At 41.3% G+C, this 118,063-nt stretch overlaps 5 protein-coding genes and 1 non-coding gene across 14 annotated transcripts in view; 4 read left to right on the plus strand and 2 right to left on the minus strand.

The window, feature by feature from the left end:
* The first annotated feature begins 3,517 nt into the window (after positions 1-3,517).
* LOC137175241 (mitochondrial glycine transporter B-like) lies at positions 3,518-11,155 on the plus strand. 3 transcript variants are annotated; one of them, XM_067580989.1, is made up of 8 exons: positions 3,518-4,168; positions 4,482-4,578; positions 7,556-7,680; positions 8,450-8,534; positions 9,143-9,322; positions 9,902-10,070; positions 10,312-10,475; positions 10,654-11,155. In XM_067580989.1, exons 2-8 carry the CDS (start codon positions 4,564-4,566, stop codon positions 10,774-10,776), a joined length of 861 nt encoding a protein of 286 aa, XP_067437090.1. In that variant the 5' UTR covers positions 3,518-4,168; positions 4,482-4,563; the 3' UTR covers positions 10,777-11,155. The 3 variants fall into 3 exon arrangements, with proteins under 3 accessions (XP_067437090.1, XP_067437099.1, XP_067437107.1); XM_067580998.1 differs by lacking the exon at positions 3,518-4,168 and adding an exon at positions 4,213-4,366; XM_067581006.1 differs by lacking the exons at positions 3,518-4,168; positions 4,482-4,578 and adding an exon at positions 6,415-6,474.
* Positions 11,156-16,037: 4,882 nt separating this feature from the next.
* On the minus strand, positions 16,038-16,110 carry trnar-ccu (transfer RNA arginine (anticodon CCU)). The gene has a single exon. It is a non-coding gene; the product is annotated as a tRNA-Arg (tRNA).
* A 402-nt stretch (positions 16,111-16,512) lies between these two features.
* On the plus strand, positions 16,513-27,262 carry ift56 (intraflagellar transport 56). The gene is made up of 18 exons (XM_067580977.1): positions 16,513-16,948; positions 17,093-17,236; positions 18,139-18,231; positions 18,487-18,601; positions 19,267-19,316; positions 19,738-19,883; positions 21,152-21,323; positions 21,724-21,798; positions 21,914-22,016; positions 22,351-22,406; positions 23,509-23,562; positions 23,669-23,732; positions 23,822-23,910; positions 24,228-24,311; positions 24,403-24,472; positions 25,514-25,620; positions 26,526-26,659; positions 26,889-27,262. Exons 1-18 carry the CDS (start codon positions 16,946-16,948, stop codon positions 27,001-27,003), a joined length of 1,674 nt encoding a protein of 557 aa, XP_067437078.1. The 5' UTR covers positions 16,513-16,945; the 3' UTR covers positions 27,004-27,262.
* A 1,813-nt stretch (positions 27,263-29,075) lies between these two features.
* On the plus strand, positions 29,076-48,202 carry ubn2a (ubinuclein 2a). 3 transcript variants are annotated; one of them, XM_067580946.1, is made up of 17 exons: positions 29,076-29,656; positions 30,472-30,588; positions 31,690-31,788; positions 32,628-32,738; positions 34,441-34,544; positions 36,132-36,714; positions 37,347-37,417; positions 37,772-37,901; positions 38,539-38,645; positions 39,013-39,123; positions 39,595-39,738; positions 40,876-40,926; positions 41,065-41,107; positions 41,432-42,946; positions 43,033-43,240; positions 44,461-44,529; positions 46,384-48,202. In XM_067580946.1, the coding sequence occupies exons 1-17, from the start codon at positions 29,342-29,344 to the stop codon at positions 46,428-46,430; spliced, it is 3,825 nt and encodes a 1,274-aa protein (XP_067437047.1). In that variant the 5' UTR covers positions 29,076-29,341; the 3' UTR covers positions 46,431-48,202. The 3 variants fall into 3 exon arrangements, with proteins under 3 accessions (XP_067437047.1, XP_067437056.1, XP_067437066.1); XM_067580955.1 differs by lacking the exon at positions 44,461-44,529; XM_067580965.1 differs by lacking the exon at positions 31,690-31,788.
* A 2,986-nt stretch (positions 48,203-51,188) lies between these two features.
* Positions 51,189-105,393, minus strand: myh10 (myosin, heavy chain 10, non-muscle). Of its 5 annotated transcripts, XM_067581018.1 has the most exons (46): positions 105,229-105,393; positions 102,121-102,502; positions 93,574-93,730; positions 81,589-81,616; positions 78,560-78,662; positions 78,094-78,123; positions 77,872-77,886; positions 77,194-77,211; positions 73,930-74,022; positions 73,016-73,079; positions 72,704-72,802; positions 72,217-72,360; positions 71,302-71,397; positions 70,337-70,455; positions 69,731-69,883; positions 69,437-69,610; positions 68,955-69,128; positions 67,078-67,192; positions 66,778-66,840; positions 64,849-65,042; positions 64,453-64,574; positions 64,279-64,348; positions 63,924-64,084; positions 63,328-63,436; positions 62,967-63,098; positions 62,517-62,723; positions 62,061-62,198; positions 61,812-61,935; positions 61,181-61,352; positions 58,777-58,989; positions 58,524-58,668; positions 58,147-58,353; positions 57,863-57,967; positions 57,501-57,653; positions 56,248-56,496; positions 55,943-56,155; positions 55,526-55,738; positions 55,243-55,404; positions 54,890-55,018; positions 54,627-54,715; positions 54,177-54,300; positions 53,943-54,032; positions 53,629-53,747; positions 53,274-53,382; positions 52,952-53,124; positions 51,189-52,038 (listed from the first exon to the last, which is right to left on the minus strand). In XM_067581018.1, exons 2-46 carry the CDS (start codon positions 102,463-102,465, stop codon positions 51,891-51,893), a joined length of 6,060 nt encoding a protein of 2,019 aa, XP_067437119.1. In that variant the 5' UTR covers positions 102,466-102,502; positions 105,229-105,393; the 3' UTR covers positions 51,189-51,890. The 5 variants fall into 5 exon arrangements, with proteins under 5 accessions (XP_067437119.1, XP_067437124.1, XP_067437125.1 ...); XM_067581023.1 differs by lacking the exon at positions 66,778-66,840 and having other exon boundaries at positions 105,229-105,392; XM_067581024.1 differs by lacking the exons at positions 66,778-66,840; positions 77,872-77,886 and having other exon boundaries at positions 105,229-105,392.
* An 11,137-nt stretch (positions 105,394-116,530) lies between these two features.
* cygb2 (cytoglobin 2) overlaps positions 116,531-118,063 on the plus strand; it is a 24,547-nt gene continuing 23,014 nt past the window's right edge. The window contains exon 1 of the mRNA XM_067581027.1: positions 116,531-117,277. Coding sequence (XP_067437128.1) covers positions 117,078-117,277 — 200 coding nt within the window. The 5' untranslated portion in view covers positions 116,531-117,077. The remainder of the gene's footprint in view (positions 117,278-118,063) is intronic.

A 118,063-nucleotide genomic window follows, 5' to 3' on the forward strand; every position in this document is an offset into this window, starting at 1 on the left:
AACCTACAGTTTCACTTGTGTTAAACTAAATATTGCCCCTTCTTTGCTAAATGTTTGTATTTAGTGACTACTGTATAGAGTGCTGTGATAGATACTCAGCGGGTAAGAGGGGAGATATTATGGTAGGAGTAGGTTAGTATGTACAGTAGAGGCCCTCAGCAGCAGATGTCTGATACTCTGTGCTGTGGATGATTAAAAAAAATACATATGCAATTAAAACATAGTGGGTTATATACTAAGATGCAAGGGGATCCACATATTTACGTTGTAAATTACAAAAACATCTTACAAGCCCATAGAGACCCATAGTGTTCAGTATTACCAGCCAGTCACAGATAACACTGTGACTGAAACATTCTGAAATAAAACAAAACAAAATAAAAGTTTATCTTAAGGGCACAACATATTATCTTGTGAGTACAAAGTTTTAAAATATCTTCCAGGGCTTCAGCTGGTGCAATTAAATAAAAATAACCTGCAATAAATGATGTCAAAAGAAGTTGGTTGAAATGATATTTCATAATAATGAGCTGAGTTTTATGAAATGCATTGAATTATGTCACAACTCCATGTTGTCTGTACTTGATTATTATGATTGATTGATTTCATGATGTTTTATTTATTCATTGAATATTCAACACTTTGGGTCTTCATAGTATTCAGACATACAGTAGGTACTTTGTCTGTTAACAGTGCTATATAAATAAACTTTGCTTGCTTGCTACTTTGCTTAGTCAAACATGATATATACAAGTTATTAAACCTTTTAATTTTAAAAATTCTTATCTAAGCAGTATAACTGATGAATATTTGCTCAAATGATACCATGTAATACACTGCATGACATACACACTCACTGAGCAATTTATTAGAAACAGCTGTGTAATCTAATGAAATCCAATCCAACAGCTCTGCCATAAATTCTACTTTTATGAAGCTTATACATTTTCAGTTTGTCAGAAAAGTGATAATTCTACTTTATGTTTATTATTGAGGTCGTAGTTGGTGGAACTGGTGTAATGGATTGTTTTCTATTGAAAAGTATTCTTAATATTTTGCCGTCCTCATGTTTGTTAATGGGGTGGACAAAATATTAGGAACACTTTTCAATTGAATGCACTCCAGAGCTTCAAGAGATTTTTATTGTCACATGAACAGAAACACAGCAGATGGCAACATTGACAGCAGTGAAATTTGGCTTTGAGCTCTAGTTCCAATTAGAGTTTATAATAAAATGAGGGAGAGGAGAAAGATAAGAGATGAATTAAAATATATAAAAAATATACAATATTTTGCACATTGGTGCACCATCAGTGAAATAAGGAAAATGTACGTTAATAAGTTCAACTCTATAATTTCAGATTTCAAAGAGCTTAATGACCTCTCAAAATGAAATATACTCATAGGAGAAGGAGACGGGGCGTATCTTGCAACCCAATATGTATCAACATGCCACAACCTGAGTGAATGACCCAGACATCTTTGTCAAACAGCATGAGTCATGAGGTGGCTGTGTGTGTGTGTGTGTGTGTGTTATGTGCGTTCACAAAGTCCCAGTGTTCAACAGTCTGATGTGGTGCAGATAAGAAGCTGTCTCTGAGCCTGCTGGATCTGGCTCTGATGCTTTTATACGGCTTGGAAGCAGTGAAAAGAGTCTTATGGGTCTGCTGGGATGGTTGGGGTCCTTGATGATTTCTCTCTGGCAGCTTTGATGAGTCTCTGCAGGGCTTTGCAGTCCTACTTGGAGCTGCTCCCAAACCAGGCCGTGATGCAGCCAGAGAGGACACTCTCAATGGTGCAGTACACCACTCGAGAAGTTATGGCAGAGCTGTCGTATTGGATTGCATTAGATTGATGTTCCTAATAAAGTGCTCATGAGTGTATAACTGTTATACACTCACCAAACACTTTATTATTTTAATAACTTTATTTAAGGACTTTTTGCATTCATATAAACATATATAAACATACTGAACTCACACACACACACATTACCCGGCATTATACCCAGCCCTTATCCCTCCCTACCTTCACCGGGACCAAGAGCACACAGAGAGGAAAGAACAATGAAATTAGGTAAATTACAAAACAATACAATTTAGGGAAGAGAAGGAAAAAATAAATAAATACATTAAAATAAAATAATGATAATAATTCACCAAGCACTTTATTTAACATAAAGTAGAATTATCATCTTATCTTTCAACCAATTATAGTATAACTGGTTGAAAGATTAAAAAAATAAATGGTGTCACTCGCATGTAGATGTGTTCTGATCCAGGCTGTTTTCAGAAAGTGCAAGAAGGAGATAAACATCACTTCCTTTGTCCACTATTTTGTCTGGTGCTTGGGCTGCTTCCTTGAAATGTCATAGGGGGCGCTATGGAGCCAGTTTGCCAGGTCATGACCTGCTACATGTAGCATCACATGTGCATTGGCCAAATTTCCTAGGAGTAATACAACAAAGTATGACGCATGGTACTTCCTGTTGCCAGTAGGTGGCGCTATGACTGTCACTAAATATGGGCCTGGACATGTGTTCAGACCGGGACTCTTAACAAGCATATGAAATTTGGAAAAGATCAGGTGGAGTGAGGTTATAAGGCTTTGAAATTTCATGGCGAGAAATTGAAATTCGCCGCGTCGCCATGGCAACACCTTTCGACGAAAAGTCACCAACTTCATAATATACGATCTCCAAGGTTTTGAGGCTATTCTGAGTAAATTTGAGGTGGATCCCATCACGGTGCTACCCACAGAGCGTCAGAGTGTAAAACATGTAACTTCCTGTTGCCAGTAGGTGGCGCTATGACTTAGATCCAATATTGACACATGGATGTGTTCAGGGCGGGACTCTCTACAAGCACAAAAGGTTTGAGTCTCTTAGGATCATGTGTGCCAGACCTGTGGTTGTTTCAATTTTCACGGCGAAGGATCGAAATTCGCCGCCCGGCCACATCCCCTAAACAATGTCGAAAACTCACCTTTTGATAACTTTTCATCTCCCAGGTCTGTAGATGATACTGACTCAATTTGAAGTTGTTGAGATCAAATATGTAGGAGGAGTTCGTTAAAGTACGCAGGCTAAAAACGGCAAAATTAGCGTCAAAATCGCAACTTTGATCCAAAATGGCCGACTTCCTGTTGGATTTAGGGTATGGCTCCAAGAGAGTTTTTGGTGCGTCTGGTCATGATATATCTGCACACCAAATTTTATTGTTCTACGACAATCTATGTCGTGGGGCTCGCTTTTCTTAATTGTCTAGGTGGCGCTGTCGAGCCATTTTTCGCCGCCTTTTTGCGAGACCGTTAAAATCTGCGATTTACATCAGAACTGACGCGCACCCCAATTTTCGTGCGTTTTGGTACATGTTTGTCGAAGTTATTCGCGATTAAAGAGTTATAATAATAATAATAATAATAATAATAATAATAATAATAATAATGACAATAATAATAATAAATAATTCCTTTGGATACAAGAGGGCTTCGCGCTCGTGCCCTAATAATAATATAATCTTTATATACAGTCTATGGGGCTGACATGCGAGACAACAGTGACACCTTGAGGTCATTGTTATTATTACACATGCGTAGTTTGTTTTATAAGAAATTCTAACTAAAAACGGCAGATTATAAACTCTATACTCTACATCTATTAGTGCATTTTAATGCAGATGTGGTACACTAACCCCAGTTTTCAAACCAGCCAATGCAGCCGGTGAAATAATGTGGAATACTGTGTTTCTCCTGTGTGACGACGCTGTATTGGAGATGAACTCAGCTAGCCAGATGCTAACAGCGCGCAGCAGCTCAGCAAGCAGCGTTTAACAGCCACTCACTGCTGTTGTTTACATTTTCTCACTGAAAGACGACTTTTGGGACTCGACCCACGCCCGGACATCATCTGCAGTAGCTAAGCTGCATGTTTTCGCAGGAGAGAGCCGGACTAAAGTTAGATAAGTTACAAGAGTGAGGAGCTAACACCGACATTAGCTAACGAGCTTTACCAGAAAGTTCTGTATTCAGTCGGGACAGTTGTGTTTTACTATCATTAGACTGTCAAGAAACGTGGGCAGATTGGCACAGTGAATACGAAACATGTCGTTTCTGAGGCTGGCAGGGGTGACCATCACCTCCATCTGTCCTTAACAGACTTCAAAGTCAGGTAAAGAGGAGCTAACGTGCTAGGTTAGCTTGAGAGCTAACTAGGAGTGTATCTGATTAACTGTTCAAAGGTTAGATGATCTTTTATTAAAGCGGACATGTTCCGGCATTTGCATTGAAAGTAGCATGGTTTGATTCAACCTCTGACTTGACAGCATAGCTTCTCCTGAGAGGACACAACCTTCACTATATCACACCGGTAGCTAGTTAATCTAGCTTGCTGCTATCTGGCTTCTTAAGAGACTTCGCAAACGACCTTCTTGTTTTGAAATGTGATTCATGGCTGCTGTGTAATCTCCCTCCTTTTCTTTTAGTAACGTCGGCTGACATTGACCAGCTTCAAAAACGGCAGGGGAGAAGAGACTGGACTCATCCGACTCAGCATCCACCTCGAGGATGGAGTTAGCAGCGGTGAGTCTGTTTGTGAAGCCCATCATGCAAACTGTGACCTGAAGCTGATAATTAGAGGGTGACTTAGCACATATTTATCAGCTTGTATTCTCGCATAACAAAACGAAACCAGTGTGTTGAAGGATAGGTTCAAAATGTTCAAGTCTGTCTTAAACAACAGCCAGGTGCAAAAAATTAACATTGACAAGTTTTTCTTGCTGTAATCATTCTTCTTGTTCATACTGACCATTAGAAGATCCTTCATAATGTACGTACAATGTCAAAAGCTAAAATGAAGCTTCAGTCGTCCAAATGAGTCAAATCAAGTAGATATCTTTCAACGTTACAGCCTTTTTAATGCTAAATTCCCTCTTTATGTTACTATACTTCCACCTGCAGCTCAACAGGGAAACACTGTCCGAGGAAACACAAAAAGGGATTTTGACGCTAAAAAGACTGTAAATGTGTCAGAATTCACTTGATATGACTAACTCAGACTGCTGAAGCCTCATATAAGCTTCAGATAAACTTTTAAATACATTTTTGACTGTGTGGACACACTGTGGATTTTGGCCCCAATCACAGTGAAAAGCACATTTGAGGGGAATCATTCAATAGTCAGTCTGAACAGGAGGAATGATTACAGCGAGGAAAACCTCTTTCAATGTTCATATGAGCACCTGACTGTTGTTTAAAATCGTTGAACCTGTCCTTTTAAACTTGCCCATTTTAATGCTGTGTCAGTGTGTGTTGTGGTGTGACTGTACAGTTACACATTTCCAGCTTTAAATATTTCTCTATAATCCAACTAAACTAGCAGTCAGTGGTTGATTAATGATAGAAAAAAAACACCCAGTCGAACTCGATGGCACAGTAGCTCCAACAAGATGTGGGCAGTATCGACAAGATCCTTTATCACAGTGTGTGTAATTTTGTGTCACAGTATGAGATGTAGTAAATTATATTGGAAAACAATTAAGAAATTTGTTAATGGATAGAGTAATCTGATGAGAACGTGATTTGTGATTGTAAGCAGACATGTAAATGGCTATTTAAAGGTGCAGTGTGTAGAATTTAGTGGCATCTAGAAGAACAGACTTAGCAGAAATGGAATATGATATTTATAACTATGTTTTAATTAGTGTCTAATCACCGAAAATAAGAATCATTGTGTTTTCGTTACCTTTAGAATGAGCGCTCTATATCTACATAGGGAGCGGGTCCTCTTCCATAGAGCCCGCCATGTTTCTACAGTAGCCCAGAACAGACAAACCAAACACTGGCTCTAGAGAGGGACTTTCGTGTTTTTTGCGAGTTTCGCAGCCACCGTGGGTTTTCCTCCATGGTGGGGGGGGAGGGGTATTCAGTTGGTTGCGATCTGCAACCTCACCACTAGATGCCACTAAATCCTGAACACTGGTCCTTTAATAACTTGTGTGAATTTACTCCTACTTCATACATTTTCTGTGACCCACATTTAAAGTCCCCCCACCACACACACACACACACACACACACACACACATAGCCATTTCATGACTCATGCCATTTGACAAAGATGCAATTTAGCAGTGAGCTTTGGGGGGGGGGGGGGGGGGGGGGGGGGGGGTTAAATACAGATATGTGAGTGTGTCTCTAAAAGATAAAGATAGAAGCCCATAGAAAAACGTAGCCTGGATTAAGCTTCTGCTTTGGCTGCGAAACAGGGGGGAGGGAGGACGAGAAGCAGGAGAGAGGCATTGTAGGTTGGCGGGAGACCGAGAGAGAGAAGAAGAAGGGAGGAAGGTTTGTGAGAGAGATGGAGGTTATTTCATAATATGCTATTTGTAACAGCAAATAGAGAGAGAGAGAGGTGAAAGAGGGCAAAATGCAGGAAAAACAGGATTCTTCAAGCCGAACCCCAGGCAGCCTGGGGAAGGTAGGAGTGTGTGCTTGTGTGTAATGTGTGCGTTAAAGTGGCACGTGTGTGTGTGTGTGTGTGTGTGTGTGTGTGCAGCAGCTACATACAGTATGTATTGAACGTTTTTTGTACAGCAGACAGTTTATGCAGTGTGCAGAAATTTCATTCTGTGTTTGTTGTAATTGTGGTTATTGTTATTGTCTAATGAGTTTTTTGTGTAAATGTTTACCTTCAGATGCAGCTGAATTCAGTGTCTGTCTGTCTCTCCGTCCAACTCTGTGTCTTATGCCCTTTCTGTTTGTTTGTCCATGAGGCATGTAACCACAGATAATGTTGAGTCTCTTTTAATTCTGCCCAGCAGCCCCTGTGTGTGTGTGTGTGTGTGTGTGTGTGTGCGCGTGCGTGTGTGTGCGTGCGTGCGCTGTCTCTGCACATCTTCATCATCTCCGCTGTGGGGGAACCTGGCCTCTGCTCTGTTTACAAGCTTGTTTACAAGTAGTGCTGCGACTAACCAGTGTTTTCATTATCGAGTTATCTGGTGATTATTTGCTCAATTAAGTGCTTTGTCTATAAAATATCAGAATATATATATATTTTTTTAATTCTTGTTATAATTTCTTTGAGTCCGAGGTGATGTCCTCAAATGTCTTGTTTTGTCAGATCAGCAGCCCGATGTCTGAACAGATCCAGTTTACTGTCGTGTATGACAGAGAAAGCTTCACATTAGAAAAGCTGCCGCCACTTGGCATTTTTCCCTTAAAAAATGACTAAAACAATTATTTGATTATCAAAATAGTTCCCAATATTAAACTCAGTTATGTCTTTGAGATAATGTTCATTATTTTGTCAGACTTGTGGTTTTCCTGCTCTTTTGAGAGGGTCTCTGGCGTTCGGTAAGAAGTGACCGACCCTCTGAAAGATGGTGAACGGTGCATTTTACACTGTGACTAATCCTTTATATTTCTCTGTGCCTTATCCCCTTTCTCTGTCTTTCTGTCCATAATTCTGATTTCTCTCTACATTCCCACATCCCCTCATTGTCTGTGCTCTCTGTCCGCCATTTCTTTCTCCTGTCACTTCTCTCCGTCATCATCCTCAGGCTCACCCAGCTCTCAAAGCCTTTATGTGTGGCTCTCTCAGCGGCACCTGCTCTACGCTTCTCTTCCAGCCTTTGGATCTGGTCAAGACGCGGCTGCAGACACTGCAGAACAATGCCAAGCCGGGGTGAGTGTGTGCACACATAACACACGTACACATGTGAAAATGGAAATACACACACACACAACACATTACAGCTACATGCCGTCAGACGCAGGTACAGCAGGGTCCACAAGTCTTAGACCATTTTCTCATTCAAGAGACTTTTTTATCAGTATGCTCCTGGTGTTATCTAGTTACTTTGACTCACACAACATGTTAAGCGACATGCTCTCCAGGCATGTGTAACGAAACAACAAGCATAAACACGCACACACACACAGCAAAGCAGGCCTGAGTCTGCTGTTATGACTCATATAGGGTAATTAGTCAGACCAGCACTAATCATACTAGTGAATGTATGTAATCATACTGTCAGGCTGCTGTGGTGCAACTTCCTCCAACGAGGACAGAAACAGGAAAAGTTAACAGCTAAAAGTGGATTTTTATTTTAAACGTTACGCGGGTGCAGTTGTCTTTTATTCACATTTAGTCATTTGGCAGAAACATGAGGCGAGATAATCAAGTATCAAAGGACAGAGTGTATTCTTATTATTATTCTTATTAAAGTAAGAAACAACAGGAAGTAGTGCAACAATCAACAAAGTGCTAAAATGTTAAAGGGGCTCAAAAGAAGAGCCGAGTTTTCAGGCGTTTCTTGAATGCACCACGGGAGTCAGCTGATTGCGCGGAGCTGAGTTTGGATCATGATCAGCAAACACATGTCATATGTATGTTTTTACACGTTTGCACCTTTTGAACGTGTCTGTAACCGTTCTTACATTTGATCTTGCAGATCTCCAAAGGTTGGGATGTTCAGTGTTTTAATCAACGTTATCAGGACAGAGAATTTCTTCAGTCTGTGGAAGGGAGTTTCACCGGTGAGTAACGGACCACGTTTTTCTATTTGCAGCATTTACAATCATTCCTGTTATTATAAATCCTGTTGTTGCGTATCTGTACGTTGGCAGTAGTAAGTGCAGCAGTTCACTGACACACTCTCAACCTGCATCAGCATCACCTCTCTGTGTTACTCGAAGAACCAGGCAGACACTTGAAGTCTGCTTTTCATTTTAAAGGACCAGTGTGTAAGATTTAGGGGGATCTATTGGCAGAAGTTACCTTAGAATGAGCCCTTTATATTTACATAGGGAGCGGTTCCTCTTCCATGTTGCACCGCCATGTTTCTAGAGAGGAGGCCTTTGGTCACTAAATCCTAAACACTGGTTCTTTAAATGTCACATACTACAAATTATGAAATTTATCCATGTAGTACAATTTCTCTGTTCAAGAAAAGCTGACAAAGACTAGAATATCTCTTTGGATTTACTTCTATCAAACCATGACAAACAGCTGGACACACTATCATGACTAAATATATATTACACCATCGGTTGGTATTTTTAAAACTAAAAACCACCTTTAACATCATCACATCAACAAAAAAGCAGAGTAAGAGAAATGTTTAAGACTTTGATCTCTCTGGCAGTCGTTTGTGCGCTGCATCCCCGGGGTGGGCATCTACTTCAGCACCTTCTACTCGCTGAAGCAGCACTTTTTCCTCGACCGTGCACCCAACGCTGGCGAGGCCGTTCTGCTCGGAGCGGGTGCCAGAGCCGTGGCCGGGGTCTCCATGCTGCCGTTCACTGTCATCAAGACACGATTTGAGGTGAGTGACAGTTTCTTCAGAGCCCGTCTGAGCTGAGACGTGCCGTATGATTTGTTTTTTTATGACTGTTGGATCATTGATTCATATCTCGGCATATTACTACAACCTGTAGATGAGTGGAATAATGTGAAACCATTGTGTGCATGTTCGTCCACCTGTATAAGACAAAACAGGGACCCACTCATAGAAAAACTGCTCCATAGCATCACTAGAGGTCAAAAACTCCACAGGGTTCCTTTAAATCTCTTATGAATTCACGACACCTATATATTCTCTCTCGTGGCTTGTCCACCTTCGGCTTATTCGTTTATGAGGAGCTCTGCTTCTTAGTCATGGCTCTCATTGGCTGAATGACACTACAGAGGCATTGATCAATGAACCGTGAAGTTTCCATGAGTAACAGACATTGAACTCAATTAAAAAACGTTCCACCAGCCTCCATAAATGAATGACTACAATTTACAACCGGTTGTCTACGGCAGCAGTCTCTGTAGATAAAACTGTATCCGAGTGACATAAAAGCAAAGGTGTAAATGAATATGTTCCATATTAATTTTATATGTTTGTACGTCGTTTCAGAGTGGCTATTACAACTACGTGAGTGTGGCCGGGGCTCTGAGGAGCGTGTATGAGACCGAGGGAATCAGGGCTCTGTTCTCAGGGCTGACCGCCACGCTGCTCCGAGACGCTCCGTTCTCCGGCATCTACGTCATGTTCTACAGCCAGGCCAAGAGGGCCATGCCTCAAGGTGAGAGCCGCGCTGGAGTAGGAGATCAAATGAGCAGAACGCTGCAAAGAGGTCATCCTGCTTCCACAGTGAATCAACCAGACGTATTGTAAACAGTGTTAAATTTCATGTGCCGCTGTTCCCCAGGCGGCACAGGACTATACAGAGCATAATAAAAAAAGCACCTTTACTTTCCATGTTTAAAACCCCCACATCTAACACTCTTCTGCTTCGTCCTGATACCTTGTTTATCTCCTGTCAGAGGTGACATCATCGGTCTACGTCCCGCTGGTCAACTTCAGCTGTGGGGTGGTGGCGGGTGTTCTGGCGTCGCTGGTAACGCAGCCTGCAGACGTGGTGAAGACCCACATTCAAGTCAGTCCGTCCCACTGGAGGACATCAGACGCCATTCGCTACATCTACGCGGTGAGTGTGCTCATTTAATCACAGCACGCCAACCGTCTGTGTTGCTGCATGTGCAGGGGTTAGCCAAGGTCGTTTTCAGTGTACGGCGCTGTTAGCAACACGCTCTGGTTTATATTAAGGGTTGTTGTTACATCAGTAACATATCACGCTGAGCTTTCATGCCTTTTCTTTCCCTCAGGAGCACGGACTGCGCGGGTTTTTTCGCGGGGCTGTACCCAGGTCTCTCCGACGCACTCTGATGGCTGCTATGGCTTGGACCGTCTACGAGCAGCTGATGGCCCGAATGGGGCTCAAATCCTGAAGAAGGACGGCGTGGAGCCGCAAGAAAACAAAGGCAGGATGAAAGTGAAAGAGACAGTGAAATATTTTCTCAATGCAAGAAGAGAAGGGAGGAGCTTAATGAGACAAGATTTTGAACAGAGGAACCAGGTGGTTGAATGAGAGAAAGAAAAAGAGAGTAAGAATGCAGTGTGCGTGCGCGCGTGCGTGTGTTTTTGTTGATACAGTATTTAAATGTTTGTGAAAATGTGCCTGTTTTGTATCTGTAGGCGTGTAAGTTCAAGATTGTGACGTAACACACCTGACACACTCTGAAGTCAATCTTGGACTGAAGTGACGCTCCCTGCTGTGAGGTGAACTTGTTCCTTCTCTTACTTTTCACGTTCGGACGCCCTGAGGTACGGCTACCGCTCAAAAATGCACCCGACTGAGGGCTTATAAGTCTTCTGGGCGGCGTAGTCGCCTTTGAGGTGTGGAAACAGACGGGACACTCAGCACGCTGCTGTACTGAAGACCTGCTGATGTAACAGAAAACAAAGCACTGCAGAGAGAGCAGCTCCGGCTTCTGCCATATTTATGAAACGTGCGTAAGATCGAGCAACGTTTCTTACTCGCCAACTAACGTTCATCACAAGCTGACAGGAAATTTAATTTGTTTTTAGGCTCAGACAATCACAAGTACTCACACAGATGCATTATGGGAAGAAAATCTAGGATAACTTCAATTAATCACAATAAAGCCTTTGTTGCCGTACTGCTCAAAACGATGCTATGCTTTAACCTTTTTACACAACAGTGGTGCATTTTTGACTCCAGATGTGCTTTTTTTAAAGACATATTGATAATCTTATCTGGGCTAAAAAAATGAATGAATTAATAACGTAGCCATAAGATATCCAGACTCGTGACGGCGTCTCAGTCAGATCAGGATTTTGTGAAGAGTTTTATAATTGAAATGCTTTTTTTGATTTTTTTTTTTTTAGGACTTTAGCACAAAAACAGCAATGCAATTAGCATTTTTTTTTCCTGTGTGTAAGGAAGCACTTTTCTAATTTGACTTTTCTTTTCTAGACATTAAGTAAATATTTCTGTGACAGGGTGAAATCTTATTTTGTTTCAGTTATCAGAGTTTAACGAGTAGCCCGTCGCATATTTCCAGAACATTAAGCTTGCAAGTCAAGCATCGTTTAATCACTGTGCTACCACGTTCATAAAAGTTATACAGAATCTATATCAGTCTGGAGAGAGATGGATCTTCCTCTTTCCTCATCCTCCAGCCTCTTTCTGGCTCTGTAAATATTTGACTCACTGGTTGTAACAAATGAAGACCATATTTTTATGTTGCTTGTACAGCGTGCCATTTTCCATTAATATAATTTATTATTGTTGATATAAAAGAGGTGATATATTGAAAAGAGTGATTATATTATTTATACATTATAAGTGTTTATAGTAAAAATGCCAAATGGAAGGTCTCATCAGTGAAGGAGATTGATGGACTTGTCTTTATAACGAAATGGAAAAAGCATTATTGTGTATCAGCAGTTTAAACATGCTGAAGAATTCTGGAAATATCGGTAACAGTGTGATTTGTGATATAACAGGATGCTTCTAGTGTTATTTAACAATTGGATATGTTGAAGCCTCTCGACAGGTTTCCTCTGGTGCAAAGAGAGAAATGAGGCGGTGGAGTTGAACTTGAGAAACGTGTTTTTTTGTTTGTTTTTTTGTTTTTAAAGGCCTTTGTTGATTTCGAAATGCCTCGGCGTTTGCTGTGTAACACAAACTGTGCATCTAAACTGTGAACCCACAACGTGCCGTAACTCACACACATGGACGTCTTACGTAGCAGATCATCTTCATCATCACACCACTCCTGTCTCAGTCTGTCCTGACTATATTGTATATGGTCATTGTTATTGTAGATATTTGGTCTGTGCATGTTGTCGGCTCAGACGCTGTGCCTGTCGGTTTTTAACATTAATAAATTTTGCTTTTTTTTTTCATGTAATTTTGGTTTTTTGTTATTAGAAATTAAGAAGAGGTTGATATTGATTTATTGTCATTTTTAATGAATATAACATGCTGTATTAATAGACAGCTACTATTTATAAACCATATCAACTACTGTATATTAGAAATATATCAGTCATATTAATAAGAAAGCAGAGCACGCTGCTACTCAACATTATCAGACTGTCGCACAACCAAAACCAGCTTATTATAACCAAAATATGTTAAATATAATAAAGGGAATTACACATTCATTCACACAAATATCAGAAGTCTAAAAAAAGGTTTTTACACTGTAAAAGTTTGTAATTACAGGAATAAATTTCTGTCACATTTTTACAATTTTTCTAACATTTGATCAAATATTTAAATACAATGTAATAAAATGATCAGACATTTGCTTAGGTTTGTGGTTTCTAAACTGATTTGAAAGATACGTGAAAGACAAACAATATAACTTCAAACTAAAATCAAGACACTAACTTGACCTTTTCAAAATATTGAAAATGTAAAAAAATAGAAAATATTTTTACAAAACAAATTCTCAAAAAAAATCTAAAGCATCCTTTTAAAAGATGTAAATAACATTTAGGTACTTTTAAAGAAAATCTAATATTTTACTTTTTTAGCAAGAGTGAAGAGTTGCTAATTGTTCGTTCCAAAGTAGAATTAATGCAGAGTTAATGTCACTAAAATAACAAATAAAACTCAGTTGTAGATGAAGCTGAGTCCTGAAAGTCTCACTTCTCCCTCCTTGGTTAAAGCTCCACAGTGATTCTTTATTGGACGCTGGGGGTCATGACCTCCTTCAGCCCAGGCCTAGTACACCAGAGGGTCCCCGTTCACCCACAGCCAGCGGGGGACGACAAAATCAAAACTTTGCAAAGACGAGGCAAAATAGTGTAAGACGTGAAGAGAACAATGCAGAGAGTATGAGGATGTGTAAAGTAAAGATTGCAGATGTTTGGCTGTTGAGGTAGAAAATAAATATTAAATGTGGATAGAAATGATAATATGAAATAGACTTTTTTCTGTGACTGAAATGTTTCAGACACATAGATAAGCTCCATTCTTGAGGCAACTGTTCTTTAGTCTTTTAGGTAAATTAGTCCGTTAGTTAAATATGTGGCAGCAATTTTCTTGGAAACAGATTCAGCTTTATTTGTATTTTATTTAAGAAAATTAACATTTACCTTAATATCTTAATTCTTGTTTTTTTCTGGATGTTTTCTCAGGGCAGCAAATGTTATAAGGTGTGATAAACCCTTGGTTTAAAGTCTTCATTAACTTTTTTAAGTTTTCAAGATCTGTAGGTTGTGTTTTGGCCCTGCGGCTTCTTTAATGATCTAATGTGAGTATTAAGTCAGGGTTTGAGATGTCATCTTAGGTTTTTTAGCTCTCAGAGGAGCCACGGTGTCCAGAATACTAGTGCAGAAGAGATTTATGGTCAGATACACCAGTTTAATGGCAAATAACGTCGCTAATAACGATGCTAGAAAGTGTAAAGTCGAGGGTTTGACCCTTATTATGTGTAGAGAACGTGAAAGCTTGAAAGTATCAATTAGGTCAATAAATTCTATAACCAATGGATTTCAAGTGCAACAGACACATATGTTAAAATACTTTGCCACGATGGTGGAGAGTACTTCATAAAATTCACTTATAAAACCAGATGACTCGGGTGGTCTCTGTATGAAGATGCAGAGAATTTCCAAAGACTATTTTGAAAGAAAACACATATGTAAGGATGAGAAGACCCTCAGGTCAATCGCTGAGCATTTAACAGCTTTTAAAGAGCACAGTTAGACCACCTCCCCAACCTGTGGCTCGGAGCTAGTTCATAGCCAGGAGGTGAAGTACTAAAATCATTGCAAATAAAAGTCTTATCAGCTGGAGATCTTACATTAAGGAGGCTGAAATGAATAAGTAGAGGGAGGATGGTGTCTAAATTAGGCTGGCAGTGAATATTAGTGAGATTGTGTAGATCTGCAGGGGAGATTGTTGTATATTCTACTGCTTATAATTACTGCTATAATCGTATTTACGGTGGGGGGGATAGTGACCAGGAGGGAGCTTATTGGATTGTGCTAAGCAACCAGGCGATTATGTCAGAGGTGTGTCACAGTGACATGGGCAGGTTTTCGCTAACACCATGAGGGCTGTTGTCCTATGGCTCAGGTTTGATTAGTGACCTGAGCCACACTTACACCATTAAATACTCAAGCTCCTTTATTCTTTCATTTACTGGATTTCTTCCCTCTGTTGAGCCTGTTACATGAAAACCACCATCTTGCACTGTTTGCATGTGGAACCCACAATGCGTTTACTCTGGGTACTTTAACAATTGTATTGGCCTCAGTGGTTCAGCAGATTCTTTAGTGATGGGATTAGACCCATGTGCAGGCACATTGGTAGGCTTTCGACTGTGAGGCTTACTTTGTTCGTTCATAGGAGAAAGGATGAGGGAGGCAGAAATTGAAGCTAAAGATAATGTCATCTTTGGCCCCAAGGACTGTTAATGAAATGCAGACCAGCTGATTAAAAGTGGCTGCCTGATCATGTGGCATAATTACCCAGCAGCTGTCAGTATTTTAGCTTCCAGATATTACTCTCTTCAGTCTGTAAACGCTGTGCGGATGATGAGCTATGAGATGGCTGTAGTTAACAGGAAACTGCTGGTTCATGTGGCCGCCATGTTTATGCACACGGTAGAATGTCGGGATTTTCTAGAACATTTAGCCTGAGTGTAATAGCATAGTTCTTGCACTTGTTCTATATTAACTGTGTTGACACATTTTTCAGTGAGCTGTGTCCATGACATGAGACATGAGAAATGCACAGCACTATGAGTCGAGAAATAGACAAAGTTGGCTGGTTATTCCTAAAACTTTGTCTTTTTGAATGTTGTTGTTGATAAACATGGACCAGTGCCCCATAGCACAGCAGTTTTCAAAGCCTGGTCCTAGATGAGCCTTTATGTAAATGCGCACACTGACAAGTAAATACATATAAACAATATAATTCAATACAATGATACAATAACAGCAACAACAAATGATGGATCATTCATATTGTGATTAAATTTCATTGTGCATGGAAACAACTCTGGAACATGAGCATCGGTCAGTGTGTAACATTCTCAACTAACACGTTCAGAAATTCCATTGATCAATACACACATTCAGAATTTTATTTAATTGCAGGATATTTGGGAGTAGACTTTTTAATCATGGCTTCATCTTTACGTTCATTCTTGGGTTGAAAATGATCCACCCCAGATGGGACTCGAACCCACAATCCCTGGCTTAGGAGGCCAGTGCCTTATCCATTAGGCCACTGGGGCAATTGTGATAAATATAATGTAAAATATAAGATTTAAAATGTCTGTACAACGCAGAACTGGGTATTTGTCAAACAATGAATATATCTGTTGTACAATAATATTTCACAGCTATTTCTTGTATAAGAAATATATATTTTTTATTATTTAAAAGACGTCAAAACGCTACGCAGCCATTTTTCTGCTCCGTTGCTAGGCAACAAAGAACAAATCGCTCTGAGATGTGAAACTTCACACGAGCAGTTTCCTGTTAAACTCTGTTTGACTACAAAATAAAGGTCACTGGCGTGTACTGTTTTAAAGCGGTTTAAAACAGTACACGAGTTTTTTATCCGTGTGCCATCTCCTGCTTCGGTTTCCGCCCGCTCAGTGACTTTAACGGGAGGGCTGTGATACGGATTATATCGACACTTCACTCTGAATAGTGCTGAACGGCGTCACTACATTGACAGGGCCTTTGCTCGTGCCTTTAGTTTGAAAATATGAAAGCGGAAGAATGAATATTTGCTGGTGGTAAACCGTCCGTTAGCTACTAGCGCTAGCCAAGGTCCTACATAGCAGACTTCCCCAAGAGATACTGAAAAACGTGTCATTTTTGTATTTTAACGCGGCCATGTTAGTCATAAGAGGGCGTAATTCCATCTGGTGGCGATATCTGGTTGATTTGAACGAAAAATGACATTAGTTTGCTGAAACTTAACGTCGGGTAGCGAACGTAACCGCTAATTAACAGTTTTTGTTTTCATAGACAGCAGCATCCAACGTTACCTTGGTTAGAGATAAACAAGCCAGCCATTCTCGGCTAGCTGTCTCCTCCTTTTAAGAAACAGTTGTCGACATGGTGAGTTAACGTTAGCGTTTTTGTCAAATGATAATTTCATGCCAGGAGCATTGACATGTCTCATACATGTCAGGAATGTTCGTGTTGGCCTCAAAGTTCTGTCATAACCTTAGGAAATCAAATTGTGGTTTTGCACTCTTTTAGATCCTCTCACGCGTGAAGCCAGCCGTGGGAGGAGAGACACCTGTAAGCATCAGTGAGAAAAAGAAGAAAAACAAGACGAAGGTTCCCCAATTGGAGGAATACCTGCAACAGAGAGATTACCTTGGGGCCTTGACACTGTTAGAGGTACATTCACACTACTTGTAGTATGACAAAGTAAATGAGATTCATCTCATTCATTAATAAGGATAATACTTATGTACTAAAGGCTTTTCAGGTCATCCTTCACTAGAAGTGATAGGGTTCAACCCTCACTATACACATCATTATATTAGGTTGTACTGGTGAAATAAAGAAATATAAGAAGCCCAATAAAAAAAGTCTAAGGAATTGGTTCACGTCAAGTCAAATTTATTTATAGAGCACATTTAAAAACTACAGAAGTTGACCAGCAGAAAAAAGTAAAATAGTATTCAATAATTAAAACAAAACAATCTAAATAGATAAGTAAATTGTAATAGACAAAATTAATAATTTTATCATTCTATAAAAAATTAGGGGGACTCAAAAGTGATTCTATAAAGGCCACGGCCAGGATTTAAAAGTGGTGATATATATCTGACAGTGAGGGGCAAACTGTTTCACAGTCAATGGAAAAAGCTCGGAGTCCAAATGAATGAAGTCCAAGTTATATGTCAGTAATACTTTATTGATTGAAGTCCGAGGCGAACGGGTCAAGTAGGGATAGGGGAAGAGCTTTATTTATTTTAGGGCTGTTTAGGGTTGATTGTTTTCTCAATTAATCAATTAGTCATTTGGTCTATAAAATGTTGGAAAACAGTGAAAAATGTCCCAACCAACAGTCCACAACCCAAAAATATTCAGTGTACTATCATAGAAGACTAGGGCTGATTGGCCCCTGCAGATGAATGAATAACTTGCTGCACTTTTCAACTGCAGTGCCTCCTGAAGATTATTCTGTGTCGTACCCTAGAATTAAAGTCTCAGGAATAGATTAACAGACGACACTGTATTACTGCTGCTGCTGCTGATGATGATGATGATGATGTGTGCTGTTTCATATCCAGTTTCAGAGAAGTATTGGAGAGAAAGAAAAACATGCAGACCTCTGGATTGGCTTCTGCGCCTTTCACTTGGGTGATTACAAGAGATCTATGGAGGTATTTTTTGTTGTATATGAGTGTGTTTGTGTAGCTGGATACACAAAATTTCATATCAATGTCATACCCTACATGGAATATTCAAATGTTGAATACCTGTCTGACAAATGTATACGGATGTGACTGTCAGTTTTGCGTAGTATTCTGAATATACTAATCTTCCCACTCAACTTATCTTCTTACTTTTCCTTATTTTCCATATTATATTTGTGTGTCTGATATCATTTGTCATATTTCCTTGTCATGTTCTGACAGGAGTACAAGTCACTGACCATGAACCCTGAATGTTCTGCTCATGTGTGGGTTTATCTGGCCTGTGCCCTGTTTTTTCTGGGGCTCTATAAAGAGGCTGAGGAGGCTGCATCTAAAGGTAGGTATTCCAGCTGACCACATCTGTAAATTCCTCCTTTGTACGCTAGTTACTTGACGTTGATCTAGATTTTTTTACAGTTTTATTTGGGGAAAAAAAACAGCTTTGTGTAGCACTATTAACAGTAATAAACTGTATCATCCCATTCCATTTTTATTGAAGAGATTTTAATATAAACTAGCAATACCATAAAGAAAAATGTCTCACTTAATCTCTTTTTTCCCCCCTTTAAATTTAAAAGATACATAAATGGGACATCCCACAGCTGAAAAATCGACTTGTCAGTGCCCTCTGGTGGACAAACTATGTAATGATGACACTACAGCTACAGAGGTCACTTCTTAGTTTATCAGACTTCATGCAGCTCCATCTGGAGACACAAAAGGCCGACAAACAGTTGGTGGAGTTCTCTTTCAGTTAAACTAAAGGGCCCAGCACAAACCATGAAATACAGCCTGAGTGTGCTTAGAGTTCTATTTAAGTGGTCTTTTATGGTGAATGAAGGAGCTTTTATTGTGATGATTTTTCTGGAACTAGAGGTACATAAGATATTTCCTCTTCAGATCAACATACTGATTGCTGAGAACAAGGTTATGATGTTTATGAATTATTCTCATTTGGTGTGCTGTCTGACTACTTTTGGTGTCTCTTGTTTGTCTCTGTAGCGCCAGTGTCCCCTCTCCAAAACCGGCTCCTTTTCCACTTGGCTCACAAGGTTGGAGAACTAATAAAGTGTTTTCACTATTACATGTTAATTTTTCTTTCCTTTTCTGCTTCACTCAATCACTAACAGTTGTCTGCTGAGTAGCCCTGCAGTAAGTTTGTGGTTATAAAATGAGAGAAACATGCAGGTCTGTGCTCATGTTGTACGACACTGATTCTGTTTATTCCACCGTCTTTCATCTGAGTTCAGTAATGAGGACATTTTAGTGGTATTTCCAACGCTTTCTCTTTACTGTGCGTTTCTCTTTGTTTCTCATCTCAACACAGACCTGATAAAATCTTTCTCCTTTGTTGTGTAGTGCTTTGTGGTGTATTTTCTTTTCACCTAGTATTTCCCTTTCTGTGTCATCTTGATGACACCTCTGATTGATGTCTCCTTCTGTTGTCTGTTGTCTTTTCGTATCGTGCCTCAGTTCAACGATGAGAAGAGGCTGATGGGTTTCCATCAGAACCTGGAGGATGTGACAGAGGACCAACTGAGCTTGGCGTCCATCCACTACATGCGCTCGCACTACCAGGAGGCTATAGACATCTATAAACGACTTCTACTGCAGAACAGGTTTGGTCTTTTGCTCTGCTAAATGAGTTTCACAGTCCTGCTGCACTTTAGCACAATGTGTGCCATCTTAGCACCACCATGACAGGTGTGAGTGTGTTAATGGAGGAGCATTAGATTATGTGCACTTCACGTCTTGTGAAACTATAAAGATAATTCAAGTGTCAGTGCAGCAGACTCGCTGAGGTAGCTTCCTGTAAGGCTGATATATCTGTAGTAGCTAGGCTAACAAAATGAAAGACTTTGATTCCACCAGATATCTTGGGCCACTTCTCTTGAGATCCTCATGAGGTTTATAGTAGATCCTCCAGCTTTAGTTACAGGCCTCATCAGAATACAAATTAGCTGTACTTATTTCTTTTGATTGCTAACAGAAATATGCGAAATATGAAAATAGGTTTAGGCTAAAATATATGTATTTACATCAGAGATTGGTTAATTATAGCAGTACCAGCCTACTTCCCAAGGGTTAGGGTAGCAAGCCCTCAAGTATCCATTCCTTTGTAAAAACCCATTTTTGGCATTCAGGTGTTTCCTCACTTGTGTCTGTTTGTTCCTGTGATCACTTTTGTATACTATATGAGATTTCAATACAAAGCTGACTATTTATAAGTAGGTTTGTTATCATAAAATACAATTATCTGACATTTGAAATGCTTAAATCAACTGGAAGAAAAACCACTCCACTCTGCAACCTCAATCATTTTTGACAGCAACATCTCCTTTGAACACCACGTCGATCAAATCACCAGCACCGGTGCCTTTTTCCACCTAAAAAACATAGCTGGTCTCCGCCCATCATTCTTCTTCTCTGCTGCTGAAACTTTGATCCATCCTTCATAACATCCAGAACTGACGACTGCAACAGTTTCCTTTATGGCGCCTAAATAAACTCCCGTACATCCAGAACTCTGCTGCTCGCCTGCTCACCCACAGCTGCTCCCCTCACCACATCACCCCCGTCCTCCAGAACCTCCACCGGCTCGCTGTCCCACAACACATCCAACCCAAACATATCCTAGACTTCACCGATCTGTTCATGTTCTACTATTATATCAAAACAAGCAAGATAAGAAAATAGTGAATAATTCAATTCATGTTTAACATTTGCAAAATAAGGCTACAAAACATAACAGGAAGTTATGCATTTGCTACAAAATTTAAATGCAAAAACAAATATCACAAAAACACCGACAGCAGTATTTCCTCTTTCATCTAAAGCGACATGAATAGAATCTGGTTTCACACCCTCTTTACATCTGGTCTTTCAGAGAATACCTGGCTCTGAAAGTGTACGTCGCTCTGTGTTACTACAAGCTGGACTACTATGATGTGTCCCAGGAGGTGTTGGCGGTGTACCTGCAGAGCATGCCTGACTCCACCATAGCCCTCAACCTCAAGGCCTGTAACCACTTCAGGCTCTACAACGGCAAGGCAGCGGAGGTACACACACACACATACACACATGTTGACATGTTTCATGTCGAGTCTTTTGCAAAGATATCTGCCAAATAATTGGTTGCTCAAAACTATTTTCCTTATTTCCTTGCAATGTAATACTAAATCCCTATCCATGTTTGTGGCTCTATGCACCATCAGAGAAACCCCAGGCGTGTTGAATGGAGAAATCAATAGGACTGTAACTGTTAGTGGGAAGGAGCTAATATTTTAATGCTTCACTAGAGATCTTAGTTTTTTAATGTTTTACTTATCCCTGCATGCACCATCACAGTGGAATCATTACCTGCTTGCCCTTGAAATTTCTACAGGGAGAGTAAACGGTGGTAGGCTTGACTTGTGTGTGTGTGTATGTGTGTGTGTGCACTCTCTCTCCCCCTCTCAGGCGGAGTTGAAGAACCTAATCGACATCTCCTCCTGCTCCTTTGAGTTTGCTAAGGAGCTTATCCGACACAACCTGGTAAGCTCTTCACAAGCTCAAACCGCGAGTGTGTAGCTGTAGCCGGTGTGTGCAGACGCTAGTGACTAACGTGCTACTTTTCCCACACTCTGAATCTCTCCCCTGTGTGCTGCAGGTGGTGTTTCGCGGTGGGGAGGGGGCGTTGCAGGTGCTGCCTCCTCTGATCGATGTGATCCCCGAGGCCAGACTCAACCTGGTCATTTACTATCTCAGACAGGGTGCGTAGCCGTGGTAGTTTTCTGAAAAACAAACAAACAAACAAAAAGTGAGAATATATTCCTATTGAAATGAAATTTGCTTGCAGGATTTTTAAGTGAACTGTTAATGATCCGGATCCTTAGACCTTTATTTACTAATCAACTATACTAGTAAGAGAAAAGTTATGAATAATAGAAAGATGCAGTATAATTAGTTTACACTGCCATATTTATCATTTATTGTGCAACATTTAACATAAATGCTGTATCTGTGTTTTCATGGTGCAGTTAACGTGATGTATAATTCAAAGGTACCCTGATAACGGGATTCATATGCTCCGTTTTATACTTCCAGACGATGTCCAGGAAGCTTTCAACCTCATACAGGATTTGGTGCCGACAACACCTCAGGTGATGATTTTTCATATGATGCTTCGCTTGTTCTCTCAAGGGTGATTTATCTGTTTGGCTGCAATAAGAGACTCCAGATCGACCCCGTCTCAGTCTAATATGAATAATAACAGCTGTAATCAGGGTTAATATTGATAATAGTGTTTTCACTTTAACGGTTTGTAGATTTCGTATCTTTATTTTTTCAGGCTTGGTGGTGAATCATCATGGTTAAAATGAATATGTTTTAATCATTCCACATTAAATGAAGGGCTTTTATGTGTTCTTGCTCTACTAATAATTCAGACCACTTTTGTTCAACTTCCAGAGCGACTTAACGTCCCCTGGATCTCAAAACGTGAAGCTGATTAAGTGTTTTTTTTATGCCTCCGCGCCAGCGGCAGCTGTGGTCGGAGACATTATGTTTTTGGGTTGTCTGTCCATCTGTCCCGTTCTGGTGAAGGCGATATCTCAGGCTGGAGGGAATTTCATTACATCTGGCACAAACGTCTACTCGGACTCAAGGATGAACTGATTAGAATTTTGGTGGTCAAAGGTCAAAGGTCACCGTGACCTCACAAAATACATTTTTTGGCCATAACTGAAGAATTCATATGATAATTATGACAAAGTTTCTCACAAACTTCTAGAAGGATAAAATGATGAAATGATGAAATTTTATATCCAAAAGGTCGACTTCACTGTGACGTCATAATGTTCCATAAAAACACTTTTCTGGCCGTTATTGAACGCCGTAACTCAAGAACAGAAGGGAAGATTATGACCACATTTGGTCGGATACTGAATTGGTGACACTGATCTTTATTAAATTCCTTCAAAGTCTTGACTACAAATATTATAAGTCTGGACAGACGTGGATGTAAACTGCAACTCGACTGGTTGGCGGAGGCGATGTTTCTTTACTTGTTGAAGTGGATTCTGATGGGTTTCGCAATAGGAACGAAGAAAAGACCTCAAATGCTCGACAAATCCCTGACTTCATTCTTAAAAGCAATATTTCACTTGCTTAAGAAAAAATATTTTCATTTTGAAATTCTTTCACCATGAAGAGACGACACACAGAGAGCTGATGACATTTTCTGATCTTCTGTTATTTTCCCAGGAGTATATTTTGAAAGGAGTGGTAAATGCTGCACTGGGACAAGAAATTGGATCAGTGAGTATTTTCTGTTACACGTAAAAAGAGTTACATGCAAAACAGATGTGATAATAGTGAGCGGGAGACAAATGTGTGTGTGTGTCGCTGCGCTTTTATCTTTCAGAGGGATCACTTGAAAATTGCTCAGCAGTTCTTTCAGCTGGTCGGAGGCTCAGCCAGTGAATGCGGTACACTGAATAGAAGTTTAATCAATTTGATGCTTTAAAGAAAAATTGTGCAAACGTGTGTGTGATTTCTTTCTTTTTTTCCCTTTCAGACACTATTCCCGGCAGACAGTGCATGGCCTCCTGCTTCTTCCTCTTGAGACAGTTTGAAGATGTTCTTATATATCTCAACTCAGTCAAGGTTAGCGTTGCTCAGTACCAGGAACATATTATATGATTTGTTCAAGTGAAGAATCACAGAGTTATTACTTTACTGTGGTATCAGTATGTAAGATGGAAAAAAAAAAGACTCCCACGCGCCGGGTGAATAGTGTCACTTCAAGTGGTGCTTTACAAACGCAGAACATTTATGTGTGTTTTTTTTTTTTCTTACCTTCACTGTGATTCATGCTACCAACAAAAAGCTGATACTTGTTCCTACACTTTTTTTTTTCTCTGGATATGCAGGCACTCAACCTTTTTGTGTTTTCTTGCATAATTGCACTTTTCTATTTTCAGGGTTACTTCTATAATGATGATACGTTCAACTTCAACTACGCTCAGGCTAAAGCAGCCCTCGGCAACTACAAAGAAGCTGAAGAGGTACGTCGAACGTCGACGGAGCTGCTGCTTTATTATGAATCCTGACAGCTTATTGACTGTTATTTTTGACCGCTTTTCATTTTTCTTTCAGATTTTTCTGCTGATTCAAAGTGAAAAGATCAAGAATGACTATGTTTACCTCAGCTGGCTGGCACGCTGCTGTATGTATAGCCGTCGTAATGATGATGATGATGATGATGATGGTGCAGTATGCTTGATTACAAAAATCTTTTCCGCAAGGCAAATTCATTTATATAGCGTACATATTCATACGCGAGGCAGTTTCAAAGTGCTTTAAATACATTTAGAGTTTAAAAGGAATTGAAAACAAACGACTGCATAAAAGAAAATGTGAACATCTATATAAATTCAGAGGCAATAACATTAAAATAAAGACGTAATAACAAAGTGAAGCATTAAACACAAGATTAGAAAGCAGAAAAAATAACAGCAGTTAATAATGAAATCTAGTTAAACAGGAGATACAATTTCAGTGTATCAAAGAAATTATAGTTACATAAGAACAGAACTAATAGGATGCATTACTTAAAAAAAGATTAGAGGAATCAGTCCAGACACTCTAACTGTTGATTTTGAGAACAAATCTCAGGCGATGCTTTGGCACAGAGTCTGTTGATTCTGTCAAAATGATCCATAAAATCTTAAAATTAGTCCTGAACGCAGCAGACAACCAGCACGTGCACACCAGCTCAAAATGCCAACCGTTGGTGAGGTGTTTGTTTAGGAAAAAGGCTCCGATACGCAGCACGTCGACATTTTGCATATATTATAAGTAGTTTTCACCAAAAGGCTCGCTGTTGCATTTGGCACTAGCTGCACAAAGGCGAGGCCTTTCAGATAGACAACACATACGCCCTCAAAGCCAGCACAACAAGAGACCATAAGTTGGAGAAAAAGAGACCGAGGAACTCCTTATACTTGTTCACTGAGGCTGAGATCTGAATCACTACCAGATTTCTAGCCTGAGGAGTTCAGGGTCACTCTTACACACGGCTAATGTTGCTCTCAGCTGTGCTAAGAAATGGAAATCTCCATTAAAAGATTTTTCCTCCTTCGGCTTAATCCACATCTATAAAAACCTGCCCACAGGCGGTTAATATTTCTTCAAATTTGAATCTATAAAAGTTGTTGAAACTGCCTGTGAATGATGGATTACTGAACACTCGTCTTGTTCTTGTCAGACATAATGAACCAGAAGGGTCGGCTTGCCTGGGAGCTCTATCTGAAGATGGGCACTTCCTCCGATTCCTTTAGTCTGCTTCAGCTCATTGCCAACGACTGCTACAAGGTGACAGCATCCTCATTCATCTATGGTGACCACTTGAATGGAAACACATGTATTTTGCCTTTTTTTTCTGGTACATTTATGTGTAACTGAACTGTGCGAACGTTTACATCTCGCTTCATATTTCTCTGTTAGATTACAGTGATTTATTGCTGAAGGCAGAGGCCCTTCAGTCTGTGCTACAAATTTCCAAAGCATGTCGATTTCATACCAGATGTGTCACATACATACAGTATATATACTGTATCTTCATACGTGATTTATTGAGTTGACAAGGCCCAAATGCTTGAAGGAGAGAAAAAAAATGTGTATGAATTTGGGCTTCAATTAACTATTATTTCTCATCATTTATTAATCTGCTGAATAGTTTCTCCATTAATTGTTTGGTCTGTAAAAGTAAGACACAACTCACTGCAACGTCTTGAAATCACTTGTTTTGTCCAAGCAACAGTCTATTGAGTCAATTGGGATTATTATCAAATAGTTGTATATTGATGAACCTCTTGAATTAATGTATTTGTCCTTCTAAACTTAATCTTGCTTCATGCTTGATTCTAGACTAAATTAATTTGGGATTTGGTTCTAAATATCAGATTTTTCTTTGTGGATCTTGACTTCTCTCTGTGATATTTCCTACAGCCCTGTTTTGGCTCCATTTTTTTATCTTCACATCTTGCATAAGCACATTTTAACTCGTGTCATTAGAGGTGTTATTTTTCAAAAAAAGTTCTTTCACCATATTGTGAACTGCAACCAAACTTGTGAGCAGACTTCACAAACACGTATTGTTCCAGATAAAACCTCTCAGCGGAGACAGAAAGCTCATTCGGTAACGAGGCGTTTCAATCTGTGTCTGGGAAGTCTGCGTGTTGCGTGAGGTGCTCATGATCACATCCTGTTGATTTCAGATGGGCCAGTTCTACTACGCAGCCAAAGCATTCGATGCACTGGAGAAACTGGACCCAGGCTCCAACTACTGGGAGGGCAAGAGAGGGGCATGTGTCGGCATCTTCCAGCTCATACTGGCGAACAAAGAGTCCAAGTATGTTCGTCCTGCGCAGCAATGTCAATCTTGATTTTTATCTTTTCACATTTTTGAAAAGTTTGGCTTCACACTTGCAAAACATCATCATTGTCAAAGAAACATTCCACGTCCAAAAAACATGCTTCAAACTGTCGGTGGGACGTCTAAATCAAAGATAAAAGAAACATGAGTGATGGTGCATTCTTAATCTAATCTGGTTTCCTCACATATCCTGTTTGTGTACCAGGGAGACGCTGAAAGAGGTGGTGCTTCTGCTTCGAAATTCAGGAAACCCCCAGGTTGAATACATCATCAGAGCTCTGAGGAAGTGGGCGAAAGACAACAGAGTCCTCCTCTCATGACTGCCTTCGGCGTTCAGCTTCACTCACTACAGACGTACAGTAGCTACTTTATGCAGACATCAACAGTTCTTGTGGTTTAGTGGTCATTTCACTTGAAATAATGGTATGAACGATGTCTATACCACATGAAGCAAAGAAATATGGAGTTATTATCTCTGTTATACTGTAGTTTGTTTTGTATTGACAACATGTAAGCTCTGAATTGCAATTATCTGAGTAACTGTATATTTGTAATAAAACACATGCATTTTTAAAATTACTTTTGTGTCGCTGTCAGTGATTCATTTGTCAAGTTTTTTCCTCAGTTTTTATTTATTTATTTTTATTTTCTGCAGCTTTTATCAAACCATAAAAAATAAAAAAACAATTTGCAGATCAAGAAAGGGAAAAACAATCAAGGTAAAGAAATGAAGCACAAGATATGAACATATTTACAAAAAGAAAAGGAACAAAATAAATAGTTATCAAGAGAAAAATTAATTATATACTTTATGTTTGAAGATTATGTCAAAGATGAAGTTTTTCTATTCATTCTATGAAATAAACAAAATCAAGGGGAGCATCTGTCAGACCACTTACATACATGAAGTAAAAATATCCAAATTCATTAAATCCAGGAGGTGAAAATCAAGATTATTTAAAAAAAACACTGACAAGATGTAAACGTGGGAACATTTTCAACTTTAAAGGACGACTCGATTCTGTATATCTTTCCAAAATGTTTGCATACGTTGAAACAACACAGACTCAACAGATTCTGGATTAATAGTTGGGCAAAGTGGAGACCTCGAGGGGCCCCAGAAGCCCCTGATTCACTGTGTGTCAGTCAGTCTTAGTAATTTGATTGAGTGCAAATTTTTTAAGGAATTTGATCTTAATTTTTTAATTGTTTTATTTTATACTGTTCTGTCATATCACTAATAAAAGTGTGTATTATTCCAGTTTATGTCTCTGTGCAGTAGACCTCTATTGTTCTCCACAAACTGTTAAAACCACATCAAAGAGCCGCACAGTCGCACCGGTTGACATGTTGCTTCGTTATGATGAACACAGACACTGTGGTTTATACTGAACCAACTCTACTTACTATCCTACTGCTGAAAATTCTCACTGGTGCACCGAACCTGGGGCAGAAAAATCTCCAACAAATACACGATTTTACTCCTGTCAGAGTAAAGTTTGCTGAAAACTACAGTAGCCAGTTGTTTGAGGAAATTACTCTTGTTGTCTTCTCAACAAAAAAAAAAAAAAAACTAGACAAGTTTTTCAAGATTGAGTGCCACAGACAGGAGAGGGGGGGTTGAAAAATAGTAAGAGATGGGTTAAGGTGTTCTTGGTTTTAGATCTTTTCATGGGATTTGTTGACAATAACAAAAATGTAGACTTTCACCAGCCTTATCTTTAAATGAAGGGTACATTGCTACAGGGTATATTGCATAGATAAGCAGTAAGAGGAGAGTTGGGGCCCAGCAGCAAATTTTTGCCTGGGGGCCCCCCTAACAGGTTATTTCAGTCATGGTTTCTGTCCAAAAGAACAGAAAACACAAGGATCCATCTCAAACTGAAATTTAAGCACAGTTTATAATTATGAGCACACTTAAACTGTGTCAACAGGTGGTCATTAGAGCCTGTAACCAGATCAGCTGTGTCCGGGTGGCTAGCTGAGAGAGCCAATCATCTAGCTTCTGTCAAGGATTTGATGTTTGAGTGTGTGCTGGTGCCATTATAGAAAAGTGCACAATTCAGCATTTTCCTGAACAGACAATGAAAGGCATCAAATGAAAGCTGTCGATAGTGAAACCGAGATGAAGCTGTTAATGGATGTCTGGACACACACACCATGTGGTCTGTGCATCCTACTGGCTGTCCTTCACTCAGACACTTTATAAAGGTCATAATAGTACTGATAGTGTTGTTATTATCGCCTGTTGTGACAGAGGCGGGTTTAGGATCGGGGCACACGCTGATTGGACGGGATGACTCCCCCCGTGTCACGATGCTTCCGTTTTGTGCGTACGCGCATGCGCAGCGACCCCTCTCTTCTGATATTTTATTTACTCCCGAAACCCAAGATGGCTCCTGTGAATGTCTCGGTCCCATAGCAAATTGAGGATGCAAGTAGCTGCCGAAAAAACAACTTTTCCCCGACCGTCGCATCCCCTGGAGTTCATTTCGTATGGTGCGGAGGAGGCCCTTACATCCGTGTAGGCACTGAGCAGCCGTCGGGGCTTCGCGAAACCTTCTTCAAGCCACCAATTTGGAGTAGTTTCGCGAAGTAGCTCTTCTCCTCGCTGTCGCTGTCTGTCCGGAGCGAGGTTCAGGCAGGCAGCTCATCCAAATGGCCGAGCCGAGAAAAGTGCAATTTGTCACCCTCTCGGCCTTCGCAGCTGGAGCAGCCGCGGAGTCCAGGAAACGCCGGCTGGAGGATGAGGCCGACTTCAACTTCGGCAGAGCCGGGGAGGTGGAGGCAACGGCGGCGACCGGGGCAGGAGCTGCCGCTGCTGCCAGCAACGGTCGCCTCGGCAAAACCGGCGACAGGGACAAGACCGGAGCCGAGAGGAGGACGACGGTGCGGCTGAACCTGCCCCTGTCCGAGCCCGACGACCGCTCCTCCGCCGAGTTTAATTACGGCGAACTCATCCACAACCTCCAGGTAGGATCTCCCAGTTTCACTAAAACATTACCAGGCCGGCTGAGACTGGAGCCGGAGTTCATTTTTATTGCTCTTGGAAGTGTTTGTGTGGACTTGTCATTGCTAAATAAGGAGGAGGGGAGTGCACCTTGTCCTTCTGTGGACTAGCGTGGTTGTTGAAACTGACCATTAGTGCGACTCCACACAAAAGGACAGCACCAGTTGTGTGTTTTTTTTTTTTTTTTTTTTTTGGCCACTCATCCGTGTGCTTTTTCCAACTTCAGCTGCGCTCTTCTTGACAGTAGCGAAGGGAGACCTCCTGTCTTTGTGCACATGCACAGATAAAGCTTATCTTGTGCTGCTACCTGTGTCCTGTTCACTCAGACTTGCCCAGCAACAGCCCAGTCACACACAGCCATTACAGCACTTGGAAATGCCACATGCAGTTTGGCCCTGTGTGGCTGCGGGTGATAGATAGATGAGAGAGCATTGCTGATGGAGGTACCAGGATGTAGCAATGGGAGCAAGGCAAATGTCAGGGCTGAGACATCAAAGACACTCGCTTCAATTTGCTTCTGTGCACTTTTGGATTATTCTTTTTTTTCTTTCTGTAATGTTGTTTTACATGAGTGGGGAGGGGGGAGAAAAAGTTTTCCAAACCAAAAGATAATTAAATATTTCCTTTTTGAACCAATGCCAACATCATGTTTTGGCATATTTTGAGGTTTTTTAACATCACTCAGTTGCAGTTATTCAGTTATTTTAAGTTTTCTGGCAATCTTGTGATAATGTATTTCATTATTAATGATTAATTCAATTTGCAATATTTATTCCAGGCAAAGAATAAACCTCCAAGTCTGACTTCAGCCCCGAATCCCAACGACCCCTTCAACGATGATGAGAGAGAGCGGCTCCAGGTTGAAGCTCTGGCAAAGAAGTTTGAAAATAAATATGTGAGTTTATTTTTTTAACTTTTTTTTAATCTCTGGATCAAGTGTTTCTTATCAGATCATGTTTTAAATTACAGATCGACTGATACCAGATTTTTGAGGCTGATACCAATATTGATGTTTGAGAATTTAAAAAAAAATCTGATAATGATGTATCAGCTGACAAACACAGACAATTATGAGTGTGACATTTTACAGAAAAATAAACTTGTCAGCGCTTTCTGGTGGACAAACAATGTAATTGCGACACGTTATCTAAATGACCTTACATACAGTATATCTCACATATCTTTGCTAGTTTCTTGTCACTCGTCCACTGATAAACACATCGACAGCAGTATCTGCAATAAGTGAATATTAGCTGATAAGTCGGTTAAAATGACTGTTAGTGTTTGTTTTGGTAAATTGTTATAGTAACATGAATTAAATCTACAGTATTTCATCCAAAATCACAGATTTTCATCAAAGGTTTTTATACAACAGGTGACACCTTCTGTCTTTAGACCCTCGATTCACATTTATAAAAAAAACTCCACAATAAAAACTTAAATTAAGGGGAAAAAGGAGAAACCTGAGGAAGAGCAAGGAAGACGACTGATGTGAGAAGTTGTTTTTGTGTTTTTTACATAATTTAACACATCGTAAGTGTTTTAATAAAGATCCTCTCTTTGTTTGTCTTGAACGGGACATTTTTCAGCTGGAAAATAAACTTTGCTCTCCGGTTGACAAACTCTTTAATGGAGAAACAGTTTCTGAATGCCGTCACACACATCTCTCTGGCGTTTTCTGTAGTGTAATTTTCTTATCACTTAACGGACGACATATATGCTAATATATGCTAATAATGGTACATCTGTAAGAAGTCGATGTGGGCTTATATGTCGGTCAGACTCTTGTTGTTTTACTTTGTTCTGATGTGTGTTTGTGTTCTTAAAATGTCCCTAAAACAACAGACACGTGGAGATAACGTCCCCCCGGAAGTCAGGACACTTTGTCACTCACCCTGATTTTAAGCTCAGCGTTACAGTGAGGTTCATGTTAGGGTTTCATTTGCTTGTTAATGAAAATAAAGAAGATAATCACTGGGTTTTTTTTATTTTTCAGGGCAACACAGGGAAGAAGAAGAAGGACAGAATGCAAGATTTGATTGATATAGGCTTCGGATATGATGAGACAGACCCCTTTATTGACAACTCGGAAGCTGTGAGTACCGTTCACCTCGTTAATAATGACGTGATGTGACAGTTTTCCCAGGGTGTCGCTTTAATTAAGTCAAACATCTCACTTTGGTCTCCTTTAATGACACGTTGTTCTCTTTTCACCCTTGTTATCTGCTGATTTATTTGCTGTCCTCATCGCGTTTCTGACGCGCCGTTCTCTCGTCCTGTCGTGTGGTGTTGAGGTAGACGTTATTCCTCTGTGGTTAAATATTTATTTCCTCGCCTGACGTTTCAATACAGTACATTCACTTCTAAAGATAGACACTTGTCCCTCCTTACAACCAACCGGAGACTACTGTCTAAAACGGTCCACATGACTCATGAATACATACGTGCTGCGAGTGTCCACACAGGGATATGTTGTTGTTTTTCTAGCTCCGTTTTCAGAGTGTATCGCTCTCCGTGTGACTGTAATCGCTGGTATTATGCTCTTTGTATGGATTGTCTGCCATTATGTGATATTTGTTGTTTTGTTTTGATAGCTGTCCTCTCTACACTCACAAATTGGCAGCGCCTGCGTGACCCCGCTCTCTGTTTTGATATGCGCCATAATGGAAAAATGTTTCATCTCTGGCCTGGAGGGATTTTGATTGTTTTTAGTGATTTATTTATTTTGGCGCACAAGTGTCCTTCATTTTCACTGAGCAACAGAGACACATCAGCTGCTTTGTGAAACGTTAACAAAAACACGATCACTTACTCGATAATGTTTTGAAATCCGGAGACGACGTCTGCGTTTTTTTGTTGTGTAAGAGGATTTATTGTTTTCAACATTCCTGTGATCTTACACCACAAACTGTCTTCCATTGTTATGTTTCTCAGTATGATGAGCTGGTGCCTGCCTCTCTCACCACAAAGCTGGGGGGATTTTACATCAACACCGGCACGCTGCAGTTCAGAGCGGCCTCCGACTCCGAGGGAGAGGAAGACAAGGTGAGACCTCCCTAACATAAACATAACAGATCTCAGACCTGCAAAACACATGGAAATGTATGTTTATTTTAGTTTATTTAATTTATTTCCCTCATGGGCCTCGATGTAAAGAGTCCAGGTGAGTGGATGACATCATTATGCCTACGAGCCGACACAATAACTCCCTATATTATCATCAATAAAATCACTCAAAATCAAACCGGGGATGCATCGAATCAGATATCGGCTGGATATGATCCATCCGCATTAAATAAGGTCACATTGATTCAGTCGCAGCGGCTCGCTCGCCCAGATTTTAACGCTACAGCGGTTGCTTCTCTCACATAAAAGTGATCCAATGAGTTCCACACAGTGAGGAATGCAGATTCTAAATTTGTGAAAAAAATAAAGCACCAGGTTTCAGCAGATAGACTGAGTCAAGGTTTTGGAGTCAGATCCTTCAGTCAAACATCCAAAAAAATAAATTATTGGGAAAAAAAAACTATTGTAGGTTTACACGTCCAAAAGCTCCTCAAAGCCATAAATCGATCTTCAAATTCTCTTGGTTACTTATTTTGTAAATATGCTGAGGTAAGCAGGGATTCAGACCAACAACGTTACACCAACGTTAAAACAACACCGCGCGGTGGTTTATAACACTCAGAGACAGATGTTTACAACTATTATTATAACTGTTTTATCTTCTGTCGTGATGATTGTGAGGTTGACAGTGGAAATACTTTGTTTACATCATAAAGTCATCAACCTTCGTGTTTACACGTATGCGATTTGGCCTCCGCAGCATCTTTCTAGATGACATCATCAAGTCGAGCCCAGTTCAACTTTTTTTTTTTGCCAGGTGGCCACAGCTGCATCTGAGTTCACACTTCCTACATAACAGACACTCAATAGTCATTTTGCTCTCTTACTCATCATCTTTGTCATTTTTGTGGCGTCACCATCAGCTGTAGAGTCGCATCTTTTAAAAGGATGCCCATTGCATTGTGGGATTGTTAGCAGAAAATGGTGTCGTACATGCCACGAACGCTCCTTATGGGGACTTTTTGAGGGAACTATATGGTGGATATCATGTGGATATAGTTACACAGCCCTCGGGGGGGTTTTTCTTGCAGGAGGACTCTACGTCGGTACCTCGGCCGAGCTGCTGGACCGCTGCGACTCAAATGAATGACAGGGTTGTGTTTTTTCATGCAGAGTTAATGACAGTCTGAACGTGGCCTCACTTACCTACTTATATTTACTTACTTATTCTAATTCTTGGCTATACAGAAGCACTCATGTAGGAAATCCTTTTCCATCATTCATATACGTATGTAAAAAAAAACCTGACCTGCTTCTCTCAAGTACAGTGAGACAAACGATACCTCGGACATTGTGGACAAATTCATGTAATTCATCATAGAGGTGAACAATAACATGATAACCAAAAGTAAAACTTAACTCACGCTGTCGTAATCGGAACATATGACACAGCAGAATCTCCTCTGTCCAGATGAAATGTCGACACGCTGATTTGGATCGAATCCCAGCATTAGTGAGATGTGATGTAAATCTCTGTCCAACACATCTGGAGCGATGAACACACACACACACACACACACACACACACACAGAGCTCTGCATCTGTTTCTGGACAGGATATATTGTGCAGTGTTGTCATCTGTGTATTTGAGTTTAAGGAGTGTTTGTGCTCGTGTTTCAGAAGCTGAATGACAACATGGGGCAGGTGATAAAGAAGAGGAAAAAGAAGGAGGTGAACAACCTGGAAGAGAAGAACCCGAAGAAGAACAGAGTACCTAAACAAGGGTGAGAATCACGGCGGTATAATAACACCGTCTGTTATTTCTGTGGTTGTCTGGTGTCAGTCGGTGATGCTATACTTCTTCATATAAGCGATTCTTGAGTGTATATGTATTAAGAAGCCCGATGAATGGCTCGTGAGTAGCTGAGCAAGCTGAAACTGCAGCCAATAAATTCTTGTCAGGAATCCATCAGTTTCCACGCATCTGTAAAATAGCCCTTTAAAAACCTAATCTCCCACTTAATCAAATGATTCAGTCCCATCAAGCCAAGCTATTGAAATGTCTGTTATTTTAAAATGTCAAAGATACACAGATGCTGTTCGGTAAATGGACAAGTTTTTCTCCTGTGCTTGAAAAGTTGACCTTTCGGACACTCAAGGACTTTTGGGCCGCTGTGAATATGCGATGACGCATTTGTCCACCCTCTGCCCCGCTAATAATCCACCTCCCTGCGTGACATTACGCTCCTCTGCTTTTTGTGCGGAGCCTCTCATACATCTATCATGAGGCAGGGATGCTGACTCTGACTTGCTCTTAGTCGCTGTGACAAGCCAGCCACCTTCTAGAAAAACGCTCCATTATCCACGCTCAGATAGGCCAAATACTCGCAACATGCCGCCATCCTGAAAACAACTTCCAAAAATAGCAGCAGCTATTGCCATTGTGCCATTACGAAACAGATGATGTTATATATGTGTGTGTGTGTGTGTGTGTGTATGTCAGATCTTTCAGAGCAGACTGCAGGTTAATCCTTCCAAAATCCACACAGTTTCACGCTCTTCCCACATCATCTGAGTCGTCTCTTACAGCATGTGTTGATGTTTACCGCTTACTTATCTGTAGCATGTGTTTCACCTTTTTTCTTAATCTTGTTCTTTCACCTTTCTGTCCCTCTGAAATGTAACTGAAGAGGTTTTTCTTATCTTATTAAGATTTCTTATGTAAGCTGGTGGGTTAAAATTTGACAAAGGGAGCGGGGGGGGGGGGGGGGGGGCCTGCTTCCAGACCACAGAGCCTACATCTCAGATTTGTTCAGCTATTTAAATAGGTCTTGTGTTGTGCCTATTTATGGACATTTCCACCGGCTGGAGGAATACTCGACCAATCAGAGTTTAGTAGGCGGGATTAAGAATGGGGGTCATCTTCCTACATAGCTAGCAAGCTACATTAATGAAAAACAGCAACAGGGATATGGTATGGTGTCACTTGATACTGATATTGATCAAGGCAAATAATCCCCCCCCTCCCTAAAAGAAACGGATGGATGAAGTTAAACAAAATGCCAGTGCAGACTCTGTGTGTGTGTGTGTGTGTGTGTGTGTGTGTGTGTGTACGCTCACCAGCCACTTTATTAGTGCAATTCAATACAGCAGCTCTGCCATAAATTCTACATTTACGAAGCTTATAAATTTCCAGTTTTTGTTGACATTGTCAGAAAGGTGATAATTCTACTTTATGTTTATGTTTGAGGTCGTGGTGGGTGCTGGTCGCGTACTGGAGTGTGTTATATTGAATGGTGTTCCTAATATTTTGTCTACTCTATGAGGGGGGCGAAACGTGTACTTAGCATTTTTGTGTTTTTCTCTAACAGAGTGACAGCTCTCAACCTCCACCGACCGGAGAAGAAGAAGAGGAAGAAGCTGATGAAGGACTCGCTGTACTTGGCGGCCATGCTCCGCCGCTTCACCCGAGAGAAGGAGGAGATGAGGAAAAGAAACCCCACCGTGGCTCACTCGGGCCTGGCGGGAGGCGTGGCTAACAAGCCAAGCCACTCCGCCAACTCTACAAACCACCTGTTAGCCTCTAACTCTACCCACCCGCAGGGCAACGCAGCCAGCAACGACCTCTCGCTGGCAGACCTCACCTCGGACCCCGCCGTGATGTCGCTGCTGGGCTCGGCCAACGAGAAGGAGCTTCAGGATCTCCTAGGCGACCTGGACTTCAGCATGTTGGACACCGACCAGCAGCACGCTATGGCGGCGGCCAGAGAGAACGGCATTCTGGGAGTCGGTGTTCCGACTCTCAAAACAGCAGCAGCAGCAGCAGCAGGAGGAGGAGGAGGAGGAGGTGGCCCGGGGCGAGGCCTGGGATCTTCTGGTGGACTCTTCTCTCCTCCTCCGCTGCCTGGCGGTCTGCCTGCTCCTCTTATTAAACGCATCGAGGACCTGCGGGCGGTGAGTCAACGGTAGCCCGTCTGTAGGCGGCTGCAATTACATGCGAATCCTCTTTTCAGAAGTTAAACAGGAACGCCAATCAGCCGAGGAAGTGGGACCGAATGTTTATTGGTATTGTTTAGTCCGACGAGAATAGTCTCTTCTTAGAGACACGCGGCTCCGAGCTGAACCCTGAAGGGTTTTATGTAACTAAAACAACTCAGCCGGCAGCGCTGCCTTTTTGAAGAAGTTCTTATTTTCTCGTTGCTCTCGTATCTCGGAGCCACAGAGTCAATCTGTAGCTGAGAAATATTTTTCTAGATGGTTGGTAAAAATTTTTAAAGAGAGAGGCAGTCGAACAAGATGATGCAAGTGAAGGATACAGAGGTGAAGAGTGAGGAGGAGGAGGAGGAAGGGAGGCAGAGGAAGAATTGATGGTGTTTCTTCGTGTTTATTCTAAAAATAACATTCGGGGAAAAGGTTGGAGATTTAACATTAGCATTTTCTCGAATTCATTAAAGAAAGTGTCACTTAAAGACTCTTAAAAATTAGCTGAAGGTCGGTGTCTGTAGAGCTGCAGCATCACAGATGTGTATATATATGTATTTGTTCTGTATGTCCTGCTGTGCTGACTCAGCCTTTCTCTCCCACAGGCCTCGCGGCAGTTTGATCAGGAGGGCAGGAAGAAATTTTTCACCCTGGACATGAATAACATTCTCCTGGAGTGAGTAGGACAGCTTTTAAATCACCGTCAGCCGAATCCCAGCTCGCTCTCCTCTCTCCCCCCCTTTTTTTCTGTCTCTCTCTCTCTCAGTCGTTCTCAGCAGATTTCCCTCGCCGCCTCTCCTTCTGTCTTCAAGTGTTTTGTTTCCTCTCTGCTTCTCATTGTCTGCGTTAATCACACGCTTCTCGTTTCCATTCCGCTCTCTCGTTTCTTTGTCCTCTCATTCCTCTCTCTGTATTCCACCATCTTTTTCTGTCCCTCCTATTTTTTTAATCTTCTACTTCTCATGTTTTCCACCATTTTAACTTTTTTTTTCTCCCCCCCTCCTCCTCTCCCTCCTCTCCCTCCTCTCAGTATCGAGCTGCAGGTCCAGGAACAACCTCCTGAGGTGCGTTCAGACATCTACTCGCACATGGAGGCGTTCGTGCCGTGCAACAAAGAAGCCCTCCTCAAACGGCTGAAGAAGCTCAGCCTCAACATCCAGGTGAGCGACGTCTCTCTGCTCTCCGCCAACTACTTCCTGTGTTCTGTGTTTTTATTGCATCAAGCCAGTGATCTTTAGGGTCCCCTTGTGGCTTATCGGGTCATAAATTCATACTCATCTGTGACCACAAAATATTAGCAGTTTACAGTTTTTTCAACACGATAAAGTGTTTTCTTCAAACGTCTCTATTATATTTCTGCATCTGAGCTGCTTCGTTCAGCTCCTCTGTCCAGTTTCTCCACATTATTCTCATCATTCTTTTATTCCGACTCATCTCCACCGCCTCAGCTGTTAATGTGCAGGGCTCTCAGTACAGGCGGACTAGTTCAACAGTCTGAAAACAGACTTCTAAATGTCTTTTGTCATGATCCATTAAAGTTGTTGACAACACACTCCCCCCCCCCACTCTCACTACTCCCTCTTTTATTCTTCCTCTTTATACCCGTCCAACCGTCTTCTTTCTTCTCAACTTTTTCCTTCTTTTGTCGTTTCCTCTTTCTTCTTCTTCTTCTTCACTTTTAATTTTTTTGTCGTCTATGTAATCCTCCGTGCCTCATCGTCTCTCCCACTGACGCTCTGCCTCCATCCTCTCATCTCTCTCTCTCTCTCTCTCTCTCTCTCTCTCTCTCTCTCTCAGGACGACAGACTGCGGACGCCGCTGTTGAAGCTGAAGCTGGCGGTGTGCAGCGTGATGCCAGAGCAGATAGCCAGATATAACATGGACTGCATGGCTAAGGTTGCAAAGTAAGTAGATCCTGCCCTTGTCGTTTCAGAAGACACATGTGAAAAACAGTATATCTTCCAACTGAAAGTATCTCTCGTGGGTTGTTTAAGTGAATCATATAAAATGTCACAGTTTTAGCTACTAGATTCTTCAGTTTGACAGTCAGGTTTCTTCTTCTTCTTCTTCTTCCTGGAACTGAACACTCGCAACTTAGTAATCAGACTGTGTGCAAGAATCTAGTAACAAAGGGAACTGTTTACAGTGTTTACTAAAGTTTATTCAAGCTGTTTATTTGTCTCGGTGTGTGTGTGTGTGTGTGTGTGTGTGTGTGTGTGTGTGTGTGTGTGTGTGTGTGTGTGTGTGTGTGTGTGTGTGTGTGTCCTGTAGGCAGCAGTCAGAGGAGGGCGATAAGATCGGCTCAGAGGAGGAGGAGGAGGAGAAACCGGGGAAAAGGGTGATGGGCCCGCGGAAGAAGTTTGTCTGGGATGACAAGCTCAGGTAATGATCCACAACTGTCAGCTGGAATAACGGCGTGTGTGTTCGTGTTCGTGGTGCCGCAGGTTTGACTTTGTATCTCGACGACTTGTTTGTCTCATCACATGTCTCCTTTTAGTCTTCATCTGTCCTGTCGGTGTCTAATCTAGTAAACACATCTTACCTCACAGATAGTTACTGTGGAGAAAAACAATAGCAGTAACAATCACTCCCATGTGATTTTGACCTAATTATTTACACAACTTTTAGTTCCTGAACTTCACCAAACAAAACCTTTTTAAAGTTTCTGGGAAAGTCCTGAATCATATGTCTGCATGAATGTAGAAACCTCAAGTAAAGACCTGATGAAATGACAAAAACCTTGAGACTCACAACTGCTTTTCACTCAGCGTTTATCTTCACAACAACCCTCCACATGTTCGTCATTACCGCCGACTCTTAGATTTTAATACTGAATGATTTGTGTTTGTGCAGGAACCTGCTGTGCAGCTTGGTGCGAGTGAAGCTGAGCGGCTACGAGATGGAGAACCAGGGCTCTCTGTCTGTGGAGGACTACCTCAAGGCCTTCTTAGAGAATGAGGTCAAACCACTATGGCCCAAGGGCTGGATGCAGGCCAGGTCAGTGTGTGTGTGTGTGTGTGTGTGTGTGTGTGTGTGTGTGTGTGTGTGTGTGTGTGTGTGTGTGTGTGTGTGTGTGTGTGCTCTTGTGTTTATGTGGTATTTAAATAACGGCTGTTGAACAAATTCCTTCTTGGTGATGAGAAAATTATAGAAAAGTCTTCCAGCAGAGAACAATGTAGTTCACCTCACAACTGGGATTAAGTTGGAAACAATAACGTGTGTGTGTGTGTGTGTGTGTGTGTGTGTGTGTGTGTGTGTGTGTGAAATACCAAGAGACAGAGCCACAGTCCTTTTCAGAGTAGCTACTTACCACATGTATGTGTCTTTCTTATTGTCCCAACATTGTTGTTAAATAGCAGCTGATCATAAATGTGTTAATTTCTACAACAATTACTGGTTTTACTGCTGCTACTGGTTTCTTGTAAGTGAGTTGGACTCATTTTATGAGCATATTAAACCTTTATATACAGCAGCTGTGCAGCACAAAGACACACAATCATTAATTATTGTGTGTATATATCGACATACATGTTTAAAACTTGTATCAGGAAAAAAATAGATTCCAATAGATGATAGAAGATAAGAACGTACGATACAACACCGACACAAACATCAGTCTGTTAATTCAGAAACTTTCGGCTCCGTCTTAACACTCCTGACTTCAGAGTTGCTGGAAGCAGCAGCTGCTTGTTATCACTTGTTGTGGTAATTTATAATGTAGATCCAAAGGAAAATGTGATTCCATTTTCATGACTTGGAAAAATAAAATAAAATAAAAAAAGCTTAAGAGTTTGAAGTCGGGAGGTCAGGAACATTTCTTTAAAACTCTGCTTCTCAACGTGATGTCAAAGTGTTCCAACAGCTGCTCCAACAAATATTACTTTTACAAGATTACAATCTTTAAAAAAACACACTTCCAGCTTTAATGTCCACACTGTTCTTCTGTGAGGGTCAACTCGTATCTGCATGAGCTTCTGCTGCTCGTTAATACACAGACAGTTCTGTCTTTTCCACATGTTTCTCCCTGATTGATTGATTGATATCTCCAATCAGCATTAGTTGTAATTGCTGTATAACATCCATGACTGCGATGTTCTGTTAACTCTGGTAACATAGCGGTTTTTCTTTACTCAGGATTCTGTTCAAGGAGAGTCTCGCCGTTCACAGTCACCTCACTGGAAACCTGTAAGTATTTACTTTATCTCAAAACAGCTCATGTTTCCTTAATAACACTCACTACTCTGGGATTTCTTCTCAAACCGAGCTTGAATGCAAAAATGTAAATAGAAAAGGCTAAATATTTGCCTGCATTTTCCCTTTCAGAGTCAAGAGGAGAATGGTGCCCGGACCCAAGGCCAAAGCCAAGGTGAGTCTATGTACTACAGTCTAAACGACTACAGTCGTTTCAAACCCACAATTATAATTTAGTTTGAACTCATTTGCCAAACAGCATTTTCTCTGGAAGCAACAATATAATAGACTGACTGTATCCTCATAATGTGTCTCTGCTTCTCGTCTCATATTTGTTCAATTCTGAGGACAGAATTGCTATTTAGTGTTTATTTAATTTTATATAACTGACAAACTGAAATGGATCCACTATTTAACTTCTATTCATCAAGTCTTATTTAATTATTTCCACTCATTTTATAATTTAAACGACTCTGACCATGTGTCTTCTGTTCTTTAGGAGGGTCCGTGGATCCAAAAGCCACCTCTCACCATGACCTCCACCCCATCCCTGCCCACCTCCACATCCGTTCTGACCTCCAACCGCCAGCCCCTCTCCTCCTCCTTGCCCTCGGAGCCCATCTGTCTGTCGGACTCTCTGGACGAGGATCTGACCGCTCCCTCTCTGGACTCCATCTCCCACGCCCTGGCCCTCCTCACCAACGCATCCAAGGGCTCGGGACCCTCAGACAGCCCCTTGTCGCCTCCACCCTTGCAAATCCCCACCTCCTCTCCTCCCCCCGTCACCCCTCACTACCCCTCAGCCTCTCAGCTCTCTGTCTCGGTCACATCCACAACACAGCAACATTCCCTGTCTAAGGTGGAGGCCGCCACTGGGAATTTGCCAACAACAACAACGCTACTGACCTCCTCTTCTACCTCCTCTTCTACCTCCTCTTCCTCGTCTCCCGCTGTATCCTCCATGGCTCGTGTGCAGGCAGCAGGCCTGTCGCTGGCCTCCAGGACTGCAGATGGTCCCTACGGCCTGATCAAAGGATCCGGCGCCTTGGGCCAAACCCAGAATCAGAGACATGTTACCATGGCATCACCCAATCACAGGCCGAGCTCAATAATGGGCGTAAGTGGCAAGATGCATCCGCACCCTTCCCCGTCACCTCCGAAGCAGCGGCCTCCTCCCACAGCTTCCCCTCTGCTGCCCCCCCATCAGAAGGGCTTTGTTAGCCCCGTGGGGATGCTGGGAACTATGGGAGGACTGGCCAAGAGCAGTGCCAAAGCCAGCGGCATCAGCAGCAACGGCAGCGCCGTGAGCAGCGGCATCACACCTTCTTCCTCCCCCTCCTCCTTGTCCCGCTCCAACTCTACCTCCCACCCCGGCCTGCAGTCCTTCTGCCCTCCCTCCCCAGTGGCCTCCTCGCCATCCCCCACCTCCCACACCTCCCACACCTCCCACACCTCACACTCCTCTCAAAGTAAATCCCACACACACCACCACCAGCCCAACTTCATCACACCCATGCAGGCCACCCTCACCAAGTCCTCCCACAGCAGCAACGCCTCCCCCATCATAAAACTCACCCCTCGGCCTCCGGCGCCCACCCCGCCTCCCTCCTCCTCCCCCTCCCCGTCCTCCTCACCCTCACATCCGCTCTCCCATCAGATGATCCCCAGCCAACAGCAACAACACCAGTACTCCCCCAAAACCCCCAAAACCTTCCGGCCCCCGTTCAGCGTGTCGAGCGGCGGGCAGGTGAAGCAGACGCAGGGCAGCTTCAGCTTCGCCGGAGGCCAGAAAGCTCAGTCGACGACGAGCAACAGTAGCATCAACAACAACTCCAACAGCAACATCAAGGCTGTCTGCAGTCTCCCAGACAAAACGCCCCCGTCTTCAGTCTCAGCCAATCACGGGCAGAGGCAGAGGGTCGTGGGCGGGGCCAACCAGAACTCAAAGGCAGGAAACGGTTGGGCGGCTTCAGGAACTTTGGCCACGTCCTCCACAACGTCACACCTCTCACAGGTTAGTGTTCACGCTAACATGGAAGAAAGCATGTTTCGATGTTGTCGTATCAGACAGTAGAGTTCCGTGACGTCTGGTTTCCGCAGGTATCAACAGCAGGCACTCCGCTCCTGGGCAGCCCCTCCGCTCTGCCCCTGGGCTTCGGGATGTTGGGAGGCCTGGTGCCCGTCTCGCTGCCCTTCCAGTTCCCACCGTTACTCAATTTCAGCCCTCCCGGAGCCCCAGGGGCCGCTGGCATGGGCTCAGCCCCCAGCTCCAACTCAGGATACCCCCTAGCACAGAGCGACCTAATAGGTGAGCAGACACACATCTTGTGAAAGCAGCGATTATAGAGTTTAATCGGTCACTGTAGTTTTAAGCAATAAGTGATAATAATTAACAGGTGTAAAAGGTTCATTTGTTGGAGACTATTTTCAGCCGAGGCTTAAAATAAATGTAGAGCACTAGTGAGAATCTGCAGCAGCTGGATGATGTCTGCGGAGTCAAAATAAACTACAGCGAGCATGTTGACCGAGTGCTAAATAGTTTCTGGATGACAGCGGAGAATAAAATATATCAGAGTACACAGATAACTCGTTGGTTTGAGTCTTTTCATGAGATTTGTTGCCAGGAACATGATTAATGTTTGCCAACACTCTTCTTTAAATGAACTTTTATTCATAGTTACTTGTTTTATTGACCTCTTTAGTTAGAAACATTTCTAATCTTAGGTCTGGTTTTTAACTCATTTTGGTAACATTTTATTTTAATGTAACTATTTGCAGCAGTGATTAAACTGGTTAGAAAACGTTTGTGAGGCTGAACGATTGATTTTTTTAATGAAAAAATTACAATTTAATTTCCTGATACAGCTGCAGTTTTAATATTGATTTACATAATTCATGTCAAGCAGCAGACTATGAACTACTCGAGATTTAATAACTAACACAGTTTAGATGTAAGTTGTTTTTTCTACAAATGACTGGTTGGATAGAAACTTGTCGCACAACAACAAGAAGCAACTTTAAAATGTTTTTCTTTTCATGTAGAAATATGTTTGACTTCGCTCGGCACAAAAGTATCTAATAATATGAACCAATACAACACAAAAAAAGCAACTTTTCCTCTAATTATTCAGCTTTACTGTCTAACGATGGATTTGTGGAAGTAAAATAGGAAGCATTTACATCTCATAGCCTGTGTATGTTGACCCTGTGTGTGTGTGTGTGTGTGTGTGTGTGTGTTGACTGTGTGTGTGTGTGTGTGCGTGCGCGCAGTCACACTGAAATGTACCATCAGTATCTCCGCTGTGCTCTCTCTCTTTTTTTTAAATTTTTAATGATTTTTTTTAAATAAACTGTCTCCCTCCTTTTGTTCTCTCCACATTTCGTGCGCGTCTCTGTCATCTCAACCTTTCGTACTCCGGCGCCTCACTGACGCTTCATCATCCATTTGCATCATATTCTGGCTTTAATGTCGTTGTTGTTGCCTTCTTCCCTCTCATCTGTCCATCCTTCCCTCCCATCTCTCCTCAGATCTGTATAAGAGTCTCCAGTCAGGGTCGCAGGCTGCCCTACCTCCTCACTTGCAGCTTGCTTTCTCAGGTAATCTGCATTCCTCCCTCCTTTCTCTCTCTCTCTCTCTCTCTCTCTCTCTCTTCCTCCATATGTCCGTGTCAAGTCGACTTGTCCTCTGCTCAGCCGCTGTGTTGTTTGTTCTGTAACTCTCTGCTTGCTTCAGTATATTTGGCATGTCTCTGGTTTGCCCTCTGTAGCTGTAGCACAGTTAGAAGCATGTTGTCAAGTAATTTATTCAGAAGTATATTGTTTGTTCAGTAGTGTGTAGAAAAACACAGTGTGATGTACAGATGGTTCTTTGATTCGAGAGGAGCAGTCTGATTAATGTGAAACTGCAACTAATTGATTCTAAATTATGAAAAATGAATCAGAAAGTCTTTGTTTGACACCATTTCTTCCAGTTTTCATGTTGTTGAATCTGTTGCAGCTGCTTCCATGTTTTTTATCTTCATCTCAGGATGAATGATTTTTGTATTTATAGCTGCAGAAAAAAAAAGGTCAAAGAATCATCTGAACTCCCGAAGCAGGAGACAGAAAGTCCAACACAGATGATCTTGTGTGAAACTGCTGATCAGCATCAGCAGCATCATGTAAAAAGCTCCTGCAGCCTGTTGAACCAGTTTAACATGTGATGAAGTGACAGAGTTTCACCGCTCAAATGAAAAAGTGCATCTCAAATTACACAAAGTTGTCAGACTTACGTATCGTAGACAGATTTTCCTCTTCTGTTGATTTAAAAATCTGTTCTAACTCTTGTGACAAACATGAATCCCAGTTTAATAAATACCTGCCCAGTTAAACCACAGATGTGTCAGCTAGCTGAAGTGGTGGTAGCGTCTTCTACCAGTCCAGTGATGTAATTTCATGTCTGATTTAAGTCCTACTGTGTTTGTTCCTCTGAAATCTGCCAACAACAGCTGTTTAAGACGACTTTGCGTCTAAAAAGCAAGTTGTAGCTCATATAAGCAGACAAATACTGGATTTCTGAGGTCGAGAATTTATCAGTCAATATTTTACATTAACACGTAGTTATGAATCCCTTTAATTTACTGAACGCAGCATTTTACATCTGAAAAAATCAACTTGTCAGAGCTCTGGAGACACTGTTTTAATTAGCTTCAAACGTATCTGTGACATGTCTGTACGACAGTTATTATGACTTATTAACTGACTTGATTTGATGACAGTAAGGATTTCTCAGACTGTCCCTTTAATTCCTCCAGATGTATTAGGCCAATGTTGCAGGACTGATATTGATATTTGAGAGTTAAAAAAATCAGATTCAGAATTTTTTTTTTTTTAAACAAATGCGACCAAGAAATGTTTTATAGTTGATAAATAAACTTGACAGATTCTTGTCATCTATCAGCTGACTTAATCTAATTAGCATCAGTGTAATGAAGTGAATTATTAGCCAGAACATGTTTTATCAATGTAAAGTTAGACTGACTGTCAGAGAAGGTGTCTCCATATCAGGGCTTAAAACTATCGATTATTTTCTTTATCTAATCAGCTGACTGTCAATCTTTTTTTTAATTAAGCGATTAATAGTTTAGTCTGTAAAATGTTGTAAACTCATCAGTTTTCCAAAACACGTCAACAACCAAGATTTCAAAAACAGGAAGACGTTCAATTCAGTTTTTACGTCAAATATAAAACACAGAAAAAAGGAACTGCATAAACTTCATAAACTTTAAATGAAGAATTGATAATGAAGTTGATTGACTTTAAGTTTTCTGCTGATGACCTGATGAAGTCTCAGCATGAAGACGTTGTTGTCGTCGTGGTGCAGCAGGCTGTCGGATCTCTCAGAGACGATTTATTATCATCTTGATGTCAAAATCTTTAAAAAAAAAAAATCTTCCGTCTTTTTCCAACCAGATGCGAACCAAAGCCAGAGTGGAGACATGAAGAGGAAAACCCACTGACCAATAAACGGCGCACAGGAGGCCGGCAGACACCAGCTGGGGGGTGTGGGGGTGGGGTGACGTCACAGCCTCCTGGAACACATCCACCAATAGGAATCTTCACTTTGATCGACTGACGCGGCGTGAAGGAGGGAGGAGGAGGAGGTGGGGGGAGGCGGGGCTCCACCGCCTCTTTTTTTAAACGGACCTAAAGGAGAGTCGGTTTATCCTCGCAGTGGCAATGATGAATTAATTTAAGTGTGTTTTCTAACGAATCGGGTATGAGAACAAGACGGAGTGGATGACGAGAACACTTATTTTTGTTCGGCTTATTTTTATTTTCGTCAACATGTTTACATATGACCGACCTTGATCACTGTGGAATGAGTGTGAGCGAGGTGGTGGTACAGATGAGAGTAGTAGTACGCTACGTAATATAATTTGTATTTAAGCTTATGTGGAATAACAGGACTCTTGTTCTTGCAGTACAAAAAGAAAAAAAAAAAAAGAAGAAAAACAGACTGAATAATGAATTTTTATTTTTCTGTCTTTTGTCTCAGATGTGGGAATCGTCGTGTCCGTAGAATTTTATTGTTGGTCACCTCTGCTCCCACTAATGACTGTTAAGTAGTAGCTTAAATGAATATTGATAAATTATTTGTAATTTACACAGGGACAAAAACATGTTATGGTGTGTGTGTGTGTGTGTGTGTGTGTGAGTGAGAGAGAGAGAGAAAGAGAGAGAGAGAGAGCGGTGAGGATGATTTTGAATGTGTGTATGTACATAAAAAAAAACACAATATACTGTTAATTTCTTTCCAGATTATTCTGTATGAATGGGTTATATCCCCTTCTCACAATAATGAGCGAGTGTAAGTTTGATGCCCCTCTCTCGCTCAGTGTGTTTTTGGTGCTGTTTCATCACACTGGACCTTTTCTGGAAAAAAGACTTGAATTGAAAAAGTTTTGGGCTCCACTTCCGGCGAGAGGAGCCGCCTGTGAGAGAGGGGAGAAACGTCAAGATTGTAGCCTACTTGAATTGTTTTTTTTTTTTTTTTGTTTTTGTTTTGTGATTTAAGATTTTTTTATTTACCTTCTCTGCTTATTGACTCGAACCAACTTAATATAACACAACGCCTTAGTTTGTATTGAAAAAGTATGAAAAAGATCTATGCAGGACTGTAAAACGCTCAAAATGCAAAAGTGCAAGTCGTCGCTTGGCTTTCAACTTCTACTCAACTTGTCAGTGCATTTCTGGAGTTGTGAATGTTTGTAGATGTTTATTATGTCACTCGAGACTCCTTTTTTTCTCTCCCGGTCTTAGAGATACCTTCCCTCTGCTGAATACCTCTGTTAACAAAAAAAAAAAACGTTCTTCCTGAGTCTCTCGCTGGCCTCCCCGACTAGACCCCCCCCTCCCCCCCCCCTGCCCTCCTCCATGTGTGTCTGACTGACCGGCTGCACCGAGAACGACGCCAAAGATTGTTCTGTAGCTCACTAAGATGGGGTGCACTGGTCAGAGTGAGTGTGTGAGTGTGTGAGAGAGAAATTACTCTGACATTTGACCTAAAATGTAAACCCATGAGTGTCAACGTGTGTGGTCCTGCGGGATGTCATTGTGAAGTCATGTGACTGGAGCAGTGGGTGACACCTTATAAATTGTGCTTTCTTTTTCGGGGTGGGGGGGGGGGGGAGGATAAAAATGATGACATTTCGTGGTTAACTGGTTACTTAATTTGGTCTTTTTGTAGATTATTTTTGTGTGTCAAATTAAACAAAACAGGTGGTTTTCATGACGACTCTTCTGTTTCTTTCTCCGTCTTTCTGCCGCAGTGCAATGATTGATCATTGATCATTGATCAACATCTTTATGTCACTAAATTCAGACCCTCTAATAAATCTGCTGCTGCTCATTCTGGTCAATCAGATTTGAAGACTTCTAGCAGCCGTAATATCTGCTGTGATTGACTTCCTTAATCACACCGAGTCCAACTGTTGTCTTAATATTTCGGTAAGTTTAACGTTTCTTGATTATGATACCTGTCCTGTTCGCACAATTTAGTAAAAGTGGCTCAAGTTTTTGTCCGCAGTAGTCTGTGGTGTCATCAGTAACCTGGTGAGGCTGCTTCCCGCCACCAGCTCATCTCTGGAGGTGAAGGAACCACCTGAAGGATGAAGTTGGTCAGTCTCAACACTTCACTGATTCACTACCCTGATTGTGGCGCTAAACCTCAGCTTCTATCGGTACTGAAGACTTAAATCTTTAAAAACTGCTAACAGATGTGAAGTTTTATGTCTTAAACAGCTGTAAAAACTATACTATAACATCTGCTCAACTACAGCTGCAGTTGAGTAAATAGTGCATTTGTTGGGGACTATTTTCAGTAGAGGATGAATACACATTTACAGCAGCATCATACTGAAGGCGCATCAGCAACAGTGTGCTGCTTTGATTTTTGAATAAGATCTATCAGGCTACACATATAATACCTGATAATTAGATAATTTCATTGTTTTTGGTCTTTTCATGGGAATCCTTGAGTAGGAAAAGTATAAAAATATCACCAGTTATCCTGTTAAAACAAGTCTGAGCAGTTTTTCAGATTGAGTCGAGACAAAAGTAACTTCATTCACTCATTGATTTGAATTTATAAAAAGGTTTGAATGTGACCGTAACAATTTAAATCTGCCTGAATGTTTCATATGAATGTAAATATTCTCACAGACTCCAGTAGCACCACTCTGGTCCAGCGCCCCCCCCCCCCTCAAAAACAAACCACAACAGCGTCACAGCTACAATGAATATGCTTTATTTTCCTTTTACAAAAACAAACAAAACAAAAAGAAAAATTACCGTCTAGAAATACAGGTATACAAGAAATAATATGATGGGAGTATCTGCAGTTGAATGCCTGGTTGTCAACAGCCAGCTGGAGAATAATAATAATAATAATAATAATAAAAGAAAAACGAGTTATCTGCTTGTGGATGTTAAAGCTTCCAACCAAATGAAATCCTGAGCAGTTCATCTCCCAAAATAACTTCAGTACTCAGAAAAATCTTTGTACAAAAATCATTTTGGGGGAAATGTGGCTGCTGAGGGCTCTTCTCATGTAGTTAAACATAATACTGGAATATTGATTCTGACCCAGACACTCTAGCTAGGAGGTTATTATGAACGATAGAGGTACACGTCGGATATGATATGAAGCACAGCGAAAATACAAAAGACAGAGAAACAAAGATTAAGTGTTGAATATCTTCTTGATGTACCGGTTTCATCTCATTAGGGTTTGTTTTTTTTTTCTTCACATCTGTAATGAAATCTTTGCCCGCTTATGTTCTTATTTAGTGTCTAAGGCACTTTTAAAGAAACATACTGTTAAGTGTTAACGTTTGAGGAGAAGGGCAGTTGACAACCATCCTAATCTGCATATCCAGAAGAAAAGGAAACACCAAAAAAAAAAAAAAAATCAAAGTAGAGAGTCGATGGATGGATATGATGAACCCTGGCATGTAGTTTTCACTCTGTAGTGGTTAAAACTGTTGAGGTGGCAGCAGAGCAACGACAGAAAACAACTTTTCAGACAACCTGTCACTTATCAATACCAAGTGCTGCATCGGGTCATAAAATCATTGGAACAAACCGGAGCTTGTTCATCGTTATCGTGTATTAACGTCACACACGAGTCACCTGCCGATCTTTGAAAAAACCCACAAACCTCTTACTGCTGTTCTGAAGATATTTGTCTTTTCAAAAACTTTTCAAACCGTCTTGATAAAAAATATTCAATCTGTTGAACAATAAAAACGTTTAAAGGACTTCTCGTCTGCTTTAAAAAAAAAAGAAGTTCTTGACATTTGAACATCTACAATCCAACGATAACTGGGGACGCTCCATCTGCTGATGAAGACAGTGTGATGTGATCAAAAGCTCCAGAACAGCTACAGTACTGATGGGGCCATATTCACAAAACATCCTCAGGTTAAAAGTCGCTCCTGACTGGACGAGAAACTAAAAACTACACTTTTTAAAATCGATAAACATGTCAATTTCTGACACTTTGAGGAGTCTGGAAATATCTTCAGAGCAGCGGTTTGAGTTCTCAAAGATTACCTGGTTTTACTTAACTATGTGACTCAAATGTAGTTGTGATACACGGGGGGGGGGGGGGCAAAGTGTGATGAGGCACCAACACTGAAACGCAGTGAGAAGACTTTCAATCCGTCTCCGTTTCTAAAATCGTTCTACACGTTTAATCTGAGCCTGAAACCATTTAGTGTCACATTGAAAACGTGGACTGAGCTCCACTTTAGTGCTTCCAGTTAAGAGCTTCCTGCTCCTGTTGGCTTCCAGTTTTAAACTCCTCTGCAGTTCTGTGCATTTCCCAGCGTCTTTGCGTCACCTGCAGCTCGGGCCGATCCGTTTTCACAGGACGACGTACGTTAAAAACCCGATAGTGTTTCCCAACGGTCAACAATAGAAAACGTGTTGACCTGTTGAGCTACGAGGTCGGTGGTTAAAACCCCAGCTAACATTCCTTCACTAAATGTTGAGATGAAGCAACAGAGAATAAAATACCTTTTTTTTTTTCTTTTTTTCTTCACAGTAATACACTTTCAATTCAGAGTCCGTTTTGTTCTACCGCATGTCCCGAGATGTTCGTGGTTCCTGCAGCGCTGCAGCGTGGAGGCTGAACAGCAGTCTGTACATCAGAGGGAGACTCATGCAACAAAAGCAGCCGGCGTGGCAGTCAGAAGGCCGCAGTGACCTCGGGGTTGTTTTTTTTTTTTTTCCACTTTGAAAGGGACAGTCAGCCAGTTTGAACACTTGTGAGGAGGGAGTGAGATGGCTTTTACACGACGTGTGAGCAGAACACTTAACAACAACACCGGAGTGGAAAGACATTACCTTGTAGTCCTGCATTTCCAGTATGGAGTGTGTTCACGTGTATGATGTGTACGTCACACACGCACACACACACACACACGCAGAGTTTCATATGGATAAAAAGCACTTTGTACCTACAGTAACTTTCTCAATAAGCTGAGCAGAGAACTTCACGCCTGATGGGAGGAGGGGGAGGGGGGAGGGGGGAGCGTTATGTTATGACACTGAGATGATACGAGTCAGGAGTAGCAGCTTGCCAGAGGGGAACAGATAAGGCAGATTTGTCCTTTTGCCCCTGTGACTCTCCAGGACAGGAGGCTTTACTTCAGGGGGAGGGCGGTGGATTTTCCCTGCAGTGTTAACTGATACAAAAAAAAGGGGCAGAGACGTGCTGCTTTAACCCAAGACAGCTCATCGCTCCGGTCTTCTGTCCGAGTCAGTGGTTTGAGATGAATAAAGACCGTGCTGACGCAGAGGATCTTTGGAGGCGGGGAGGGGGGGGGACGACTGGGTCACAGATGGATGAGGTGAAGGGGAGGTGGGGTGGAGTGACGAGGAGGTAAAAGCGAGGAACGAGAGGGTCGTTGTGTTTACTCCACGTTGGAGGTTTGAGTCTCGTTGAAGTCGCTGGCGCGGCTGTCGGCGTCGTCGTCCGACATGTCGACGGAGGCGCCGTCCAGATTGAGGTTGCGGCGGCCGGAACGGCTAGAGGAGAAGCTGCTGACGGGACCACCACGCCTGCTCAGAAACAAACAAAACAACTTCAAACACAGTAACACAGTAACAGTTCCACACTTTGGTAAATATGCTTATTATTATTGTGATCTTAGATAAAAAGATCGACACCACTCTCGTGTCTGCATGGAAAATATGGCACTAGAGCAAGGAAGTGATTAGCTTAGCTTAGCATAACAACCATAAGCAGCTATCCAGCTCCATCCAAAGGCAAAAAATCTGCCTACCAGCATCTCTGAAGCTCACTACATGCTGCAACTATTTCTTGGCGACCAGGTACTGTGACTTCCTGGGTCTCCGCTGGTTGCCTGACAACCTCACGGTGACTTCAGGAAGTCACTGCACCTGGCTGCTCATCACATTAATTACCATTAAATCTGCAGCTCGACATATTGTGCAGCTCTATATATTTGTTTAAATACGGATTAAACCAACAAGATCCAATTAGTGAACTTCAGAGGTGCTGCTTAGTAGCCAGAGCTAGCTGTTTCCTGCTGCTTACAGTCTTTATGCTAAGCTAAGCTAATCCATATTTAGTGCACAGACATGAGTGTTATTGATCTTTCAATCTAACTCTTGGCAAGAAAGAGAACATGCATATTTACTAAAATGCCAAACTGTTCCTTTAACCAGAGAACACAAGTCAGAGGTGAAGGTGAAACACACGAGCCAAAGACAGAAATATCAATACTTACGTTTCTGAATTAGAAGAACGTGTCAATAAGAGTCGTATTATAGATAGTCTATAAAAACACATTACTGAGATGGTTGTGGCATCACTTTTTTTAATAACACCTTATTCTCACCATTGTATCATAATGTATAATGTTTATTTTTTGTTGTTACTTTAATATTTTCCGTGGAAGCACACGGGACGTCAGCGGGCGTCTCTGACACACAGCTGTCCTCCTCGTACCTGAGCCGGTTTTTGAGGGAGTTGACCTCCCGGGTGAGGCCCTCGCTGGCCTCGGTGGCGTCGTCCAGCTCCCTCTGCAGCTTCCTGCGGGAAGCGTTGGCCCTGGTGGCCTCCTCCTCCGCCTCCTCCAGCTGACGCTTCAGCTGCTTCATACGAGAGTTGGCTTTCTCCATCTGACGGGAGGACGGACGAGCACACGGGGGAGACAGACGGAGACGGTGAGAGGACGTGGACGGTTGGCCGTACTGAGAGTGGTTATTGACACGTGACTTTGCTCGTCATGTGTCAATAAAAAAAAAAAAAAAGGTACGAGTCTCCTCACCTGCTCCTTGTACTGGTCGGCATGGCGACGCTCATCCTCCACCTGCATCATCACCTCCTTCAGCTTCTTCTCTGTACGACGGACGATTTTATTGGCTGCTGCTCTCTCCCTGAAGAGTTAAACACAAGACAAGAGCTCTATTTGATGTTTTTGCTTTGTCAAACTTTATGTAATAATGTAAATGTCTTAAAATTGATGTCAGAACACTTTATTTATATTTAAAATGAATGACATGTATCCCACTCCCTGCACAGCAGATCTCTACAATAATTTTCCTCACTTGTGCCAGAATATTTACTCAGACTGAAGAAAACCAGATGCTGCTTTGTGAAAGCAGGTAAGCTTTGACACTTACTTGGCTTCTTGTTCCAGCTGCTCCTCCAGCTGCAGGATCTTGGCCTCCTGGGCGGCGATGGCGGCCTTAAACTTCGACTTGACGGCCCCTTCCAGCTCTGCTAGCTTGGCTTTCAACTCCTGCGTTTATAATGTGCAACTTTTAGGATCATGTGCATCAAATATGGCAAAATGTCAGTTAAATGTAACCCCTGTATCGGTTGATGCTGGTCACCAACAAGTAGTTACAGCAGCAGTTGGCATAAAGATAGGAGGCAGAGGAAAATGGCTAAGCTAGTAGTCCACATTTAACTATAATATATAACTATACAAGACCTTGTTCTGCCGTTCCATCTGCTGCCGAGCGTTCTCACTCTTCTGCGCTGCGCTGCGTTCTCCAGCCAGCTCAGTGTTCAGGTTGTCGACCTGAGAGTGACGAGAAATGATTTGAGAATCCAAACACATTTAAAGAGAAAACCTGTCAATGAATATGTGGATGTTTGTTCTGATTCTAACATGAAATTAAGTTCGTAACAGTTATTATGACATCATTATTACTGGTCAGTCTACCTGCATGGAGGTCTTTCTGAAGCGGTCGTTGAGCAGCTCCATGTTGCCCTGCTCCTCCTCCAGCTCCTCCTCCAGCTGGGCGATACGAGCCTCCAGCCTCCTCTTCTCCTCCAGCAGCGACGACCTGACACACACACACACACACACACACACACACACACACACACACACACACACACACACACACACACACACACACACACACACACACACACACATTTCTATTAAAGCTCTCATCCTGACTCAAATCTACACTTTTATTCTGGTTGCTCAATTTCTAATTTAATCTACAAGCCCTTACAAACAAACTCCTGTTCACGAGGAAATGTATTTCGTTTTCGCTTTTTTCGACTTTTGTCCTCCACAAAATGATGGAAGAGACCACCTCTTGGTCGGCTGTTACTCTGAACAAACACTGAAAATCAGTAGGAGCTACAAGGTGACACTGACTTTCCAGAGGCGCTGTTGGAGATCTCATCAGCCAGCTCGTCCCTCTCCTGTTCAGCATGTCGACGCGCTCTCTCTGACGCTGCGTGGTCCTGCACAAACAACAGACTCAGGCTCATCAGGGTCACTTTGCTTGTCATGGCTAAAGACAGCATATATATATATATATATATATATATATATATATAAAATCACAGACAATTAGCTGATTTATAGGTAAAAAGTACTGTTTAAAAAAATCAAAGAATACAAATCAGTGCGTCTACCTCCTGTAGCTGTAAGATTTCAGCTTCAAGACTCTTGAGTTTCTTCTCGTTTTCCTTGGATTGCGTGAAGATCTCGTCCCTGGAGGCTCTGGCCTCCTCCAGCTCCCTCTGATAGTCTTTCATCTGAGCCTGCAGGAGCACAGAAATAGTACGGTGGACCGAGTTAAAAGCTGACTCAGCAGAAAACACGGGCTGTACTGTGGTATCGAGAAGGACACGAGCCAAATAAAACTGGTCAAACTAGTGAATCGTCAGCTCTGTCAGCAATAACATGTTTCAGTCACTTTTCTCCATCAAAATATGGATGATATAAGTTATGTGTGTGTGTGTGTGTGTGTTTGAGGGGTGTGTACCTGTAGTTTTCGGAGCTGTTTGATGGCCTCGTCTCTGCCTTTGTTGGCAGCTTCGATCTGTCCCTCCAGCTCACTCAGGTCCATCTCCAGCTTCTTCTTGGCGGCCACAGCCAGAGTTCTCTGCTTCCTCTCGTCCTCCAGCTCTGCCTCCATTTCACGCACCTGTTGGTGCAAACAAACAACGGCACGTCAGGTTGAACCCGAAGCTTCGAAACTGAAAAAAATGTACTTCAAGACAAACACAAGACTTTCATTCTTGTCGTTACCCGTGTGCCCTGCGTACCTGTTTGACCAGCGCCCTCTTCTTCTCGTCTCCCTGCTCATCTCTGGCCTGCAGGTCTCGGTCAAACTGGGCCTTCATGGCCTGCATGTTGACCTCCAGACGCAGTTTGGCGTCCTCGGTGGCCTGCAGCTCGTCCTCCAGCTCCTCCAGCTGAGTTCTCATCTCCTCCACCTGCTGTTCCAGCGTACGCTTGGACTTCTCCAGCTCATGGACCTGCACGCAAGAGGCCGAAACATGTCAACAAACATCTGAGGTCTCACACAACAGCTGTGGATTTCCAGAAAGAAGAATCATTTTTGAAATGTGTTGTATATCAACGAATCATTCTGGCAAAAAAAGAAGTACTAAGTATGATCAGTACAGCAAACTCATAACTCATCTTCATGTATCAGCGGTGTCATATAAGAGGTTACTCACATTCTTCCCCACGTCATCCTTGGAGCTCATCAGGTCTTCCATTTCAGCGCGCAGCTGCTTGTTAAACCTTTCCAGCTCCTCTTTGGCCTCCAAGGCCTCCTCCAGAGCTCTGGCCATAGACAGAGCCTTGGTCTCCTTCTCTCTGGCCTCGGCCTCCGCACGGTCTCGCTCCTCAGCGTACCGAGCTGAGATGGTCTTCTCCTCGGCCAGCATCTATCGCAGACACAGTTAGGATGACCTTTAATACAGAACACATCTGACCTCCATCTATCATTCCTGAAACATTTTGGGCAAATCCACCGTACCTGGTCGAACTTCTTCTGCTTCTTCTCCAGGTTGGAGACGATCTGTCTCTGGTGGTCCAGGTCCACCGACAGGTCGTCCAGCTCCTGCTGCAGTCGGTTCTTGGTCTTCTCCATCTTATCCATGGCCATGGCCTTCTCCTCCAGACGCTGGCTCGTCAGCTCCACGTCCTTCTGGAGTTTTCTCTTCACCTCCTCCAGGCCCTCCATCGCTCCCACGTCCTCCTCCAGCTTCTTCTTCGTCTCAAACAGCTACGGGAAGGACATTTTTCATCAAGAAATTCTTCAAGACTGAACAGTTTCAAACATTTTGAGGTCATCACCTTGCTTTTGTTGTCGGAACAGAATGAAAATATCAAAGTGACATTTTTAGGGCAACTGATTTGCATTTAATTTCAAAAACATCTCGCTCAAGGTAACTTTACACATAAAAAGCTACATTTTGATGCATTTTGCATTCATTTAGTTTATTTGCTCCAACATCTGTTTTCTCCAGTTTTTTGCAGCAAGTGATGTCACATATGAGAACAGCTCCAAGGCAACACGATAACACGGCGAATCACCTTATTGTTTACGTCTCGCAGCAGCTCTTTGATGAAGTCCATAAAAAACGTTGCAATCAATGTAAAAACTTTTGATGCAACAGTTTCTCCAGAAAGTTTATTTGTGACATCTGTCTGTAAAAGGCTGTTAATTCAGACTCTCTACAATCCTTCTTTCAAGCAGTTTTAAATCTCAGATTAACATGACAGGGATCAATAAAGCAGCACAATGAGCCCTTTGTTTTGGAGCGTTTACAGGACATATGGTGACACACTCTGCTTCATCTCCTGCGTTTTACATTTTACTATCTTTTCCTTTATTACTCTAAATCCTCACTGCCGTTTGGCAAACGGCCAGCAACGAGCGCTCCCTCCATTCAACTTCCTGCCTACATATCGTCGTTAATCTGAACCACACGTCTCAGATTTTGACTTCATGGGTTCATGGGGTAATTTGCTGCGAGGCCTCACAGCTTTACAGCTTTCCGCACGCTGCTTTGCACATCAACGACAGGTGTTCACAGCTGGCGCGCAGCTGGAAAACTTTTGCCCGACCCTTCTCTTCGCACACAGTCGTGTGTCGGCGGCACCTGAGAAGTGCGCCGGCCTCGTAACGTTCGTGTGTGTGTGTCAGACCCGCAGATGTGTGTTTATATGTTTATGAGACTAATTAACGTTTGTGAATATGAATGACTGCGTCGCTCCGCCTCGTACCTGCGCCTGCACCGTCTGCAGCTGTTTCTCCAGGTTGCGTCGCGCCTCCTCATCCTCCTCCTGCTGCTCCAGCAAGGTGTTCTTTTCCTCCTCCAGCTGGCGGACTCGGCTGCCCAGGTTCAGCTTCTGACGCGTCTCCTCTTGCAGCAACTCCTACGCAAAAAAAAACACACACAGAGACGTGATCAGACACAAGAAAAGTAGCGTAAGAGGTGTCCGTTATGTTTTGTATGTGCTAATAGGTGAGGAGTGATACCTTCACAAGCCCATGCAGGTTTTTCATCCCTGTCGGGGGATTCTAGATCAAGTTTCCTGTAGTTTTGTTCTGACAGAAAGGGTGATGTTGACGTCGTCTTTCATACCTGTGTATCTTGCAGTTGGCTTCCCAGGCTGTCGGCGTCCTTGGCCAGTTTGATGCCCTTCTTCTCCGCCTCCTCCAGCAGGGTGGACACATTGTCCAGCTCCGTCTATCGGAAGAGCAAGAAGAAACGGAATTATGAATGAAACCGAAGCTGAGCGCTGAAAATACAATTAACATGAAACTGGGAGAACATGAAGACACGACACAACCTCTGGCTATATCCTTTCGCTTTATAGCAAAACCAGTCAAACATTCTGGGCTTGTCTGATGTCTGCAGCCGTTTACCTGCAGTTTGTGCGAGCGTTCGGCCAGCTCTCCTTTGGCTCTCTCCACCTCGGTGGTCCTGGCCATAAACTCCTGCAGCTGGGCCTCCAGTTTCTTCCTCTTGTGTTCTGACTCCGTCTTCGCCTGCTGCAGACTCTTCACCTCGCTGCCCAACTCTTTGTTGTCGTTCTCCAGGGTCTGCTTGTTCTTCTCCAGGTTGGCCTTGAACTGCACAGAACAAAAGCAAAAAAATCAGTTTTTATGGTTTTCTATTTGTAAGGTAAGTCTGAGTGATGTTCTGATTTAGATGAGATAAATACACTGCTGGGATCACGTCTGTTTAAAGTTTGTGTCTACGTATTATATGACTGATGAAGAAGACGTATGTAGCCGCTCACTCTCTTGGCCTGATCCAGCTGCTCGGACAGTTCCTCCAGCGCGGTGCCGTGCCGCTGTCTCATGTCCTGGATCTGGGCCTCGTGGTTTTTGGTCTCCTCGTCTATGGCCTTCTTCAGCTCGGCCACCTCTTGCTCTCGCTTGGTCCTGGGTTTTGGGCACACGGTAAGTATGTTAGGAGGGGGGGGGGGGGGTCATCTTCTAAGATGATCTGAAAACACAACTCCAGATCGTTTATAAACCAGCTTTAAACACCTGAGTTCCTGCTGGGCGGCGGTGGTGTCCAGCGTGTCCTCCAGCTCCGTCTTCAGAGCCTCCAGCTCTTCGCTCAGGTCCCTCTTCAGTTTTTCGGCTTTGCTCCGACACATCCTCTCCGACTCCAGATCCTCCTGGAGCTCCGCGAGTTGGGCCTGCAGCTCCCGAACCTGCTTCAGGGCGTTGTTCTTCTGGACCGCCTCCTCATCGCTCCTGGTCGGAGACACACGAGAACACTTGAAGTCAGTTTTTATGTCTGTAAACCTTAAAATCACTTAAAACAACGTGGATCTGAACTTCTAAAGATTGTTTTTCTATATCACATTAATATCTTAAAACTCAATATGTTTGTTATATTTATGTTCTTCAACTCTTACACAATGCTTACACTGTGACACTCTCAGATCTTCACCTTTAAAACAACCATTAAAAAAAACATTTTAACATTTTTTTTCAGCTCCAACTCAGTTTATCACTGACTGACACTTCATTCACTTCAACTGATACACTTCGTGTTCATTTAAATTAATTCCATATGTCATTCCAAACTTTCAGCACTTTTTTACTTGTAATATTTCAGTTTTACCACAGAAATCTCTGAGAATATTTTAGCCCTCACAATGACGCCACAAGTGCAAGAACAGAGTGTTTTTTATTTATTGCATGCAATTATTCAAACTTTTATGATCCGTCTAAGGTCATGCTGACTACATTCAATGAAAAGCAAGTCGGTGATGTCATTTTTTTTTTTTTTTTTTTAGTGAAATGAGTTCACCAGTGCACACAGGGTGGCAGTGTGGTAAACCGTTCACACACTCACTCACTCGAGTGAGACGAGCTGAACCTTCTGTCTGTCAGTAACGAGACAGTTGATTTGTTTGCTGCTGGAAGTGAAACCGAATGAAACTGGCTGCAACATTCCTGTAACGTCCCTCGTTTATGTAGAAACCCCCCTGATTGAAAACACCCCAAATGTCACGATGATTCAGTTATATAATTAACAAAATGCCACCGCTTTGATTAAAGGCACTAATGACTTCCATATAAAAGTAATTCCCCGCTGTCCAAACAAAGATAATACAGTCGTTCTCAGAACAGCCGTTGAATTGAAAATGGGGCACGTCGAGTGTAATGAAAGCTTAATTATCTCGAGCTGTGACTAAACTGATGATTTCTATGTGTGAAATTAGCCAGACGTTTAACCATCAAACCCTGCAGTCTGAGCGGCTGGCCTGCTAAAGAGGAAACTACTGAGGAGCCACGTTAAAATGATCTGAGCTGACCTTCAGTTCAATGACCTGCACAGCTGTTTACCTCATCTGTATGCAGAGTTATGAATGCTGAACCAAAACCTGTTGCTGCTCGGGATACTTATTCTGCAGAGTGGAAAAAAAATCAGGATAAAAAGGAGGAGAGGAACTAAATTAAGAGAAATATTTGGATGCTGAGTTCACGGCGGGAAGACGCAGCAGGTATTTTCCAGTCGTAACTGGCAACGTTTTTCTCAACGAGGACATAAAGACTAAAATCTTATAATGATAAAAAAAAAAAAAACCCTGCTTGCTGTGAAATGACTTTCATTTTCAGCCCGACTCTTTATTCCTTCATGTGGAAAAAACTATCGCAAAGCCTACGACCGAGAGCTTCAATCACCATCAATTTTCCTGTAATCAGACACGGCTGCGTACGAGATCAAAGGTCTCGGCCGGTGTGTCGTCGGAGGCGAACGCTGCAGCTGTGAGCGGAGAGCGGAGGAGAGTAAAGAAGGGATGGAGTGAGTTAGAGGTAAAGAAAACGTGTCCAGAGTCGACGCCCTCGTGGTTCATCTGTTGTCTTTGTTGCGACGTCTATTTCTGCTCTTCCTGTTGTACCTCAGTTGAGTGCAGTTGTCATGGAAATGGGATAAAATGCACTGGTGAGAAGGTGTGTGTGTGTGTGTGTGTGTGTGTGTGTGTACATTACATACTGAGATGAGCAACACAGCCAACAGTGATGTTGTATCGAGTAGTTTTATCTGCTTGGAAGTGGCTGTGAAAGGTTTTTGATTTAAAACATGTGGAACAAAGAATTCACATGTTTTCTTCATAATCTGTTGAGCTGAGAAAACATCTTCTGTGTTTGTCTGTTTAGGCTGAGCTGTTGTTTAATTGTCTCAAATATTTTACACATTTTGTTGTTGCATAAAGTTGACATGTGGACGTGTAGGACACATTCAGTCACAGTTAAGTACCACATTGATCCCTACAGCCCAGTAAGAATCCACGCTCACTGGTTTGCTCATTTACAGACTTCAGAGTGCAACTGCTAATATGCTTTTATGTGGGTTTCACTTTCAGCGTGTCATCTTTTGCAGAAGGTAACTGAGGCCGTCTTGTGTGCTTTTGTGTGTTTTATGACTGCTGACCTGGCCAGAGCAGCCTGCAGCTCCTCCTCCTTCTTGGCCAGTTGGATCTTCAGCTCCTCTATCTGCGCCTGAAGCTCGGCGATCTGGTCCTGCAGGTCCGTCGTCTCGGCATCCAGTTTGCGTTTGGCCTTCTCCAGCTCTTGGCGCGTCTTCTCCTCCTTCTTCAGACGCTCTTCAGGGAGACAAAACCACATGTGTCATAAACAAGGTTCATAAAGGAAAAATCCCTAAATCCCTCTCAAACATTAAATTAACCGATTTCTCAAGAAGAAGAAGGATGAAGGTTTTTCGTTAGAGTAGACCAACACAAAGGTCAGATATAGGACATCCAGTATGAGACTTTATGAGCTTTTACTGTGTAAATTTACTTTTTACAGCTCTACAATGAGTTAATGAGCTGCAAAGCGGCTAATCTGATCACCGTTAGTTGTGTCGGGCTGTTAGCAATTAGATGTTTGTTTGTCGCCTTGTGTGACCCTTCAGTAACCTGAGACACTTCATGTTCTGTGTCTGACTTTTCCTACTTACCTCTTGACATTAACTCAAGTATTTTAAAGCACAGCATCTAAACTTTAAACTGATGTAGACACAGAGTGGAACCAGTGACAGGAGCCTGCTGGGAGTCTCTTACCTTCCAGATCGACCATCATCATCTCCTGCTTGTTCTTGACCTTGCCGAGGTTCTTTGCTTTCTCCTCCTCCTCAGTCAGCTGGGAGGTCGCCTCGCTGATCCTGTCCTCCAGCAGCTTCTTCTCCTGTTAGGTAAAAAATCAAAGTGTCGTTCACGTGGGAGCCTTTCAGACACACCTGAGATCTGATTAACTAGCGACAAAGCAACCGCCGCTGTGCAAAACAAATAACTGTAAGTAACTCTGCTCACCTTGAGGAACTTTGAGTTTTGATCCTCCAGCAACACGATGTCTTCCTCTAACTTCTTGATCTTGGCCTCAGCTGTCACTTTATCCAGCTGCAGCTTCTGTCTTGCAGCTTCCTCTTCGTCAAGTTGCTCTTCTAGGTCCTTTGGAAAGTAAAACACACAAACCACAAATAAACTCAATTAATGTTTTTAAAAAAAAACATGTTAAGGTAAAAAGTCTCATATTCAAAGATTCAAAACAAAACAATCCATCAAATGTCATCAGCTTATGATTCAAATGTAAATCCTGATTGGAAGTCTGTGACATCACCTTTTTCTCAACTGGCCCCGCCCATTTCTTCAAGGGCAACTTTTCACATGATAATTGTATTTCCAAACCAAAATCACAAATCAACTTAAATAATATGTGCCGGGTGTCACCAGGAGACACTGTATATGAGATATAAGGAAGATATAAACCTGAATGTGTGACTGCATCTTCTTCTTCTCATTCTGCAGGCTCTGGTTCCTCTCCTCCTCTTCCTCCACCCTAGACTCCAGGTCATGAAGGATCTCCTCCAACTCCTGCTTCCTTGATGCCAGACGAGCTCTCATCTCTTCGGCCTCGGCGAACAGCTCCGTCTCCGCCTGGAGCTGCTCGGCTAGGATGTTCTTCTCCTCTACGAGCTGGAGAGAGTTGAACCGTTTGAAAAGATGCATCCGACCTTCGTAGCTACGAGACTGATTGACTCTAAAACTCAACAGCGCACACCTTTGATAGACGATAAATACATTTATTTCCTTACAAAGACTCTAATTATAGGAATAAAATCATGTTAAAATGCTAAACTTACAACAGTTTTAAAATAAAAAGGAAGTAATTGTGGCTTTTTAATTTGTAAAAGATAAAAACATATTTGTGATGTTTACCTGTTGGTGTTTTCGCTCCATCTCCACCAGCTCGTTCTCCACCTTCAGCTGCCTCTCCTTCACCTTTATCAGCTCCTCGTCTTTGGCCTGCATCTCCTCCTCCTGCCTGGTGACCTGCAGCAGAGGCTTCACCTGAAAGAAAAATGAAACAAACGGACGTATGTAAAGTTCTTCCGCATGTCCTTTTCCCAGATAACCACATTTTCTTTTTATCCTTATTTAACTGAGGACATTTTTTAAACCATCCAATCACTACACTTTTGAAAACGCACATGACAAGATGTGAGCCGTGAGCCGTGTGTGGTGTGCGTGGCACATATGAACCAGTTTGTTGGAGGATGTATCTGTCAGGGTTCGTTACCTTGGTGAAGAGCCTCCACCACTGCCAGTGTCGCAGCTTCAAGTAAGCAGCGCAGTTCCTCTGGAGGACCTTCAGGGCACTCAGCTGCTGCTGCTTCTTAGCGAAGGCTCTACAGGGAGAGAAACATGCACAATAAATCAATGTCTGGGTGTAGCAGCGTTTTGAAAGAACAAAGTTGGACTGTGTTTAATTTACAGATCAAATGTAAATGCACTAAACTTAAGTGAGGAACTGAGAATTGTTCTGCTTTATGCTCCGTTATAAATAATAAACATGGCTAGCACTTCAGTGAACACTTGAAGCTAATTTAAATATGGTAGAAACCTTTTACCAGATGGAGCTTAAAATATACATATGTGACTTTACATGACTGATGTGTTGATATTTATTTGTATGAAGCCAGCAGAGTGTTATTGACTGAGCATGTGATGTATGCATGTGATATATCAGCAGTAGTGCATGAAGGCTTACAAGAGATATGGAACAGAGAGGAAGTACAGCTGCTTCACCACCTACACATTTAACTACAGACTCAAACTATCATCTTATAATCTGGCTCTAACTTCAACACACACACACAGATATCTGACACTCACTTGCGTGCCAGGTATCCACGGCACACAGACTGGAAGTAGATGATGATATCGGTGATCTTCAGATCTCGCTCCTCCTCCAGGTGAGCCAGAACTCCGGTTCGGAAAAAGATCTTACTCTGACCGATGCGAAACAGGTTGGGGTCCAGCTCCAGGGCTTGGATCTATAACAGGAACACGCAGAGTTACATTCATATTTTGTCATGTCTGGAAAACAGTTCAACATTACAATCAATTGTAATAGCCATCAATTAGCCAATAAGTATTTAGAAATACCCTTAACATGAGTTAAACAAACTCAGCAGCTGTTCAGTTTTAAAACTGAAATGCAGCAAAAGAATAAAAAAAAGCACACTACCATCCTCTCACAGGCTTGTTTCCCATCCATGAATCCCTTGGGGATAGCGTTTGGTGTCAGGATCTCATATCTGTGAACAAAAGAGAATATAAATGTAAACTGAAAACGACGCCAACCTTTCCTCTTTGGAAAATACAGTTAAAGAGTTTAAAAAGCTTGTTTGTTGTCTGTCACCTCTGTCTGAACTCCTGGAAGACGATGCGGTTGGGGAAGCCCTGTCTGCAGATACGAATCCCCTCGAGGACGCCGTTACACCTCAGCTGGTCCAGAACCAGGTGAGGCTCCAGTTTACCCGCCTGGAGGAGGAAACAAACACACCATTAACAACAGAAATATATAGGTATATATTAGGTATTTGTATCCTTCTACATTTCTATCCTACAGTTTCTGCACTTTAAAACACTCTACAAAGAGCCTTTTCTCTGCTTTTTTTTTTTTTGGTTTACAGAGAAACATTACTAGATTTCTTTGGAAGAAAAGCAAATAACTATTGTTGAAAGGGGCACATTAAGACCACAAGCACTTGATAAAAAAACGTAACTAACAGATAAGTTTAAAGTCTATATTTACTCTTTTTTCGTGGTTGGGGATGATGCAGCGGACAAAGTTGGGGTTGGTGTTCCTCAGCGTGGCCATGAGCTTGGTGAGCGACTCCTTGTAGAGCTGTCCCACCGTACGGAACATACCCTTTTTTGTTTTATAGGTGGAACCGAAAGCTGTCTCGTTCATTCCCGCCACCTGGTCCAGACCCACTATCCGGTCCACTGGTGGGGGGGGAGACGGGGAGAACTGGTCAGAGCTTGGAGACTTCATGGGGAACAGCAGTAGCAACACAGTGACATTAATGTGGCTACATGACCGAGAGCAGATGGATGAGATACGTTACACACTATTGTCGAACGGCAGCGGTGTAACAAAGTCTAAAACTACCACTAGCTTCTGCAGGAGGAGACAGAGCACATCTATTCCTTAGCACGAGGGTTTGCACATTCAGGGATTTATGTGTTGTGTAACCTTGGAGAGAAGCACGTTTCCTTTTGTCATAATTAACATTAACAAAGTTTAACTGCGAGATTCGAGATGCTTTTCTCTCATCCTGGTGGATGAGAGACGGTGCTTGATGACGGCTGCGTGAAAAGCTTTTTATCTCTTCTATACGAGGCAGGGAAGATCTAATGAAAGAAGTAACTGAGTTGCATTATGGGAAATGTAGGATCCAGGATTTTTGGGGAGTTTGACCAAAACTGGGGAATAAAAGTGTGAATATCTCTGCCTCATTCATTTTGATAATTCTTGTCTGTCTCTTGAAAGTACCCTGTCTGAGCCATAGTTTTATTTATAACAAATCATTTCCTAAAAGCAGCTGGGCACTGTAGGTTTTAATGTTACCTGAACAGGAATAAATTGTGTATTTCGGGGGATAATTATCATCCTCTGATTTGTTTTTTTCGTGAGTATTTATGGCAGCAGAACAGTTAATGTAGGATTGACTAAAAATAAACTGAAGGATCCATATTCATGTCATCCGGTGCGACTGTGCGGCTTGTTGATGTGTTTTTAATTCAGTTTGGGACAACAGCAGAGCTCTATAATACTGAAGAATAAGCTAAATCAGGCCTTGGCTAAAACACTGAACACTGACTAATTTGTTGACAAAAATACAGAATATCATCCGAATCATCCATTAAACATTACGTCTTTATATAATCTGGCAGTAATGTCAGCAGACTTATTCTAAAAACAACTTAACAAAATAACACAGCACATGAGTTATGACTTAACGCTCAATTAACTCGAGACTATGTCACTTACTGATGTCCCACCACTTAAATTTATGTCACAAGTATTTGATGAGTCACAAACAGCTGGAGTTTCAACATTTAGACCAAAGTGATGCATGGCCCGCTGTCTGGAGGCGCTTACGCTGCCGTCTGAGCTTGGCGCCAAAGCAAACAACACTAGCAACATCTGGGTTCAATCCCCCCCCCACCCCCCCCGCTACTGTGATCCTATCTGAGAAGGAGGAAGGCGGGAATTTAATGTCGTTACATTTTCTTCAGTCAAGCTTCAAATCCTTAAATTTGCTCGTGGATGTGTCGCAACACGGAGGAGACGGAAAAAACAGAGACGCCGGCCGCGCTAAACCCTAAACGCTCGCTTCAGGGTTGTTGACCGTACGAAGATCACAAGACCCGTGTCGGCTCACAAACATACTGAAAGCACTGGTTTGACTAAAGGGAATTAGGCACTACTGGGTTCGGCTGGGACGAGGGAGCCATGCAGCCTGGAAGCAAATGGGAGCCATTGTAGCTATGACAGACACAGCACCGGCCGAAGCATGAAACATACAGCCAGATCTGGGCGAAAATATATACTAATATGCTTTAAATGAGTTAAACTGCTCGGGAAGCGCTTTATTTAGCTTCCGAAGCTTCAACGCTGTTTGTTTTCAGCTGTTATTTTAGCCCAGGTCTGCTACGGCACGACCCAGTCATTCACCTGCCGGCTCATCCAGACTAGTGACATTGTCATAGAATGAAGCCCTTTGAATGGTCTGAATCTCTACAACACAGAGAGAGAGACAGGGAGGGAGGAGGAGGGGGGGGGGGGGGCACGTTAAATTATTGGAAATCATATAAGCCTGAGTCAACAAGGCAGACAAGGCTGTCGTTAGTCGGCTTGAGTGAGAGACGAATCGATGTGCTTGTTAATAAGCAAACAGATACATACAGGATGTATTATTATTATTAGTATCCGGTACAGGTTAACGTCGTTACAAATGATCCGGTGGTTACTCACCATCTTTCCACAGTTCACCCACAAATTTGTCAGTTGACTGATGCAGGAGCGTGGCCACGTTGTCATTCAGGGGGTCCATGTTCTTCATCAGCCACTCGTCCGCCTTGTAGTCCACCTGTAACCATGACGTGGAACGACTCAGCGATACGGACTAAATGATATCACAGTCATTATTTACTAGAAAGATAACTCTCAAAAAATATCTGGTTTCAGACAGACAGATATCGATACGATCCTCAGTACGAACATGATGGAAAGAGAAACTATAATACTGATTGATCATCTGAGTCTAGTTTGAAGGATTTGGATGAAATGAAGAAACATAAACATTATCTTAACAAAGATCACATGACATATATACACATATATATATAGCTTATTGTTATATGATAATTACCAAAAAATGCAATTCAGAAATGCCAAAGAAATAACATGGCATGAAAAGCAGAGGGCGATCAATACATATCTCAGTCACAGATGCTTTCAAAAACTCATTTAGAGCGATTTTATGAGAAATGTTTCTATTACAGTATGTATTTATGTACAAGAACAGAATATTGGACAAAATTCAATTTTTTTTTTCAAAATAAAACTTTCAGATATCAATATTGTTAACAGCCGTAACACCGGCCGGGCTCTGACTGGAAGTCTTTGGGATGCGTTAAGGAGCGATAATCGAGTATTTCAAGACATTCTGGAAAAACAGATGAAACGTTTTTGTTCATATTTTAAATGAATTGTTGAGATGATTTGATGAACCTGAACTATGACATAGTGTGATGTGTTAGAGGTCATTTAGAAGAAGAGGAAATGTAATGAGGAAGCGTTAGCATTAGCATTATGCTATCAGTTCTTTCACTCTCCATCACAGTGAATATTTTTGTAATGTTTTTGAATCAGCCTGAGACGCTAAAAGATTTATCCAATAAAAAAAAAATCGATATTTGTACATACGTCACTTCATATAGAAGCCGTACTTATATTGAAAACATTTACAACATTTGGCCTCATGGCTCTGTGTTTCAGCGTTACAGATTTTTCCTTAGAGCTCGAATCTTGGGAATTTTTGAAAGATTGTGGTGTAAAACGACACAGTCGGCGTAATGGTGAGCAGATGTGCAGTTCAGCAGGTCGCTCTGCTTGACAAATGCTGAGTCCTGTTGCATAACATCAGTAACGACGTCCAAATCCACTCCCATACCATGTCGTATAAATCAAACCAGGACTCGGTATTTCCTTGAAATTCTACCGCAGGAGAACGTCACGTCTTCGTTTCATCTGAGCTCCGACCAGCAGCAACTTTTCACTTACTTGATTTTTGCAGAAGAAGAAGAAGATCGGAAAGGAAAGGAGATATTTTGGGGGGAAAAAAAATGAATGTAGACAGAAATAAAGAAGCTGGTAAAGTACAGTAAGAAGTACGGGAGTCATGTTGTTACGCCCCGAGGGAGGGGTCGTAACAACATATATCATATATATTTCTGAATAATACAAAGGCAAAAGCGAACATTAATTCCAGTAAGAAAATAAGAAAGAAGCTAAATCACAAGTTGTATGTTACTGTGAACAAGTGTACACAGTAACCATGACGATATCAGTCATATCTGTGATTATCAGTATCAGTACCTGTTTTGTTTGCGTCTGTCTCGGCTTTTTCCCCTTTTTTCAGAAGAGAGTCTGACCTACACTTTACAAACAAGCTCCATAAAATGATCTTTATCCTTCAGTAAACTGTAATTTCCCACGAAAGCTTCAATTTATTTTTTCCTATTGAAAACCTGCCAAGAGTAAGAATCCAGCTTTTAAAGCAAGCCAACACTTTCCAGTGAAGCAGAGACGGCTGTGCGTGATTTTTAAAAAAGATAAATGGAGCGTACCCTGCCGGCGTAGTGGATGATGCAGAAGTCGGCCTTGTCTTTGAGCTGGCGGGGCTTCTGGAACTTGGAGTGTGTGCCCTGCTCCTGGATCAGCTTGTCTATAAAGGTCTTGTCTGTGGCTTTGGGGAACCAGCACTCCTCATCCAGCAGAGCCAACACTCCTGGAGGGTTTGCCTGAAGGAATAATAACACAAGACGGAACTAAGATGTGGAACGACCTACTCCCGCTACTCAGTCTGACAACAACTGTTCTTTTCTTTCAGCGTATTAAACCCCCCCAGGCCGCTAACAACAACCTTTTCTCTTTATTTACATGGCAACATCCTCAATCAGGCATCACAATGTGCTTCCCAATAAAAGACTAAACCAAGACATACAGTAACTTTTACAATTTCATTAAAAAATATGTGTGATTTTTATTATTTAGCTGCTAAACTGAGTTTCTTTCATTTCATTGATGCCAGCTGATCGTTCACACTGACCGGCCTCTCAATGAGGTCGATGCAGGGCTGCAGGTCGAGACCGAAGTCGATGAAGCTCCACTCGATGCCCTCCCGCTGGTACTCCTCCTGCTCCAGGATGAACATGGTGTGGTTGAAGAGCTGCTGCAGCTTCTCGTTGGTGTAGTTGATACACATCTGCTCGAACGAGTTCAGCTAGAGGATGGGAGAGAAATACAAACAAACAAATACAAACACTGTATATTTCCTCTGACCACAACCAGACAAACTGTCTTCTTTAAAGATTAAAAAAACAGAAAGGATTTCAATTCAAACCTGGAAAATCTCAAAACCGGCGATGTCCAGGATGCCGATGAAGGAGGCCCCCTGTCGTTTGGTCCTGTCCAGAGCTCTGTTAATGCGATGGACCAGCCAGCGGAACAGACGCTCGTATGTGGCTTTAGCCAGAGCCTCCACGGCAAAGTCAGCCTGGAGGGAGGAAGAGTGTTGAGACAATATAGGAAGATTAATGACATGACCAAAGTGTGAGAAGTAAAGCAAAAGATGTTTGCATTTATATGTGTGTGTGTGCAGGTAAGACATGCTGCCAGATCATCGCTAGCGAGTCGACACAGGAGGAATGGATTCTCACGTCTTGGCAAGTCCAGAAACCCCTTAATGTTCCACATGCTGTCTGAGTCAGACTTGTATTATTATCTTGAACGGTTGGACAAAAGCCGTATCCATTATGATTAAGAAGTCTACACGAGAGCTTCATTTTAAATGGTAATGAATGATTCAAGACCAGGTTGTGTACTTTGGAGCGGCTTCAAATAAGTGAAACTAACATTTGTTTGATCCCCCGTATGATATGTAGTAGTTTAACCTGGTTGAGATGAATAGTTTTAGTCAGTAAACAGTCAGTAAACACAGCTGACTGACCTGCTCTTTAGTCTGTGCTTTCTGGACGTAGTCTCTTCCCACTTTGATCCTGGGTGACAGGATGGCTCTGGTAAACTCCATTACATTCATACCCAGCAGGTGACACAGCTTCTGAGCGGCTGGACGACAGACAGACAGAAAAACAAAAGAAGAAAACGGTCATTTAAACTAGAATAAAAGGAGGCCACAGTAGGAGGTTTGAAACTGTATATTTGACTAATACCTGTATGTTCAACTGTCTCTTCAAGACAAGAAATAAAACATAAATCAGAAATGACTGGGAGTGATTTGATACTTTCTTCATAGCACTGTTTGAGAATTAGATCATTCAAAACATTTCTTAAAAGGCATAGAAACAGAACTTAAGTATCAACAACGGTAGATCAACAATGCTGTTTGCCTATGACTGATAAATCTTTCAAAGTTTCAATTTCAATTTTCTTATGAAATGTGACAGGGAAAATGTCATATTTTACATGGCTGGATCTTGTGGAAAAGTAGAGAAAACCGTCCACATCGGCCAAGTCTCACTACTAGAAAAAACATCTGCGTCAGTCCGGGGTTCTGCTTGTTGAATCTGGGAATATCTCGGCGAGCTGCATCATTGGCATTAAACTCATTCTCTCTCTCTCTTTTAAGTGCCAAATATGCGGTGCCACATGTGGAGGAACTGGAAGGCTGCGCCCCATTTCCTTCAGGAGTAAATCCTTATAATGATGTGGTTTTATGGCAGGTTGACAAGAGAGAAGGGAGAGAGAAGACAGTAAATCACCCGTTCCCTCTGTTCTGTGGATGAGGTACACAAAGTGAAGGAGGCAGGAAAAGGAGAGGAGCTGAAGTATATACGGGAAGAGGAAAAAGGAGGAGGAGAACGGTTGACCTGTGAGCTCCAAACTACAAGCTTATGAAGCAGTAAAAAGGACTGCAGGATGCACGCGTGCACGTGTGTGTGAGCCGGTACCTACCAGTGTTATCAGGCATAGAGGCCTGGTCAGTGTTCCTCTCCTTCTTGAAGACGATGTTGCCGAACTGAAGCACTGAAGAGACCACCTTCAACATGGCTGCAAGTAGAAGAATACCATCATTACTATCATTACACATGACTGTGTTTACGTTGTCAAACTGACAAACATGAGATGGTTTCATGGGCCTGGAGGGATTAAGAGCTTGATTAAATGTTAATCTCACTGGAGATTATCAATCAATAAAAAAAAAAATCAATTTTCAAAGTCTTAATCCTATTTTCTTGGGTTAACTGTTCTGGTATCTCTTTGTATAAACCACATTATTAAAATCATTCTCTTTTGTCCTTCTGTAAAATGTTTTAGATGACACATTCTGCACTAATTCATGTTTTAACTGGACAAATTTATGCATAAATTAATCCATTCCGATGTGATTCGGGGTGACTAGCTAACCATGCTTGTCCGTTAACAGGTGGGTTGTAGTAGCTTGCAAAGCCGTATCATAGAAGAAAGTGCGTGTTTAGGTGTCTTTGCAAAAACTTAATTTACGTTTCCAACAGACGATGGTTGCTGTGTGTTACATTAATATCTCCCTCGTCCCTGCAGCGGGTGCATGTCTACAGTCTTCTACAGCTGCACTGTATTATTCAAAGTCACGTCCACTTTTTGGGCGACCTGATTCATTTTTGAATGATTTGATCAGATCCCTTTCCCTAACTATACTCCGCCAACATATTCCATTTCACTCCCTCACATAACAAAATACTTTAACCTTAACTTAATAATTCTCAAAACTAGAGAATCAGAGACTTTGATTAGTAATCTGTACCAAAGGCTATTGACCTCTGCTTCAATGATCTCACCAGTGTATTAAGGAAATGGAACAAGTGAAGCAATCTCTAATAGAAAACATACCAAGAATCTCCTCATGGGAGAAGCTCATGATGTGCATGGCATCCATGGTCTCTTGGAAGTTGTCTTTGTCCTGCTGGCCCGGGATGGGGATGTTACCGTTGGACAGGAAACGATAGTTGTTGAATCCTTCCAAAAGCAGGTCCGCTGTGGACCGAAGAGTGGAAAAACATTTAGAAGTGTGGTTCGGATTCAGGAGAGGACTCAGGTGGACTGACAGAGAACTGTGTTTCAGTGTAGTTCTTACATACCAATTCTTTACATGAAAAAGTGACTCATTTCGATGGATTGTTGGCAACTCATGATAATAAATATGCAACTGTGCAAACTGTGCAAAGTAATAATTTATACTTATCTTTTACACAGTTAAGCTGCCAAAATTAAAGTTGTTGTAAAAGGTGTGGTCTAAAGTTATGACAGACAGAGACGAATGAGAAGTACCTACATTATATTACAGTCCTTTCAACCCTTCGTCTCTACGTCTACTCACATTTGAGGTGCTCTCCAGCTCCAGCCAGCAGCTGGTAGAAAACGTGGAAGGTGCGCTCATCTTTGGCTTGACGAATAGCTCTGGATTTCTCAAGTAAGTCTGACACAGAACGGTCAAGAAAACAATAAATCTATTTGGTGGGTCAGTATTACTCCTGTCAGACTACATAAGTTTATCTCAGATCATAAACATACAACTACATTTACTGACTTTTTTGCAGTCACAGGAATAAGTTATTTTATTCTACTTATACAATATTGGCGACACTTAATACAGCTGCATTTTTTTTCCCCCCGTGTTATAAAAGGATACAGGTTTCAATATTCGCCCCAACGATGTATCCAGTAACATCAAAGTTGATCCGGATGAATTTCCCCTGCAGGGAACAGAAGACGGATACTCAGGAAGTACATGAGACAAGATATACAGAAATCAATCAGCAACATAACGACTCTGATAAAAAAAACAAACATACATAATGATGGGGGGATGATTTACAGATAACAAGCATGAATCCTCCATGAACATGAACACTGATCCAGATTAAATAACCTACATGATGTTCATTATGTTTAACTTTATTTTAACACAACATAAAGAGCCAATGCGGTTATCGGTGAATGTGAAGTATTTCTATGGATGCAGGTCCGGAGCCATAAAATACATGACAGGTCTGGTTTTGATCATGTGAAGTGAAAACCGTGGACTCCGTAGCTGGATGTGATCCTACACTGTTTAACTGAAGGGAACTTCTGGCCATCTGTATTGTCTGAGTAGGCCGGGACTCATGCAGAGACAGTTTCACTCTGGTCAACATTTTATGAGGCAACACAGTCAGTTAGTAATTATAGAAGAATTTCCCTTAAACCTGACAAATTCATTCACCGCGGTAACGCTTAAGCCGAGACTTTACTCACGTCCCTCTTGTCCTACGACACTATTAAGAGGTCTGCTGAGTGGAGCTGCCACTGGTCTGAAAAGCTCCAGTATATCAAAGGGATCATAAATGACTAACAGGCGCCTGTGTCAGACTAGAAGGTCTGAGTAATTGCTTACAGGAAAAGTAGGAAAATTAAATTACTTTCAATCAGTTTTACCTCTGCTTATTCTCACACAAATGAACTCTAGTCTTGAGGATGCTAATGCGTCACCTAAATCTGCTCCATTCACATTTTGAGAATTAAGAATGCAGTCCGCCTTCATTAGTTTCTTTTTTCAGTACTTACAAAACGTGATGAGTTGTCGTTTTTCACTGTCTTAGCGTTCCCAAAAGATTCAAGGATGGGGTTGGCTTGTAAAAGCTGACGTTCCAGTTCACCCTAAGGGGAAAAAATAAGAGGGACGTTACAGCAGTCCTTTTTCACCGCGTAAAAAGTTGAATTGTGAACCATTGATTTTCACTGACGATTGAAACACGCTGAGAAAACACTGAAGGACATGCAGACAAAGACGGCAGCCGTTTGAAGAAATGACCCCACATATTTTATCCCTGTGTGGGTTTACTGAAGGAACAAAGCCAGAGAGATGATGATGACCGCGAGTGTGACATTCATACAAAAAACAAAACAAAAAGAAACTAAGCAAGAGGAAGAGGAATTGTTATTTGCCAACGGACAAACGCTAATTGTCCAAAGTCAGTTGAGTGATTGGGGAATTTTCCACTACAATTGTTTTATACATCCTTTCTGGCATTCATGCAGACAAAGACAAAAAAAAAGGCAGTATATGAGAATATTTAGACTAATATGAATCAAATAAATGAATCCCTTAATCATCATGATAACATTGAAGTGTGTGTTCATAAATATTGTAACAACTTTGTGTTTTGTGGATGGCGGTGAACACGTTCAGCACGTTTCTGGTGTTGTTAATGACGTCAAACGAGCTAAATATAAATAATAATAATAATAATAAAGTTTTAAAGAGGGGAGACCTTCAAACAATACAAACCAAGTGACCACTCCGACTGAAGACCAGTAAATGAGGCTGATATTTTTATATAAGACAGAAGATTCAAAACCAAATGGGAAAAGAACAAAATTACTCCAGTTGGTGAAAGTAGAATCTTAATTTTTTGGACTTCTGGAGCTGTTTAGACAGGTGGCTCATTACGTTTGGATCTAAGCCACATTGTGGGCTTTTGTCATGACCAGAGAATCCAAAATGGCTTCTTTTGCAACCTTATTTCTCTTCTTGTGGCTGAGTAGAATATTTTCCCAATATGTCAAAAAATAGCTGTGCACACTGAAGGTTTGAGGGGGCCGTTTTCCACATGTCTCACTCAGGATGTGAGACATGTAATGTGATCTTTGGCTAGAGAGCGTGATGGGCTGCTTTTAATTGAGTTTTTGAGCAGCTGGGATGAAGCAGAGCTGAACTGGATAAACCTTGGTCCTTCTCCAGCTATCGGAGCGCTGCCACAGCCCGCGGAGCGCAGAGGATTCAAACCAAAAGCCTTTGTTGCTATATAAACAACATCAAGTCCTGTGGTGCGACTTGTTAGCTGAAACTGTTAATTGGAAACCTCTACTCATATGTGTGGTCTGCTGCATGCACACAAAAAACAAAAAGCAGATTACAAACACCAGCAGGGGTCCAATTTAGCAGCATTAGACGTTGACCCACATTCCTGTTGCTAAGTGAGCGTGTCAGACATCTGACAGCCATCATAAGTGGCTCCTTCATTTGAGATGGCCAATTGTTGTGTAGCCGTGACCACATTTAAGCATCTGTCTACACTACAAATAAACCCTGTCCTTTGGAAGCCGAGAGAAAACCCGCGTCCTCCCCCTCCGACTAATTATTTCATTTTCTTCACCTCTCAGCCTTTAGAGAGAACATTTACAGCTCGCAGCTACAAGTTTGTCTCTTATCAGAAGCTGTTTGGCAGGCCGTGCGGCAGACTTTAGGACAGATTGAGTGAAGTAAAAGAGGATCAGTCAAAACTGTTCCGCTAAATCTTCTGAGGCAGAGGCCGGTTGTGGTTGTGCACTCGCTGTTAAAACATCTGCTCCAAAAAGGTCACAAGGCCACACAAATATTACAAGTCGCTCTTTTCACCAGCAAGAAAAAGTAGAGCGCGGCTTGAAAGTGGCACAAAGCGTTTAAATGTGGAGGAGTCATCTGGGCCGACGGAGCTTTCAGGCTGACTCCAACTTAATGGAAGAAAGAGGTTCTCCGTTCGCCACTAGGTCAAGTGATTAAGATGAGCTGGTTTGAAAACCGCTCAGCCACAGTCATTTATTTGCATGAATATAAGCTGAACGTCTTGTGAGGTTGCTAAAGACACAAAGTTGCAGCAAATGGGAGAGTTATTGTGAAGTAAAAAGCCCTGAGACACCCACAAAGTCCCTCATGTCTGGGTGTTTAGGAGACCAACGGAGTGGCAGGTCATTTTCTACATTAATGATCTAATGTTCATTTCAGAGAAGTAGCTGACTGGTAGCTTGGTGGCCGTCAAGCGTACATCCCAGTTATACATTCATCATTTGATGAAATCAGCTCTGAAAGCAGACCTCTGGTAGTCTGTGCTGTGGGCGTGAAGTCCAGTCAGTCTGTGAAACCAATGTTAGCTTAAACCGCTACAGTACAGAGCTGTAAACGGTATCAACTGGAGTCATCGGTCCAAAATCAAAAAAGCTGTAACTTACCAGCAGTTTGACCTTATTACTATAACTACTGTGACCAACAATTCAGTTGTTATCAATATATCTATATAACACCACTTATGAATGTCATGATTATATTTGTTTATTGCTGAGTAATGTCCAGTAAACCACTAATGTAATGTCTTACTAATGGGAGCTAATTTGGACTTTTTTTTAATAGAAAACTAGCCGTGTCCACAAAGAAGTTGACTTTTTATTGACTGACTGATGAACTCTAGGAGGATATTAACAATAGACTACTCTATTATTTCAAATTGTTCAGTCAGTCAGCAGATAATTGCATTTGTGTTGTGAGATTTGGACACACATCTCTCACAATTCTTCTTTTCCGAATGACAAACTGAGACATTTGTCTCTTTTGAGGCCATCAGGAACCAATCTGTAAACTTTAGTGCCAACATGATGTTTTTATAAGTTAGACTGAGTAGAACATACAGTATTAGACACCTGCTTCATTATACAGGCAAACAAATAACATGATGATATTGGCTTCATGGTAGCCTATTAGTTTATTAAATGAAGATTAATGTAGCAATAGAAGGAAATGTCCTCGCATTGTGAGAAATGCAAGTGTTAAAACGTTTAAAAGAAGCAGATCTTATTATCAGCGTGAGGACAGAGAGTACACAGCATGCAATACAAAAGTTAAAGCAAAACTACAGCAGGTGGATTAAGGTGGATGGAAACCATCTACCGCCCAACTTCAGCCAACATTAAAGAGTTAATAAATGTGGAAAAAGAGTAGATGGCAACAGAGTGGGTAAAGCACCCCTTTTATATTGTAAGTGAGGTGAAATAGGTGAGAAACTACATACTACTCACATAAAACAGGGGTCCACTCTGTAGGATATGGGGAGATTCAATTGTTATTATGGAAAATAATAAATAATAATGTCATGGATACAAGTGAACCTGTGGCTCAAGCTGAATATTTTTAAACTAAGCATTAGCATCTAAGCGTAACCTACAGCAGTCTATGAATGGAATTAGCAACAGGTGTTATTATAATACCTCAGTGGTCTGTAATCCTGGCCCTCAAGACGCAGATTACTGTTGGTTTTCTAGATTAATAGCTTGTTTGTACCCTGTATCTCAGGTATAGTGTAGTTCAGTCACGGGTCAGATGACTACAAGGACTACCTGCAGGGCTCTGGGTCCTGATGACCAGGACTGAGAATCACTCGAGATGTGCAGGAAAACCTAAACATAAACTTGCTTCTGTGTGGTCACCAGCTCTTAACATAACTAACTATAATATTAATTACCATTAGCATTAGAGGTGAAAATTGCTACATTAGATACAGCACAAGGTGACGGCCGAGGTGCAACATGTGGCTACCACAACAAATAAAAACAGCATGCTGTGATTATAGTTCACTAAGTGTGAATCACAGTAATGGCAGGCAAATCTACAGTATAGCACATCTGAACAAAGTCATATACATAAAAACACAATAAAGACAGTCTGAATATGCATGCTAGTTTTTAAAAGTTACTTACAACTGCATTTTGCATCTGACAGAGAGAAACAGAGTAAATGCTAAATATGCTGTTTTCAGTGTTTACATGTCAGTCTTTACCAGACATACAGTGCTTTAAAGCTCTTGGTAGGCTAATGTGAAACATTTAATGAGTCCTGATTATAGAGGAAGTTTGTTTAAGAGGAAAATGTCAATGTAGCATGCACATGAACATGGTGTATAAGAAAGCATAAAGACTTGCCTGTAGTTTCACTGGTTTAGGAGATTCTGGCTGTTTGTTACAGATAAACAAATGCAAATTGTTAGATTGTGTGCACACACACATCTGGTGCACAAAGGGTAGGTACATTATGCCGTTTGTAATTATCAGTGTATCTTATAAACTTCTGGCTTTTTTTATTACCTCAGCAAAGCCCACAGCAATCCCACCTCGCCCAAACTGCTGTTAATTATTTGTAGTGATCGCTACTACAGTTACTACAATTCTTTTGATGTTCCAATGGTAGATTTATTCCTAATAGACTTATAATAATGACCTGATCCTAACAGGTTGTATGGGTATATAAACATGTGATATGAGTAAAAGTCCAACATTAACTTTAGTATTTCAATGGGTTTGTTCAGATTATGGCTTCCAGCGGGCGCTGCCAGCCTACAGGATGTAATGAGGAAGGAGGGAGTATTGTTAAAATTCAGGTAATACTCACAGGGATGTTGTGGTCTCTTCTTCCTTTGTGGGAGGAGGCAACATGTGCCAGGTACTGAATGACCTTTTTTGTGTTTTCCGTCTTGCCAGCTCCGGACTCACCTCTGTGAGACAAAAGAAGACAAAAGTACACACAAAAACGGGCTTGCTCAGATGAGGGCGTGCAAAACACTTAACTGTTCAGAATGCATCTGTCACATCTACACCACAAGCTAAACATAAAAACTGGATCACTAGAGCAAAGATGGCTTTATAGATTTGCAAGCGCTTGTGGGCAGGGGGACAATAGTTTCTGGCTTTCTGACTGCTTGGCTGAGAATTTACGGCTGCTAAACAAGACAAAATACTATTTCTGCCCTCGTTTCTACAACTCGCCCGAAAAAGAAAAGAACAAATATGACCTTAAGACTGAACACAATATTGTAATATTTTTAGTGAGTATGTGTCCAGTTCAGCAGCTGTGGTTGCGGTCATGTGGACTGCTTTTCACTGCTCTCTCATTCAGTGACCGTGGAGTAGAAAGAAAAAGGGAGAAAATCATCTCCAGTCCTCAAACCCATGCAAAAACCGTTGGGGAGCCGTTTAGATTTAGAGCATGCCTGAGGTTTTATAGTAAGTGCAAATCTGCATACACAAAGTATGCACAAAATATTGTTTTGCCTTCAGGGTGTGCGAGTGTGATGTGGCTCAGAGTAAAGACCGGGGGAGCGGTGTGTAAGTGCTGTCGGTCTTGTTTGCCAGTGTGAAAGCGGGAAGGATAATCATGGAGGGATTGCGTCAATGTCTCTGTTGTTGGCCTTGAACTGCTGGGTGTTAGATTCCTCAGCTCCCCCATTTCAGAAGCCGAGTGCTGACTCAATCATGTCTCGTGAAGCCTCTACATTGACGTGAAGCCCCCTCCCCACCCCCGCCCAAAGGGGCCTCCACTGCATTCTGGTAAAATGTCAAAGGTACATTTATAAACCTCTAAATTATTTATGAGATGAATTTTTGATCACTATTTACACTCCAGTTGTTTTTTCCCCTGTATCAATGATATTTCCATTTTATTCTAAATTGTGAAGCTGTTTGTAAAGTCTGTTTCAATATGAGCCTTCTGACGTTTATTATAATGATGACTGAGATAATTTAGATTATTGTGCTGTTTTAAATGCACAGCCATGCATAATGGTCGCGCCTAACATTAATGACAGCTGTTCTCGTGCTGTCGGTAGAAAACTGGTGAAAGAAATTGCACTTCTTCTTTGATAATCTCCTGTTCCCTATATCTTACGTCATTATTACACATAATAATAACAATAATAATAAGATGCCTTGCAGGCTGCACTTTATATAGCTAAGCAAGGCGTTACAACCATATTTCAATAGCTAGCCAGGACTTGACTTGATACTAGCATCAAATGTTAGCTAAGCTGGCTAACTTACCAGAGCATTAGATAGAGGATATCGATGTGACACTAATAGGTCTTCATGGTTTCAGCTCTCATTGTGGCTTTCTTCGGGGGTCTTACTTGCTCTGTGTTTTTCAGCCACCTCAGTATTTTTTGACCGGCTTTTAGCTACACTGGGAGCTGACTGGCTATCCCAGAATGCATTTGCACCAACAGGTGATACAGCATGTTTGGTGACCCATTAAAAGTCTGTGACCTGCAGCGTTGGTTAGGTTGGTTTAGGCATGAGGTGACAGAATGTGACGGGTCACCAAATACTCCTGCAGCGATGGCATCATGGCTGAGAATAATAGAATTCGCTATTAGTATGTCACTTTATTAAGTTTTAACATTTATTTCAGGCAAGACAGTAATCATTTAGATTCCCATATGTGGACAGTTTATCCAAATAAGTTTATCCAAATAACACCAATTTCGAAATTTACTTCAACATTTTCTCTACCGTCTTAGAATTGTCCCCATCACGATATTGTTTTTATTTAAAAATATAGTGTTTGAGCTGTAATGATCCTTTCCTATTCAGAATGTACAGATATGTGACAAGGCTCAAAATTCACTGTGCATAGTGTAAATATCACAGGCCATGTCTCGCACTCAGTTAACTCTCTTTATTGTAGTAAACTAGTGAGTCTGAATGAATGAATTCATAGTTATGACACTGATCAGTCTGAGAAGTCATGTGTGGAAGCATCACACATTTTGTAAAATGCAATCATCTTACAGTAATGTTACCATGACAAAAAATCAGAAACTGCTTGTTATCTTGTGAGGCAGCAGAGATGCCATAAATACAACAGAGAAATATCAATTCTACAACATTGTTTCGGATTAGATAACATGGGTTAAGTTACTTCAAATCTGTTCGACAGACAATATGTTGTTTGTGGAAGTGTTGTATTAAAGACAGATATTTTGTAAGTTGTTCCATTAAAGTTATTTTGACCTCCTGTATGTAAAACAAAGGGACTGAATAACATGAACGCCTCACCGCTCACACTGCACCACTCATGCATGAAAGAAGAGGGATGTGTCATGGTTTATGTCTTGATACCTCTCTGGCATTTTCTTTGGCTACGTTCCTGTCATCTGTAGACACTTGTCACTGAAATGTCGCCGGAGGGCTGCGCGACAGAAATGTCAGACAATTCTCAGACCCACATTTCTCACTTTTCTCTCAAGTAGTGACAGTCTGGTCAGTGTCACACAGACACTTGAGTTGAAAATAACCGTCGTGGCCTCGAGGAAGCTGGTCCACTCACACTGCTCTTGACCTTTTGTAATTACCAGCAAATGCATTATTGTCACTTTCAATTTCACTTAATTCAGAGAAAGAAAGAAAAAAAAAAGGGCCGAGTGGAATAAACTGCACCATGTGATGTTAATTCCCAGAAAAGGAGACAGGCATGAGGGTAATGAATGAACCATGAACCTTATGCTATTAATTTGGTCCAGGGGGCTCAGTTTAACTCTGAAATAGTTTTATCAACAATAACTTCGGTATGCTGAAATAACGGTTTGAATAAAGCGCAGAAAATGTCGGTCAAGTCATGCAGTGGTGGGCTGAGCCTGTAATACTCACGTGCAGAGAATGGATTGATCTTCTCGATCTGAAGGAGACAACAAGAGGGGGGGAAAAGGGGGGGAGGAAGAGGAGGGGGTGGGGGGGGAAGAGTCAGAGTCAGCATTCTGTCTTTGATTCAGTCTCTACTGGGCTTTCACACACTTTGATTGACAACATCAACAAAATGCTGGAGCGAAAGTAACGTTGCATCAGCAGATTGCGGATTTGAAGGTCAAAGTCAATTTTAGTGTGTGGATATGAGCTTCAGATGTTTTAAATATCACATTTTATCCAGCCTGAAAAATAAAAAAAATCACTTTAATCTGTGAACGTCTGTCAGTGAGCTCCGGCTTCACTGCATTTCACCACAGGTATTTCCTGGAAGGCCATGTCAAAAATGTTGGAAAGCGGCGCTGAAGTTAGATCGCTGCGCGGCAGAGATAAGGCTGCTGTAATGTCAGCTTTACATCGGTAAATAGAAAAATGCTGAGTATCATTTTCATACTTGAACTGGGACCAGTTATCCCCGATGTTATGACGTCTTGTGCAGATTAGCCACAGAGGAACCTCGTTTTACACAAGTATCAATTAACTATGAATTAGAACATAAAATATCTGTGAGCTTTTTCAGGTTGCTTCATATTCTGAGTGAAAGTTTACATACGCTCCCGTTGCTTTAACTGTAACTCAGAAACATTTATTCTGCTAATAAATGGTTTTTGCCACCAATAAATATAAATGCCTTTTGTTAATCACAAATCATTTTTTAATGGTTTAACATAATATTAGAATCTCCTACATGCTTATTCAAGTGTACTCCCTTTATGATGGCAGCTTCATACATTATGTCATTTAAAGATTTTAAATGTTGCTTGATTTTAAGGCTACAACTTATGGTTATTTTCATTATCAAAGTATCAGAATCTTTTTTTTGATTAATTGATTAATCGTTTGGTCAACAAAATGTTATAATTCATGTTCATAACTATTTGCCAGAGTCCATTTTCTTGTTTTGTCCAACCAGAAATCCAAATCCCAAAGATATTTGATTTATTATCATAGAAGAAGCAAATATGAAACATTTTGGAAGCAGGAACCAGTGATCTTTTTATTTAAAAATGACTTTAACAATGAATCAATTATTATAATTGGTGCCAATTAATTTTCTTATGGTCAATTAATGGACTAATGGTTTCAGCTCTATTAGCTGTGATTTGGTTTGTTTGTATAAGTTAAAGTTCAAACTGTGTAATAATCAGTTCTTTGACATTAACCTCATCAAAACAAACATGACGAGGTAACAGCAGTGATGGCAACGGGCTCTTCTTTTCTTCCATCACACATACTTGGACCAACGGTTCTCATTTCTAACTTGTCCTCCATGGACCAACCTGTGCAGAGAATGTGTTTCATGGCTAAACTGGAGACCAGATTCCAGTGATGTTAATGAAGACTAACTGGTGTTTTGAGACAGACTGTACTGGAATGTAGAATATTCTAATGAAGGATCTCTAAAAATGGCAGCCAGGTGACAAAAAGAAAATTACACAAGTGTCTGACTGAATATAGCATCGATCGCTCACAACAGGATGACACAAATACTGATTCAATTCTGTCCGAAATTTTTAATGTGTGCTGTGCTGAGGGTAATTGCCACTGTGGGTCATGCGGCGATCAAATACGACATTTAATGCGTCTCCGAACACCTCCAGGGTATTCTAGTTTAGCGTGTCTTGTGAGCTTCGAGTGAGGCAGGTCCGAGTCACCTAGAGGCCCTATAGGGGAAAATAACGGTGATGATGTCATGGGGAGAACAGTACTTTCTCTTCCCATCAATGCCCCCCCCACTAGGACAGGGCCTCCTGTCAAGTCACACGGCTGGCTGAGCAGCAAGAAGTCCAAAGATTAGAGAAGTCATCAGTCATCATTCACTCTGTCCTCTACAAACATGATGTTGCTTTGTTCATTCCTGACTGCATCCTGAGAGCTGCGATTGAGAGTATCAGTCATTAAAAGATGAAACTGTCTACTATGTCCCGATGAATACTGGGATTGTGATTATTTATGATTATTCAGTAAACTTTTGAAACACTTGAAGATTTTCAAGTGACCAAATAATGCCTTCAATTTCACATTACTGGTTTAGATATTTGAATTTAAGCAAGACTTGAACAATTCTTTAACATGAGTAATGATGCCATCCCAACATGGGATTTATCTCAAAGTACAAAATGCAATTACATTATACTAACAGGTTTCTGTAGCAGGAATACTCTTGCCTGCAGGCACATAATTGTGCTAATACAGGATCCTGTACCTCTGCTTGATGAAAAAGTACCTATCCATCAAGAGGCCTGAGGACAGAGGCCATTAATACTGTGACTGTACTGCAAAGTCTGTATGTTAGATAATTGAGGGAGTTACTTGTGATTGGCTGGTGCATTAGCAGATTGACTAGGGAGAGCTGAGTCATCAGTAACATAGTGATTTGAAAGGACAAGCTAATTGTACCCTTAACATTCAAAGTTATCCAAAGTTGGCTTTTTTGTTTTCTAAAATGAATTCAGTAGCTCCTGAAATAAGCCTGCAAATGGTTGCAAGGAAACAAGAGCTTGCAAATACAATTTTGTGGAAAATGCAACACAGAGAAAATATCGTTTCTCTGTTCATGAATCACTGGACGAATCTGACGGGCCATCAAAACCTGCTGCAGTGATCAAACAGCAACATATGAGCAACATAAAACAAGATTCTTTATAAAGGGAATGACTCCAGCAACAAGCTAACGAGACGTAGAGGAATAACGTCACGGTACTAGAGGTGGTTGAAAGAGATCATTTAACACGAGGAGAAGAAGAGTACAACTGCAGAATGATAATGGTTCAATCTGTGACTGTACCAGTATAGTTCAGCTCCCTGAGCTACTCGTCAAGAGGAAGGATGATAGTGTTTCTTTATTTAAACATCCAGCTTATCTGAACATGTGTATGAACACTGACAGGGCTGCAACTAACGGTCATTTTCATCACTGATTAATATGCAGATTATTTTCTCAATTCATCAGTTAATCGTTTAGGTTATAAAAATGGCATCCACGATTTCTCAAAGTCCGCAGTGATGCTAGTTTTGCGAGATTTTTTTTTTCTGAACATACATCCAAAAACCTAAAGATTTTTTAATTTACTGTCACATATGACAAAGAAAAGCAGCAACTTGTCCATTTAAGAGGCGGAAACGAAGAATATTTGGCCTTTATATGACAGGAATGATTATTCAATAATCAAAATAGTTGCCGGGGCGACAAGATGCAAGAAAAAAAATCATTCAGCTTCTGGACGCTTCCACTTTTTCAAGCCTCTAAAAATCCTGAAATTAAAGTTATCAAAAAAAAAAAAGAAAAATATTTGGTGACTCACTCACAACTCACACTCAAAGTTTTAACCTGTATTTATTTGTCACGAGCCAAAAAGGTTGAGACACACATTTGCTCTGAGCCATGCAGCGAACAGTTCAACTCGTTGCGTACATGCTGCGTCCCAGCCTGGATCACGCTGCCAGAGGTGAAGGTTTCCTGGACTGCAGCGCTGCTGACTGTGTTCCTTCGGGCTAAAATGATGGACGGTTATCTGACTAAGGACACAGCTGGACGGCTCATCAGGGACAACCTGGGTTTCCTGGCTCTGACCAGGAACTTCCTGCAGTTAAGTGCTGTGACAAGGGGGGGACTGGCCTCACACACATGCATGCAAGCAAGCACAGACACAAACACACTACAGCTTGTCCAATCCTTCAGGATTTCTCTCAAGCCATGATGTCAACTGCTGCTCCATACGTGACGGTGCACATGCAAACAAAACCCTCCCGTTAGCCTCCTGCACCTCTATCACGTGTCTCTTTATTCACATCCCTATCTGACATGAACACGATGGCGCATGGAAAGCTTGTGTGTCCTTTATCAGCCTGGCTGCAGACGCACTAGAAAGATATGATCCAGTCATTGTGAGTCTCTTCACTTCCATTCACCAACATGCCTCCATGTTAACGTCGTCTCCAGACTGTAAAACGCTGATTACTGGCACAGAGAGAGAGAGAGAGAGAGAGAGACTCTGGGTCTGTGCAGAAGATGAGAAGTACCCAAACAGGCGCTGTTATTTCTGTAACATTACTTGACAGTCATAAGGACTGTTTTGTGGGTTTCGCATGATTGGTAATGCTCTTGCCAGCTTCACATGACTCCATTACGTCTGGGGCGGCGGAGATTCCCCCAAGACATAAAATATTATTAGTTAAAGTGGAGGCTCAGAGACATTTGAATATCATTTTGAATACTTGACTTGAAGGGCAAAAAAAGAAGGTTGTCAGACCATAAAAATAGTAAGATGGTATAGAAGTTGGAATAAAGCAAGTGTCTGAAAGAATATTACGGAAGTGCTACACTGGTGTCAATAAAAGCAGTCAGAAAAGGTCGGTCGACGGTCTTACAAACTATTGACAGTGAAAAATTTGAGGATGTCTTGCGGCTTTGGCATGAACACAGCAGCTCCGCATGTGGCATCTCCCTCTGTAAGGAGAGAGGAGAAGGAGCCGGGGGAAGAAGGAGGGGGGGGGGGGGGGGATGATCTCAGCACACGACAGTGAACTCATTGTGAGGCTGTGGCACGCTGGGCCCGGGTCACTGTCCGCCAACGACGGCTAACGCCTGCATTTAGGAGTGCCAATGAAGTGCAAACACTCACCTCAGAAAGCGGTCCTGCGAGCTGATTGAGCCGATACTCGTGTGACACAGCGGGACAAAAGCCTCCACAAAACCACAGCGATGTAAAAACGTAGAACACGTCGGCTGAATGTGCAGCGTAATGAAGACAAATCCACGAGCGCTATGATGCTGTCTAATTAACGGGAGGAAATACTGCTCTCTTTATGTTGTCTGTGAAGAGTACAGACAGAATATTAAGCCATTAACCAAGTCATCAACTAGCAGTTGTACAAGTTATTACAGTAAACGAGTGTCCACTCAACTGTAAAATGAAAATTAAAGACCTCATTTCCTCTTCAGCAGCGTGAATGGCTGTCCACGGTTTCCATAGTGCTTTCCCCTAAAGCAAATATCTCTAACAAATGATTGTTAAAACATCAATTATACACCACAATTACACGGTGTAGAATTGATTATCAATCAACAGCAGCAGCCATAGCGGATGCTTCCTTAAAGGCCGTGCACACCCACACAGGTGGAGCTGGGTGGAGCTATGCTGTGAATCGTGTGACATTACAAAACTATATGGGCTGATAAGACTGAAATGGTGTAAGATGTCCCGCCCTGAGAGGTGTAACAACACGCCCACCAATCAGGCGACATAATTAAAGACACCTGTGTGGATGGAGTTTTGGTGGCTTGTGGCTTTAAAAGTAACAGTGTGTCCACACAGGCAGTGAAAGCAGCACATCAGCAGCAGCTTCAGTCCTCTGTCAGTGTCCATGCAGGACGCGTTAAGGCACGGTGCAAAGTGTGTGCAGTTCACCCACGTTTCAGCAGCACCCGAAGCTCAATACACACCACCACTGTATTTACGTGCGCAAAAGGGAAAAAAGTTAAATGCATTAAGTGCATGAGAACATGAGTGATTAGGCAGCCTGTGTGGACAGCTGCTCCATCAGTCGGACGTCTGTGGAACGCGGCTGAGACACCTCCCGTGTGGAAAACTGGAATTAATGCAGATACCAAATTTACTTCTACCGTTCCAGCCCACACTGCCGCTACCGTTTTCCATCAGGAGGAAGAATAACACCTGAACTGTAATGATACACCTGAGGCACATACCTGACTTTATAATTTAAAAGGTGCTGACCAGCAGGATAAACTTGGACATTAACTGCTAACCTTTCGGTCACGATTCAGCTTCTCTAACCTTTAGCCCTACACTACAACTGACGCTACAACTACAGACAAACCAGGACTAATTCAAACCCTGTACTGTCGTCATTTTTCAATTAAATATATTCCAAATTAATATTCTAAAGCCCAGAATGAATGCAATTCAATCTAAGCATACATTCAGCCAAAAAAAGACACAAAAGTCACTTCCAAAACTGCATAATGATCCTGCATGGATTACCACATATTTGATTTTCCAACTAAAATAAAGTAATTGGTAAGTATGCCATGTGGCAATTATGGGATTTGTTTGAGAGCTCTCTTGGATGGAGCGAGGGGCAGTTGGTATGAATCTAAACTATAACAAGATTGAAATCTTAATCATTGCAATTTTGAAGAATTCTGGGTGTCTGCAATGTATTTCTGGGATGGAAAAGCTATCTAATAAAACAGAGAGGACTTGTGACTGTTTATTAGTTTAACGCCTCGGAGCAGTTATGCTTATGACAGGGCGCCAAAAGGGCTTTACAGTCTATAAAAGTAGGCTATACTTATGTTTTCAGTGCCATGAACCAATACTTTTCATCTTGCTAAATCTTCCAAATATAAGAAAACCACTTACTATTGGTCAAAATGGACTGGACCGTTCACTTTGACAAAGTGGTATCTGTCAATAAAGTTTCAAATCAAAGTTTCAAAGCAGTCAATCATTTGAAACCTTCCATTTCAGGGCTGTAATGGTGAAATCCTCTGGTGTGGGCAGAACTGGAGCTGAAGCTTCAGCCGGGGACTTAGAGATGAAAACAAATGCAGTGGGGATCCAGAGTATTTGGTTTCCTGTGAGAAGTATTTCTGAGAAGGAAAGTCTAATGAAATCTGAAAGGGAGATTAACTGTATTTGAGAAACACTGTCAACAGTATTTTTATTTTATTCAAAGTATTCATGCAAACCGAACCTCGGGAACTGGTCTAGAATTCATTTAGGAAATCTGTGCTTAATATTTACATCAGGCGCAAAATAAATCAGTGGTGACAGGTAGTGTGGCGGCCAAACGGACGTGACTGGAGGGGAGAGGATGGAAAAATCAGTGAATGAGAGAAGGAAAAAGACGAGGTTATACAGTACAGGAATTTACAACATCAAAAGAAGGTCGATTTTTTCTGGCTTGACTGCAACCAAGAAAAATCTTAATGTCTTTTAATGTTAGAAATGTGGATTCTGCTTCTATAAACGTTCTTAAGGACAAAGAAAGTTCTGCTATAAAGACAGAAAGCTTCTGATCTGATTACATCCTACATCTATATTGATTTTGTTAACTTCTATAAAATGTATTTGTAAAACAGACCGCTGAGGACAACGTACAGAACTGCCGAGTCAGGTTTTTAAGGAGTTGCGATGCAGGAAGAGGGGTGGGTCGGACTGTGTGGGTGGATGAACTGTATGTAAAGTATGTTAGTTTCTTTCCTTTTCATTCTTCTGGTATTCTTTTTTTTCTTCTGCAGTTATCTGTCAATCCGACTGATTGTATGTAATTTATGTTTGTCCTGTTCTGATTAATCCATGAGGCATTTTATGAGCAAAAATACCAAAGTAAAAAAAAACATAAATCAGAAGCTGACCTTCTCAAATGTGTAGATTTGCTGTTTCCTGTTTCCTTGGGAATCTGGCTATTTTTCAGACAAAACAAAGCTGTTTGAAGAGGTTGACTTGGGTGCTGGGAAACTGGTCGATAAAATGTCAGAAAATACCACAAATTTCCCTTGACGAAATAATCTCCAGATTGATCAACAATGAAGAGACTTGTTGTTGCAGCCCGACTTCACAATGAGTGCAACTCTATGTCTGATCCTTTCAAACTTCAGGAAGTTTTTAAATGTTACATTTTGTGGGGTTAGATAATTAATTGGTGGTTAAAATGTATAAAGAAGTGTAAATCCATTGAGGATACTTTAAAAAAAAAACTGTGGTATGTGGGTCTACGTGTCAGCGAGGGAAGCATTAGCTTCATGCTCTCAGGTAGTTTCAGTACCTGTCACATTAGATTTCATTTGAAGGGGATACAGAGGAACTTTTTAAAATAATAATTAAAGGAATAGCAGTGATAGTTATAGTTCCAGTTATAGCTTCAGCTGTGCTCGTACCATGTGGGACCTTCGGTTACTGACTGAGAGGTTTCACTGTCCACAACCACATCTGCTCCAGTTGTTTTTGGGGGGAGAAAAAAAAAGCAACGTTTGGGAGAAAAAGCACAATAGTCTCAGTGACTGTAAGTCTCTCTTCGTGGCATCTTTTTTTTAAACGATTAGCAAAAATTTCCTGTGTACTTTGTGTGCTCTGGAGGCTTGAGGTTGAAAGAGCCGGGCATCAGGCCTCGGTTCAAAAGGCCATCGAAGTCATTACTGTTTGCTCCGGACCTGATTGGTGCCAGGTGGGCCGGCGTTCGCTGCGTGCGTTTGCTCCACCATTATAAACATTCCCAAGTCCATTTTATCACACGTTCTTGACAGTATAGGTTACACTTCATGGAACGTACTATGCATTCTTTAAACAGTTTGTTTAATCTTTTATTAATATCAGTGATGCTGTTGACCTGTGAGACGAGGAGCGCTTTGTTCATTGTTGATAAAAATGGACCTGTAGGCGAGAAATCAAAGAGTTTTGCTTTGGGGAAAAAATCTCACTAAGCCAAGATGGATCTAGCTGGACTTGACCTTACGCCCTGATTAAACACCAGGGAGAGACTCCAGAAGGGGGTCTTTCTCCATTTCTCCTCAAACAAAGACCCCCTGTTTCACAACCCCACCTGGGGACACTTCCAGTGCTGTTGATGCATGTCTGCTCTTGGAATCCATCACAGCTGTTGACGTGGTCTGTCCCTTAACACATGTTTTTATTCAGGAGAATTTCTTTACAACATATATCCAGATTTGATAAAAATCAGCTTCTTGTATGCCACTGAGTTCACATCGGTGGAGCTGTGGGGGCAATTATGTAAAATATCTGAACCGCTAATCAATGACAGATGTGCAGTAAGTTCTAGCGGTCTGCTTACACACCCCCTCTTTGTTAGGTAACACCTCATTTAACCTCCCATCTGAGCGCTGACGGGCTTTGCAGCAATGCTGAGGTAATTAACAGATCCCTGCGAGGTTTAGACACCCTTCAGCCATAAATATGATTTGACAATCTGCTCAGCTCCAAAGGTCGTAAATTAGAGGCAACAAATGATTTGTCTCCAGCGTTTCTTTCTTGTTCAGACGTCAGCTGACACCGCAAAGTCGAAACATGAGGTGTGAAAGGTCTGATATTAATCACCGAGATGTAATCAATCATGTGGAGATAACAGGCGCTAAGGTTGGGTGATATGTATACGTTTGTCAACCATCAGAGACAATTCAAGGAAATGCAGGACTGTTTTATGGTAATGCTGGATTTCCCTGTATTTATGATTTATATAGTGCTACATAAGATAGGAATGTACTGCTCACAATCACACATCTGTGCTGCTTCTACATTCATAGAATCAGATAAAGGTTTGCAGTTTGTTTTTGAAGCCTGTCAGTCAGAGAAAATACAACTTCTGAGCAAACTTAGCTGAGTTTCTATAGAAAAATGTAACTCACATTCAAAAGTGGCTTTTGATATCTATCACTATATATCACTACTGACAGCTCTGCACTGCAGCTGCTTTAGCTGATGTTAACGTTAGCTTCACAGACTGACGAGTCGCTTCCCAGAAGTCTCAGTTCAGAGCTCCAGAAAACGATGATATGATGTCATTCGATGCTTAATGGGAGACTGACAGCTCTGTGTGCTGGCTGTCATTTACACTCTACAATCACCAAACTAACTTCAAACTTACCTGAAACTAATCAAGTGATCGTTTACATAGAAGAAGACTCTGTTGGTCGCTAAGCAACGGTTACTATGATACAGAGGCGTGTCAGTTTCACCAGACGTTAATTAGCGATAGCTGAGTACATTTGCAAACAGTGACTGGCCTAAAAATTAATTTGCTACAGCTTGTTAAGTTATAGTATAGTTATAATAACAATATTGCACCTTGTTTTATTGCAGTATAAAATGACACATGCGGTGATGAAGATTTCAGGGTATCTATGTTGCTGGCTCCTAACAGAGATACCTGAAACATGTGATGATATGTGCTACAGTCTATACAGCTGGATGTTCACTAATATTAATCAGGTTGCTGAGATGCTCGGGGCCACAGCTGAACAGCAGCTGGCCTCCACTAATCTCCAACCTACAAACCTCCTTTTCAACCACAGCACAGTTAATTCTCATATGACCACAACTGGAAATGAGATGGAATAGCAATGCATTAAAATTTATACGTCAGACCTCGGGGCTCCCTTATAGCCGGGTGGCCAGGGCGCGTAACACGGTTCGATTCCGGCTTGGGTTTGCCTACTTGTTTTTATACTATCAGCTGTCCAATAAAAGGCAAAAATGCCACAAAAATAGAGACCATTGCTTCATTCAAATAAAAATAATAAACACAAAACTATGTTGGAATCAAAGCATCACTAATTGACAGGTTGTCTGACCCTGCCCCCATGCGTCCGTGTTCATCCATGTAGAAAAGCAGTGTGTGGAGGAGATGGAGGGTGTGAGGAGGTAACAACAAGAAACTAGCTGCACTAAATGACGAGCTGGAATAATTCCACCACAGCTACTGCTGGGCTGCTGCTGAAACTACGTCCCTGTGCTGGTACATCATCAGCCTCGAAGACATAATACCTTCTAATCAACGTCATCACAAGCATCTTTTCCTCAAAGTTTAGGAAGAACAACAACCAGGAAGAAAACACTGTGGTCAAAAAGGTTGTGACTGATTACAGCACATGTTAACATGTTTTTGTTTCGAGGGGGCAAAGGTATCATTAAAACTACCGAAACTTCCTTCTGTTTACCAACATGGTGAAAGTAACGCCTAAAACGGACTGACGGGACTGTCCAGTTTGTCACCACCCCCACTGGTCGGCCCTCCAATAACACAAAGGACCTATTGTCAAGCACAATGGGGTCACCCTCTCTGTTCTCGCTGGTCTGATCCCAGTCAGTCACTGCTCAGAGAGTCGGGAAACTTGCCAACTAGCAGGCGAGGATCTTTGAAGACATCGTTCAGCGTGAACTGTCTTATCGTGCAAGGTTTTGTGTTTCTAAATGAATGAAAAGTGTAAAATAGCTACAGCTGGGTCAAGATGTTTAAAGGGTCGCTTTTAGTCCAAAAGATGCAACCTAACTGGAAAAGACCTCCAGAAATGATCAACATCAGCACTAAAATCACGTCTGCCCCTCCTCTCTCTACCTGCAGGCAGTGAATCCCACCAGCAGACAGGATGGATGACTGATAGTGACTGATGTCTTCATTCTTTATAAACTTTATAAAAAATATTATTCACTTTATTGACATTTTAGATTTGTCTCCAGTGAGATATTATTGAGTTTATTTAGTGAATCTGCTGTTGTAAACATTACTGTTGCTGCTCTCTAAACATTATTTAGTTGTTTATAAATTATTAATCCTGTTCTGAATTATAAATGACTTCAGGATATAGTGAGAATATTTGTTTCACTTTTCTTCCTGCTAATACCTGAGTGTACTGTAACTACAACCTGTGTTGTTTTTTTATGTGTACTGTAATAATAATGGTCCAAAATGATGTGAAAACGTGCAGTTTCCAGTCAAATAACATCAAATCTTCTTGTGGGAGAACCTTCAATAACCCCAACTGCACATGAGTTGATGAACATGAATAAATTTACTGCTTTTCTTTGTCATCTTTTACAGTAAACTAAAAAACAAACAAAACAAACAAAACAAGCAAACTGAAGAGATCTCCGTTGCCTCGAAGAAACTGTGAATGCAATTTTTTCAACATTTTTTTACATTTTAAACACCAAACAATTAATCAAGAAAATAATCTGCTGACTAATCGATAATGAAAAGTTCTACTAAACAGACCTTGAGGTGTGATTGTTTTGTCAACTAAGTATTTCACACCTAAAAACACCATTAAAAAGTATGTTTTGCATATTTTGCTTTACTTTTCCTTGGAAACGGAGTGGACTGTAGATATACAGCAGGGACACTCAGACTTACCTTGTAACATGCACCTGTATGCGGACTCTGAGATGGCATAGATGTGAGGGGGCATCTCGTGCCTCTTTTTGCCCCTGTACATCTCGATGATGTTCTCTGAGTAGATGGGCAGGTTTTTGTAGGGATTTATGACCACGCAGAAGAGACCAGAGTATGTCTGTAAAAAAAGAAAACATCATTTGACTCTTAATTCACCACAGAGCAACTCTAATGACACCATTAAGTCAGTTGATGTTTTATAGTGTTTTAATATTTATATGTATTGATTAAACTGAGGACTTAATGGACAATGACTAAGCACAAAAGGGGACCGTGAGACTGACCCCCCATCTACTGCAGGAAATACACGGACTATAAATAAGTACCTCATATGACCCCACTTCAAAAAAACGTGAACTATCCCTTTCATGTCCTGTCTTAGGAAGAAGATGAGTTATGAGGAATTAAGAGAGAAGTGCTGAGTGTGGGTTTTATTGAACCCTGACTCTGCTTCCTGTAGAGATTAAAATGCAATTTATAACATTATCAGCTAGGACAGTGCATCTGGGCTCAAATATCAATGTTGAGCTTAATACTTAGTTTTCCTGTTTGCTAAAAAAAGACTTTTTTTTTGCAGATTATGAAATCACAGCTGATGCCAGAGAACTGTGAGGGACTGCAGACTGCTGGTTCTCTGCCAAGTATCTGACAGTTTTCTTAGAGATTCTTCCTCCAAGCACATATCCTCCTCATATCTGGCTGTTCTACAAGTCCCTTTCTAACACATTTCTACCCAGACATCCTTTGACTTACTGACAACAGAAATCAGATGCGGGAGATTTTAATCCGCGACAGTATATCAGACGTTCGGCTGTATAACGCAGGCAGACGTGCAGACGGACAGGCCAGGACAGGGTTAATCCCTGACATGTCTGCTGCTGCTGGAGCACTCCATTAACTGAAGAGTGCAGGAGGGTATAAAGTAGATACTGTCGGATTAAAGCTTTTTGAATCACATATCAATGACTGGGATCAAAAGTCTTGATTCATCAGCCTTTTCTCTCTCTTCCTTCCTCCCTCTGCTGACCGGTTCCTCTTCTCTTACCCTCATCTTCTGTTACTGTGGTCCAACCTTTCTGTCTGCTTTTTACTCCTTTTCTCTCCCTCCCTTCAACCAACTTTCTAGTTTCTGTGCTCGGCTGGCCTGCGAAGCCACGTTCTTCTAATCATGTTGTCTGTGGCGGCCGGTGGGCTGCAGGGGGGCCCGGGACCTGCAGACCCAGTTGTTGAGCTGGAACAATGGCGACATGACCGTTGCATGCTGGGGAAGCGGTGTGAATTTAGTGTTTGTGTGTGTTTGTGTGTGACCTCTGAAAAACACATCACAACTGTCACCTGGCTGGAGAGTCGCACCAAACATTCACACATATGCGACACAGATATTTGCAGTCTGATACCGCGGACCATAAAATTCACGTTGTGATGTTACTGCAACACGGTCGTGCGATAATCTAATATCATCATCAGCACATACCTGAATGAAACCATGACGAGACAGAATTCATATAAATATGGCGGCTCATAATTCTCATGTGAATGATACATAAAAACATTGCTGAAATACGTCAAACTGTAAAACAATTAGTTTATAAATTATAGAACTACTATAAGAAACTCACTGAGACAAAATTTTGAATTCTGTAGCATTTATAGCTGAATATCAAGAACAATAATATATTAATAATTGTCAACACCTTTCACCCAAACCAAGCTCAAACTGTCCTAACAGGTTTATAAGACTAACACACTTTAGGGATGTTACTGGTCGGGTGGTACTACAGTATACATATGTGTGGAAGGTGGGGGGGGTAAGATCACCAGATGGCCACCAATCAACCCCCCCCCCCCCCCCCCCCCATGTCTTGCATGTACACAATTGCTTTAGACACTACAACCTGGCCACATAGAGATTTGTTACTCTGGACTCATCAGCAGTATTTGCATCACTGATCACTTAGGGCCAACACTAACACCTTGCTATAAACATCAACTTGCAGGATGTACTGAAGGGCCATCGCCATAAAAACCCCGTCCCGGACCCCCTATGGTGAGCACAGCGCCAGGCAGACGGATCAGCGTTACTGACCCAGTATGGACCACAGGCAGTGGGAAGAGGGATGACTCAGCTGGCTGTCCTTGACGGTGGATCCCAGGGGGTACTTGGGAGATTAGTGGGGCTCTGAGGGCAAAAGGGTCGGACGCCGACACGAGCAGGCGTAACGGGACACCAGCCGGGCAGCGTGTTGCGGAAGGAACAAACAAAACAACAAAAGGAACAAACAAAGGAACATCTTCTCACTGTAGAGTTTACTACTGATCTTTGAAACCATCGGCTATATCTGCTGATCGCTCTGCATAATACTGCATTATTGTGACCTGTTAGATGGACGTTAGCTAGTCACACCACCCGAGAGGAGAACTCTGACACAGTTGAAAGGGTTCCCAGCCCTCCGGAAATGTCCAAATAAATGTGTGTGAAGCGAGCAGCGCTTAGCAACAGGGCCTCTGTCGCTCTCAATGGGAAAAGGGGAGACGTTTTCTGGGGTCTCCGCTATTGCATGAAGTAATGTGCTTCATTCAGACATAACTGGGCCAACAAGGGCTTTACTGTGTCTTGTAAACCCTAACATACATTTCTTTGCTAACTACCAAAGCAGCCTTACACAGTACATCCTAATTATTTCCAGTAGTGCCCAGACAGATGGAGAAGCTGTTCATAGTTCTACATTTGCTCTAATTCTTGAGGTGCTCTTAATCTCACTCAACAGCACTCGATTAAAATGACAAACCTTTCATCACTGTGTGCTTTTGACTGCTTATGAGCTGGAGCTCAGACAGCTTTGACAGCAGAGAGGAGGGGATGCTACCCGGCTAAATGTAACAAGGCAGATGACAGCATGAAAAAAAAAAAAAAAAAAAAAGGAAAAGGCAACTTCTGGCACCAGCATCAAGCAGAAGGACCCTTCTGTTGTGTAGACAGAGAAGTGTGATATTTCACAGAAATCGGGATGCTTGAGTCACTGAGTTGGGGTTTTACCAAAGTCTCCCAGACATCTGTCGAAGGAATTACAATCAAGGCAAGAGCTGGATGAGTTGTAATTACCATAAGCAATGATTTCTGGTGTGGAAGATGATCAGTAAAGCAACGGTGAGAAGACAAAGAACTTCTGCTCAGTCAACGCAGGACTGCAGCAGAATGAAGAATTGCAACTATTCCTACAAAGCAGCTACGTTGGAACATAAATAATCGTAAGTCCCGGCGGGGTTGGAGAGTTACGTAACTCCAGGAGTTCAGAGAGGCACAAAATTTATTTTTCCACCATTCCTCTCTACGGTGAAGTTGTTGTCGGTATCGCTAGCGTCTTCCGTCAATGACAGAAAGGGGTCAAAGTTCAATTTAGTGGAACTTTGGCTGCAAATCAACACCGCTATCGCTCACACAGCCGCCTGTGGAAAATACACCCGCCCTTGCCATGAGAAATAACGGCCTTGCTCTGCGCAGTGTCGAACTCGAGCCTCATACTAGCTGAATCAGACATTTTAGAGAAAAAATAAAAAATAAAAAAATTGTCCTGGTTTCAGTTGTGAATAAAGAGACTCATGCTCTGGTGCGAGGTTAGGCTTAATGAACAGTCGATAAAGACGTATACAAGAATCCACACAAAGCTCCCAGCCTGGAGCTACCTCCCATCCTCTTCCGCATGTACTCTGCACCGCCAGCGCAACAAAAGGATGTGCATGTAGTGGCCTGCATTCAATAATACATCACAGCGGCATCGTTACTATATCTGGTCCTCCTTTTTCCTGAGCCGCTGGGTTGAAAGATATTTGGTTAATCAGCAAAGGCAGGAAAGAGATGATATATGCAGCGAAATCTCACCGCCTGACACGTGTTAGGAGCATTTATTTAGACCGTGAACGCTTTCTTAACCCTTTTCACTTTTATGTTCTGATGTAAGTTTAAGTTAGAAGCGTCCACTTCCCGCTGTGTGGAAGGAAGTCACTGAGAAAGGTTATGTCAGAGCTACTGTATGTGATATCAGTCTCGCTTAAAAAGGTCACACTATCCTCAAAAGCAGGACAGGAAAACATGCAGAGTCAGGAATGCTAAAGCAGCTAAAACCTCTTAAAACTCCTTGTTCATCAGCGTCACACTGGGGGGACTTTCTGGCTTTGAGGAGAAATCAAAAAAGGTAATTTAACAGCAGAAAAACTTGACCGAGCACGCAAACCGGATCTGCGAGGCCAAGAGAAGAAGAGTTGACATGGTGTCATTGTTAATTAGCCGTCAGTTATCTAAACAGCAAAACTGTAAAAAAGAATTTTCGGTTATTTGAGCAGACAGCTGTTGCTTATCAGCCGACACAAAGAACTCTGTTAAGGCGGTTTTGATGACAGTGTGACTCAGCACTGGCCTCCTTTAGCTGAGAGACGGGGCTGGGGTCATTTCTTTTTCCACTTAGGCTCTCTAAACACTCATAAATAAAGATTTTCTTTTGGGGCGGCTATATTTTGTATTCAAAAAATCAAAAAAAAAATGCACTTGATGACAACACTGCTGTATGTATCTTGTGTAGGAGACAGTCTGGGAAAGTCAAACTGAACCCAGACATTAAGTTAGAACAGGTCTAAAAAGAGATTCATGTTACAAAAACTCTCAGAAGGTCACAGTCATCACGGTAAGGTCGTCATTGATTAAATATGGTGGCAGACAACTTCTGCTCGTAGGAGAAACAAACAGATCTAAGCAGCGTCTTGGCAGGGAGCCACATGGCAGAGCTCACAGTGTTACACCTCCCCTGCTCCCAGCATCCCCCACCATACTGACGTCAACAGATAGAGCTTTTCCCCCGACAAGACATAAAATGACAGTATGAAAGTTTGGTTCTTTTGTTCTGTCATGTTGGAGGAGCCGTTTGAATTAGTTGTATCATATTTGTACCACATGTGTGCGTTGTGAAGTTCTTTAGAATATATATTTGTCTGTATAAAGAATCACAGTCACTGATATTGCTGATAGAGACACCACCTAACTCAAACTATAATGCAACATATCTAGAGTTCAAACAATTAGTCCATTAATTGATTTGTCGATTGACTAATCTGTGATAACTGATTCATTAGTTAACCTTTTAACATCCACCAGGGTTGCAAGCGACCCGCTTGTGCCAGTTGTAAGCGGTGAACAATAATGAGTCAAAGCAACTGGCATGATTTGGCCAATTGGAGATGATTGGAGAGGTTCAGGAACACCAGTGACACCACAAACTAAAAACTCTCTAGCTCCCATAAGTTAGGCCTAGAGGTCTGGAACATTATACATGTTGAGAAGATGTAGAAGATATATGGTGTTCTGCATAGTTCTGGCATGAAGCATGTCCTAATTATTGTTATTCAAATATGACTCATTATAGACTTTTTTAAGTCTTATTTGAACTGATGTAGTTTTGTTTGTGTTTTAGCCGCATGCTAAACAAACACATGTCCAGAAACTAGAAGATGTCACTTATCAAATGAAGCCTGATACATGCATCATAACTTTACAGTTCTTCTGTAATAAGCTTTTCCATTTGGGTGTGCCAAATAGGTGAAAATTCTATAAAAAGGTGGATGTTAAAGTCTTTTTTAAGCTAAAACGCCACTAATTCACTGCTTCCAGCTTCTTGTATGTGAGTATTTGCTTCTTCTACGAAAGTAAATTGAATATCTTGATTGATTAAATATCTTAAATCTGCATAATAATCAATGATGATAAATAATCATTAGTCGCTACCCCACACTTATAAGATATACTAAGGCTTGTAAAAAAACATTCAGGAAATGTAGCAAATCACTAACTTTAGTAAAAGCGTATGATGCAGGTCTAGTAAAGTATATTTATGTAAGAATAAACACTGAACTGAATATCACACACTGTTTGAATTTCATGAGCCTTGTTGTATTTATTATGAAGGGTTCATTTATTCATTTATGACATGCCATGTTAATGTATCCCTACAGGTTCATCTACAAATGTAACCTGTAATATCTGGAAATGAATCTTTTTGAATGCAGTTCAGCCTTTGGGGCCTTAAGCATTTATTTTATAGTAATCTACCTGTTCAATATGAGGTATATTTATGATTGCTACTATACAAAGTGTTTTACTTTTCTAGCTCCCTGTATGATATTGGAGATTGTTATATAGTAAATTGATGTTTGGTGTTTATGCCTTCCTATTGCATGTGGGAGAAACGTCATTGGTTGCAGGTTAGACGGTGTGCAAGAGTTAGTTTTCCAACTTTTCATCCTGGCGGTTTTACAGGCCAAATACTGGAAGATGACACTGATGTAGTCACGCCTCATCAACACAAAGAATACATAGCGTCATCATTAACCTGTCAAATGTTATGACTTCATCCCTAAAGCCTCCAGACCTCCATCTCAGTCACTAAGGCAGTAAAACACTAAAGTAATCTCAGGGGAACAGTGGAGGCAGACAACTGCAGCTCCCTTACAGCCATAACTTCAACAACTTACACATAAACCCTTAACCTAAAAGATAGATGTAGGATGTAAATTATTTAAATGTCAAACTCATGAGTGGAAAGGTGTTTTATTTATATAACAATTATTTATAACAAGTACATTATGGAGCGATAAGAACGGAAAAAGGAACAAATCATTCCTCTCGCTCATAAAATCTGCTTTAGCCAAACTGATTTCTGTCTTTGCATCTAGGCCTCTAGGTGTGAACCTCTCGGCCCCCGGCCTCCTCTCTGGGTCTCAGGTGGCCCACTGGCTCCGTGTCTGGGCTATTCCAGGAATGCATGTCACTAAGTGGGTCATAATCACAGGGGAAATCGCCAGCTTATGTAGGACGTTATGTCTTATTCATTGAGGGAAATGTGTTCTGAGTCTTTTGGAGAGACTCATGTATGAAATGCTATAAATAAGATTTGTAGAGGTTATAACCAAGATGTTTCAGATTCTTTAGATAAATCATACTACATATATTCTGCCAGCACTAGAAATTCAGGACGACCCGTTGTCCCAGGGATAATAAAAATAGCACCTGGTACACAAAGATACAGTGTCCAGGACGACTCTGAGACAGTAGAGGAAGAGATCATTACAAATGAATTTATTACATTTATGCGTCATGTTCAAAGTCAAAAACTGTGAGGTGGCACCAGCACAAGCTCCACGCTACGTTAAACGAGCATTTACACAAAATCAATCATAGGGCCTTTCTCAAAGTCCGGACTTGTGTACTTCCTGGTTCAGACTTGGCAAGTTCGACAAACTTCCGAGGATGGGAGGACGCAGTACGTTAAGCTCAACTTCACAACAACTAGCAGAACTTCCACGGCGGAGAGCGAGTCGATGAAGTGATGCAAATCACTGAAACAAAGTTATTAAACTATATTTATTATGTAGAATGAAAAAAACAACTTCAACTCAGGACATTGGTTGTTCGGTCTGGGACGGTTGAAAGTAGAAATCGGAACAGTTGCAGGAATTTCGACTCCTGTTTTCCACAGTCACATATGAAATCCACCAAAAAAAAGTAGTGTACCGCAAATGAACCAAACAAAAGACAGAATACAAATAATTTATGTTTTAACTTTTTTTGGTTAAATTTCTATCATTTAGTCAGAAAAAATATTAGATTGAGTAACATGATTTTGTGTCCAAACTCTTTCCGAATATTATGCAGCAGTTATTTCAGTATTCTACGCAATTTTTGTGAATTCTTATTGGTGATTAAATGACAGGTTTTACACATAGACATCAGTTTACTTGTAACAAGGAGAAAGAAAGCCTAAATTAGGAAGTGAAGTGAAAGATGTGGGCATTTATCAAGCATCTTTAATGAACGATGCTGTTGCATGATGGGAATTTTTGGAGCTTTCACAAGTCACAAGTTTCTCCCATAATTCTTAAGGACACCGTTTTTAACAAAAAAAAATATATTTATTGCAATCCATATTGTCTTCATGCAGGCAGTATAAGCGGTAAGATTCATTAGCTTCTGGTAAATAACACGCTGCTTTACTCATGAAACACTAAATTCACATGTTGTCTACTCAGACAACACTAATAGGTAGCTGACCTGTAGCCAGATCTCGGAGGGCTAGTCCAGTTATGACGGGAGTGTTTGTTGTGTTGTTATGTTAAACATTTTTTCCACTTTCATGCTACTTCCATTTTACAGTCTGTACGCTGAGACTGTTCACGATAAAGTCATTACACGGCTTCAAAAACGATTTTTCGCATTTCTGCCTCGACTGCTGCTCAACACTTAACATCAGTGTATAACATCACAGCAGGTAGCGCGACATGAAGATCAGCTGCAGGAAGGCTTTGAGTAGCATTTGTTAATCCCTTCTTTTGCAACGGTGACCAGAGCCGCACCTTTGGCTCGCTTAGGTGAGTCGTCATAGAATCTGAATTTAACTTAAAATAGACAAGAGGGTTACAAATTGTTAGTAGTGGTTGAACTTCTTCTGAATGAGGAATACTCACATAGATGAGGCCGGAGTAGTAGCGGTCTTTGAGGTTGTGAAGCACTGAGGCCTCGTTCAGGCAGGTGAGCTCGGCCATGTCTTCTACCTTGCTGAACTTGGGCGGATTCATCTTCTGGATATCGTCCTTGTTGACCACCGCCTTCTTCCCGTTTTCCGCCAGCTCCACCACCACCTCATCTCCGCGCTCCTGACAAATGCTGGCGGCCTCGAAGCCGTTGCGTTCCGACGGGATCCATACTAGCCTCTTAGCGGTCCAGTCGGCCTGCGCGGCCGGGTTGTAGACCACGGCGCGGTCCACGAAGAGGTACCGCTCCGGGTCCTCCTGCCCACTCCTCTGTGACATTGCTGCTGGGGACCAGAAGCAGAACACAAAAGACCACCTGTAGTGAAGAGAGAAAGTATAATGTTCATCGAACCAGTCAGAATTACATACTGTTCAGTCTACAGAGCACAGAAGAGATCACCACTGTGACTCAGGACTGTTGTGGAAAAGACCCTCTAAATAATTCACAATGGACATTAGAACTTTTCAAAGTAAAGTACAGATGTTACTGATAACATTAACAATGTCTCTGTTTTATATTGGTGTCCCAGTGAGCCAGAGTGCACAATAGCAGGAACAGCTGAAACAAAAGCAGCTTCATGGATCATCATTAATTTCATTATTTACACCTGTGCTTTTCCTGCTGTCACGCTGTCTCCCATGAAAAAGACCATCTGTGTTACACCAGTAATTTCACTTTGTATGAGATTAAGATTGACTGAATCTAATGTATAATAAATCTAAAGAGGTATATTTTAAAAATAAAATTATAAATATATCATCCATCCATTTAAATATCCTTTAAATGAAAGGTCAATACAAGCAGAGATGTTAAAGGGAGAGCGGCCATAGTATAACAGCCTTAATGCCTGTAGGCTGATAGCATGCTGACTCACATTTTGACCATTTCGGTCAAGATATCGATTCAACTTCACTGCAGCCGATACAGCTGAATGTTGAAGTGCTTTCATGATGATGCAGTTTCTCTAATGGCTGCTCAATGTTGGTTCCAGGAAAAACTCAGGCTGTGTTTTAAGTGATTATATTTCTTCTAAGTGATGCTGCCAATAACTAATGCCATTAGCTAATGTTTGCCTTGGTGAAAATTTCAACATTATTGTCTCATCGGGGAGATATTGTGGTTTAATAATAACAGTCATATAAGTCAAAGGAAAGTAGCAAATCCTCCCAACTGTTACGCTACTCTGAGAAAAGTAAAATATATTTTCTGACCAAAAAAAAGTAATTATTTGTATTCTGTCTTTTAGTTTGGTTCATTTGCTGTCTTTCTTTGTTTTAAGGCTGTGTATTTTCTTCCCAGAAGGACTTGTTTGGCCCACACAAACTGGTGTGTGAGCTTCAAGCTTTACACCTCCGTCCCTGCACAGAACCAACCCACATGTGCAGTAAGTTGACCGTTCGAGACTCTTCCAAAGCCAAATCTTGACTGTGTTGTGTAAAAAAAAAAAAAAGGCAGAAATGTGATGTTTTTGACCATAAACCAAAGCATTTACCCAAAATAAATAACCTTGGAACGGCCTTTCAGATCATATAATTAGAGCTGAAACGAGAATTATTATGATAGTCGATTAATCATTGAGGTGATTCTTTTAAGTAAACCTACAAATCTGTACTATCAACTTTTCAGTTGTGGGGATTTGCTGCTTTTCTTTGTGATAGTGTACTGTATATATTTGAGTTTTTAACTGCAGATTAGACAGAATGGGCATTTCAAATATGTCACCTTGGGCTTTAGAAATTTAAAAAAAAAATTTTTTTTTTAGATGTTCTGACATTTTACCAGCCAAACTATTAATGAAGAAAATAGATCATCAATAATGAAAATAATGGTTATGTGCAGCCCTACTTTAAAGACATGACCTTTAGGAAACAGAGATGGGCATTTTTCAGTACTTTCTGACATTTTATTGATCAAATGATTAATCAACCAGCAGGTTAATCAGTAATGAAAATAATAATTAGTTGCAGCCCTACATATAATAAAAAATGACTAGTGAGCAGTTTTATGCTTTCTATCATTCAATACTTCCACAAACTGAGCTGAAAACAGACAGGACAGGAGTAACTTTGTAAAACTTGCCCTCAGCAGCTGATGCACTGACAAGCCCGAATGTTAAACCATGAAAGAAAAACCACTCCAGCTTGCTTCTTAATAATCTGAGACAGCCTCAGCTGATGACTGCTCAGAGATATTTAACCTACAATCAAGTCCCATGCTTAAACCAGGCGCTGGTTAGACACGAATCTGGGTCAGGTCACGGGATAGGGGGGGATCAGTGTGGTGGCTGCTGCAGGCTGCCGTGTCACCGCAAGCCCCTCACTCAGAGCTGGAAAAACAGTTACTTTCATCCCTCATCTCTTTCATGCCACATCTCCGGTGGAATATCTCCACAAAAGAGAGTCAAGGATGTGTGCAATTAGTTGTGAAAATAGCTCGTAGTGTGACTGATATCCCTGCCGGGGACCAGGCCAAACAGCTGCATCGGCTCGGTTAGCTGGCTATAACGTTAGCTCAAAGAAGTTGGCGTGCTGTGCTTCATATCCCAGCCGCTCGAAAAGATGCCTGCAAGGGACTCGACTGCTCTGATTAACTCGTTTAAAACAATGGACGGTCTACAGTGGCTATTTCATACAACGTTCAGTCATTATAAGGTGAACAACAATTCAAAAATAGTCTATTTTTTTAATTGAAATGTGAGTTTTAGGGAGCAGCCTCCTCGGGCATCATGGGTGTGGGTGGCTGAAAACACGGCTGGGTGCGGACAATGACCACACTGCCTCACCGTAGCGCTCAAAGATGCAACTTGTAACACAGATAGCCATCTCTCACACAAATATTAATACAAGTCAAATTATAATATAACTAAATAGCACACAGGCTCTGCGGCGCCGGCTAACATTAGCAAGAGCTGATGGTCTTCCATCATTGAAAAGTCACGGCACAATAATCCGCTAGCTAACGGTAACTGTTACTGTTGCTAACCGCCATCTAACTACATTATTGTTCAAAATGATTAGCCCCGGCTTTTCTGCTTAACTTACCGCACGCAGCAGATGAAGAAACCCTTCCCAGTAGTTTAATGGTACCCAGTAGATAAGAGTAATGGTCCTCCAATGCGTGTTAAAATAGTCCTTCTCTCATCAGTGGTACTCCCCCCACCATCCAGCACCCTCTCAACCGAACTCTCGCCGGGCGGCCGGGAGGAGGATGCACCGCTCAGCCGCAGTCGTTTTTTTGGGCAACACCCACAACGTAAATCTGCAATATGATTGGCTCTCAAAGTCTGATGCCTAACCGCGATTGGTCCAAAATAATTTCCATCCCAAAACTTTGATAGTTGACGACTGCCGCCCAAGCTATCAACACCTGCAGACCGGCGGATGCTGCGGCGGTGTTAAGATGCTTGGTTACTTTGTTATATTTGTATTTTCAATTTGTCACTTATATTATAGTCAACTTACATATAATGAGAACACGTTTATATTTGTCAATTTGTCATAGACGCATATGATCAAAGAAATTATTGAATCCTAGGTTACACTGTAAAACTATGGCACTGCAGACATTGTCTTATTTTACTACATATTTGTAGTAATTTAGTATTATAATAGTAGTATTTTACTAATATCTGTCGTGAAATACTATTATAATACTAAATTTAAAAATACATACATTACTATGCCATATTATTTATCATTATTTCTATAGTACTACTGTTTCATCCACCGCTATCTAATAAATCACCCTTTACAAAAGGATTTATAAGTTGTAATTAATGGCTTTATTAATGTTAGTTAAGTTATAATAATAAAGTTATAAATCAGTTACAAACCATTAATAAGACCTTGTGGGTTGCCAAATCATGAATAATTTTGCTGACTGTCAAGATTTAGTCACTTTTAAATAGGCCATAAAGCCTGCAGTTATTAATGTTATTAAGTAGTTAAGACAGGACCATGAGTCTCCCAATTTCTAAGAAATCATCATCACAAGTTAAGTCAAATTCAATCAGATATGTCAGTAAGTTGTTAATAAAAAAGTTTTTACAATAATCCTGTTAAGCAGGGATACAAACGCAGACATCTGAGGCAGAGCTAGATGCAGTTCAATGATTTATTACACAAAATGGAGGAACAAAAGCTTACAGGATGGTGAGGCAGGCAAGGTGGAAAAACAGAAGGCAGTCCAAACAGCAAACAAATCTGACAAGGAGCAGACAAGAATCAAAAGTCCAATAACCAGACAAGGTCCAAAACAGGCAAGTAACAGGTCTCAGGTGGAAACAGAGGCTAGAAAGAATGACATGAAGCACATGGCTACTTAACAATCTGGCAGACAACAAAAGGAAATGGACCAGTATAATGTTTGTGTGATGAGGGAATGAGTTGCAGGTGAGGAGTGGGTGGAGAAGGCCAGGTAACTGCAGGACTGATGAGAAGTGGGAACAGGTGTGTAGATGGGGAAAGGAGGGAAAGTCTGAGGGCATCTGGTGGGCAGCTTGAGGATGGCAGGTCTGGGGAGTTGGAGGAAGGTAGATGACCTGGGAGAAGTGAGCAGGAGCTGGAGACAGAGGCCCTGTTCACACCTGGCATTAAAATTCACTTTTGTTATCTGATCACAAGTGGACAGCTCTAAGGACACGTGTGAATGCACCCAAGATGCACTGAGATCTAATTGTTCAGACCATGTTTGAAGGTGGTCTGGGCCTCATATGGCCACATTCTTTTAACAGTGTGTAAGTGAATACAGCCATATAAAGGAACGCCTACTAGAGTTGGGCAGGGGTTGGGTTGGGTGGGGAACCGCTTCACCTCAGGAACATGAGACTGCTGCAGCTCCGCTGGCTCAGCGGATTGCTGCAGCACGGGCACTGAAGACTACTGCAGCAGAGGCACAGGAGACACTGTGGCACTGAGTGACAGAGAGGTGCTGGGTAATGGAGACTGTGGTGCTACACTGCTGAGAGACTCAGTGGTGTTGGGACCCATGGGGACCATGCCTCCTTTTGGAGACTCCATGGTACCCTGTGAAAATGGCAAGGTGAGTCAGGGTGACCATTGGATGTTAGGGTGGCTCCTCAGCTGTTCCATATTAGACTCCTGAAGTTTCGGGAATGCAGGATCAGGACAGGCGGGTAGCAGGCTCATGAACCCAAGCCTCATTGACTAGAGTGCAGGCTGGTTGCGAGCAGTCTAGGGTGCAGGCTGAAGGTTATCAGGCTTGCATTCTGATGGCTAGCATGCTGCAGGTTAGCTGACTGAGGTGCAGGCTGGGATTCACAGGTGTTAATAAAGTCCTCTGCCAACCCAGGTAGCAATTTCCTCATCTAAGACTTTAAAGACACTGCCCAGTGTGCCAATGATAAGGTTGCCTCTCTGTCCCCACTCCTGGAGGCGTGTTTCCAGTCATTACGAAGGCACAAAAAGGTTATAAGTTACCTCATGTTGTTCTTGAGAAAACAATCCATCTGCTGGGTCTATTATTGACCAGATTGTTCTGTCATGGCAGGTGCAAGAAGTCCAACAGGGATACAGGGGAAGGACCCAAATGCAGACATCTGAGGCAGAGCGAGGAAAGTACATGGCATGGAGAAGTGAGCAGGAGCTGGAGATGAGTGGCTACAGAGAGGGACTGAGGAGCAGATTGTGACAAATTAAAGTCTGGAGTTGTAACTGCTAATTAGTTCTTAATAAATTAATTTTGGTTCAGATCCTCAGCAGCCCTTTCCTATAAAGCCATAAGTCAAACTGTCCAGTGGAGCAGACAAAGCCAGTGTGATGCTGCAGGAGGATAAACACCAACTAGGAACAACATGTTCACAACATGATAACCCAATATTGCTCCCATTAGTGGCTTATATAGCTTTAAATTTTGATGCATTGTGTAGTTTTTATGATTATTCTTTTTATTTTCTTTGCTCCATTTTTAAATTTTTTTTTTTTTATTTTTTTTTTTACCCATTTTCATATCTTTATCTGGTCTGATGCTACTCAAAGACCTATATTTTCTTATTTTTCTATGTTTTAAATTATTTTATCTTAATTCTAACATATATTTGCCATCTCAGTCATAGTAAATATGCCTGCTTTGTTTGCTATGGTTTGTAAGTTAGGATGAGATTTTCTGTGTTTTAATAGTGCCCCCTGTTGCATTAACATAGACATTGCTACTGCAGACTGTGCACGTGCCTCTATGTAAAATTAATTAACAATGAAGAGCTGCAAAAACGCAATTAAGTTGCTTAGTCAGTAAATGTCAGAATGCCCTAAAGATAACAAGCACTGGTGGAAGAAGCATTCAGAGCCTTTAAGTAAAAGCAGAATTACTACAATGTAAAATATTCTCCATCACAAGTAGAAGTCCTGCATTTAAAGTTTTACCTAAGTAAAAGTAAAAAAGTAGCCTATTATGAGCTAAATGTATTTTAAATATCTAAAAGTACTTATTATGCAGAATAGCCCTTTTTAGATTGATATATTATTAAGTTTATTTAACTATTGTTTCATTATTACTGAAACCGTGTCAGCAACATTTTAATGTTGCAGCCGGTTGCTTTACATACTTTATATACTGCACTGAATTATTTAATCTATAAAAAATGCTCCGTATTTTATAAACTTATTATATGTGAAGTATTTAAAGTCTTAATTTACAATGTAACTAGCTACTATAGCTGTCAAATAAATGCAGTGGAGTTAAAAGTGTAATATTTTCCTCTGAAATATAGTCATGTATACAAGTCACATAAAAGTGAAATACAGTACCTCAAAATACGGGACCAAAACCCAGAGAATCTCCAGAGAGCATAAATGGGAAATAATATCAGTCCATTAATGTTCACTCACTAATCTTTTTGCTGTTTCTGCTTTAAAATTTGTTGTTTTCTGCCGTCAAATCAAACTTGAATAAAGTATCACATTCTCTGCTACTTTTTAGTTACCGTACTTGGATTTAGCTTGATTAAATGTATGATTTTGAAAAACTGAATCATTCTTTTTTGTATTGTGTTAAAGTTTAAAGCTTCACATGGAGTGGTATCAGTTTGCACATCCAACCTTAGGTCATATTTCTATCTTCCACCTTTTCAATCTCTGTTCATAACATGTGGCTTATTCATACAATTAATAAATAGAATATCAGCAGAGCTTTTGGTACCAAGCAGCTTTGTTTCTAACATTTTCTAAAAAGGGATATAATGTTGAACTACTTATTTCCAAGGAAGGTTTGGGTAAAACACTGTATGCATTAATTATAATAAAAATGGATCGTAGTGCAGATGATGCAATGTTTCTTTTTGTTCTCCAAGTCACCACACGTACAATATTTCCTCAGGAAACAGTACAGTTTGCTTTTAATTTCCCCTGAAACATGGGTCTGTTGACTGAGTCAACCTGTGCAAGCTGGGAAAGCTTGTTTCTTGTAGTGGTGCAGCAGCAGCAGCTTGATTCTCTCCCTACACCTCCTGGCTTCAGTCTTCATCTTTGTGGGCTGCAGTGGTAATTTCCTCCACAAAAACCCAGATTAAATTGTGACAAAGTTCTCAGTTCCCCTTTCAAGATTTTCACAGGACTGGACATCACTGTCTTAAAATAGAACAGAAGGCATAATGTTGCACCATTATCAAGGAAATCAAAAATTAAGACTGAGAATAGCAGATTAGTGATTTCCTACAACCCCAAGAGAGGAGATCTGAGGTTTAAAGAGGGTTGGTTGGGTTAAGTCATATCCTGTAATTAAGCCATAGACATGTTTTTACAGCAGAAACTTGTCATGGCAGGAAAAAGCACAGGTGTAATTTAAAACAATAATGATGGCTCCATGTGTTGCATGTGAGCAAGTGTGCATAATTGTAAGGCTCTGTAACTGGGACATGTAAATATCATGCTGTCATAATTAATGTTATTAATAACACTTGTGTTTTATTTAATTATGTCATGAACACTCTGAGTTCAGTCTCTTACTCAAAGCACATCATGTTTTATATTGATTGGTCTCTCTGCCTCTAATGTGATGGTTTTCTCCTTGTATGATTGTTGAATGTCTTTACAAAAAGCTCTGCATATATCCCCCCCACTGTTTGATTTGATAGTATATTTTAAGATTACTATTGATGTTCTAGAAGAATGTTCCTGTAATAAATGCCATTGTTGCTCCACTAGAAATATGAACAAACATTGGTCACATTTGTCATGCAGGAACTGCAGCTCAGTGCAGATGAACAGTATTAAGTTTCTGATGGATTTCTTTAAAAAAGACTAACCTGACTCTTTGAGGACAAAGAGCTTATGGGTAATAACCTCCCATTGAACGATCTGACCTTATTGAAAAGAAAAAAAGATCATTTTTATTACATTAGTATGGTTATTACTGTCACTACGACCATTATGAGTTACCAGTTTCAACTTGGGGATATGTGGGGATTGAACCCACTGTAATCTTGGAAGCCCACTGTTTCCATTTGACCAAAACCATTTACAGTCACTGTTTGACAAGTGAGGTTTAGACAGACATGCACTTCCTCCAACAATGTACAAGACTCAATGAAATAAGGAAGCTTTACTTTAACAAGTTCAACTCTGTAATTTCAACTCTGGCAATATTATTGTTGTGACATTCATTCCAATAATGCGAATTTGAATTTATACCTTTTAGCATGAGATTACAAGCATAAACTGATCCATGTTTGCTCACCAGTACAGGTTCCTCATGACTTGTAACTCAATTTGACGGAGAATCAAGATCTGGATAAATAGAGACAAACAGTGCATTTATCCAAACAGAGGTTGCACTTATTCCAGTTGACCACAGGATAGAGCCAGAGAGCTGCACAGGGAATAACAGCGCTGTAATTTTGTCATAGTTAGTTTTTAATGAAGCCATTTGATAAGATGTTGTCCCTAAAGAGCCCAATCTGAGAAGATGTTTGGTGTTTTATTATTTAATGACAAGTCTATATCCTACTGTTGGTGGGGAGACCCGTGAAACTAAACTAGTCAGTATAAGATTTATATTCAGATCTCCAGTCATCCAGGTTACAGAGCATCATATGCAGTGGTGGAAGAAGTATTCAGATCCAGTATAAAGTAGCATCAAATTGAAATACTCAAGTAAAGTACAACTACATCAAACTTGTACTTAAGTTCAGTACTTAAGTAAATGCACTTAGTTAATTTCTACTACTGATCATACATCTGCTGAGCTAAAGGTGAGTGGATTTACTGTTTGGTCTTTAAGATGTTTATTAAACCATAATTGTATTCTACTTATGTGTAAGTGTTGGTAGTACAGAAAAAAATAAACACAAGCTAGCTAACAATATGCTATGCGACCTGAAGAAAAACAGTGGTTGGTGTAAAAAGTCAAACATTTAGGAAGCTTAAGATTTTTTTTTCAAAGTAATTCATATTTTTATTTATTATTAGACACTATATTTTATGAAAAGTATACCCTGCTGTGTGTGTAACAATAATAACGCAAAATCAACACATTTCTTTCAATTTTTTCCTACAAAAATATAGAAAAAAAGAAAAAAGTCATACATGCAATACATCGAGTACAGCAGACTTAATACATTTACAAGAATCAGAACAGTTTGATGTGTTTAATATTTAACAAAGCCTTTACTAAAAACTATTAAAGAAGTTATGCTTTTATTTTTAACCAGGATTTAAAGAAAACTGAGCAAAACACTTATTTGTTGTGATTTCTGTCCCCCAGTGATTTAAAAAGTGTCCAGTGTAGCTTTAAAGACATTATACCACCAATCACCACTGTTTACACTCTGGTCCAGCTCTGCTGACTCACTCTGTTATACACTGCATGATGCACTTTCACATTTTGGTTAACAAATGAACATTGTGATTTGTGTGTGCTATATTTCTCTACTCAAAAACTCATTTTTACCATATTAGTGTTTGTGAATTTTAATGCAGCTGACGAAGCACTAGAATATTAAATATTATATTATAACACAACTTTAGCATCAGCTTCCACTTGTCAGCTGGAAATTGAAAATGGCAAGTTGCATATAGCAGTAAAAAGTCTTTTGACACTAAAAAACAGCCATTGTATGATTTTACCTTACTAATTAATTGAAAAAAAACAAAACATTTTGGTCTAAATGTTTCTTGAAGTGCAGCCGACAGTAGAGGGCAGCAGCAGTAAATGAAAAACTTTGTGAACCTTCAGCTTGACAGATCTATATGAGGTCCTCATTAACTGGACAGCAGCTTTAATGCATTTGTTACTCACAATGTTCACACATGAATCCGTCATGCGTTGCCACACAGATTCGTCAGTCACAGAATAGTAGTAGACTGAGTATATTTCTTTCTAAATTTCATGTCACATGCTGAGCACTGGCATAGCTTGAGTGACAGATGCAAGATGTCTGAGCGAGTTATTTCGTCTCCTCTTGACGAGTGACAGAGTGACACCCTTTGGTGTGGTGCAGAAATCTGCCATTTTGCAAAATGCTGTGACAGCTCCATCTCTCAATTGTTGGCTTCTCCAGTCGCCTCTGTGGCATAATAGACCTGTCATCAGCATCGTCCTCCACCATCCCTCTCCTGCTTTTGTCTAGACAGCAGTTTATCAAACAAAAAGATGGAGATATCTTTTTTTTTTCCTGGCAAGCATAGATAAGGAATGTCAAATGCGGATTTTTCAATACCACCATGCCAGATTGGTTAGAGATAAATGTTTGACCTCCTTGGGTACCACCTTCGGTTTTCTGCACAAGTATAGACTGATGGGCTCTCTTGGCACTTGCTCTCTGCAAAGATCTCCATTTTGTCTGTCACATGAGTTCTGAAAATCTTATTTTCTTCTGAAGTTCACCTATTTCCAAAATAAATCATCTTACTTGAAATATTCTCTAGACTCGAGTGTCATTTCTATTTGTTCTTCTGTCCTGCTCCTGTAGAAATGATTGAGCCTCAAAACAATAAAGCTTCGGTTGGAAACAGGTGAAAATGTCTGAGCTCGACTGCAGATGTTTTCTTTCATTTTAGGACTCGGTAGACTCTGCCAGGGTCATGTAGCTACCATTGAGGACACTGAGATCATGTGCACAACATTTTCTTTGGAAATTTGGACTTTTAGCAGGCTGTTGAGAGTTTAAATTACACATTGTTATTATTTTATAGGCTGATTCCAGTGTTTATAGACTCTTATGTTGCTGTGGAGAAGGAGTTGAAACATTTAGAACATCATGTAGGGAGATAAAATTTAAAGAAAATATAACTGAACAGTTAACTAAACAAACAAAATATGACAAATCCAAAATAATCTCAACATTTTAGAGCCTTTACATTGATGTCTGGTTGAAGACTCATAAGTGCCATTAGAGGAGGCTTAACTGGACACACGACCAACATGACATTCCTAAAATATCTTCTTTTTCAGCCACAATTTGCTTTTGAAGACTTAGACTATTACTATGGTATTGTATGACAGTGATGATTGGAATCGAGGATTTGAAGGATTGAATTAAGAAAGAAATATTGTGATAATGTACCAGCCGGTGCGTTTGACAGTAATGACATTCTGTTTTATTTCCTCTCCTGTCTGCTGTAATGTCCAGATGGAGTTTGTGGACAAGCAGAACCTCCTCGTTGCTGTTCTGTCTTAACTGTATGGATACTTCCTCTCTCCTGAGACACACCAGACACCTTTAATCTACACACACACTGCTTTACTGGCATCTACTGTAAATATATTTATATCGCCGAAGCATATAAAGGAAAATAGTGGATAAAGACAAATAACACATTGATTATGTAAGAAAATAATTATACTGTATGTTTTATCTCAACATCTGATTGTACAAATACAGACTACAGGAACCTTTTCATATTTATCCTATTTATACAGAGCAACAGAAACAAAGCAACAAGAACAGACAGGTGCATTAATGAAACTCAATGCTCAGTGGTTGTGAAGTTGGTGTAAGTGTTAAGATTTTTCAGAGACATTTTAGATTATTGCATGAGACTGCTGCGCTGACAGCACAGGCAGTTTTTCCAAGATCAGTTCTGGTTCGGAGCTCCTGAAGCAGCAGCCGGTCATCGGAGCGGGTTGAACATGGGCCAGAGCACCAGAGGAGCAAATAAGAGATATGACAAGGCGATTTTCCAACAAGGGCTTAGCTGGATCTGTACCTGTGGTTATTACTGTATATCTCTCAGACAGGGGAGGCCAATCGACTTGATCGTATAGAAAGCAGTGGTGAGTGTTGTAATAATCACCAGTGATGAATCTGAGGGCCAACTGGTATATGAAATCGATAGGCCTCAGAGAGGAGCCAACAGCGTGTCCATATTTGACATCCCCGTAATCCAGAACTGAGAGGAAAGCTGCCTCAACGATCTTCTTCTTACAAGTCAGAGGGAAGCTCCTGTTTCTGTGCAACAAACCAGCTTTCATCTGTTTAAATGTTAAAAGTTCTTATCAAGCCAGATGCCAAGATATTTAGATTCTGTGACTCTCTTCATATCAAACCTGGTCAGAAGTTTAATATCGAAATGTTTTTTATTATCATCTATCTCTGTATCTTTATATCTGAATCTAAAGAACAGCAAGAAAATAGTTTTATTTTCATTTATTACTCATTTAAGATTAATAAAGGCAACTTGCAGTGATGCAAGTGATTTTTTTTTTTTTTTTTTTTGCCAAATTGGGGCAGCAGACCACACAACACCTTATAAAGTTAAAGTGGCTATAATTAATATTTTTCTAACAATGGATCACATGACTTGTAGTGATGAACCCCCAGAGAAATGATCACCTGATTCTGCTGTTCCCCTCAGCTCTATGGAGCTTTACAGCATTTACAGCTACTTGTTTTGGTTTTCTGTCCTGCAGCTTTACTGTTTTGGTTCACTCCCGCCGCTCTCATGGTGTTGTTTTTGGTTGCAACAATGGAAAGACAGATTTACACTTTTTTAGGAATCAACTTCATAAACCTACAGAGACGAGGGGAAAAAGGAGAGACACTAGAGAGAAATAACAAAGAACTGATGTCAAATTTGTACAGGTGAGGCAAAAATGTGCTTCTCTTTCTGTGTGAACACATCTTAAACTTCCTGTAAGCCTGGCCAGTAACATCAGCATTTATTTGGAGTCATGTCTCTACCAACCAACAAATGTTCACTATTCACTCTCTTTTAAGCTCTGTTTTGGTCTCCATCAACTCCAGAGCCAGATATTGGCTTTTTAGCTGTGCTAAATGCACCACTCCAGCTAGTCACTAAAGTTATTTGTCTGCTGTTTGACGCTGGTTCAGGTAGTTTACAGTGGGTCTGGAAAAAGTTAATGAGAACAGTGAGAGTGAATCAGAACAGTGAAGGAGCTAAAATGAGCTAAAAGATGCTAAAACGCTCTCTAGTGGAATATGGGTATACTCTTTCACAAATAAGTGGTCATGTGATTCATTGTTAAAAATACTGATTCAAGCAACTTTCAATTAATTTCTCAGAAGCTAATTGAATAAAAAGCAACACATCGTTTGCATATAGATGAATTTTATGATTACACACATTTAGCTGTAAAGTTTTTATATTTTGGATACATGCAGAGGAAAAGTATCTCTGTTCTAATACAGCTACTACAATTACTACTACTAGTTCAAGTTCAAGTTTTTTAATTTGTCATTTCCACATACAAAGTATACAGGAACGAAATGTCATTTTTCACAGCCTACGGTGCTAAGACAAAAATACACAAAAATACAACATAGTCACAACCGTAGACACAGGAAAACGTACAATTACAAACAAAAAACAGAGCTATGAAGGTGGGTCTGTGGCATGCTGTGATTACTGGCATTGAAAGTGCAGCGTGCACACCTGTATGTAAATGTAGTGCACAGTGTAGCAGAATAAATAGATAGTGCAGTGGAACAGAGTTTTTAGCAGTGAATATTACGAAAATATGAATATGAATAATGCTGTACAACTGAATTATAAAAATATATCAAAGAATATCAATAATATAAATAATGCCTACCTAGTGACCTCAGTGGTAATTATGGGCCTACGTACTATAAATAGGATACTAATACTAATAATTATAATAAAATAATTATGTCTTTTATACTTTTTATCCGTCTATTTTGATATCTCCAAAACAGAGAATTAGAAAAATCCATTCTCCCAGGCTGGATGTATCAATATGTGTGCTCAGACATGTGCATAGAGGGAGTTGTCAGAGACCCTTGACGCTCTCTCTCTCTCTCTCTCTCTCCCCCTCTTTAGATTTATCCACCCCTCTCTCTCCCTCCCTTTCTCTCTCTCTCTCTCTCTGTTTTCTCTCCACCCCGCTCTCATTCCATCAGGTCCTCACAACACACACACCACATCCTCCAAACGCCTCATCTCCTCAACCAGAGCGAGAGGATCAGGGAGAGGGAGAGGAGAAGTGACGGGGGAGCAACATCAGCATCACTGACAGGGATCTCCCTCACTGGGGGAGAGAGAGAGAGAGAGACAGAGGTGTGTGGAGGAGACAAGTGGAAAGAGTGAAGAAGAAGAGGAGAGAGACCGAGAAGAACAGTGAGAGAAAGAAGTTTTTAGGTGGAGGGAGGACAAACAAGGCAGAGGAGAAGGAGAGAGAGTTTGGAGTGAGAGGGCTTGGTGGGTGGCAGTGGGGGGGCTTCATCTTCCCTTTTTCTTTATTTTTATGTGGCTGTGATCGCCGCCTGCCTGGTCTTTTTCTCCTCTTCACCCTTCCTCCACCTCTTCTTCCTCCTCTCTATTCCTCTTTTCATCCCGACTCTCCTCTCCCAGCTCCCGCCGTGGGGTCTCAGCTCTCCATCTCCCTCCCCCCCTCCCTCGCTCCCTACCTCCCCCGGGCGCTGCTGGGAGCCTCCGGGCTGCTGCGCCGCAGGAGGATGTCTCGTAGGGAGTCTCCGCCGCCACCGTCGCCACCTCCGACTCCGCAGCTGCTCGGAGTGCGGAGAGCGGAGGTGGAGTGCGAGGATCGTCCGGAGCGCGCCGAGCCGCTGTCCGATGCCGAGAGAGAGATCATCCAGGACACGTGGGGGCACGTCTACAAGAGCTGCGAGGACGTGGGGGTGTCCGTGCTCATAAGGTGAGTTCTGTCAAGAGGTGAAAGCCTCTTATAGACCCCCAGATTTGGCTCAGAGAGAGTAAACTTATCACAAGCACAAGATTAGTAAATATCTTTACAGTTTAAGATGCTTAAGTTTAAAGCTGTGTGTGTGTTTGATGTAACACCGTCAGGTCAGTTTCCTTCCTGTTTGTCTCTGTATCTGTAGATATAATGTTTGGATGTGGAGGCTTTATACTCGCAGTGAATCTTGGTGCTTTCTATCAATTCTCAGTGATCAATTCCACCTATTTAGTGGCTGAGTTATAGGATCTCTGTCCTCATTTGTCTTCTGTCTCTGGCATTCTTTTGTTTTACAATCTTTCTTTCGTTTTTACGTCAAACACATAATGAAGGATGCAGGAAAGCAAAGAGGTCTTTTCATTTAAAAAACAGGTGTCACTGTAACCAAACTCATCTTTAAAGTCACTACAAAATATCCTGAAATGTGCTTTATCTTAAAATACAAGATTCCATAAAAAATGAATCTTATCAATACTGTTGTTTATTTGTAAGCTGAGAAATATTTCAGCTGTTTTTTTGCTCGACTTTGTTCTCTGCTGCAACATTAAAGACTCACTCGATTGGTTATAATAAGTTTTGACATCTGTGCTGATGTAAATGGAGAATTAACTTACTTACTTACTAACGTGTTAATTGTAAGGATTTTCTCAACAACCTCTATATCTTGTTGCTATAAATACAGAGATAACATATCCAAAATGTGGTGAAATGTGACCAGTGGCTAAAAAAATGTTTCATACAATA

The sequence above is a fragment of the Thunnus thynnus genome, chromosome 3 (genome assembly GCF_963924715.1).
Source record: "Thunnus thynnus chromosome 3, fThuThy2.1, whole genome shotgun sequence".
In the NCBI taxonomy this organism is placed as follows: Eukaryota; Metazoa; Chordata; class Actinopteri; order Scombriformes; family Scombridae; genus Thunnus; species Thunnus thynnus.

Coding starts and splice junctions, on each gene's coding strand:
- myh10 (XM_067581018.1), bottom strand. CDS start 102,465: ATGTCACAGAGGAGTGGGCAGGAGGACCCGGAGCGGTACCTCTTCGTG. Junction 93,731..102,120: donor ACTACTCCGGCCTCATCTAT/GTGAGTATTCCT, acceptor CTTTTTTTACAG/ACATACTCTGGTCTCTTCTG. Junction 69,884..70,336: donor AAGCACAGACTAAAGAGCAG/GTCAGTCAGCTG, acceptor TCCTCCCTCCAG/GCTGACTTTGCCGTGGAGGC.
- ubn2a (XM_067580946.1), top strand. CDS start 29,342: ATGGCCGAGCCGAGAAAAGTGCAATTTGTCACCCTCTCGGCCTTCGCA. Junction 30,589..31,689: donor AGAAGTTTGAAAATAAATAT/GTGAGTTTATTT, acceptor TTTATTTTTCAG/GGCAACACAGGGAAGAAGAA. Junction 32,739..34,440: donor CCGAGGGAGAGGAAGACAAG/GTGAGACCTCCC, acceptor CTCGTGTTTCAG/AAGCTGAATGACAACATGGG.
- LOC137175241 (XM_067581006.1), top strand. CDS start 6,424: ATGCAGGAAAAACAGGATTCTTCAAGCCGAACCCCAGGCAGCCTGGGG. Junction 6,475..7,555: donor CCCCAGGCAGCCTGGGGAAG/GTAGGAGTGTGT, acceptor CATCATCCTCAG/GCTCACCCAGCTCTCAAAGC. Junction 10,476..10,653: donor CCATTCGCTACATCTACGCG/GTGAGTGTGCTC, acceptor TCTTTCCCTCAG/GAGCACGGACTGCGCGGGTT.
- ift56 (XM_067580977.1), top strand. Junction 23,563..23,668: donor TGGGACAAGAAATTGGATCA/GTGAGTATTTTC, acceptor TTTATCTTTCAG/AGGGATCACTTGAAAATTGC. Junction 23,911..24,227: donor TATATCTCAACTCAGTCAAG/GTTAGCGTTGCT, acceptor TTCTATTTTCAG/GGTTACTTCTATAATGATGA.